At 47.2% G+C, this 144,179-nt stretch overlaps 2 protein-coding genes across 6 annotated transcripts; one reads left to right on the top strand and one right to left on the bottom strand.

Moving 5' to 3' along the window:
- Window positions 1-271: 271 nt before the first annotated feature.
- gpx3 (glutathione peroxidase 3) lies at window positions 272-35,032 on the bottom strand. The gene is made up of 8 exons (XM_072590307.1): window positions 34,938-35,032; window positions 32,941-33,042; window positions 31,178-31,247; window positions 30,071-30,224; window positions 15,209-15,365; window positions 9,737-9,854; window positions 2,302-2,401; window positions 272-1,325 (listed from the first exon to the last, which is right to left on the bottom strand). Exons 4-8 carry the CDS (start codon window positions 30,140-30,142, stop codon window positions 1,104-1,106), a joined length of 669 nt encoding a protein of 222 aa, XP_072446408.1. The 5' UTR covers window positions 30,143-30,224; window positions 31,178-31,247; window positions 32,941-33,042; window positions 34,938-35,032; the 3' UTR covers window positions 272-1,103.
- A 14,552-nt stretch (window positions 35,033-49,584) lies between these two features.
- On the top strand, window positions 49,585-92,914 carry LOC140491875 (protein NDNF-like). 5 transcript variants are annotated; one of them, XM_072590303.1, is made up of 5 exons: window positions 49,585-49,723; window positions 55,595-55,790; window positions 78,914-79,168; window positions 82,613-82,737; window positions 89,773-92,914. In XM_072590303.1, the coding sequence occupies exons 3-5, from the start codon at window positions 78,966-78,968 to the stop codon at window positions 91,134-91,136; spliced, it is 1,692 nt and encodes a 563-aa protein (XP_072446404.1). In that variant the 5' UTR covers window positions 49,585-49,723; window positions 55,595-55,790; window positions 78,914-78,965; the 3' UTR covers window positions 91,137-92,914. The 5 variants fall into 5 exon arrangements, 3 of the variants coding, with proteins under 3 accessions (XP_072446404.1, XP_072446406.1, XP_072446407.1); XM_072590305.1 differs by lacking the exon at window positions 49,585-49,723 and adding an exon at window positions 49,730-49,936; XM_072590306.1 differs by lacking the exons at window positions 49,585-49,723; window positions 55,595-55,790 and adding an exon at window positions 64,472-64,567.
- Window positions 92,915-144,179: the final 51,265 nt, after the last annotated feature.

Below are 144,179 nucleotides of genomic sequence, written 5' to 3' on the forward strand. Positions count from 1 at the left end.
GTGCAAACTCCACACAGACAGTTGCCTGAGGCTGGAATCGAACCCGGTTCCCTGGCGCTGTGAGGCAGCAGTGCTAACCACTGGGCCAGTGTTCCACGCTAAAGCTGACTCAGGCTACCACATATGTGTGATTCCTGTGATAATTCAATAGCTCACCACTGCCCCACACTCAGATATCAGACCAGATGGAATACCAGAGAATGGCTAGTGCTGGAGTCGTCTCGCAGGTGCCTGCACTTACAAAAGAGAAATCAATTCCCTCAGGCAGATGCAGGGTTTGTGAAAGATGGATTTTTATTTGTGTGTACAGGTGTTTTTGAGGCTTGTTGATATCCTGACGGGCAGGCAGGCAGGGCTGCTGGTGTGTGGGGAGAGGTGACATACTCTGGGTGAGCTGACAGGACAGCCTGAATGCACTAAAGGGCTGAGCCTGCCTTCACCCAGCTTCAGACCAGACCTGGCAGGGAGCACCTGCTTTTAGGTCCAATCGTCACTCTGCAGCTCCTCTTCCCACCTCGCCCAGCCCTGCCAGCCCATCACCTGGAGATATCCTCAGGCTTAGACACAGACTGTGATTAACTACTACGTAGAACGTTCTAGCATTACTGGTTTGCATTAGATAAGTGAGAGGGCATCGATTTAATGTTCCAATAGGAACCTTCTTCAGGCAACTGGAGGGTCCTGACTAAAATCCCCAGGTGAAAAATTGGTATAGAGTGGGGAGCAGTGAATGGGGAGGGGGGAGTGAAGGGGATAGAGTGGGGAGCAGTGAATGGGGAGGGGGGAGTGAAGGGGATAGAGTGGGGAGCAGTGAATGGGGAGGGGGGAGTGGGGAACAGTGAGTGGAGAGGGGGGAGTGAAGGGGATAGAGTGGGGAACAGTGAGTGGAGGGAGAGTGAGGGAGAGGGTGGTGGAGCAGCGAGTGATAATGGAGGGGGAGTGGGGAGTAAGACAGAATGAAAGGGGGAGGGTGAATGGAAAAGTGGTTGTAAGAAGTGGGAGGTGAAGCGTGTAAAAGGAGAACAATGTGGAGAAGCCTCATTTATCTAATTCAAACCATTGTATCATTATGCAGGTGAAGCAATAAAGCTTTGCGATATCATTTAGAGGATTCTTTGTTGTCGATTGGGCAGAGTACTCATATAGCGAATGATATCCTCCCTGACAGTAGCGATGGGGACCTGTGGGTACCATCTCTGAATGGCCTTGCCATCAGGGCCAACGAGAAACTTCTCAAAGTTCCACTTGATGTCAGAGATCTTGAGGGGCTGCCAGAACAGCCTGTCGGTGTTTCCGAAACTGTTCCCCACGGGGGCGCAGGCATTCTGCTCGAAGCAATAAAAACAGAAAGAATGTGAGATTGATTAGTCTTCACTTGCCCTGCCCTGTGACCTCCAACCCATTCCCCACCAGGCAACATTATGGGATCATAATGACCTCCCAAACCCCAGACACACAACAGCCATTTCCCTAAGTATTGCTGGCAGTTCACTGATTAGATTAGATTAGATTAGATTATTTACAGTGTGGAAACAGGCCCTTCGGCCCAACAAGTCCACACCGCCCCGCCGAAGTGCAACCCACCCATACCCCTACATCTACCCCTTACCTAACACTACGGGCAATTTAGCATGGCCAATTCACCTGACCTGCACATCTTTGGACTGTGGGAGGAAACCGGAGCACCCGGAGGAAACCCACGCAGACACGGGGAGGATGTGCAAACTCCACACAGAGAGTCGCCTGAGGCAGGAATACTGAAAGCCAGCCCACCTATCCAATCCTGAAGATATTTCAATTTAGACCCAAAGTGTAATGTCTGTTTCTCTCTCCATGGAGACCGCCAACCCTAGAGGGTATTAATGTGGAGGAAGTGTGCTGAGGAAGGGTCGGTGGACCTGAAACGTTAACTCTGATTTCTCTCCACAGATGCTGCCAGACCTGCAGAGCTTTTCCAGCAACTTCTGTTTTAGTTTCAAGCATTTAATGGTGACCTTGCTACTCAGAATTAATATAAGAAAAAGATAATTTGTGATCAGGTCTATAATCATCCCCAAGATTGAGAGAGGCTTAATCTGTATCTGTCAGGCGGGACTAACCTGTATCATCAATTATTCTTAACTTTGGAAAGTTACAGAATTTGGCGTAATCTATTCTGATCCAGATAGGTTTGTTTTATTGCCAGGCAACCACCCTTGCCATGCGCCTCCAACAGTGCAGCCCTCTCTCAGTACTACTTGGCAATGGGATGATCTTGAGAGATATGGCTTGTGATGAACACCTTGTCAGGTTCTCCCTTACCTTCAGGTACGTGAATAGCTGCTGCTCATTTTCCCCGTTCACATCTCCTTTCTTGAACAGTTGGAAGTTTGGAACAAACCCTTTGCCAGGACGGATATACCTGTGACCAAGCGACAACAGATGTGTTATCCAGGTAAAAAAAAATAGCAATGTCATTGTCGAGTAAAAGGCCATTCATCCCCTCCTACAGTAGGGGGTGCTGTTCTCTGTCTTTATCCAAAGTGGTCCCACACTCAGCATGTTCCCTGGATAGTGACCATGGGAAGGAATGCAGGATTCTCCCAAACACAGGGTCACTCAGACTGACTGTGGTGCCTCTTGCTGCTGTGACCTGGTAATAACCGGGGAGACAGTGGCCTACCTGCTTATCTTCTTTTCCACCTATCCACTCCACCCTCCCCCTGCCCCTGACCTATCACCTTCATCCCCTCCCCCACACACCTATTGTACTCCATGCTACTTTCTCCCTCCCCCCCCCACGCCCACCCCACCCTCCTCTAGCTTATCTCTCCATGCTTCAGGCTCTCTGCCTTTATTCCTGATGAAGGGCTTTTGCCCGAAACGTCGATTTTACTGCTCCTTGGATGCTGCCTGAATTGCTGTGCTCTTCCAGCACCACTAATCCAGAATCTGGTTTCCAGCATCTGCAGTCATGGTTTTTACCTAGTTAATTTTAACCCTACTGCGAATCCTCTTGCAAGGATGTCTGCCTTGAAGAAGTTTTCCTCCTCTCTCTACAAGAATCTCAGGGAGTCCCTCTCCCACCGCAACTCCCAGGTCATTTCCTCTGCCCTGAAGCTCTTCAACCATGTTGTGAAACAAACTCGCTACCACAGCCACATTTGCTTCCTCAGTGTCTGCCTCCATAACCAGCTCATCCCACACGGACTCCGGACCACCTTTAAACCAGCAGAGTTCGGACCCGAACAGGACAAACAGTACAGACTACAGATTCAAAAACACCAGCAACAGTTCTCCTTCAAGATCCTCCGCTCCACGCTTGCAGCAATGCGCCGGCACCTAACCTCTCTCCAGTCAGCCCTGACTCAGCTGAGGGCCACACTCTCTCAGAATTGCAAAGGACCCACTCTGTACGACATCCTCAGGAGAATTCATACTCTCAACAAACAGTATTTCAACTCCATCTCAAACATCAAAAACTGTAAGTACAACAAACTTTTATCTACCTACCTCCATAACCAGCGCTCCTCAAACATTCCAGAAGATTCCCCCTGCCTCTGGAACTGCTCGGATACCATTAACCATGCGGCTGGTGCAGCTGCCACCCCCACGCTGATTGATGATGTCACTTCCACCCCCATCATGGCCACTCCCACAACCACTTCCACCCCTCACAATTCCTCATGCATCACACGTGGCATCACACGTGACATCACTTCCGCCCCTCACGTCATCGCTGATGCCACATGCTCAGTGACTCCCGCCACCCCTACTGCCGTGGTCACCACCACTTCCGCCCCCACCAGCGCCACTCACCTGCATTCTGCTGACACGCCCCCCACAGACCCCACTGTCACTATCCCCACCCCCCAGAACCCTGAGGGGAACACTACCCCTGCTCATGACTCCACCCCCATTCCCTCCACCATCACACCCACTCCAGTTACAGGTTCCGTCCCCAATCCCAGCTCCACACCCACACGAGATCCCAGCTCCCGGCCCTGCTGAGTTTTCACCATCCCTCCAGACCTCCCACTCACTGAGGACGAACGATCAGTTCTCAGTAAAGGACTCACCTTCATCCCCCTCCGTCCACGCATCAATGAATTTAATACACGCCGTGACGTCGAACAATTCTTCCGTCGCCTCCGCCTCCGAGGTTACTTTCACAATCAGGACTCCCGCCCACCTTCCGAGGACCCCTTCGCCCACCTCGACCACTTGCCTGCCCTCGACCACTTCATTTCCAACTGCCACCGGGACATTAACTGCCTCAACCTGTCTACGTCCCTCCCCCACTCCAACCTCTCACCCTCACAACACGCAGCCCTCCAATCCCTCTGCTCCAATCCCAACCTCACCATCAAGCCAGCAGATAAAGGGGGTGCAGTGGTAATCTGGCCCACTGACCTCTACACCGCTAAAGCCAAACGTCAACTCCAGGACACCTCTTCCTACTGCCCCCTCGACCATGACCCCACCCCCCCATCACCAAACCATCATCTCCCAGACCATACAGAACCTCATCACCTCAGGAGATCTCCCACCCACAGCTTCCAACCTCATAGTCCGAGAACCCCGCACTGCCCGGTTCTACACCCTTCCCAAGATCCACAAGTCTGACCACCCTGGTCGACCCATTGTCTCAGCATGCTCCTGCCCCACTGAACTCATCTCTACCTACCTCGACTCTGTCCTATCCCCCCTAGTCCAGGAACTCCCCATATATGTTCGAGACACCACCCACGCCCTCCACCTCCTCCAAGACTTCCGTTTCCCCGGCCCCCAACGCCTCATCTTCACCATGGATATCCAATCCCTCTACACCTCTATCCGCTATGACCAGGGTCTCCAAGCCCTCTGTTTTTTCCTCTCCCGACATTCCCAACAGTACCCTTCCACCAACACTCTCATTCGTTTGGCCGAACTGGTCCTCACCCTTAATTTCTCCTTCGAATCCTCCCACTTCCTCCAAACCAAAGGAGTAGCCATGGGCACACGTATGGGCCCCAGCTATGCCTGTCTCTTTGTTGGCTACGTAGAGCAGTTGATCTTCCGGAATTACACCGGCACCACTCCCCACCTCTTCCTCCACTACATTGATGACTGCATTGGCGTCACCTCGTGCTCCCGCGAGGAGGTTGAGCAATTCATCAACTTCAACACATTCCACCCTGACCTTAAATTTATCTGAACCATCTCTGACACCTCCCTCCCCTTCCTAGACCTCTCCATCTCCAGTAATGACGACCGACTTGACACTGACATTTTTTACAAACCCACCGACTCCCATAGCTACCTGGATTACACCTCTTCCCACCTTACTCTCGCAAAAATGCCATCCTGTATTCCCAATTCCTCCACCTCCGCTGTATCTGCTCCCAGGAGGACTAGTTCCACCACAGAATACACCAGATGGCCTCCTTCTTTCGAGACCGCAATTTCCCTTCCCATGTAGTTAAAGATATCCTCCAATGCATCTCGTCCACATCCTGCACCTCTGCCCTCAGACCCCACCCCTCCAACCGTAACAAGGACAGAACGCCCCTGGTGCTCACCTTCCACCCTACCAACCTTCGCATAAACCAAATCATCCGCCGACATTTCCGCCACCTCCAAAGAGACCCCACCACCAGGGATATATTTCCCTCCCCACCCCTTTCCGCCTTCTGCAAAGATCGTTCCCTCCATGACTACCTGATCAGGTCCCCTACAACCCACCCTCCCATCCTGGCACCTTCCCCTGCCACCGCAGGAACTGCAAAACCTGTGCCCACACCTCCTCCCTCACCTCTATCCAAGGCCCTAAAGGAGCCTTCCACATGCATCAAAGTTTTACTTGCACATCCACTAATATCATTTATTGTATCCGTTGCTCCCGATGCGGTCTCCTCTACATTGGGGAAACTGGGCGCCTCCTAGCAGAGCGCTTTAGGGAACATCTCCGGGACATCAGCACCAATCAACCACACCGCCCCGTGGCCCAACATTTCAACTCCCCCTCTCACTCTACCGAGGGCATGGAGGTCCTGGGCCTCCTTCACCGCCGCTCCCTCACCACCAGACGCCTGGAGGAAGAACGCCTCACCTTTCACCTCAGAACACTTCAACCCCAGGGCATCAATATGGACTTCAACAGTTTTCTCATTTCCCCTTCCCCCACCTCACCCTAGTTCCAAACTTCCAGCTCAGCACTGTCCCCACGACTTGTCCTACCTGCCTATCTTCCTTCCCACCTATTCAATCCACCCTCCCACCGTCCCCAATCTATCACCTTCATCCCCTCTCCCACTCTATTGTACTCCATGCTACTTTCTCCCCACCCCCACCCTCCTCTAGCTTATCTCTCCACGCTTCAGGCTCTCTGCCTTTATTCCTGATGAAGGGCTTTTGCCCGAAACGTCGATTTTACTGCTCCTCGGATGCTGCCTGAACTGCTGTGCTCTTCCAGCACCACTAATCCAGAAGACAGTGGGGGAGTTATAACGTCACTGGATTAGCAATGCAGATTAATGCCCCACTGTCTGATCTGGATCTCTGAATGAGCATCTCACTTAGTGCCATTTCCCTGCCTTTGTCTCCCATCTACCTAATTCCCTTTTGAATGCTCTGATTGAATCCTTCTCCACCACACTCTCAGACAACCTGATTGAAGTATCTAAAATGATAAGGGGCTTGGATAGTCATTCTTTATCCCAGGGTGGAAATGTCAAGCATTGGGGGAAATTGGTTTATGATGAGAGGGGGGTAAGTTTAAAGGAGATGTCCGAGTAAAGGTTTTTTTTAAAACACAGAAGGGTGGTAGGTGCCTGGACCATGCTGCCAGGGGAGGTGGTGAAAGCAGATACAATGGTCACGTTTAAGAGGGTTTGAACAAGCAGAGAATAGAGTGTTACGGACTATGCGCAGAAGATGGGATTAGTTTAGTATGTCATCGTGGTCAGCATAGACACAGAGGGTTGAAGGGCCTGTTCTTGTGCTGAACTGTTCTAGCCTGTCTGTTGTATGTTCTTTCCACTTCGGCCTTTAGAATATTCAGTGACATCGCACCCTCCACCTTCTGAGGTAGAGAGTTCCAAAGTTGCACAACTGTCTGAGAGAGGAAAAAAGAAATTCCTAACTTCTATCCTAAAAAGGTGACCCCCTAATTTTGAAGTAACGTCCTGTAGCTCAGCATTCACCCACACAAACAAGCATCCTTCCCCATCACCTTAGAAACAAGCCCCAGCCTATCCAATCTCTCCTTATAAGGCAATCCACTCAGTCTGCATATCAATCTCATAAACCCCCCCACTCTCTGAATTGCTTCCAATGCATTTACACCCTTTCTTCAATGAGATGGAAACTGCACTGTATTTGTGATGTGGTCACCTTGTACAAATGTACAGAGTACTGAGAGGCCTGGATAGAGTGGGCATGGAGAGGATGTCTCCACCAGTAGGAGAGGCTAGGAGCAGAGGGTCCAGAGTGAAAGTATGACCCTTTAGAACTGAGATGAAGAGGAATTTCTTCAGCCAGAGGGTGGAGAATCTGTGGAACTCGTTCCACAGTAGTCTGTGGAGGCCAAGTCATTGGGTGTCTTTAACACAGAGACAGATAGGTTCTTGATTGGTAAGGGGATCAAGCGTAGGGGGACAAGGCAGGAGAATGGGATTGAGAAACATGTCAGCCACGATTGAATGGGAGAGCAGATTTGATGGGCTGAATGGACTAATTCTGTTCCTATATCTTACAGTCCTATGGCATATAATCCTTACTTTGAGATTTAAGATTTCTTGAAATAAATGATAGCATTCCATTTACCATTGTAACCACTTGCTGTGCCTTCATACTAACATTGTGTGATTCTTCCAGAAGAACAGCCAGAATTCTCTGCTCCTCAGAATTCTTTAGTCATTGCCCAAGTCCAGACTATCCACACCTCTCAGTATTCTGGAAGGTTGTACATTGAGACCATATCTCAAATATAGTGCAGTTTCCAACTCCAAATGCTTTGCTTTCTTTCCGTCCTTCCTGCCAAAGTGACCAAGTTCACACTCTCCCACACTGTACACCATCTGCCAGATTTTCACACACAATCAATATCAGTCCGACTCCTGCCCTCTCACCTAAGTTATTGATAAGAATTGTAAAAGGCTGAGCCCTGTGAGATTCCACTTATCAAATCCACGCAATCTGAAAGAGACCCATTTAGGCATACGCTGTTTTCTGTCAGGCAGCTATCTATGTTTATACTCACCTGACGAAGGGCCAGTGCTCCGAAAACTTGGGATTTCAAATGGACTATAACCTGGTGTTGAGTAACTTCTGACTTTGTCCACACCAGTCCAACACCAGTCCAACACCAGTCCAACACCAGTCCAACACCAGTCCAACACCAAACACCAGTCCAACACCAAACACCAGTCCAACACCAGTCCAACACCAGTCAACACCAGTCCAACACCAGTCCAACACCAGTCCAACACCAGTCCAACACCAGTCCAACACCAAACACCAGTCCAACACCAAACACCAGTCCAACACCAGTCCAACACCAAACACCAGTCCAACACCAGTCAACACCAGTCCAACACCAGTCAACACCAGTCCAACACCAGTCCAACACCAGTCCAACACCAGTCCAACACCAGTCCAACACCAGTCCAACACCAAACACCAGTCCAACACCAGTCCAACACCAGTCCAACACCAGTCCAACACCAGTCCAACACCAAACACCAGTCCAACACCAGTCCAACACCAAACACCAGTCCAACACCAGTCCAACACCAGTCCAACACCAGTCCACACCAGTCCAACACCAGTCCAACACCAGTCCAACACCAGTACCTCCACATCATATGTTAGATTATGCTGGAGTATCCTGAATTGGGAGCAGTTTCTCCCAACTTACTCCATCCAGACCTGTCTGATTGTGAATGCATAGAATCTCTACAGGCCATTTGGCCTATCAAGTCTGTACTGACCCTCCACCCCTTCCTCATAAACACTGCATTTCCCACGGCTAACCCACCAAACCAGCACATCTCTGGGCACTGGGTAATTTAGCATGGCCAATTTACCCTAACCCGCACACCTTTGGACTGTGGGAGGAAACCAGAGCACACGGAGGAAACTGAGAATGTCTGTGTGGAGTTTGCACAGTCTCCCGAGGCTGGAATTGAACCTGGGTCCCTGGCACTGTGAGGCAGCAGTGCTAACCACTGAGCCACTGTGCCACCTCTATCTACCAGATCTGTTTTTTTTTCAAGGGAAACTATCTTTACAGCTGAGGTATCCCCTCCCTGAAACCATTCTTGGAAACCTCTGACACCCTGTTTCATATCTTCACATCCTTCCTGAAGTGCACTGCTCTGAAGAGGCTAAAGCCTCTTATCTAAGTGTCACCTACTCTTGCACCCCATTACAAGGCTTAACATGCAGTGTACTTTAATTAACTGTTCTCTTAACCAGTCCTGTTACTATCTAAGGGATCCCCATTACTGAAGATAACTTCTGGAATCTAAAGCTATCAATCAAATTTAAATTCCATCAATAGCCCTGGTGTGATTTGACCCCGTGTCTCTTGAGCATTATGTCTGGCTCTCAGATGATCAGGGTCAGTGATATTACCACAATGTCACCGTTTCCATGATTATGGGCTACAGCTGTAAATGGCAGTGACTGCTTAGGGGATATCTTTTCTGAGGTGAGTCCTTCCCAGCAGCTGTACAAAGCGGGGCTCGGAAATTGGAGAGGATCACTTACTTACTTCAACAAAGGGAGGATCTCATGGTTTTCAGCTGGTTCTTGTTTGCCGAACTGGTTACATGGAAATGCGAGGATGATTAAATCGTCTCGACCCAGCTCGTCCTGTAGTGCATTCATTCCTACAGAGGAAAAGCACATCTTATTCTGAGAACATTTCAAGTTTGTTCATGAAATGGTAAGGTCAGGCCGATGAATCTCTGCCCCTGCAGCTAATCAAGCGAGCTGGTTTGTCCTGGATAGTGCCAAGCTTCTTGAGTGTTGTTGGAGCGACCCCCATCCAGATAAGGGGGGAGTATTCCATCACACTCCTGACTTGTGACTTGGGCAGGCTTGGGGAGTCAGCAGTTGAGTTACTTGCTGCAGTATTCTTAACCCCTGAACTGCTCTTATAGCTGATATATTTATATAGTATGTCCAGTTCAATTTCTGGTCAATGGTCACCCCAGGAAGTTGATAATGTCGGTAACATTATTGAATGTCAAGGGGCAGTTGTTAGATTGTCTCTTATTGGATATGCTCTCTGCCTGGTATTTCTGTGGCATGAATATTATTTATCACATGTCAGTTCAAAACCTGGATGTTGTCCAGGTCTTGTTGCATTTGAACACGGACTGTTTCTGTATCTGATGAGTTGGGAATGGTGCTGAACATTGGCAAACATTCCCAATTCTGACCTTATGATGGAGGGAAGGTCATTGATGAAGCAGCTGATAACGGTTGAAAATATTTGATGAGCTTCTCAACTAGCCAACTTTCGGTCATTTGGTTTCTTCAGTCAGTTCTGCAGAAGGTGTGGTGTACGTGGATTTCAGTAAGACGTTTGATAAGGTTCCCCACAGTAGGCTATTGCACAAAATACAGGGACATGGGATTCAGGACGATTTAGCAGTTTGGAACAGAAATTGGCTAGCTGAAAGAAGACAGAGGGTGGTGTTTGTTGGGAAGTGTTCATCCTGGAGTAGTTACTATTGGTGTAACTACTAGCAAGGATCTGTTTTGGGCCCACTGCTGCTTGTCATTTTCATAAATGACCTGGATGAGGGCGTAGAAGGAGAGATTAGTAAAATTGTGGATAATACTATGGTCAGTGGAGTTGTGGATAGAGCGTAAGGATGTTGTAGTTTACAGAGGGACATAGCTGGGCTGCAGAGCTGGGCTGAGAGATGGCAAATGGAGTTTAATGCAGAAAAGTGTGAGGTGATTCACCCTTAGAAAGAGTAACTGGAATGCACAATACTGGGCTAATGGTAGGATCCTTGGTGATGTAGATGAACAGAGAGATCTCGGTGTCCATGTGCATAGATCCCTGAAAGTTGCCACCCAGGTTGATAGGGTTGTCAGAATCTATGAGGTCATGCCATAGCTGTACAAAACTCTGGTGTGGCCACACTTGGAGTATAGCGTACAGGTCTGGTCACCGCATTATAGGAAGGAGATGGAAAGGGTTCAGACGAGATTTACAGGGATATTGCCTGGTTTGGAGGGGAGGTCTTATGAGGAAAGGCGGAGGAACTTGACACCATTTTCGTTAGAGAGAAGGTTGAGAAGTGACTTAATTGAGACTATAAGATAATTAGAGGGTTAGATAGGGTGGACAGTTACAGCCTTTTTCCTCAGATGGTGATGACTAGCACAAGGGGACACAGCTTTAAATTGAGGGGTGATAGATATAGGACAGTTGTCAGAAGTAGGTTCTTTTCTCAGAGAGTAGTCGGGGCGTGGAATGCCCTGCCTGCAACAGTAGTAGACTCACCGACTTTAAGGGCATTTAAATGGTCATTGGATAGACATATGGATGAAATGAAATAGTGTAGGTAGATGGGCTTCAGATTGGTTTCACAGGTTGATGCAATGTTGAGGGCCGAAGGGCCTGTACTGCGCTGTAATGTTCTTTGTTCTAAGTGTCATACTGGACTCGAAATGTTAACTCTGCTTTTCTCTCCACAGATGCTGCCAGATCTGCTGAAGTTATCCAGTATTTTCATTTCTACTTTGCAGTATTTATTTGGCTTTTCCAGTATACATGAAGATTAAATTGCACCATGATTATCACTGTGCCTTTCTGACAATCCCTTGTTATTTCATCCTTTATACCCCTCTCTTTAGTTATAACCAGCTGCTGGACAGACTGGGATTTATTTCCTTCGAATCGAGAAGATTGTGAGTGGGAATGATTAAGATTTATAAATCTGTGAGGGCCATAGACAGGAAGAAACCTTTCACCTTGGAGGAATCAATGACTGGGGTGGAGGAGCATAGGTTTAAACGAAGGGGCAGGGGGTTTAGATGGGGATGTGAGGAGAAACCTTTTCACCCAGAGGGTGGTGGGGAATCTGGAACTCACTGCCTGTAAGGGTGGGAGAGGCAGAAACCCCCATGGTGCTGATGAAGTACTTAGATGTGCAATGGTGATACCAGGACACTCAGGCTATGGGCCAAGTGTAGGAAAATCGGATTAGAATAATGATTGTTGTTTGGCTGGTGCAGGCAGAATGGGTCGAAAGGCCTTTCACTGTGGTGTAGATTCCCATGACTTTATGAATCCACCTTACCACATGGTCATTGTCATGAACCTGTACAGCACTCGCACCAGTCACCTCCTGCCAATATCATTTCTCATTTCCACTGCAACTCTTTCTCCAGCTTAGTTTCCTGAACACAGGCCATCCCTCCACCTTCTCCTAAATTCCTAACTGCCCTGTGACCTCTGAGCAGCACTACTCCATGCCATCATTCAGCCTTGTCTATGTTATAGCTACTAAACTGTATTCATTCATTTCTATTTGTGCTCTCCTGTTTCAGTTTGACTGAGATATATTCAGATACTGGGCTTATAGTTTCAGTCATTTACTCTCTTTGTAAACTTCAGTCTTATCTGTTGGTTGATTCTTGGATTTGTGCTCTCTCTCTCTTCCTTCGAGACACAAAAAGTGCAGATGCTGGAATCCAAACTGGACAAATAGAGGCTGGAAGAACACAACAAGCCAGGCAGAGTCAGGAGGTGGAGAAATCAATGTTTCGGGTATATCCCTTCTTCAGGAATGAGGTTCTCTCCAAAATGCCAATTATTCCACCTCCTGATGCTGCCTGGCTTGTTGTGTTCTTCCAGCTTTCTGCTTGTATACTCACTCTCTTCCTGTCATGGTCAGTTGATTATTGCCCATATTAATACCTTTCCCTGTGTTCTTGTTCCTACTTTTTAACATGACCACACCTTCCCCAGATTGTGATTCATCTTGCCAAACCTGATTCCTTACCCCCACTATTCGTAGAGATATACAGCATAAAAACAGACCCTTCGGTCCAATTCGTCCATGCTGCCCAATACATCCTAACCTAATTTAGTCCCATTTGCCAACATTTGGTCCACATCCCTCTAAACCTTCCTATTCATATACCCATCCAGATGCCTTTTAAATGTTGTAGTTGTACCAGCCTCCACCAGTTCCTCTGGCTGCTCATTCCACACACGCACCACCCTCTGCATGAAAAAGTTCCCCTTAGGTCCCTTTTATAGCTTTCCCCTCTCATCTTAAACCTATGCCCTCTAGTTCTGGATTCCCCTACCTCAGGGAGAAGGCCTTGACTGTTTATCCTATCCATGCCCCTCATGATTTTGTAAACTTCTATAAGGTCAGCCCTCAGCCTCCAACGTTCCAGTGACAACAGCCCCAGCCTGTTCAGCCTCTCCCTATAGCTCAAACCCTCCAACCCTGGCAACATCCTTGTAAATTTTTTTCTGAACTCTTTCAAGTTTCACAACAGCTTTCCGATAGGCGGGAGACCAGAATTGCACACAATATTCCAACAGTGGCCTAACCAATGTCCTGTACATGACCTCCCAACTCCTGTACTCAATACTCTTGACCAATAAAGGAAAGCACACCAAACACCTTCTTCACTATCTACCGGCAACTCCACTTTCAAGGATTAAAATCTCCACCTCTCCAGTTAGGAAGCAAGAACACCAGCTCCAGCAGAGTTCAGGGAGAGATTACCCTATTGGTTGTGCTCCCATTTTCCCCAGGAGTGATTAAAAAGGGAAGCCAAGTGAGCACGAGGGAGAAGGAAACAGGAGGATAAAATGCTGGTGGGAGATGAAGTCGGGTTGGAGAAGGATTAGGTAACATATTAACTAGGATAGCTCACTGCTGATTCACAGCACCAGGCACTCAGGTTTGATTCCAGCCTCAGGAGACTGTGTATGGATTTTGCACATTCTCCCCGGGTCTGCACAGGTTTCCTCCCATAGTCCAAAGATATGCAAATTAGGTGGATTGGCAATGGGAAACTGACCATAGCGATCAGGAATGTGTGGGTTAGCCTAAGAGAAATATAGACATAGGTGGGGTTGCTGGATGGGATGCTCTTTGGAGGATCAGTGCAGACTTGATGGGCTGAATAGCCTCGTTCCGCACTTTAGGGACTCTGGGAGTAGGCCATTCAGCCCCTTGAGCATGTTCTATCATTTATAATAATCATGGCCAATCATATCTCAGTCTCAACTCCATTTTCCTGCCTGCTCCTCATAACCCTTCAACCTGTTACTAATTACAAATCTATCTCCTCCTTTAAATTTATTCAGTGTCTTAGCATCCAGCACACTCTGGAGCAGTGAATTCTGTAGATTCATGACCCTCACAGAATGAATTCCTCCTTGGAGCAAAGACGTGCAGGTTAGGGTGGACTGGCCGTGCAAAATTGCCCAATGTGTAGGTTTGGTGGACTGGCCACAGGAAATGCAGGGATAGAGTGGGTCTGTGTAGGATGCTCTTTGGAGGATAGGTATGGACTAGATAGGCCGAACAGCCTGCTTCTGCACTGTAGGGATTCTGTAAATCATCTGTTCAAATTCATTTGCTCCTCAGACAGCACCTTCCAAACCCACGACCACTTCTGTCGTGCACTTGGGAACACCACCCACTACCTGCAAGTTCCACCCCACTCACCACCCTAACTAGGAAATATATCACTGTTCCTTATTTGGGTCAAAATCCTGGCACTCCTTCCCTACTGGCACTGTGTGTCAACCCACCACAAGTGGACTGCAGCGATTCAAGATGGCAGCTCACCCCCACCTTCGAGGGCAACTAGGGATGGGCAGTCAATGCTGGCCAGCCAGCGACGCCCAAGTCCCACAAATTAATTTTTTAAAAATCTGTTTTAAATCTGCCAAAGTTGGAAGTCACATGACACTAGACTATAGACCAACAGGCTTATTTGAAATCCCAAGCTTTCGGAGTGCTGCCCCTTCGTCTGTGCCCTTCCCTCCACTTCAACTGATGAAGGTGCAGCGCCCTGAAAGCTTGGGATTTCAAATAAACCTGTTGGACTATAACCTGGTGTCAAGAGACTTCTGACTTTGTCCACCCCAGTCCAACACCGGCACCTCTGCACCAATAAATCTGCCAACGCCTACAATGGATGGAATATAATTGTCAGCACAGTCAGTGGAGCTGCACGTCATCCTCACCCTTATATTGGGGCGTCAGGCCTCAAAATGTGGCGACGTTGACGACCAGGATTAGCTTTCCCGCGTAGTCATGAAAGGAGATGTTTCTGCTTCCGTCTATAGTTGTTGCTCCATAGTCATGGAGTGAACCAGGGGCTGAGCTGTTGCAGTGAGAAGTCTGGAAACAGAAAGGAGAAAGGAGGTTTACTGTCACTTCTCCCCGCAACCTGCTGCTGCACCCAGAGCAACCTGCAACCCCTGGCGCTCTGGCCACAATCTGTAGGAATCAGGAAGAATACCGCAAATTCAGGAGAGAGACGAAGGCTGGAATGATGAGGAAGTGATGACTGCAGATGCTTGCGATCAGAGTCAAAAAGCCTGGCGCTGGAAAAGGGCTTATGCTCAAAACGGCGACTCTCTTGCTCCTCAGATGCTGCCTGACCAGCTGTGCTTTTCTAGTGCCACAGTTTTCAACTAAGGCTGGAATAAGGAAGGCTAACAGGAAAGGATGGAATGCTTCATAGAATCCCTACAGTGTGGAAACAGGCCATTAGCCCCAACAAGTCCCCTCCCAAGAGTAACCCACCCAGACCCATTCCTTTACCCTATTCCCTTACATTTACCGCTGACTAATGCGCCTAACCTACACATCTCTGAAATACAATGGGCAATTTAGTATGGCCAAACTTTGGACCTTTTAATCTGCACAGCTTTGGACAATGGGAGGAAACCGGAGCACCTGGAGGAAACCCGCACAGACACAGGGAGAATGTGCAAACTCCACACAGACAGTCGCCCAAGGCTGGAATCAAACCCAGGTCCCTAGTGTTATGGGGCAGCAGTGCTAACCACTGAGCCACCATGTTGTGCTATAACACACAGTAAAGTGTTCTTCAGACATATTAATGGTAAGAGATTAGTGAAGGATAGAGTGGGGTCCAAACAGAACAAACAATATAAGCTGATCATTGAAGCAAAGGATATGGCAGAGTTATGGAGTGGGTACTCTGCTTCTGCCTTTACCAAATTCGAAAATGGTGACAATGGCCCAGTTGAAAATGTGGGTGTTGAGTAACTGAGCAGTATAGTGTTAGATAAGGAAGAGGTGTTAAAAAGCCTGGCAGCACTCCAGGGAGAGAGAGGTCACCGAGTTCAGATGCGATACATCCTGGATTGCTGAGAGAGAGGTAAGGGAGCAAATCGAGGAGCCATTGACAGAAATTCTCCAGAACTCTGTGAATACAAGATTAGTCCCGGGGGGGGGGGGGGGGGGGGGGGGTTGCTGGAGGATCATAAATGTGACACCTTTGTTTAAGAAAGGGAAAGAGGATAACCCAGAAAACTACAGACCTACAAATCAGCGTGACATCAGTAGTGGGAAAACTAATGGAGGCCATAATACAGGATAGACTGGAGCAAAATAAGCTAATACTTGACTATCAATATGGCTTTGTCAAAGACAGGTCATGTCTGATAAATGTAATTGAGTTCCGTGACAAGGTGGCACAGATAGTGGATGTTGTATATTTGGACTTTCAGAAAGCATTTGATGCAGTGCCATCTGGCAGGTTGGTTGGAAACTTAGGAATGTTTGGGATTGGTGGGTCCTTGACAACATGGATTAGAAATTGGTTAAAAGATAGGAAACCCAGGGTATGTATTGGTAGGCATTTCTCAGACTGAGATGGAGTTGAAACACGTGTTCCCCCAGGGTTGGTGTTGGGACCCTTGCTTTTTCTGATTTATATAAACAATTTGGAGATGGGTATTGATGGCAAAATCTCTAAATTTGCAGATCATTGAAGCAAAGTTAGGGAGAATAATGAACAGTGATGATGATGCTGAGCAGCTTCAGAGGGACATTGACAAGTTGGTGAAATGGGCAGGCACTTGGCAGATGAATTTCAATGCAGAGAAATGTGAGGGAATGCATTTTGGTATAAGGAACGCAGAGAGACAGTACAGGCCTCAATGGGACAACTCTGAGGGGAGTACAGGAGCAGAGTTCACGTACATGATTCTCCGCGGTGACCAGGCAAGCTGAATCAGTTGTTATGGCGGCTTATAGGATCCTGGGGTTTATAAATAAAGGCTGAGAGGATAAAAGCAAGGAAGAGATGCTCCCCCTCTATAAATCATTGGTCAGATCACAATTGAAGTAAAGTGTTCAGTTTTGAGCACCTTATTTAAGGAAGGATGTTAAAGCCCTGGGGAGAGTGCAAAGGACATTTACGAGAATCATACCGGGAAAGAGGGATTTCAAGTACAAGCAAATTGAGTTTATTCTTATTGGAGCAGAGAAGATTAAGAGGTGACCTCCTTGAGGTGTTTAAAATTATGAACCATTTTGACAGGGTAAAGAAGGTTTTTGTGTTCCCATTAGTTGGTATGTCAATAACTAGGGGTCACAATTTTAAGATTGTTAGCAAGAGAGCTAGGAGTGAGATGAGGAGAAACATCTTTACTCAGAGAGTCATTAGGATTTGGGATGCTGTGCCTGAGGGAATGGTGGAGGTGATTCTGTAGGACATTCCAAAGAGAGCTGGATACATATTTGAAAGTGATGAATTTAGAGCGTTACAGAGATAGGGCTGGAGAGTGGGACTAGCTGGGTAGCTCTTTCATAACCTCATCCACATCCCGCCCCTCCGCCCTCAAACCCCAGCCCTCCAACCGCAACAAGGACAGAATCTTGTTGTCCTCACCTTCCACCCCACCAACTTCCATATACGTCGTATCATCATCTGCCATTTCTGCCACCTGCACACGGACGCCACCACCAGACGTATATTTCCCTCCCCACCCCGGTCCACTTTCCATAAAGACCGTTCCCTCCACGACTAACTGGTCAGGTGTCGCCACCCTCCTGTCCTGGCACCTTCCCCTGCCACCACAGGAATTGCAAAACCTGCACCCACACCTCCCCCATCACCTCCTTCCAAGGCCCCAAAGGAGCCTTCCACATCCATCAAAGTTTCACCTGCACATCCACCAATATTATTGACTGTATCGGTTGCTCCCGGTGCGGTCTCCTCTACTGGATGCCTTCTCAGAGCGCTTTATAGAATATCTCCGGGACACCCGCACCAATCAACCCCACTGCCTCGTGGCCCAACATTTCAACTCCCCCTCCCACTCTGCCGTGGACATGCAGGTCATGGGCCTCCTTCACTGTCACTCCCTCACCAATTGAGAAAGAATGCCTTACCTTCTGCCTTGGGACCCTTCAACCCCAGGGCATCAATGTGGACTTCACCAGTTTCCTTATTTCTCCTCCCCCCATCTTAGCACAGTTCCAAACTTCCAGCTCAGCACGGTCCTCATGACCTGTCCTACCTGCCAATCTTCCTTCCCACCTATCCATCTACCCTCATCTCTGACCTATCACCTTCACCCCCACCTCCATCCACCTATTGCACTCTCAGTTCCCTTCTCCCTAGCCCCACCCCCCTCCCATTTATTTCTCCTCCCACGAGGCTCCCTGCCTTCAGTCCTGATGAAGGGCTTTTGCCCGAAACGTCGATTTTCCTGCTCCTCGGATGCTGCCTGACCTGCTGTGCTTTTCCAGCGCCACTCTAATCTTGACTCTGATCTCCAGCATCTGCCGTATGCACTTTTGCCTAGCTCTTTCAGGAGCCAGTTACAGACACGATGGGTTGAATGGCCTCACTCTGTACTGTAAAATTCTATGCATCCCTTAACTTATATCACTGAAGAGGACACGCTATTTGATCATTACCAAATTGCTGCTTGTGGGAGCTTGCTGTGCACAATCAGGCTGCTACGTTTGCTACATTACAACATTGCCTGCACTTCTAAAGGACTTCATTCACTGTAAAGGTCTGACAGACACCTAGATGTTGGTGAAAACGGTGTTGGAGAAATATAACTAGTGACTCATGGACATTTACTACACAGAAGACAGACCATTCGGTCCATCGCATATGTACCTGGTTGACAAAGATCTGACTACATGAATTCTATTTCCAGTTCTTCGCCCTTTGCCCTGGAGAGTGCAGTAATGCAACTGCATATCTAAATACTTTTTAAATGCAATGAGAATTTCAGACAACTGTCCTTTCAGGCAATGAATTCCAGACTCCCATCACCTCTAGGTTAACTCAGAATCTCCAGCTCGCCTCCTGGCCTTCTATCTTTCTGGTTACTGGTCCCTCTGCTAATCAAAAAAGTGTTTTCCTATCCACTCTCTCCTTGCAGAGTATAATCTTATGCACCTCCATCAAGCCCTCTGTCAACATTCACTGCTCTGAAGAAAACAAGCCCAGTCTACGCAATCACTCCTCATGGTTCAGACCATCCTGAAAGCAGAAGACAGCAGATGCTGGAAATCTGAAACCAAACCTTTCCAGCTGTGGGCTATTTCAATGAACCATTGTGCTCCCATTTCCACCCCTGGCATGCTACAGTGTTCCAACAAAGTTCAATGCAAACTGAAGAGGTAACCCCTCATTTTCCACAGAGGCACTTTATAGCCTCTAGGACTCAGTACTGAGTTCCTCAACTTCAGAACATGGTCTCTGTCCTCCATTGCGATAACTGTCTTGCTCTCAACAACAGACCCATTCTCTTACTTTCACACCTAGCATTGCACCTATATCTTCCCTTTATCATGCACAGACTAGATGGGCCAAAGGATCTCTTTTGGTCTCTGCCCATTGAAGTTGCCATAGTCCTACCAGACCATAGGGCTGCTCTCTCATTAGAGAGAAATGACTGGCGGTGCTTTAACCTGAGGGTCACCATGCCTCAGGCAAGGGGAGAGGTTGAGAAGGACAGTTCTACATGGTAACCTCAGCCAGTGCCATGATGTTGACATCACTCTGTATCCAGTCAACGGAGCTAACCAACCCCCTAATTCTGACCATTAGTACTCACCTTGTCTTTTGTTCTGAGCCACCTCGCCATCTGTTCCACTCGCTCCTCCTCCCCCTCGCCATCTGTTCCACTCGCTCCTCCTCCCCCTCGCCATCTGTTCCACTCGCTCCTCCTCCCCCTCGCCATCTGTTCCACTCGCTCCTCCTCCCCCTCGCCATCTGTTCCACTCGCTCCTCCTCCCCCTCGCTCCTCCTCCCCCTCGCCATCTGTTCCACTCGCTCCTCCTCCCCCTCGCCATCTGTTCCACTCGCTCCTCCTCCCCCTCGCCATCTGTTCCACTCGCTCCTCCTCCCCCTCGCCATCTGTTCCACTCGCTCCTCCTCCCCCTCGCTCCTCCTCCCCCTCGCCATCTGTTCCACTCGCTCCTCCTCCCCCTCGCCATCTGTTCCACTCGCTCCTCCTCTCTCTCTCAACAATAAAGAAATTTCAATTTTCCAACACCTTTCAGCGCTGAAGAAGAATCACACTGCACTCAAAACGTTAACTCAGTTTCTCTCTCCACAGATGCTGCCAGACTTGCTGAGTTTCTCCAGCACTTTGTTTTTATTTCAGTATCCTGATGAACCTCCTTTGTACCATCTCCAGTGCATTCACATCCAGAATTGTACACTGTGGTCCAGCTTTGGCCTTACCAGTTCCAACCTAACCTCCCTGTGACTCGGCTAATTCCATTTATCTTCTTAATCACCTTTTATTATTATTAATGATTTAATAATATTTTAATACTTCAGTAATTGCGAGAAATCTGGATTCATTCTTGGGATGGTGACTGGGTGTACACGTGCTTGTGGTCAAGGGTTTAAATCCCAACATGGCAGATGGTGAAATATGAATTTGGTCAAAATCTGGAATAAAAAGCTAGCCTAATGACGACAATGTCATTATAAAAAAACCATCACCAATGTTCCCTTTAGAGAAGGGGATTTCCTATCTTTACCTGGTCTGGCCTACATGTGAGTCCAGACCCATAGCAACGTAGTTGACTGTAATTGTCCTCTGGACAACTGGAGGTCAGGAATAAACACTGGATCACGTCAGCAATGCCCCTACCCCATGAATGAAAGTATATGTCCTTAAATAGCCTTCAGGTCTGAGCATGAAGGAGAGACAAAACACGGAGATCAATGGGGCACGGAAGTGGGCCTAAAAATCAAAGAAATGTGCATTTTTGTAGCACCCTTCACTGTCTTAGGTTGCCCCCAAGATGTTTTACAGCCAATAAAGTACGTTTTTGAATTTAATCACTGTTGCAACATGAGAAGCAGTGGTTCCAATTGTACACAGCAAGATCCCATAGGCAGTTTGGCTGGCTCAGCTTTCTCCCCCCCCCATTGATGTCACTTGAAGGATGACTGTTAATCCAAGGGAATTGGAAGAAGGGTTTTACCTGACAGGAGCTGTGGGATCATTTCTTCCACCTGGGAATGTAGACCGCATCTTGACATTAATATCTCACCTGAGGTGGGCAGATACCTCCGGCAGTTCCAAACTGCCCTGGGGGTGATGGAGAGCTTGCAGGAGCTACTCCAATCTCTTGGGAGGTGACTGAGCCACTGAGAAGCCAACACAGTGCCTGCCCCTCAGGCATTGGGTTGGGGATGTTGGCTTTGGCAATGTTTTCATTCAAGGATTGGCTCAGGACTGTGAGTTTCTGTTGTGGGTCTTCATATGAAGGGATCATAGGATACAGGAGCAGAATTAGGCCATTCAGCCCATTGGGTTCACTCTGTCATTTGATAATGGCGGATGTTTCTCGACCCCATCCTCCAGCCTTCTCCCTGTACCTGTTGTTCCCCTTTACCAATCAAGACCCTACCTATCTCGGTCTTAAATACACTCAATGAGTTGGCCTCCACAGCCCTCCGTGACAATGAGTTCCACAGATTCCCCACCCTCTGGCTGAAGAAATTCCTCCTCATCTCAGTTCTAAAAGGTCCTCCCTTCACTCTGAGGCTGTGCCCTTGGGTCTTGGTGTCTCCTGCCAGTAGAAAGACCTTCTCAAAATGTCCACTCTATCCATGCCTCTCGTATTCTGTCAGTCTCAGTCAGAGCCTGCCCCCATCCTTTTAAACTCCATCGAGAATTGACCCAGAAACCTCAATCACTCCTCATGTGACGATCCCTTCATCCCTGGGATCATTATTATAAATCTCCTCTGGATCCCCCTCTCCAAGACCAGCATATCATCCCAAAACTGCTCACAATATTCCCATTGCAGTCTGACCAGAGCCTTGTACAGCCTTAGCAGTATATCCTTGCTCTTGTTTCTAGCCCTCTTGAAATAAATGCTGACAGGATACCCCAAATCATTAAGCCTCTGGGTGAAGGAGGATGAAGTGGCTCCTTGACTTCTTTCCTCGGTTGGTTTCAACAAGAGTAATTTAAAACAGATCCTTTTCTTCCTGGTTACCTTGCTCCCAGACCCAGATGAATTTTACTTTGGAAAAGGAGCCAACATAACCAGGCTTTGAGATAATAAAAGAATGTGTTTATTAATTATTAAGTCTGAGTGCAACTTTGTTTGATGCAGGGCCTTGGGGGCTCTGTGTACATGATCTTGACGGGTTGGTGGTCAGCTGTGGGTAAGCAGAGGGCGGTTAGTGTGTGGAATGAGCTTTCTGAGGAAGTGGTGGATGTGGGTACAATTACAATGTTTAAAAGACGGATGGATACGGGTTTGGTACTTTTTGGTGCAGCTGTTTGGGTGCTGGCATTTTGGCACGGCCGTTTGTGCGCCAAACTTAGTTGCGCCAGCCCAATTGGCGACGGACATTAAGGCACTAAGAACATTTCTTTATTTGTAAATCTGTCTGTATGGACAGTTTTAGTGTAACAAAATTTAATGTTTTTATTTTTCAATAAAGTTACAGTTTTAAAACTTTTTGAAGTTCTACCTTTGAATGATGATGAATCAATCAACATTTTTTCCCTAGCGCCAAAATGTCTGTCACCAAATAGGCTGGCGCCCAAACGGCCGTGCCAAAATGCTGGCGCCCAAATGGCTGCGCCCAATCATCTCATTCTGATGGATACTTGGATAGGAAATGTTTGGAGGGATATGGACCAGAAGCAGGCAGATGGGACTAGTTTATGTTCAGCATGGATTGGTAGGACTGAAGGGTCTGTTTCTGTGCTGTATGACTCTATAAAGCTAGTCACAAGGATAGGGGCTGCACTACCCGTTTTGGCATTCTCCCACACCCACAGCCAGACAGGTACACAGCTCTCCCTCCTCCACCTCTTCTGCTGAGGATGTGTTGGATCGCTTTCCCAATGGCATCTCTCGAGGGGCTGTCAGAGCAGGTCAGCTTCTGCTCTGCATCAAGGTGGCAATCCACAGAGGGGAACAACTCACTTCTGAACGACCTGAGAATATTTACTTTGGATATCAGGGGAGAGAGTTCTCTTAACAATGCACAGGAGCAAACCAGGTCAGTCTGATTACAGCTGGAATGCGGTGGACAGTTTGGTCCCTTATCTAAGGATAACTTATACCAGCCTGAGGCAAACCAGAGAAGGGTCACACAGCGGACAGTAGGTATAAAGGGACTGTCTACTGAGCGATGCTATGTATTTTGGACCTGCACTCATTAGAGTTCAGAACAATGAGAGAGGACCTTATTGAAACAGACAAGATTCTCATGGACCCTGTTTGGATAGATTGAAGATGTTGCATCCCCTTGTGGGAGAATCTCGGACAAGAAGGCATTATTTCAGAGTAAGGGATCACACATTTAAGACAGAGGTGCAGAGGAATTTCTTCTTAGAGGGGAGTGAATCTGTGGAATGTTTTGCCCCACATGCAGGCAAGTGGAATTGAGGATCATCAGATCAGCCATTGATAGGCCAAATGGCCTACTCCTGCTCCATGTCCTATAGCCCTACGATGTAAGGCAGCGCAGCACCACTCTCTCCAGGGCAATAAGTGCTACCCCAAGCAGTGATACCTGCATCCCATAGACAATGAAGAAGAGGGAGAGAATATGAAATGGAGCTGGTGGGTTCTGTGGTGGAAAGATAGAATGGGGAGGGAGAAAGCGAGGGGTAATAGGATTATGGGGCAGCGATTATATAGTCGCTGGACCAGTAACCATAGAATCCTTGCAGTTCGGGAAGAGGCCATTGGCCCATTAGTATGCACTGACCCTCCGAACAGCATACCATCCTGGAATAGTGATCCTGAGACCCTGGCTCATACTCTACAGGCATGGGTCCAACCAGGCAGTTGGTAGAATGTACCTTTAGTGAGTTAGTCATAGAGTCATAGAGATGTACAGCATGGAAACAGACCCTTCGGTCCAGAAGGTAAAGCTAGTCTCAGTGATTGTGCCCACTAAACCATCATCGATGGTTGTAGAGACCCCATCTGGTTCATTATTGTCTTTCAAGGAAGGAAATCTGTCATCATTACCCAGTATGGCCTAGTGTGATTTTTAAAAAATGTGGTTGACCCTTAACTGCCCTCTGAAGTGGCCAAGCAACTTCAGGGGGCAAATTGGGACAGGCAACAAAGGATGACCCTGCCAGAAGTGTCCACGTCCCGTCAAAGAATAAGAACTTAAAAGTATCAGTGAGAGGTTTGGGAGGCATGGTAGAGAGAGAGGGATGGAACTTAGAAAGGGGAGAGACAGAACCGGAGAGAGTTATAAAACCAGAGAGAGAGTGAGCTGTGCCAAGCGAATGTCCTGAGCTTGTTTGCTTGCACACACTGCTGATAACACTTATCTTCAACAGTTGCCACCAAATGGAAGTCAGAATGTTTATATCCTCTGTTTGTTTTGTCACTGCCTCAAGAACTTGACTTGTGGGAAAAAAGTCATTTCCTGACACAGCCTTCCTTATTAGAGGCTGTAAACAACAGGATGACAATTGCAGGCAGTATCTCATTCAGGAACAACCAGGTGCCTGACTGTCTAACTCCTATATTGTCTAACTACAGGCCTGGCTCATGAAATTATGGTCCAGTTTCGGCTGGTTTAATGCCTGACTGTGTTTATTAGATTTCAGATGAATTAGGTCAGGTTGATCTGTGTGCGTCACCGAAATATTTCTGCATTTCAAGCTGGAAAACATGCCAAAGTAAAACTCTGGTTCACCACACTGGAGAGGTTTTAGTCTCCACTCTCATGACATTGGTTTCCTGACATGCCCATATGCCCTCCAAAGAAATATCTGTTAAATAACATTTTCAAAAAGGACCTGGCTAGGGAATAATTTGGAGATTTGGTGGTGTAGTGGTCCCTGGAAAAACCGGGAACATGAGTTCAAATCCCAGCCACAGCGGCTGGTGAAGTTTAAATTTGAATAATTTATCTGAAATGGAAGTGGTGGTCTCACTAATGGTGACTATTGCTGTTCAATACCCATCTCGTTCACTAATGTCATGCAGAGAGAGGCCATTCAGCCCATTGAGTCCACACTAGCCCTCCAATGAGCTTCTCACCCATACACAGACCCTAACCCTATTCCGGTAACCCTGCATTTCCCATGGCTACCCCACCTGGCATGCACATCCCTGGATATTATGGACAATTTACCATGGCCAATTCACCTAACCTGCACATTGTTGTCCTTCAGGGAGGGAAACCGACTGTCCTGTACAGTCTAGACAAGCAGGAGGCTGGGAGAACAGAGCAAGCATCAGGAGATGGAGAAGTCAATGTTTCGAGTATAACCCACCCCCACCCCTGAAGAAGGGTTACACCCGAAACATTGACTTTTTCAACTCCTGATGCTGCCTGGCTGGCTGTGTTCTTCCAGCCCCATGCTTGTCTACTTTGGATCCCAGCATCTGCAGGTTTTTTTTACTCGTCCTATATGGTCTGTCATGGATCTGTCTCAAATATCACACTCCCACTATCATGTGATTGGCCTAGAGCTGACCTTGGGAGCGGCTAAGTTCAAGGGTAGCAAAGGGGGTGGGTAATAAACTGCAGTCTTACCATACATCACATGATGTGACAAAGTTTAAACAAAACCCCAGGGTTTGTTTTCCTTGGAGAAAGAGATTTGATCGAGGTGCCAAGTTTACATAACGTGGCCAAAGAGAAGTTGTTTCGTTAGCTGAGGAGATAAGAACTAGGGGATATGAATTAATGCTTTGTGCAAGAGCTTCGGGGTGGGAATTGAAAGGATGGATTTCTTTAAACACTGATCTGTATGACCTGGGACCCCCTGCCCCTGAGGGTATTGCAGGAGATGTTTAACAATGTCTACAGGAAAGTGGATGGGTACATGAGGACAACAAACTCATTGGCCTGAGGAGATGGGACAGACGGGACCGCTCTACACATATGGACTCGATGGGCTGAGTGGCCTCCTCCTCTGCCATTAATGACTCAATGATAACTGCTGCAACATTTTATACTGAGACACATAGGAAGAAGTTCAGGCGATGAGCAAAAACTCAACGAAAGAGGTGGATTTTAAAGGAGGTTCCTAATGTGACAGAGTCAGAGACAGAGAGATTAGGGAAGACTTCACATCTGAGACACAGCCCCTGATGGTAGAATCATCCCAGAGACTCATTGGAGTAGCAGCAGCAGCAGCAGCAGCAATCTCAGACTTGTAGCACTGGAATCCTCTTCAGGGATTTGGAAACAATGATAAAAATTTTAAAATCAAGGTGTTGGCTGGTTAGGAAGCCAATGTATGTCAGTGAGCACAGGGCTGATAGGTGCACAGAGCCTGGTATGAGAATGGGAGGTGGGCAGCTGAGATTTAGATCACCTTAATTTAGAATAGAATTAGGCTTATTATTAACTCAAGTTACACAAGAACAGGAGTACAGTAAAAAGTGTACAATGTCACCAACACAGTGTCATTTAAGGTACAAATCTTAGCTACAAGAAAAAGAGAAGAGAAATGTTACACTACATTTCAGGTATACATACAGATCGTTCTTCTATAACATGACAATTGTGTTCCTCTGTAACATTGTGCTATAGAAAATCGCCCTGTAGAAGATTGCTAACTAAAAGTAGCTATACCCGTTCGGTAGAAAGTTTGCATTATCTGAGCAACATCCACAATTCATCAATTGTGTTATAGCCAATTCGTGCTGACGAACCGCATGTTATAGCGGAACGACCTGTAGGCTAAGTTAGGAAGGTAAGAAATAAAGTTAAAAGGATAGAAATTACAGCCTTTCTATAGATGGTGTAAATCAGGAGGTGGCCAGGGAGCATTGGATATTCAGATCTGAGGGTTATAACGATGTGGCGGAGTGGTTTATCGAATAGGGAGAGCAATGTACTGCATTGTGGAGGTAAACATTTGCCGTCTTGGCAATGGAGGGCATCACTAATAATTAATACCAACTTTTCTGGCCTTCTAACTGAAATACTGAGTCTTTGTTGACAACCAGCAGATCATTTTGTTTCATTTATTCACAGATTGTAGGTGCCACTGGATTGGATCCACATCTATTGCCCATCCCTAATTGCTCAGAGTGGTCTGGAGTTGCAGGTAAAGGCAGGCGTTTCCTCCCCTAAAGGACTTTAGTGAACCAGATTCTCTGGACAATTGACTCTTAAGTTCAAGTTGTTTTCGTTGATCTGAAATTCCACCATCGGCTGTGGCAGTATCTGAACCACAGCATTAGCAGGGTCTCAGGATTAGGAGTCCAGCGACAACGCCAACCCTCCCTTAAATACTCATGCGCCTCTAATGGTGTGTTAAAGAGGAACGGAGGAATGAATTAGAGATAATAAGCACCATGACACTCCCGTCTCGTACCAATACAGATTATTTATCAAAATGACAGAAGCTGTTGAACGAAAGGATATGGAGATGGTGGGTGAATGGGGCAAAAATTATCCACAAGAATGGACCAGATCCAAAAGGTTACGGCTTCCAGGAACAGGCTAAAGATTTTTAAATAAAATTATGAAAAGGTAGACCTAGAAAAAATAATGTTTCCATTGACAGGGAGACAAGAGCAAAGAGCTACAAAGAAAAATGTATCCAATCAGGAATTCATAAACAAGGTTTTGATGTAAGCTCTTTAGAATGTGGAACTCGATACTGCAGGGAGTGGTTGAGGTGTACAATGTAGGTCAAATTAAAGAGAGGTTAGACATACGTTTGAGTGAGAAAGGAATAGGAGGCTGTGCTGTTGGTGTGGGACAAAGAAACAACACGGGAGGAGGGTCCTGAGAGAACAAGCCCCAGCATTGACCGGCTGGGTCCACTGGGAGCAGTGGGTGAGCCAGGAATAGAGTTCTATGGACATACTGTTCTCCTGTCAATAATGCTGCCTGTCCTCAGTTCTGAGGATGTGAAAGTAACTATAAACAGGGAATGAAAAATCGGGGAGGGTTGTAACAACTATTGGTGTGGCGTGGGAGGGATGGGAAATTGGAGCTATACAGCACATAAACAGATCGTTCGGTCCAACTCATTTATGCTGACCAGGGTTTCCCAAACTAAACTATTCCAGCTTACCTGGGTTTGGCCTGTATCCTTCTAAACTTTTCGTACTCATGTACCTGTCCAAATGTCTTTTAATTGTTACTGCATCTACCACTTCCTTCGGCAGTTCATTCCACACAAGAACCACCCTCTGTGTGAAAAATTCACCTCCGAGGTTCCCTTTAAATCTTTCTCCTCCCACATTAAAAATATGTCCCCTCAATTTGAACGCTCCTAACCTAGGAAAAAGACCTTTGTTATTCACCTTTTTATGCCCCTCATGGTTTTATTAACCACAACAAGGTCACCCCTCCTATGCACCAGTGAAAAAAGTCCCAGTGTATCCAACCTGTCTTTATAACTCAACCACTCCAGTCCTCGTAATATCCTGGTAAATGTTTTACGCACCCTCTTCAATTTAATGATAACCTTCCTACAGCAGGGCCACCAGAACTGTACACAGTACACCAAAAGGAGGGCAAAATGCTATTCTGCACAATAACACTCTCTGACAAATCAACTGTGGGTGGCACGGTGGCACAGTGGTTAGCACTGCTGCCTCACAGCACCAGAAACCCGGGTTCAATTCCCGCCTCAGGTGACTGACTGTGTGGAGTTTGCACATTCTCCCAGTGTCTGCGTGGGTTCCCTCCGGTTTCCTCCCACAGTCCAAAGATGTGCAGGTTAGGTGAATTGGTCATGCTAAACTGCCCGTAGTGTTAGGTGAAGGGGTAAATGTAGGGGAATGGGTGGGTTGTGCTTTGACAGGTCGGTGTGGATTTGTTGGGCCGAAGGGCCTGTTTCCACACTGTAATGTAATCTAAAAAAAACAGTTAATCACACAATGAGGTAGATTGAAGCTGGTGTTCACAGGCACATCAACTCACTGACTGGCACCTGTTGGTAAGGGTTTCATGTACCAGGACATCTGTACTGTTAAATCAAATATCAAATCTCACACCCAATCCCTCTCTGGCATCTCGACTGGCTCACACACGATGGGCAGAGTGTCCTCCTTTTGTGCCCTGATTTTTTTTTCTAAATACCTATACAAGGGCAAATGCATGGGGATGCGGTGGGTGGGGAGGGCCAGTATGTGGATAGTTCCACAGGAGAGTCATCACGCACGCACAATAAGCCAAGCAACACTCTCCTGCACCGTGATGATTCAGTGGTACAATAAAAGGTCACTTTAACTGGGAGCTGGGAAGGAAACTGGATTTTGAGATATATTTTGAAGTGGCCATGAGATGGAGGGCAAGACGTGGAGGGGGAGACTAGCCTGGACCAAAAAGGCAGGGGCTGAAAACCAAAACACAAGAAACCGTTTGTATTCCCTGTTAAGATTAAGTTATTAATTAAAAGCATAGACACATATCCCTAGTGAATACAGAATAAAACATTAGGGTCTAACCTGACAAAATATTAATGAGCCATAATGAAATTTAAGATAGAAATAAACATAGAACTGAAATGACAGATGAGGCATATTTAATTGATAAAAACTGTTGCTGTCAGTTGCTTTGAAGGTTAATAAAACTCGCTATTCAGTGCCTGGTTAAAAACCACCTTTACCTGGCTAGCTCCTGCCTGTATCCAGCCCAGCAGGAGCGACAGCAGGAGCCCATACTTGTTCAAGGTGCCCATTATGGAAGCAGGACAGTCATCTCCCAGTCAGTGGCTCGGACTCAGTCACTCAGGACTCAGAATCGTTTGAACAAACATTGTCCTATTTAAACACAGAGCAAAGTGAGTCAGGGCAGGAGACAGCCAATCAGATACACACAGGTTATGTGTTTGTCTTTGTGTTTGATGTAACCCTTTCAATGCAGAATTAGTGAGCCCTCAGGGCAGTGCTTTCAAATCAGATGTGTCAAAACACACCATAAAACCCATATGAATACTGACAAATATCCAGGGCACCACTGTAAATGCTGGCACACTCCCCAGGACATCCTGCCAATTCTCCCACACCCCGCCCCCAGCAGCTCCCCTGTAAATACTGACACCCCCCCCCCCCCCCCCCCACACCCTGCCCCCGGGGGACCCCCCTGTAAATACTAACACATCCCCCCCATACCCTGCCCCCGGGAGACCCCCCTGTAAATACTGGCACACTCCCCTCACACCCTGCCCCCAGGCCTCCCCCCCACCCCGTAAATACTGACACACTCCCCACACACCATACCCCTGGGGGACACCCCCTGTAAATACTGACACACCTCCCCCCCACACCTTACCCCCGGGGGACCTCCCTGTAAATACTGACACACTCCCCTCACACCTCGCCCCCATGGCCCCTCCCTGTAAATACTGACACATTACCCAGGGGCCCTTGGGGAGCCCTGTAAACATCAACATGTTCTCTGGAAGACTTACTTAAAGCTAACACACTCTTTGTGGTCCCCAGCAATATCAGCACACTCCCTGGGCCCTCAGTGTCTGCTGATTCACTGCCCAGCTCCCTTGGTAAAAAGAGAGACCATTCCCTGGGCCCTCAGTTTCTGCTGATACACTGCCCAGAGTCCCCTTGGTAAAAAGGCAGTCCACTCCCTGGGCCCTCAGTTTCTGCTGATACACTGCCCAGAGTCCCCTTGGTAAAAAGGGAGACCATTCCCTGGGCCCTCAGTTTCTGCTGATACACTGCCCAGAGTCCCCTTGGTAAAAAGAGAGACCACTCACTGGGTCCCCTGATAAAGGTGGAGATACTCCCCTGGTGTCAGAGTAAATATGGACACAACAGATCACGAACCTATAAGAGAAAAACAGTTAATATTTGAGTTGAGGTCATCTTTCATTCTGATAAAGGGTCATTCTGACCTGAAATGTGTACAGGTATTCTGTTTCTCTCTCTAAGGATATTGTCTTGACATATAGAGTATTTTAAGCACTTTTTGATTTTCTTACTGTTATGATCCGAGCTGGGAATACGGGATATGTCAGATCCCAGCTGGGAAAACCGGACATGTCAAATCCAAGCTGGGAATACGGAACATGTCAGATCCCAGCTGGGAAAGTGGGACATGACAAATCCAAGTTGTGAAAATGGGACATGTCAGATCCCAATTGGGAAAATGGGACGTGTCAAATCTGAGCTGGGAATACGGGACATGTCAATTTGCAGTATGAGACCTGCTTGATATAGCATAAGTTCAGCTTTTGCCATTGATTCACTTTAGTGGTTAATCACTGAACGCATGCACAGGAAGCTGCCAGTGTTCTTTAATGAAATAACATAAATCTACTTTGCAACAGAGAAAAGGCTCCATATATTACATTTATTAAAAACCTTAACATAAACAACAAAACAAAGCTTCAGCAATAGTGTTTGGAGATACTCAATCTCAAGGAAATTTCATTCCTATCTCATTGCTTTATTATTATTTAAACTGACTATTTCTAGTTCTCCTTCTTGGATGGTTGATGTATTTCTTTCCAGTCTGATGGCCTGAGCCTCCTTTAGCACTGATAACTCTAATGCTTCTGTACAAACCCTCACAGCTTGGAGATTTCTCAACCTGAAATTGTTCCACTAGGAGGAAACTTCTGAACTGAAATTCTGATTCTCATGAACTGAAATCAAACTAAAGTAATTGCTCTCAACCAGCCTGTCGCAAATGCAGCAGTTTGAATATTTCATCAATTAATGACCATAATTTACCTGTTAATTTGTGTTTAACTCGTATTAATTCTGCATGTTAGAGTAGAGATTGATAGATAGCAAAAAAGAAATTGCTTTATTGATTCACGTAGAGGACAAAGTTTCCTGTTTTAAGGTGTGGAATCTTGCAACTTTGTTCTTTTAGTGAATGGACCAGTTTTGGTCGGCATGCACCAGTTTGGGCCAAAGGGCCTGTCTCTGTGCTGTAGGACTCTATGACGCTAACATCATGGGTATCCTGACAGACATTTAACTAAATCATATGATGCTTTAAACATTACAAATGACTTTTTGGCCTCTTTAATAAAAATTACTTTCACAGAACTAAAATCAAAAACTTATCTGACTCTATTTTTAAAATTCAAATTCTCAGTAATATCTTAAACAGCTTTATTACAACACACTGAATGTTTCCTGTTCTTCAAAGGTCATTTTACTCCTTCCTCCTTGCGAATGCTGTGCTCCACCTTTGTACTCCACCACTCCAAAGCTATTAAAAACTTCCCCAACCCACCGAACCTGTGTCTTATACCATCTAGGAGGACAATAGCAGCAGATACATGGGAACATCATCACTGGCAACTTCCCCCCAAGCTGCTCGACATCCTGACTGGGAAATATATCACCGTTCCATCCATATGTCAAAGTCCTGGACTTCCCTTCCTAACAGCACCCTGACTGCAGCGCTTCATGAAGGCAGCTCACCACTCCTTCTCAATTAGAGATTGACAATAAACAGTGCAAGTTACAGCCTGATGATGATTTTATTTCACAAAACATCTACCTGTGGTGAAGCCTGTGGCTGGTAGATCGGACTGGCCCAGGGCAATATGAGGTACTGGGTTAGTTTTCTCACCGTGAGCCCCAACACGAATTTAGGAATTACCTGGAAAGACAAAAGGATACATGAATGTAAACTGCAACACACCATCAAATACAAACTTTAAGAACTTGTTTTCATTGGAACGTCAATGGCTGGGCTAACATTTATTGTCCATTTCTAATGGCCCTTGAGAAAATGGGGTTAGCTGCCTCCTGAAGCACTGCAGTGCATTGGGGTCAGGTCCTCCTGTCCGGAAGAGAGTTTTAGGATTTTGACTTGGCAACAGGGAAGAAACAACTGATATGGAACTGAGAAGGGATTTCTTCTCTCAGACGGTGGTGAACCTTAGGAAGTTTCTGCTCAGAAGTCTCTGGAGACTAAATCAGTGTTAGTTCAAGATAGATTGACAGATGTGGAGCTGGAAGAGTACAGCATCGGAGGAGCAGGAACGTCAATGTTTCGGGTCCTGACCTGCTGGGCTCTTCCAGCAGCTGCAGTCCTTACTATCTCCAGATTGGTACATCATAGTTGCCACAGATGTCAAGGGATATAGGATGGTCATAGAGATGTCCCCTCACACTGAAACAGACCCTTCGTCCCAACTCCTCCATGCTGATCAGATATCCTAACCTAATCTAGTCCCATTTGCCAGCACTTGGCCCATATCCCTCTCAACCCTTCACATTCATATACCCATCCCAGATGCCTTTTAAATGTTGTAATTGTACCAGCCTCCACCACTTCCTCTGGCAGCTCATTCCATACACGCACCGCCATCTGTGTGAAAAAGTTACCCCTTAGATCCCTTTTATATCTTTCCCCTCTCACCCTAAACCTATGCCCTCTAGTTCTGGACTCCCCCACCCAGGGAAATATCTTGTCTATTTAACCTATCCTTGCTCCTCATAACTTTGTAAACCTCTATAAGGTCACCCCTCAGCCTCCGATGCTCTAGGGTGCTAGAATATGGTGTTAAGGTAGATACTCAGCCATGCCCTGGAATCGTGGAGCAGGCTAAAGGGACCAGATGACCTACCCCTACTGCACTGTCCCTAGGTTGGATGGTGAGTGACTTGGAGGGGAACTTGGAGGGGTCATAGTGTTCCCAATTACCTGCCACCCCTGTCCTTCTAGATGGTAGTGTTTGCAGGTTTGGATGTTGCTGTCTCAGTGGGTTGCTAAATGCATTCTGTTTTCCCTGGAGTGTTGGAGGCTGAGGGGTGACCTTATAAAGGTTTACAAAATTATGAATGGCATGGATAGGATAAATAGGCAAAGTCTTTTCCCTGGGGTGGGGGAGTCCAGAACTAGAGGGCATAGGTTTAGGGTGAGTGGGAAAGATATAAAATAGACCTAAGAGGCAAATGGCGAATATAACTGTCCCATGCAGAAACGCGATGTGTTGCTTGTCATACCACGGACTAAGTCTGCAGGATAGTGAATGAGTTAGCAACTGAACTGTGAGGGATTAACAGAGTAAATGTTTGAACAAATCAGGGTTGACAACATTTCAAAAATGGTAAAAACAATGACTGCAGATGCTGAAAATCAAATACTGGATTAATGGTGCTGGAAGAGCACAGTAGTTCAGGCAGCATCCAACGAGCAGCGAAATCAACGTTTCGGGCAAAAGCCCTTCATCAGGAATAAAGGCAGTGAGCCTGAAGCGTGGAGAGATAAGCTAGAGGAGGGTGGGGGTGGGGAGAGAGTAGCATAGAGTACAATGGGTGAGTGGGGGAGGGGATGAAGGTGATAGGTCAAGGAGGAGAGGGTGGAGTGGATAGGTGGAAACTGCTGTGCTCTTCCAGCACCACTAATCCAACATTTCAAAAATGTTTTACATGGATGCCCTTATGAAAGGTGCGGAGGAAATGCAAGTCTTTCATTTTATTTGTCTATTGCAGCTAATGAAGAGAACTATCAGGAGTGAGAATTCCCAAAAAGGTCAGCATTCCCACCTTAAAGGCTGAGATAATTCCTTTCCTTGTCTGAATGTCTCCGTTCGTTCATTGCTTTCTTCCTCAGGCCTGGATTCAGCTGTCTTGCCCACAACCAGTGAAGAAGCTGCTGACTTTTAACTCTTCCCTTCTCTTGCCACTTCTTTGATGACAGACAGGATACTGCGGAGGATGTGATTGTGGAGGTTAAGCTGCTGGACTAATAATGTTATTCTAAATTGTACCAACTTGCTACATATCTATTTGTAAGCTGCGGGTGTTGCTGACTAAACAGGATAGAACATTGGCTCTTATTGCAAGGATATTGGACTATAAGAGTATGGAAATCTTACTGCAACTGTTCAAGGTGCTGCCAGACCACATCTAGAGTACTGTGAGCAGTTTTGGCCCCCTTATTTATGAAAAGATATTGTTTCCCTGGAGGCAGTTCAGAGAAGGTTGATTTGGATGATCCCTGGTGTGGAGGGATTGTCTAATGGGCAAGACTCGACTCACTGGAGTTCTGAAGAATGAGAGGTGATCTCACTGAAACATTTTGGATTCTTAAAAGGCTTGACAGGGCAAATGCTGAGAGAATGTTTCCTCTCTCACTCCTATCGGAAAGATGTTGTGAAACTAGAAAGGGTTCAGAAAAGATTTACAAGGATGTTGCCAGGGTTGGAGGATTTGAGCAATAGGGAGAGGCTGAACAGGCTGGGGCTGTTTTCCCTGGAGCGTCGGAGGCTGAGGGGTGACCTTATAGAGGTTTACAAAATTATGAGTGGCATGGATAGGATAAATAGGCAAAGTCTTTTCCCTGGGGTGGGGGAGTCCAGAACTAGAGGGCATAGGTTTAGGGTGAGTGGGAAAGATATAAAAGAGACCTAAGAGGCAACTTTTTCACACAGAGGGTGGTATGGGTACGGAATGAGCTGCCAGAGGAAGCGGTGGAGACTGGTATAATTCAAAGTTTGGGAGAAGATTTGTAGCTCGGGTGCTCGTTGCTTTGGTTCTGTTCGCCGAGCTGGGAATTTGTGTTGCAGACGTTTCGTCCCCTGTCTAGGTGACATCCTCAGTGCTTAGGAGCCTCCTGTGAAGCGCTTCTGTGATCTTTCCTCTGGCATTTATAGTGGTTTGAATCTGCCACTTCCGGTTGTCAGTTCCAGCTGTCCGCTGCAGTGGTCGGTATATTGGGTCCAGATCGATGTGCTTATTGATTGAATCTGTGGATGAGTGCCATGCTTCTAGGAATTCCCTGGCTGTTCTCTGTTTGGCTTGCCCTATAATGGTAGTGTTGTCCCAGTCGAATTCATGTTGCTTGTCATCTGTGTGTGTGTGGCTACTAAGGATAGCTGGTCGTGTCGTTTCGTGGCTAGTTGGTGTTCATGGATGCGGATCATTAGCTGTCTTCCTGTTTGTCCTATGTAGTGTTTTGTGCAGTCCTTGCATGGGATTTTGTACACTACATTGGTTTTGCTCATGCTAGGTATTGGGTCCTTTGTTCTGGTGAGTTGTTGTCTGAGAGTGGTTGTTGGTTTGTGTGCTGTTATGAGTCCCAGTGGTCGCAGTAGTCTGGCTGTCAGTTCGGAAATGCTCTTGATGTATGGTAGTGTGGCTAGTCCTTTGGGTTGCGCCATGTCCTCGTTCCGTTGTCTTTCCCTTAGCCATCTGTTGATGAAATTGCGCAGGTATCCATTTTCACCAAGACAGGGGACGAAACGTCTGCAACACAAATTCCCAGCTTGGCGAACAGAACCACAACAACTGGTACAATTGCAACATTTAAGAGGCGTTTGGATGGGTATATGAATAGGAAGGGTTTGGAGGGATATGGGCCGGGTGCTGGCAGGTGGGACCAGATTGGTTGGGATATCTGGTCGGCATGGACAGGTTGGACCGAAGGGTCTGTTTCCATGCTGTACATCGCTATGACTCTATGACTCATGGGAGAGTCTGGGACCAGAGGGCAGCGTCTCAAAATAAAGCGGCATCAATTTAAGACGGAAATGAGGAGGAATTTCTTCTCTCATGAATCTTTGGAACTCCTTGCCACAGAGAGATGTGGATGCAGAGTCCTTATATATTTAAGGCTGAGATAGATAGATTCTTGATCAGTCGGGGAATCAAAGGGCAGGAAAGTGGATGTGAAGAGTGTTGGATTAGCCATGGTCCTATTGAACAGCAGAGCAGGTTTGAGGGGCCAAATGGCCTACTCTTGTCCCTATTTCTTATGGTCTTATGGCTGAACCAGAATTTCTTGCTGGTCCCTAATTGTATTTGAGAAGGTGGTGGTGAGCTGCCTACTGGAACCACTGCAGTCCATGTGCTATAGGTAAAACTACAATGCTGTTAGAGAGGGAATTCCAGGATATTGACCCTGTGACAGCGAAGGAATGGCAATATATTTCCAAGTCAGGATGGTGAGTGGCTTGGAGGGGAAGTTGCAGAGGGTGATGTTCCCATGTTCCCCTGTCCTCTGGATGGTAAAATTCATGTTTGTGTGGTGCTTTAAGAAGCCTTGGAGAGTTGCTGCATCTTGTGGGAAGTGGGAAGTATTCCATCACACTCCTGACTTGTGCCTTGGAAACGGTGGATAGGCTTTGGGGAGTCAGGAGGTTGACTAACTCACTACAGGATTTCTAGCCTCAGTCCTGTTCTTGTAGCTATTGTGTTTATATGGTTAGTCCAGTTGGGCTTTTGGTCAATGGTAACCCCAGATGATGATAATGGGTAATTCAAAGCCGGTAACAGCATTGAATATCAAAGGCAGATCCCAGTTTTCAGCAAGCCAACTAATTTCCTATGAATCAATACTGAAAAAACAAATGCCCATGACTTGACAAAGGGTATCCTTTGTAGAGCAGAATTAGAAAGTCATTACCCCTCAAGTCAGCAACGTAGCATCAGCCTAGCCTGTGTATTGAGTGCTTAAACAAGTGAAGTTCAACACAATGCTGGGGGGGTCAGACAAGAGTCAGTTTTCTTTCAGACCTTGGATACGAGACATCATCTTTTTTTTAAGGCACACCCTCTTTGACTCCTTGCTGCAAGATGTAACTAACATTTGAACAAAGGCAAGGCACTGCAGATGCCGGAAACAAACACAGAGAGTGCTGGAGAAACTCAGCAGGTCTGGCAGCACCCGTGGAGAGAAAAACAGTGTTAATGTTTTGGGTCCAAAATAACTTTTTTTCAGAACTAACATCCTGACTCACCCTGACCCCACAGCTGACAGTGTGAACAATGCTGGAATCTACATCTCATTATTTTGACACCTCACTTTATTTAACCCAGGGCTGGATGTCTAACCGCCTGTGGGCTGCAGGCATGATCTAAGAATACATTCCCACAGGATGCCCCAAACTCCTGCCATTTTCAAGATCCTGGGGGGGGGGAAGGAACAAAGGAACAGGAAGTGCAATTGCCACTCAACCACTGTCAGTCATGGACTATAAATAAACTTAACATACTAGATGGCTGCATTTTTCATCAATGACATGCTGCCATCTGATTAATAGCCTCAATTTTCACCTCACAAACGTAGGCATTATTTACCTTCTTGTGAAGATGAATTTACAGCATACTCACTCTTTTCCTCAGATGCCAATGACATTTCAAAATGGTAGACATCCCGCCCATACTTCTTGCTTAGTTTTAAGATCCCTGGGATCTTGAAGAGTTTTGCCGAGGCTGAAATTGTTGGCCTATTGTTCTGGTGGTAATGACCATTTAAGCTCCTTGAAGAACTTAAAATCAAAGAATCATACAGTACAGAAGATTTCCTTTGGTCACTTGAATCTGCCAAAGTGGCCCAAAATGTACATCAGTCCCACTTTCCTGCACTAGGCCCCATAGCCTTGAATGTTATGACACTTAGGTTCAGGGTCGGATTAGAACAAGTTAGCATGGATTAAGTAAGGGTGGGTGTGCCTGACAAACCTGTTAGAATTCTTTGAAGAGGTAACTAGTAGATTAGACCAGGGAAACCCAATGGATGTTATCTATCTAGACTTCCAAAAGGCCTTTGATAAGGTGCTTCATGGGAGGCTTCTGAGTAAGGTAAGGGTGCATGGTGTTCAAGGTGAGCTACTAGCATGGATTGAGATTGGCTGTCTGACAGAAGGCAGAGCGTTGGGATAAAAGATTCTTTTTCAGAGTAGAGCCAGTGACAAGTGGGGTCCTACAGGGTTCAGTGTTGGGCCGCAGCTGTTCACTTTATATATTAATGATCTGGATGAAGGGACTGGGAGCAGTCTGGTGAAGTTCGCTAATGTTACAAAGTTAGATGGACAGGCAGGTAGTACTGAGGAGGTGGGGAAGCTGCAGAAAGATTTAGACAATTTGGGTTCAGGAAATGGCTGATGAAATTCAATGTGAGCAAATGCGAGGTCTTGCACTTTGGCAAAAAAGAATACAGGCACGGACTATTTTCTAAACAGTGAGAAAATTCAAAAAGCCAAAGTACAAAGGGATCTGGGAGTGCTAGTCCAGGATTCTCTAAAGATTAACTTGCAGGTTGAGTCTGTGATTAAGAAAGCGAATGTAATGTTGTCATTTATCTCAAGAGGGTTGGAATATAAAAGCAGCGATGTGCTTCTAAGACTTTATAAAGCTCTAGTTAGGCCTCATTTAGAATACTGTGTCCAATTTTGGGCCCCACACCTCAGGAAGGACACACTAGCGCTGGAGCGTTACAAGTGAAGATTCACAAGGATGATCCCTGGAATGGTAGGCCTAACATACGATGAACGGCTGAGGATCCTGGGATTGTATTCATTGGAGTTTAGAAGGTTGAACGGAGATCTAATAGAAACTTACAAGATAATGGATGGCTTAGAAAGGGTGGGCACTGGCAAGTTGTTTCCGTTAGGCAGGAAGACTAGGACCTGTGGGCACAGCCTTAGAATTAGAGGGGGTTAATTTAGAACAGAAATGAGGAGACATTTCTTCAGGCAGAGAGTGGTGGGCCTGTGGAATTAATTGCCACAGAGTGCAGTGGAGGCTGGGACGTTAAATGTCTTCAAGGCAGAGATTGATAAATGCTTAATCTTGCAAGGAATTAAGGGATACGGGGAGTGTGTAGGTAAGTGGAGTTGAAATGCCCATCAGCCATAATTAAAAGACGGAGTGGACTTGATGGGCCAAATGGCTTTACATCCACTCCTATGTCTTGTGGTCTTGTGAGATGCTTGTCCAAGTCCCTTTTAAAGGTTATGAGGTTTACTATCTCAACTACCCTCCCATGAGGGCATCCTGAGCCCACACCCCCATCTGGGTGAAAAATGCTTTCCTCAATTCCCCTCTAAACCTCCTTGCCTTTCACCTCAAAATGAAAAGTAAGTTGGTGAGGGACAGAACAGATTGGGATCTTCAATCATTTCTCCTGATAAAGTCAAACAGAATGGTTCATGGTTCAGGTTATTGCACAACTGTTGCCATGGGTCCATCTGTGTTTTTCCCTGAAATTTGTCTGCGTGTGTGTGTGTGTGTGTGTGTGTGTGGGGCGGGGGGGAGGGAGGAGGGAGGGAGGGAGCGTCTAACTAATGCTTGGTTAGACGTTGTACCTTGTGTGGGAGTCATAGAGTCATACAGCACAGAAACCGACCCTGGGTCCAACTCGTCCATGCCAACCAAGTTTCCTAAACTGTTCTAGTCCCATTTGCCTGCATTTGGCCCATATCCCTCTAAACCTTTCCAAACGTCTTTTAAATGTTGTAATTGTACCTGCCTCTACCATTTTCTCTGGTGGCTCATTCCATACACGCACCATCCTCTGTGTGGAAGCGTTGCCCCTTGGGTCCGTGTTAAATCTTTCCCCTTTTACCTTAAGCCTTTGCCCTCTAGTTTTGGACTCCCTCACCTTCTGGGAAAAATATTTTGGCTACTCTTGTTCTATCTTTATGTTCCTTACAATCTCATGAGACGCCTGTTCGAAATCAACATCAGTCCCCATCATGGCTGCTGCTTGCCTTTACCACTCACACCAGACTGGCAGTTCCTACTTACTGCAGAGACCTAGCACCTCTAACAGAGTGCCAAGAGTAACCTGTCCCCACCCCTGGACTAGTCAGCCTCTCTATGGTTTAGAAATAGTGTGCCTAAGGCAATGTAGTTCAGGCTCAGGATGGAGTTCACCTGCGTGTGAGTTACCCAAATCCGCTCTTTAAAACCTGGGCCCTGGTTTCTGTGAGTAATGCAAATATTTAATCACCTCATCCTAGTGCGGTGCTACATCACTCAATCAAAAAGAGAACTGAGGAACGTGGCTTCATGTTCTTCAGGATTCAATAATGACATTGCCTTCAGAATTGATTGGCATGGACCAGTTTGAGTCGAAGGGCCTGTCTTTGTGCTGTAGGACTCTATAACTCTATAACTTCAGTCGAGTGACATGAAGGAAAGCCCAGCCTGAGGGATAGGGGACTGAGTTTAATTTAAGTGGCTTCAGCAACAATGTTCTTGATCATTTACCATTATCTTCATATGACTTCATTAGTTGGAAACATATTGGGTACAATACAAATTAGTTCCCCAAAGGTGTGTCAACTTTAATCTATTTTTCCTACCCAAGCTGTTCAAAGATGTTACCACACACCTCTGGAACAGATCAAACTTGTTCACGAGAGTAGCTCACCACACGTTTCTCAGCAGCAAGCAGGAATGGTTAATAGTTGCTGTTCTTGTTGCATCCTGTATACCTTTAGAAAAGTGATACGTGTTTGAAATAACCCTTTACGCTTTTGAAACATCCGAAACAACACTATAATGACACATCACCCCGTAACTAAGTGTTCTTGTGTAAATCTCATACAATTTCATTCTCTGTTTCATTTCATTTCACCTCGTGTAATTTTGTTTCTTGGCATAAAGGTTTTAAAACTGGGACAACAAACAGGAGTGCCTCCACCAGAGTTGCATTTCCATGAGGTGGTAGTTTTCCAGCCCTCATAATTACCCTGGGGTTGCAGATCTGTTGCTATTCAGCAGCAAGAACCAATTATTGCACAAAATGAAAAGCTGTGACACTGCCCTGCAGTAACACAAACCATCAAATGGTTCTCTCACACAGGCAGTATCTTTAAAGAATTCAAGAACAACGGCTACCCGATAAGCACAGTCCATCGATTCTTACACAACAAACCCAAACAAGAAGACACAACACACCCAGAGACTCTCGCCACACTACCATACATTAAAGGCATCTCGGAGATGACGACCAGACTACTCCGGCCCCTTGGCATCATGGTAGCCCACAAACCTACCAACACTCTGAAACAGCTCTTGATGAACCTAAAGGACCCTGTACCTTCATATACAAAATGAGTATGAGTAGTTTTTATTTTTCATTTCTACCATATACAACTGATACAGTAAATAGCTATCACAAAGCTAGTCCTTTTTTTTCTAAAAGCTGTTCCTTGGCTCAAGGATTCTCTGTCCTTGATTTTTTTCAGAGGGATAATAAACCAGGCCGGGCTCCGATCAGTCTGGTTTGGTACAGAAGAGGATTTTGAGTGGCCTTTTGTTTATATACAAACAGATGAGGCTTCAGGCCAAAGTGATCATGTTTTAGAAGTGACCTGTATAATGAAAGGGGAGTGGTCAGCTCTCTAGCTGGGCAGTTTAGTTCAGTCCAGACCTGGTTGGGAGTTCAACAGTGAGCTGTGTGGAAACTTTCTCTTCTGCCCTTCTAATTTCAACCTGTAAGCACCTGATTTTTTTTGTACTGTGTTTTAAAGAGGGTTTGCTTATTGGGATTGTAACTTATTGGAACTGCGTACTTAAGTCTAGATTGGATAGACTGAGTTCTGCAGGGGGCTCTTTATTCTGTTCTTTGTGTTTCATTGGGTAATTTTGTGAATAAATTTGTTGTCTGTTTTAAATCTGGCAGTCAATCTCACTAATTTACTCTGGGTAATTTTCACTTAGAGAAACAAATTGCAAAGTTATGGTCTGGGCTGCCTGCTTATGAATGGTTTGAGTTGTCTGGCCTAGTCCATACACAGCATTCCTCCAGGATCTACATGGACAGCACAAACTACACAATCGTACACAGCATAAAGTGCATAAGAAGTGCAAAACACGCAAGTTCCAGTACAACAGAAGAATGATAAATAAAAGACATTTCTCTAGCAGCAATTCAATCGTGCAAAGAATTTCAGATGGGAAAGAGCCCGATCATACTGTGGTAAGGATCCTGATGGCTTGGGGAAGAAGCTGTTGCACTGTCTGGCTGTGAAACACCGAATGCTCCGGTATCTCCTGCCAGATGGCAGGAGGGAGAAGAGTTTGAGTGAGGGGTGTGTGGTGTCTTCCACAATGTTCTTAGCCTTTTGAATGGAGTGTGTAGTATAAATGTCCGTGATGGAGGGAAGAGAGACCCCCATGATCTTCTCAGCTGTCCTCAGTGTCCACTGTAGGGTCTTACCATCCGAGACAGTGCAATTCCCAAACCAGATAGTGATGCAGCAGCTCAGGGTCCTCTCAATAAACCCTCTATAGAATATGGTGGGGATGGGACATGGGAGGTGGGCTTTCCTCAGCCTGTGCAGAAACTAGAGAATACCCCGCAAGAACTGCAACAAACATTACATCGGATGGACAGGCAGGAAACTAGCCACCAGAATACAGGAACACCAACTAGCCACCAAAAGACATGACCAACTATCACTAGTATCCTTACACAGAGACAACGAGGGACAACAGTTCGACTGGGACAATACATCCACATTGGGACAGGCTAAACCCAGACACACATAGGAATTCTTAAAGGCCTGGCATTCAAACTGGAACTTCATTAACAAACACATTAATTTGGACCCCATTTACCAACCTCTCAAAAATGATATCACCCACCGTAACAGACCAAGACACATAAATAGAAAGTGGGACAGAACACCAGTGCTTCACTGATGATGTTACCTAGCCTGGTGACAAAACATCTGAGAACATATCTTCCAGCTCAGCGAGCAAACTTACAACCTGAACGTTTTTAAAGTTGATTGGCTCAACTGGAGTTTGGAACTAAGTCAATCTATTTGGTGTAATTTCCAATTCAAAAGGCCTTACTTCAGCTTCTCTACTGGCTGTGCTCAGTTTCACTTGGTTCCAGCTCCCCTGGTTTGAGCAGAACAAAAGCTCAAACATTTCCTACACCTCCTGATTCCCCAAAGTCTGTCCATTATCCACAAGGCACAAGTCAGGTGTGTGATGGAATACTTCCCCACTTCCCTGGAAGAGTGCAGCTCCAACAACACTCAAGGAACTCAACACCATCCAGGACAAAGCAGCCTGCTTGACTGGCATCACATCCATTCCTGAAGAAGGGCTTATGCCCGAAACGTCGATTCTCCTGCTCCTTGGATGCTGCCTAGCCTGCTGTGTTTTTCCAGCACCACATTTTTCAACTCTGGTACTCCAGCATCTGCAGTCCTCACTTTCTCCTATCACATCCACTCCCTCCACCACCGATGCTCAGTAGCAGCAATGTGTACAATCTACAAGATGCACTGCAGTAAATCACCAAAGATCCTTAGACAGCACCTTCCAAACCCATGATCCATCTGGAAGGACAATGGCAGCAGATACATGGGAATACTGAAACCAAAGAGAAAATGCTGGAAAATCTCAGCAGGTCTGGCAGCATCTGTCTGGCAGCATCTGGAAGGAGAGAAAAGAGCTGATGTTTCGAGTCTAACTGACCGCTTTGACAAAAGGTCAGTTAGACTCGAAATGTCAGCTCTTTTCTCTCTTTACAGATTCTGCCAGACCTGCTGAGATTTTCCAGAATTTTCTCTTTTGGTTTCAGATTCCAGCATCCGCAGTAATTTACTTTTATACGTGGGAATACTACCAGCTGCAAGTTCCCCTCCAAGCCACTTACCATCCTGAGTTGGAAATATATTGCCGCTCCTTCACTGGGTCAAAATGTGAGAATTCCCTCCCCAAAGGCATTGTGGACAGCACAGGGACTGCAGCGGTTCTGGAAGGTAGCTCACCCCCACCTTCTCAAGGGGCAACTAGGGACGGGCAATAATGCTGGGCCCAGCCAGCGACACTCACATCCCATGATTGAATACAAACAAAATTCCAGACTCAAAATGATAACTCTCCACTGAAGCTGCAGCCCTGCTGTGTTTATCCAACAATTTCTGTATATAAATCAGATTTCTAGCCATTGCTTGATTTTGCCTTGAGTATCTCTTTCCACCTCAGACAAAGCTTGCACCAGAACAATCCCTTTGCAGTCGGACAGGATGTGGTGGGAAATTTGATGGGGTGGTAATGGCTGAATAGTATTATCACTAGGCTGATAATCCAGAGTCCCAGGTCATGCTGTGGGGACCCGGGTTCGAATCTCATCGTGGCACAGGGTGGAATTTGAATTCAATAAAAATCTGGGATTAGAAATCTCGTGATGGCTATGAATCTGTTGTTGATTGTGGGAGAAAACCCATCAGGTTCACTAATGTCCTTTAGGGCAGGAAACTGCTATCCTTACCTGGTCTGGCCTATGTGTGACTCCAACCCTATAGCAATACGGTTGACTCTTAAATGCCACCTGGGCAATTAGGGACGGGCAATAAATGCTGATCAAGCCAGCAATGCCCATGTCATATGAATGAATCTAACAAAAGAACTAACTGCTGTCTGTCCTTCCCCCTTTATTTTCCTCTTCTCTGTGCCCCAGGCCCCTGGTTGTTGAATCGTTTTGGGCATCAGCGGAGAAAGCAAACCACTGAAGGGTGCGTCATAAACAGTCAGGCTGAGTGTGTGATAATATCAGGGCCTCAATATGGTGGCGTTAGGCCCAGTCCTGATAGACTGTCAGGTGGCTAAGGTGGCTTTTCTTGAAAGGCTAAGTAGAATCATGGTTTCATAAAATCCCTACTGTATTGAAAGAGACCATTCACCCCATTGAGTCCACACCAACCCGATGAAGAGCAGCCCACCCACACCCACACCCAGCCCCCTTCACTTTCCCTGTAACCCTGCATTCCCCTTGGCTAACCCACCTAGCCTACACATCTCTGGACAGTATGGGCTATTTCCCATGGCTAACCCACCTGACCTGCACATCTTTGGACTGGGAGGAAACCGGAGCACCTAGAGGAAACCCACACAGGCACGGGGAGAACATACAGACAGTCACCCGAGGCTGGAATCAAACCCGTAGGCCCCTGGCACTGTGAGGCAGCAGTGCTAACCTCTGAGCCATCATGCCACCCTAAGTATCATGCCTACTGAGTGTCTTACCATCTGCGTGGGGATGGAATCATTGGGACAGGCAACAGTATGATGATGGCATCAGGATCTGGGTAAGTTATACTGAATGCTGGTGCCAGGCCTTCTTTCTGTGCCAATCCAGGGGCTGTCTCTTGGTTGGTGGTGAAGGATGAAGCCTGCTATGTCTCAGCAGGAGACAGGTTTTTTCCAGTAACAAGGTCAGGTTTATTCTATCTTTGTAACAGGTTACAGTGTACTGGTGACTGCAGAAGAGGAGACTATCTCCAGTTTACAATGCTCAGAAAATGCTCCAAGTCTCCTAAAAGCTGCCTGATGCATATAACCAGCTGCTATTACATAGCAGAATGGGGGAGGTTCAGTTCAGGTCCCATTAACCCTTTCATATCCATTAACTTGTACAACAGTGATGATGCTCAGAGGATCAGGGGACACACAGGCAGGAATATGTTCCTGGGATCTCACAAGTGGATGGTAATGGAGAATCTCTCAGTCTGTTCTAGTGTAGGTTGAACTACTGGGATTGGAGGGGGATGATCTGTGCCCAGATCTCTGAGTGCCACCCACCAAGGAGAAAGGGCATTTGTAACAGTGGTTATGCAGCTGTGTGTTGCTGCTCAGGAACTTTTGCACAACTCTGAAACAAACGCAATGTAATCAAAAGGAAAACGTTCAGGACTATAGTAACTTTGTCCATGGCGGGCAGTGCCTGCTGGGTTGAGGTGGCATCCTAACCTGCATAATAGGGCACAGGTACCTGTGATCACTGCTGGGCATCCTCAGCCTTCTCTTACACTGGCACTCTGACATGTCCAGAAAACGAAGCCCCATGTCAATCACCAAACACACACGGCCCTTCCCAATTTCATCTCTTGATGCTCAGGACACTCCATTTTCTTTAATTGGTTCATAGGACAAAGGATCTTTGATATGCCATTACCCATTTTTAATTACCCAGAGGGCAGTTAGAAATCAACCATATTGCTGTAGGTCTGGAGTCACATGTAGGCCAGACTAGACTGGTATATTTCCCACCCTGAAGGGAGATTAGTGAACTAGATGGGTTTCTCTGCCAATTGACAATAGCTGCACAGTCATCATTAAACTTCCAGACTTAGTTTTTAATTCAAATTTGACCATCCACGATGGCATCCAGGACAAAGCAGCCCCGGCTTAATTGGCACTACATCCACAAATATCCATTCCCTCCACCAATGATGTTCAGTAGCAGCAGTGTGTACTATCCACAACACGCACTGCAGAAATTCATCAAAGATCCTCAGACAGCACCTTCCAAACCCCCAACCACTTCCACCTAAAAGGACAGGGCAGCTGATATATGGGAACACCACCACCTTCAAGATCCCCTCCAAACCTTTTGGTTTGGAAATATGTCATTGTTTCTTCAGTGTCACTGGGTCACAATCCTGGAACTCCCTCCCAAAGGGCACTGTGGGTCTACTGACAGCATGTGGACTATTACAGTTCAAGAAGGCAGCTCATCACCACCTTCTCAAGGGGCAACTAAGGACGGGCAATAAATTCTGGCCCAGCCACTGATACCCAAGTCCCACAAGTGAAGAAAACAAAACACCATACTTGAAACGTGAACTCTGTTGTTCTCTCCAGAGATGCTGTCAGACCTGCTGAGTCATAGCGGGATTTGAATCTAGGAACCTCCCCATCCCAGGATAATAGCTGGATCTCTGGGTCAATAATTGAGAGATAAATTCACTAGGCCATCCCCCTCCCCTGTCACTAGCCGGTATTGATAATCCGGGTGTTAAGGGAGCTGCAGTATCAGAGATGTACAATTTGCCCTCCTTGGTTGGTACACCTACTCAACTGCCCATTACTGCTACAGTGCCTGAGTTGACACAACACTGTTCCCTCCCTCTGAGCTTCTGCCAGGTGCCAGGCCTGAATTTCGTAAACTGCTGCCCGGCTAACTTTGACAAACTGTTAACAGTTTTTGGCCTTCACTTTGAATCAACTTTCCCCACCTTCAAATTGCCCTCTAACAACGCCCACGACTCTAAGACAAATATTTCTTTGCATTGTTGAGGGCGATGTAATTTGGGACAGAAATCTCTTTCGCTACTGGCTCCTTTCTGAACTCACATATAAAATACAGGTCGTTCTGCTACAATGCCAGTTTTGTTAATGCAAATTTAATATAATACGATTGACACATTGGGGACACTGTTTCTAAAGCACAAACTTTTAAAGTGTATTGGTTGTAACACGATTCCAGTCCCATCAGTTTAAATGGTGCTGCTTTTACGCAGTGTTCTAATAACATGGGATTGCACAAGAATGGAACCACCATGTTAAAGCAGAACCAACTGTATAGTCATCTGTGATTCCCATGAGGGGAAAAGCTTTTAGAGTTGGAATATGGTTTTTTAATGGGATGTGGGTATTACAGGCAAGACCAGCATTCATTGCCCATCCATAAGTGCCTTTGAAAGGGAGTGGCTTTCTCAGTTATATCAGGGGCAGTTAAGAGTCAATCACATTGCTGTGGGTCTGGAGTCCTGTGTAGGCCAGACCAGGGAAGGAAGTCCTGAAGAAAGGTTACACCTGAAACATCGACTTCTCCACCTCCTGATGCTGCCTGGCTTGCCGTGTTCTTCCAGCTTCCTGCCTATCTACTGACCAGGGAAGGACGGCTGTTTCCTTCCCTAGAGGACCAGATGGGTTTTTACAGCAATTGTAGGTAATTTCATGATTACCATGACTGAGACTAACATTCTATTCCAGACTTATGAACTGAATTTAAGCTCCACAAGCTGGTGTGATGGTGTGTGTGTGGGGGAAACCACATCCCCAGTATATCCGGCTCTGAGAAGGAGTCACTGAACCCGAAACATTAACTCTGATTTCTCTCCCCAAAACCTGCAGAGCTTCTCCAGCCTCCCCAGTGTATCACCCTGGAGCTCAGGAGTTTGGAATCCAGTGGTTTTACCATCCCGGAAGTGGTTAACCATTTTGTTTCTTCCTCACTCCACCTCCCACCCTCCTCCAAGGAGGGTGAAAACCCAATTGCCAAGCTCTGACCCGGAGTTGAGAGAAAGCACAACTCCCTGAGTGCCGGCTGACATGTCCCAGTCAGTACGGGAGGTTGCAGGAGGGAGGGATCTGGGCAGCATGGCACACTGTGAGCATAGCTGCTCCCTGGGAGACTAATCGCCAGCACCAAGTGGATGGGCCAAATGGACTGACTGATGGCATCTCATCATCAAACCAATCCAAGCAGCAACCTTCAACAATAAAGAGTAAATTATTGTCATAACTCCTCGTCTAATTGACTAATGGCGACCCAGGCCTTGGCTTATTCTGGTGTTTATCTGGTTACCGGGGTAACGTCCAGCCGCCCTGCGATGTCCAGCTCCTCCTGTATCCCACAACCCCTCACTTGGAGGACTGGACTAGACTGGCCTGGCCCGGGGTGGGGGCGAGGGGATGCAGACCCTCTGCACTCTTGCCGCCTTTGTGATCTTTGGCGTTGGAGGTCTCCCAAGTCCTCCAGCCAATTCCTGCAGCGCTTCCTTCAGGGACCGGTTAGTGCACAGCACGATCCCACAGACGCGGGGTTTCCTCCGATTTCGGGCGACCACCCCTGCTCCTTCGAGATCCTTCTGTTCCAGTCGCCTTGGAATAACGGAAAGGGGCGTGGCGTAGCACCCCGTCTGAAGGAAGGCCCCAGCGGCAGTGCAGCACCCCCGGGGGTGGGGTAATACACAACTGAGGGAGGGCAGTATACCCAGCTTGGGGTGTGTATTATATTGGTTTGCGGGGGACATTAGGCCTGGCTAGGGGTGCGGGTTACACCCAACCCAGGGGTATTACCCAAACCAGGGGTGGGACTGGGGCTTGTACCCACCCAGGGGTGGGAGTTATACCCAATCCAGGGGTGGGAGTTATACCCAATCCAGGGGTGGGGATTATACCCACCCAGGGGTGGGAGTGGGGGTCATACCCAACCCACGGGCAGGAGTTATACCCAATCTGGGGGTGGGGATTATACCCACCCAGGGGTGGGTGTGGGGGTCATACTCAACCCAGGGGTGGGAGTTAGACCCAATCCAGGGGTGGGGATTATACCCACCCAGGGGTGGGAGTGGGGGGGTCATACCTACCCAGGGATGGGACTGGGGGTCGTACCCAACCCAGGGGTGGGGATTATACCCACCCAGGGGTGGGAGTGGGGGTTGTACCACCCAGGGAGGGCGATTGCAGATTGCTGGTTGTGGGTATTAAATGTGGCTGGAGGTGGGGTTTATACCTGACTGATTGTGGAGATTATATAGGTCTGGGCATGGTGTCAATTAATGGTTGAGGGTAGTGGTGTACGTGTCATAGTGATTGAGTCATGGAAATCAGACCCTTCGGTCCAACCCGTCCATGCTGACCAGGTATCCCAACCCAATCTAGTCCCATTTGCCAGCACTGGCCTGTATCCCTCTAAACCATTCCTATTCCTACACCCATCCAGATGCCTTTTAAATGTTGTAATTATGCCAACCTCCACCACTTCCTCTGGCAGCTCATTCCATACACGCACCACTCTTTGCCTGAAAAAGCTGCTCCTCTGGTCTCTTGTATCTTTCCCCTCTCACCCTAAACCTATGCCCTCTAGTTCTGGACTCCCCCACCCCAGGGAAGAGACTTTGTCTACTTATCCTATCCATGCCCCTCATGATTTTATAAACCTCTATAATGTCACCCCTCAGCTTCTGACACTCCAGGGAAAACAGCCGTAGCCTATTCAACCTCTCCCTGTAACTCAAATCCTCCAATCCTGGCAACATCCTTGTAAATCTTTTCTGAACCCTTTCTGGCTAGTGGTGGGGATTATATGCATCTGAGGATGGGGAATTATACATTTCTAGGGGTGGGGATTATACGTTTCTGGAGTGGGGAGTTTGTGTATCTAATGGTGGAGTTGATACATTTCTTGAGATGGGGATTATATGTAGCTGGGCGTGGTGATAATACAGTGCTGGGATTGCAGGATATATGTGGTTGGAGTTGGGAACGATACGTGTCTAATGGTGAGGTTTATACGTTTCTGGATGTGGGGATTATATGTAGTTGGGAATGGGGATTATCTGTGACTGCTGGTGGGGTTTATACACACTGGATCAGTTGTTTGATTCTTCATTTTCTAATGGCTCACCCCTCTTGCTGGTGAGATGTTTCTCTGTGTTTGTACTCAGTATTTACACAGCGAGCGATGTGATCAGCTGCAGTTTATTTAGTCTCTCAGTTTCCTGGAAGCCACTGGGCGATGATCCAAGAGACTGTGTAATTTCAAACACAGATTTGGAGGGGTTTCAGTGCATTAGGAGGATGCTCGGCCCATCGGCAGTATGCAGTACGATGTATTAATGAGGCTTTGTCTACATTAAACCCCTTGGGCTGATGGTGCAGGAAGGGAGGAGAATGGATTTACTTAGAGGTGTGAGGCCAGCCGGTGTGGTGAAAGAGGGATACATTGGCATGAGATCCATGGGGTGGAGGGGGGGAATAACAGCATTTTGTCCACCACCCAGTTTATCCACACACAGCAGTCTCTCTGCCTGTCTGCTCATTCTGACCCAAGGGTAAAAATTCAGTTGTATCGTGATGTGGGTCATGAACCAAATAGCTAACTAGTAACTCTACTTCTCCATTGGCTGGTGAATGACTGACATTATTCCTGTGATCAGATTCAGCCTGTATTTGGGCTAACCCTGCCAATCCCATCATTTCACTTTGTTCCCACAACATTCTGACTGTAACTTCAATGTTTGTGTTGAATTTTAAAGCTGTCTTACACTGGATTTGCCAGATTTACATTGGGAGTGAAAGGCATAGATTCGCTTGTATTGCCCTAAGTATTGAAGGTTAAGGGGAGGGTTCTTGTTTTGCAGGGTTAGTGTCCCTACCTCTGGGTGAGGAGGTTCTCTTCTCTCTGTCTCTCTTTCTGGCGCCAGGCACTTGGTGTCCTACTCGCTTGCTTTCTGCACGCTCTCTTGTTCTCGTGCTGCCTCGCTCTTGCTCTCACTCTCTTGCTGTCTCTCTCTCTCTTTGTAAGCACAGCAAGCTCCCACAAGCAACCTGATAACCTGCTTCACTGATATCACTAGAGGAATAAATTGGCACCAATGAGAGAGTTTCTGTGAATGTCTTCAATATAAGACCATATGATCTTGGAGCAGAAAGTTCCTTGAAAGTGGAGTTGCAGGTAGATAGGATAGTGAGGAAGGTGTTTGGTATCCTTTCCTTTATTGGTTAGTGCATTGAGTACAGGAGTTAGGAGGTCATGCTACAGCTGTATAGGACATTGGTTAGGCCACTTTTGGAATAAAGCGTGCAGTTCTGGTCTCCTTCCTATCGGAAGGATGTTTTGAAACCTGAAAGGGTTCAGAAAAGATTTATAAGGATGTTGCCAGGGTTGGAGGATTTGAGCTACAGGGAGAGGCTGAATAGGCTGGGATTGTTTACCCTGGAGCTTTGAAGGCTGATGGGTGAGCTCATAAAATCATGAGGGGCATGGATAGGGTAAATAGACAAGGTCTTTTCCCTGGGGTGGGGGAGTCCAGAACTAGAGGGCATAGGTTTAAGGTGAAGGGGAAAGATTTAAAAGGGACCTAAGGGGCAACATTTTCTCGCTGAGGGTGGTGTGTGTATATGGAATGAGCTGCCAGAGGAAGTGGTGGAGGCTGGTACAATTGCAACAAATTTAAGGAATTTTGGTGGGTATATACTTAGGAAGGGTTTGGAGGGATATGGGCCAAGTGTTGGCAAATGAGATTAGATTAGTTTAGGATATCTGGTCGGGATGGACGAATTGGACCGAAAGGTCTATTTCCATGCTGGACATCTCTGACTCTACGTAGGCCATTTAGCTCATCAAGTCTGCTTCAGTGAGGTCATGGCTAATCCTAATCTTCAAAACCACGTTCCTGCTGTACCCCATAATCTTCAATTCCTTTCCTGATTAAAAATGTCTCTTTCAGCCTTGAGGCCATTGTTTCTTTGACGCAGTTTTGAGAAGGAAGCTGGTTTCACGTCTTGGTTGTAAAACAGCTCCTCTTGTCAGTGTGGCACTTTCCAAAGTCTTTGATAAAACTCTTGGGGGTCAACTGCTGGTCACTCAGATATGAGTCAGGAAGCCTGTGGACTGATGTTTACCTACATTCTTTCCTAGAACTTTCTGTCCTAGCGGCAATAGGTCATTTTACTCACCAAAACAGCAGACAATGTATCTCACTGGGATTTGAAATGTGCACACAAACCTGCAGCATCATATCTGTCCCAACAGCCACCCACAATTTCCCAAACATCTCGCAACAAGCATTGCTGATTTTCTCAACAGTGCAATAATGACCGAGGCTTGGAAGTACAGGACAAAATTTCCAAACTGTGGATGACAGGAATTACTAACACTGTAAGAACAATTAGATGAAACTTTAGGGGCACAGCAAATGGAAAGGGCAAAGACCTTTTAAGGCACACAAGTTAGAACAAGAAAGACAGGCATTCAGAATCATTTAGACATAATAAGGGGAGACATTTCCCTGTATTATCACTGGATCATTAATCCAGAGACCCAGAGTATGTACAGGGAACCCAGGTTTGAATCCTGTCATCTTAGGTAGCAGAATTTGAAGTCAGTTAAAACAAAACTCTGCAATTAAAAGTCTAATAATGACCACTGACGATTGCTATAAAAATTCCATTGCAAAGGTCCTTCAGGACGCAAATCTGCCATCCTTACCAAAAACAGAAACAAATTGCTGGAGAAGCGCAGCAGGTCTGGCAGCATCTGTGGAGAGTAATCAGAGTTAACAATTCTGAAGCTGATGCGAGCCTGATCCTCACTGAGCCATGGCAGAGGCAGCACCATCCAGCTTGTTATATTTCTGTAATATGGAGAGGTGGGGTCTCCTTGTAGATATTGAAGGATTGCTACATGCTGCAGCTTCTACCCAGTGCAGCATGTACTGCACTCTCTTGCTTGAACATTAGATGGCACCATCAACCCACATTGCCTTCCCCCATTCCCAGGATAGAAATTTGATATTCCATCTCTCTCAAATCCCAAATCTGGAGCCTCCAGTCCTGTACAGGTACACAATCCTTTATCTGAAATGTGAAGTTTTTTTCTGCATAAGAAGGTTGTTTGACGTGCGAACAGGTGAGCCAACTCCACACTCACTCGACCCAAATCAGTGATGTGGTGGCATGGCCCAGCACTGGCAGGCATCGACTGTGTTTCAGCACTCGTACTTGTCACACATGGGTCTAGTGTTCAGTAAAATATTTTTATTTCACTGTGAAAATGTCATTTACTCTGAAATTCAAAAAAATTCCAAAATCTGAAAAACAACTGCCCCACGCCGCCACCCCCCCCCCCCCCCCAGGATTTTGGATAAAGAATTGTGTACCTGTACCACCAACAGACCCCCTCCTGCTAATGCTGTTTCTCTTTCCTCAGATTCTCCAAATTTTCTGGGTCCATTTCCCCATTTTCCTCAGTTTTCACTTTCTTAGACAGTTGTTGTCTCTGTCCCCTTTTCCTCCTTGTAATTTTCTTACATCTTTTATTTTCATTCTATCTGCGTTTACTGACATCTATATTTCATTCTATTTCTGTACTCCACCTTTCTCACTTTGTGTTTCCTCTCTTTCTTCCTTTCTCTTTGGCTCTTTATTAATCAATTCTTCCCGTCCCTTTGTCCTTGGTCTCTCTCCGTCCCTCCCTCCCTTTCCTCTCAGTCTCTACCCAAATAATTTCATCTCTCTTTTCTTTCTCTCTCACACTTCCCTTTCTCTTTCCTTCCTTCCTCTAGCTGTCTCTTCCACTTAGAAGTTTGTGAAATCATGAGAGGCGTGGGTAGGGTGAACAACCAAAGTATTTTCCCTGGGGAAGGGGAGTCCAAAACTAGAGGGCATAAGTTTAGGGTGAGAGGGGAAAGATTTAAAAGAGACTTGAGGGGCCACATTTTCACACAGAGGGTGGTGCATGCATGGAATGAGCTGCCAGAGGAAGTGATGGAGGCTGGTACAATTACAACATTTAAAAGGCATCTGGATGGGTATATGAACAGGAATGGTTTAGAGGGATATGGGCCAAGTGCTGGCAAGTGGGACTAGCTTAGGTTAGGATATCTGGTCAGCATGGACAAGTTAGATTCAAGGCTCTGTTTCCTTGCTATAAGTCTCCATGATTCTATTACATGTTTTTAAAGATATAAATCCAGAAGATTCCATTGCTAATAAAGACACGTTTTGTCTGATTAAATAATATATAAATAGGAAACCCTTTTAATTTCTCAATAAAAATAATTGAAGAGGAACACAGGGTGTCTGGAATCATTAAAACATTATTTAAATTTTGAACTTTTAAAAATTTAACTTATTTTTCTAATTGTTTTATTCAGTCAGGCAAAGTGAGCAGTGTAGCCAGCATTTATTGCCCATCCCTAGTTGTCCACTTGAGAAGATGGTGGTGAGCTGCCTTCTTGAACCGCTCCAATCCAGGCACTGTCAGCTGACCCACAATGCCCTTAAGGAGGGAATTCCAGGATTAAGACCCGGCGACAGTGAAGAAACAGTGACACATTTCCTGTCAGGATGGTAAGTGGCTTGGAAGGAAACTTGCAATTGGTGTATCCATGTATCTGCTGCCCTTGTCCTTCTAGACGGATGTTGTGGGTTTGGAAGGTGATAGAGTCATAGAGATGTACAGCGTGTGGTGTCTGAGGATCTTTGGTGAATTTCTGCAGTGAATCTTGTAGATAGTCCACACTGCTGCTCCTGAGCTTTGATGGTGGAGGGAGTGGATGCTTGTGGATGTGGTGTCAATCAAGTGTGCTGCTTTGCCCTGGATGGTGTCAAGCTTCTTGAGTGTTGTTGGAGCTGTGCCCATCCAGACAAGTGGGGAGTATTCCATCACATCCCTGCCTTGTGCCTTGTCGATGTACTATATCCTGACATGCAATCACGTGATGGCTGTCCTGAGGTCATTGATCGCACTGAGACAGTGATTGCGATTCTCTGAATGGAGCCATTTACTGTGGAGAATGGAACTGTTGGGTTGCAGCCAGCATCCACACTGACCTCCAGTGGCTCTGAGTGTTCCAGCAACTCAGATTGACAATTCTCATCCTCATGCTTAATGAGAGAGTTGACGGCCTCATGTTCAATGAGGGAGATGACAGGTGAGTGGTGTTATTGCTAGACTATAATTCCAGAGATCCCTGAGGTGTCAGGTGTATTGTCCCACTCTTGACAGATGGCAAAACTTGAATTCAACAAAAATCTGGAATTAAGATGCGAAGGATGACCACATATATTCACAAATCCCATCTGTTTCCCTCATGTCCTTGAGAGAAGGAAACTGCCATCCTTACCTGGTCTGGCCTACACGTGACTCCAGATCCACAGTAATGTGGTTGACTTTTAACTGCCCTATGGGTAATAAATGCTGGCCTAGCCAGTAACACCCACATCAAGTGGATGAATAAATAAAAATCCTTCCCTATAATCTCCTTAAGGCCTTCAATTTTCACTCATTTCAATTCCTGAAATAAAGGGGTGTCTTGTGAGCGAATGTTGGGCCTCCCCTGGGACAGATTTTAGGATTCAGAGGAGGCTTGACAGAGTTGACGCTAAGAGATGTTTCCCCACCAGAGCAGAAACTCAGGAGCATGGTTCAAAAATAAGGGATTTCCCATTTGATTGTGAGGAGAAGGAATTACTTCTCAAAGTGGTCACTAATCCCATTACGAGGAGTGGAGGCCTGGATCAGTCAGTATCTGAGGGTGGACAGACTTCTGATTGACGAAGGTGTGAAGGTTTCTGGGAGATAGACAAGATGAGGAAAAGACTCAAGACTCAATCATAATCTTACTGACCTCAGAGTAGGCATGATTGGTTGAAAGGCCTCCTCCTGTTCCTATATCATAACATATTGTATCTATTTGTTTAAACTCTGGCCTTTCAGGCAACTTGATTTCCACCTCGCCAGCACCATCAGCTGTTGACTGTTCAACCGTCTCAACTTTAAACTCAGGAAACCCCTCTCTCAACAGCTCAGCTCCCTTTCTCCTCTCTACACATGGGTCCTTAAAACTTACTCCTTTGGCCAAATGTTTGATAATTTTCTTGTGTAATTTGGCGTCAAGCATCATTTCGTACTCACTGTATAGAATGTAAAAGTGTTAAAGGTGCTAGATAAAGGCAGGTTGTTAGTGAGGATTATATCGTTTTCCATTATAATGAGAGAATCCTATCTCTCAGGAGATACGTGGTCCATTCGTCATTGGGATAGGTTGAGTGTGGAGTCAGTGCTGATGATGAAGAGGGCATCCGAATTGCCTGCGACATTCATTTCAATCCCCAGAAAATTTCTAACACATCTTTCAGAACTTCTGAGCTGGACCTGTTCCTTATCACAGAACACAATCACTGAAAAAACAAATGCAACTCAGCATAAAGGGGCAGCATGGTGGATCAGTGGTTAGCACCGCTGCCTCACAGCACCAGGGACCCAGATTCGATTCCAGCCTCGGGCGACTGTCTGTGTGGAGTTTGTGCATTCTCCCAGAGTCTGTGTGGGTTTCCTCCGGGTGGTTCGGTTTCTCCCACAGTCTTAAGATGTGCAGGTCAGGTGGATTGGCCATGGGAAATTACCCATAACATCCCGGGATGTGCAGGTTAGATGGGTTAGCCATGGGAAATGCAGGGTTGCAGGGATGTTCTTTAGAACATTAATGAACCGGATGGGATTTTTTTAAACTACAAACTAGTAGCTTGTCCCAATTACTGACAATAGTTTTATTCCAGGTTTAGGTAAAGAACGATGTTTAAATTCCCCAACTACTGATTTCAATGAATGTCACTGGTCAGTATCTCAATAATAAAGCAATATGCTCTCTAATACAGCTGTGGGGTCTGAAAGGAGCTGGATTAAGGACATCAATGCAAAAACAGCACCTCTGACAGTGCAGCACTCCCTCCGTTCCTTGTCCTCTGGGTCAGCTTTATTTTGTCTGCATTTCACACCTTTCCATGTCCATCTGCACCTACTGGTTCAAAACTGTAGATTCCTTTCCTGACACAAGGAAAGTGAAACTGTTTCAATTTTTATAAAGTTATTTAAGAACATAAGGTCTAGGCCATTCAGCCCCTCGAGCCTGCTCCATTATTCAGTACGATCCTGGCTGATCCCATCTTGGCCTCAACACCACGTTCCCACCCACTCTCCATAATCTTCAACCCATCTATTCATCTCATCTTTAGATTTCCTCAGTGTCCTGTGTCCGCTGCACTCAGGGGGAGTGTTTTCCACAGATTCACCATCCTTTGAGAGAAGTCATTCCTCCTCAGCTTTAAATGGGCGGCACGGTAGCTCACTGTGTCAAGGACCTGGATTGGCATTCTCCCTGTATCTGTGTGGGTTTCCTCTCAGTGCTCCAGTTTCCTCACGTAGTCCAAAGATGTGCTGTTCAGGTGAATTGGCCAGGCTAAATTGCCCATAGTGTTAGGGGCATCAGTCAGGGGTAAATATAGGGGAGGGGAATGGGTCTGGCTGATTTACTGTTCAGAGAGTCGGTGCGGGCTTGGGCTGAAGGGCCTGTTTCCATAATGTAGGGGATGTAACTTAAGCTAAATCAGTTACCCCTTATCCTAAAACAATGACCCCTTGTTCTAGGTTGATCCAAGTCTAACGTTGTCAGATCTCCTTTATCCTTCTAAACTCAAACATGATCAGGCCAAACTGCTCAACCTCTCCGATAAAGACAAACCTTTCAATCTGGAATTAATCTTATGAACCTTCTCTGAACTGCCTCCTAGGCAATTCCTCATGTAAGGAGACTGAAACTGTACAGGGCACTCCAGGCGCTGTCTCCCTAATGCAATTACATCACCTCTCTACTTTTATCCCCCATTCCTTTTAAAATTCCATTTGCCCACATAAATGAGCCAACAACAGAAACTAGGCGCTAAAACAGAAATTGCTGGAGTAGCTCGGCAGCATCTGTGGAGAGAGAAATCAGAGTTAACGTTTTAGATTGAGTGACCCTTCCTCAGAACTGATGGTACTGTAGCTAGGAAAAAGTTGTTTTTTTATGCAAAGATAAGATGGGGGGAGGTGGTAAGGGGTAAACCATAGGAGGGGATAGAGCCCAAAGAGAGAGAGAACAGTTGGACAGACAGCATTGGATAACGATCAGCAATTTCTGTTTTTGTTTCTGATTTACAGCCTCTGCAGTTCTTTTGGTTGTTGACATCAGGCAACCGCTGGACTTTTGCCCAAACAGCACTGTCATTGCTCAAAGAGGAACCACCTCCTGTCTCCACCCATTCCGGTCCACATGTATCACTGGTCCCGCTCTGCAGTAACTGGGAGTGGACATTTAATACTAGATTGACTAAAGTTATCCACATCTGCAATATGACCTTCAGAATGCTCCAGATAAACTACTGCAGTTGCAGCAAGATGAAATAAAATCCAAACCGATTGGAATAGCTCACCAGGTCACAGAGCATCTGTGGACTGACAGTCCACCATGAGCTGCAAAACAAAGCCAGGCAAACATTGGGGGGGAATAGAATACAGAAGAGGTTTTCTGCTTGTCTCTCTCCCTCCCTCTCCTTTCTCTGCATCTCCTTCCCATTTTCTCTCTCTCTGTCTCATTTTCCTTCTATTCCCCCTCCCCCTTCTCACCACCTCTTTCTCCCCCCCACTCCACAGCTCCGTCCCCCTCTCCCCAGCTCCCTCCCCCTCTCCTTGCCCCTGTCTCCCCCATCTGGCTCTCTTTCTCTGTCTTTGTTTTTCTCTCTCTCTCTCTCTGACTCTTTCTCTCTCTCTCTCTCTCTCTCTCTCTCTCTCTCTCTCTCTCTCTCTGGCTCTCTTTCTCTGTCTGTCACACTGGGTTGGGATTTATGAAGCAAATAAATATAACAATGCATTCTGTAAATTAAACAATTATCAGAAAAGGATTTATGCCTTGTTTTATACTTCAGCATCTGACTCAGGATCTATTTATCGTGTCTCGATCTCTCTTTCTCTCTGTCTGTCTCTGGTACAGCCTCTACCCTTGACACTATTGCTCCTGCTATCCACCCTCTCTGTATCTCTCCATCCTTCACTCTGTCTCTCTGTCTCTGACTCTATCTCTGTCTGCCTCTCCCTGACTCTCACCATCCCTTCCACACACCACCTTCCCCATTTGGCTCCATTAACTCCTACAGCTGCTGCACATTGATCAGAGACCGTGATGTGCTGGGGAACAGGTTGAGGTGGGTGGGGGCTGGAGACTCTCTGGATAATTTGCACCCCTCCTCTCCCACACCAGTGCCGACTTGAGGATATTGAGCACAGCGGACCAGCGTCACCTCAGACATCGGATGTGGGTGTTCTTGATGTACATGGGCCTCGAGATGAGCAGTCAGGAGAGAATCTCAACCCGCCCAATCTAAGACTGAAATCCTAATATCTTTTTGAAAAGAACATTTTTCCTGGTTGTTTGGTGAACAGCAATCCAGCAAAGTGCCTGTGTAGCGGCTGTTTTCAATCAGTTGGGGATTTTTTTTACCCCTCTGTTTGCAATATATCGGGGCGAAGTGTAGCAAAACATCTACAGTATCAAACTCTCAACAAACAATGTATGTCTTCAATTAGCGATGGAATTGATGCAAGTGCTTTCCATTATTACACTGTCTGGCCATGTAATCTCTTGTTTATTCTTTCAGTGTCAGCTCTGAACTGTTTACTGGCCCTCTCTGACCCTGTGTCAGAATCACAAGTAGAAAGAGCCCACTCAGCCCATCGAGTCTGCTCCACCACTCACTGAGATCATGGCTGACGCAGTAATCCTCAACACCCACTTTACTACTTTTTTCCTCAACCTTGACTCCCTTACTGATTAAAAATCTGTCTATTTCAGTCTTAAATATACTGAACGTTCCAACCTGGTCAGTCCTCTGTGGTAAACAATTTCACAGACTCAGTCCCCTCGGAGAGAAGAAATTCTTCCTCAGCTCGGTCTTAAATGTGTTCTCTCTCCCCCCCCCCCCCCCCCCCCCCCCCCCCCCCCTCCACAACTGAGATTATACCCTCTGGTCCTCGACTTTCCCACAACAGGATGCAACCATTCAATATCTACCCTGTTAAGTCCCCTAAGACTCTTGTACATTTCAATAAGGTCACCTCTCATGTTTCTGAATTCCAGTGAGTACAGGTCCAACCTCCTGAGCCTCTCCTAGTAGGACAATGCCTCTACACCCGATATCAGGCAATCTTCTCTGGACTGCCTCCAATTTCAATCTATCTTTCCTTAGCTAAAGGCCTTTGGAATGCAGCCTTTTGAACATTTCCCAATGCCCATTGTTCCACCGGTGGCAGCCATGTTGCTTCTGCCCCATGCTCTCTAACTCTCTCCCTAAAACTCTCTGCCCCTCTCCTCCTGGGAGACTCTCTACAATCTTAGCTCTTTGTGAAAACCTTTGAGCACTCAAGCTGGTATCTCTTCGCATGTCAAATTTCACCTTATTATGCTACAACAGAGTGAGTTTCGAGAAGATTTGTAGCTCAGGTTTAGGTTCTGGATGTAGATTTGCTCGCTGAGCTGGAAGGTTCATTTTCAGATGTTTCGTCACCCTACTAGCTTCATCTGGAGGCTCACTGAAAATGTTACCTAGTATGGTGACGAAATGTCTGAAAATGAACTTTCCAGCTCAGCGAGCAAACCTACATCCATGCTACAACAGAATGCCTCGTGTTAAAGGCACAAAGGAAATGCAAGCTCAGAGTCAATCGGGGCAACAGTATGGCCATTCAACCCGCTAAAGCCTGCTCCTCCTTTCCTGGAGGTTATGGCTGAACTTCCAAGTGTATTATCACAGAGCTGCAGAATCACAGCATTGTTAAGGTGCAGAAGGAGACCATTTGGTCCATTGCTCCTGCACCCATTCTATCCCCTAGTGCCAATCTTTTGCCTTTTCCCCCATGTACCTGCACATCAAAATAACCATCCAATGCCCCTTTGGAATGCCTCAGTTGAACCACCACATTTCCAGGCAGTGCAGAATGACTTACTGTGTGAAAAAGCGTTTTACATCTGTGTTTCATTCGCAACCGTGGTTATCTCTAATGTGAAGAAAACGATGAGGGGTTCTTATGATGAACTATAATGACCTGGAGTTTGGTATGTAAGGCACAAATCCAAACTTTGGAGATACCAAGACACTCAGAATCGTATTAAGTGGTGAGGCAGACAGAGATGCATTGGTGAATTGAGCAACAAATGGAATTTACGAAAGAGAGATTTGATGGTTGGAAGAACAAGGGGAGGCAAGAAATGTTGCCCTGCTGTTCAATCGAATCATGGCTGATCTGATAATCCTCAACTCCACTTTCCCCCTTAACTAATAGATTAGATTTCCTCAAGTGTGGAAATAGGCCCTCTGAAGAGTAACCCACTCCCCTCCGACTAACATGCTGGGCAGTTTAGCATAGCCAACTCACTTGACCTGCATATATGCAAAGAAACTGGAGCACCCAGGCACAAGGAGAACATGCAAACTCATGTAGACAGTCACCTGAGGCTGGACTTGAACCTGGGACTGTGGCGCTGTGAGGCAGTAGGGCTAACCACTGAGCCACCGTGCCGTTATGCTACCAGTATACCCTTGAATATGCTTTCACAATCCATCCTGAACAGCCCTCTGCAGTAAAGAATTCCAGATGCACTCCCCTCAGCGAGAAGAAATTCCTCCTCATCTGTATCTTCAATGGGTGACCCCTTATTCTGAGATTATATCCTCTGGTCCTCAGAGGAGATCTCACTGATGGGTTCGAAACTTCAGTTGAGAAGAAACAATTTACAATGACAGGAGAATCATTAACAAGAGAGATGTGGATGTGCAATTGCCAAATGTGCCTGAGGGGAGGACGTGAACAATGATTTTTATCCAGCATGTTCTCCTCATCAGGAATGTGCTGCTGGGAAGAGTGATGGAGCACATACAGTCATAACTTTCAGCAGGTTAGTTCAGGGTACATTTACATTTACATATGGGGAGGGAGGAAGGGCAATGGAATTCATTTGGTAGCTTCTTTGACAATGCCAGAATAAGCACTATCCCAGTGTGATCTCCTCCAGCCTCAAAACCTCCCTATCCCAGTGTGACCCCCTCCAATCTCGAAACCTCCCTGTCCCAGTGTAACCCCCTTCAGCCTCAAAACCTCCCTATCCCAGTGTAACCCCCTCCAGCCTCAAAACCTCCCTATCCCAGTGAAACCCCCTCCAGCCTCAAAACCTCCCTATCCCAGTGTAACCCCCTCCAGCCTCGAAACCTCCCTATCCCAGTGGGTTGCTCTGGGATTCCTGCTGAAATGGAAGATTTGCTTTTAGTTCAGAGGCAGCAGTTTTACTGTCCGGGTCAGTCTGAGCACAACTTACTGAGCAAGGCGTTACTGAGCTAAGGAGTTTGTAATTGTATTCGAGGAAGGAACCTGTTTGATTTGATCTACAAACAGGGATGATTAATGCATCATTGCGACGAGGGGCAATGGCTAATGTTTCTTCTCTGACATTGCAGGTGGTTCCTATCTCTCCATGTAGTAAGATTTGCTGGTTCACTACGTTATTTCCCCCCATTGCCTTGTTTTAAATGCTGGGAACGTCCACAGCCCAGTTCCAAAGTGAGTGAAAGGCTGGAGGCACAGTCAGTTTGTAATCACTGCCGTGTGTGTGAGTGTGTATATATCTGTGTGTATAAATCTGTGTGTGTGTATAAATCTGTGTGTGTGTATAAATCTGTGTGTGTGTGTGTATATATATCTGTGTGTGTGTATATATATCTGTGTGTGTGTATAAATCTGTGTGTGTGAATATATTTGTGTGTGTGTGTGAATATATCTGTATGTCTGTGTGTCTAAATCTGTGTGTATATATCTGTGTGAGTGTGTGTGTGTATATATCTGTGTGAGTGTGTGTGAGTCTTTATATATCTGTGTGTGTGTGTGTGAATGTATCTCTGTTTGTGTGTGTGTGAATATATCTGTGTGTGTGAATATATCTGTGTGTGTGTGTATGTGTAGTAACGCTAATCCACCTTGTTCACTGACACATTGACAGAGGTGAAGGATCGCAGCAACAGAATCTAGTCCAACCCCACTTTGGCGAAGTCTGTTCACCCTTCGCACCGCACAGTAATTCAGCGGAGGGGGCTCGCAAGGGAACTCTCTCTCAGTTTTTCTCCCCCCGCCTCCCCCCCACCCCACCCCCCCACCCCCACGCAGTCCACCACATCTCAATTCATTCATTCTGGGAAGCGAGCTCACTGTGACAGGGGCTCCGAAATCTTGATCAAATCGGCTGGGATAAGGCTGTGAGACTGAGGTAAGATCACTTTTCATTTCAATAACTGCAAATCTTATCATCAGGGTCTTGTTCATTTCTCTCGGCGGTGCAGTCTTAACCCTTTCTCCCAGTCCTGGCTAGCACTCGGTGTAGCGGTCTAAGCAGATGTATGGTACCTTGCCATTCCTCTCCCGGTTTACAAACGGGTGACACCCTGCATCAGTCCAGGTGAAAAGAACAGGAACTCTCGAAAAGCGACGTGAAAGTAATCAGACAGTCTCCTGCTGTACAGACACTCAGCAGTTAACAGCCCAATAACTCAGTAAACCACAGATTAAAGAGGTAGAGTGGAGTGTATTGGGGTTTTATTAAAAGGTATTAACTTTTCTCACGAAATCTATTTGGGAGGGGGCATTGCTGACCGATTGGCACAATCCCGAAGTTTGACAAAGGGCATGTTTACTGGGGCTTCAGTGCACACACAGCAAAAGGCTAAATAGGAAAACCAATAGAAGTGTCAAAATGCAAAAACCTGAATCTGTGAAGTATTCCCGAGAACAATTACTTTCTCAATCAATTTATTCAATAGCTTGGTTTTCACAAATTTAGAAAGTAGTAACATGTCAGTGACTAAGAAGAGGGATCGGACTGACTGGATATTACACTGGGAGAGGGATCGGACTGACTGGATATTACACTGGGAGAGGGATCGTACTGACTGGATATTACACTGGGAGAGATCGGACTGACAGGATATTACGCTGTAGAGGGATCGGACTGACTGGATATTACACTGGGAGAGCGATCGGACTGACTGGGTATTACACTGGGAGAGATCGGACTGACTGGATATTACACTGGGGGAGGGATTGGACTGACTGGATATTACACTGGGAGAGATCGGACTGACTGGATATTACACTGGGAGAGATCGGACTGACAGGATATTACGCTGTAGAGGGATCGGACTGACTGGATATTACACTGGGAGAGCGATCGGACTGACTGGGTATTACACTGGGAGAGATCGGACTGACTGGATATTAGACTGGGGGAGGGATTGGACTGACTGGATATTACACTGGGAGAGATCGGACTGACAGGATATTACGCTGTAGAGGGATCGGACTGACTGGATATTACACTGGGAGAGCGATCGGACTGACTGGGTATTACACTGGGAGAGATCGGACTGACTGGATATTACACTGGGGGAGGGATTGGACTGACTGGATATTACACTGGGAGAGATCGGACTGACAGGATATTACGCTGTAGAGGGATCGGACTGACTGGATATTACACTGGGAGAGCGATCGGACTGACTGGGTATTACACTGGGAGAGATCGGACTGACTGGATATTACACTGGGAGAGGGATTGAACCGACTGCATATTTCACTGGGAGAGGGATCGTACTGACTGGATACTACACTGGGAGAGGGTTCGGACTGACTGGATATTACACTGGGAAAGAGATCGGACTGACTGGATATTACACTGGGAGAGGGTTCGGACTGACTGGATATTACACTGGGAGAGGGATCAGACTGACTGGATATTACACTGGGAGTGAGATCGGACTGACTGGATATTACACTGGGAGAGGGTTCGGACTGACTGGATATTACACTGGGAGAGGGATCGGACTGACTGGGTATTACACTGGGAGTGAGATCAGACTGACTGGGTATTACACTGGGAGAGACATCGGACTGACTGGATATTACACTGGGAGAGTGATCGGACTGACTGGGTATTACACTGGGAGAGAGATTGGACTGACTGGATATTACGTTGGGTGAGGGATCGGACTGACTGGATATTACACTGGGAGAGGGTTCGGACTGACTGGATATTACACTAAGAGGGGGATCAGACTGACTGGATATTACACTGGGAGAGAGATCGGACTGACTGGGGATGACACTGGGAGAGCAATCGGACTGACAGGATATTACACTGGGAGAGGGATCGTACTGACTGGATATTACACTGGGAGAGAGTTCGGATTGACTGGATATTACACTGGGAGAGGGATCGGACTGACTGGATATTACACTGGGAGTGAGATCGGACTGACTGGATATTACACTGGGAGAGGGATCGGACTGACTGGATATTACACTGGGAGTGGGATCGGACTGACTGGATATTACACTGGGAGTGGGATCGGACTGACTGGATATTACACTGGGAGAGGGATCGGACTGACTGGATATTACACTGGGAGAGGGATCGGACTGACTGGATATTACACTGGGAGAGTGATCGGACTGACTGGATATTACACTGGGGGAGGGATCGGACTGACTGGATATTACACTGGGAGTGAGATCGGACTGACTGATTATTACACAGGGAGAGGGATCGGACTGACTGGGTATTACACTGGGAGAGGGATCGGACTGACTGGATATTACACTGGGAGAGGGATCGGACTGACTGGATATTACACTGGGGGAGGGATCGGACTGACTGGATATTACACTGGGAGTGAGATCGGACTGACTGGATATTACACTGGGAGAGGGTTCGGACTGACTGGATATTACACTGGGAGAGGGATCGGACTGACAGGATATTACACTGGGTGAGATCGGACTAACTGGATATTACACTGAGAGAGGGATCAGACTGACTGGATATTACACTGGGGGAGAGATCACACTGACGATATAAAATTGGGAGAGGGATCGGACTAACTGGATATTACACTGGGGAGCGATCGGACTGACTGGATATTACACTGGGAGAGGGATTGGACTGACTGGATATACACTGGGAGAGAGATCGGACTGACAGGATATTACACTGGGAGAGATCGGACTGACTGGATATTACACTGGGAGAGGGATCGGACTGACTGGATATTACACTGGGAGAGAGATCGGACTGACAGGATATTACACTGGGAAAGAGATCGGACTGACTGGATATTACACTGGGAGAGGGATCGGACTGACTGGATATTACACTGGGAGAGGGATCGGACTGACTGGATATTACACTGGGAGAGATCGGACTGACTGGATATTACACTGGGAAAGAGATCGGACTGACTGGGTATTACACTGGGAGAGGGATCGGACTGACTGGATATTACACGGGGAGAGGGATCGGACTGACTGGATATTACACTGGGAGAGGGATCGGACTGACAGGATATTACACTGGGAGAGATCGGACTGACTGGGTATTACACTGGGAGAGACATCGGACTGACTGGATATTACACTGGGAGAGTGATCGGACTGACTGGGTATTACACTGGGAGAGAGATCGGACTGACTGGATATTACGTTGGGTGAGGGATTGGACTGACTGGATATTACACTGGGAGAGGGTTCGGACTGACTGGATATTACACTAAGAGGGGGATCAGACTGACTGGATATTACACTGGGAGAGAGATCGGACTGACTGGGGATGACACTGGGAGAGCAATCGGACTGACAGGATATTACACTGGGAGAGGGATCGTACTGACTGGATATTACACTGGGAGAGAGTTCGGACTGACTGGATATTACATTGGGAGAGGGATCGGACTGACTGGATATTACACTAGGAGTGAGATCGGACTGACTGGATATTACACTGGGAGAGGGATTGGACTGACTGGATATTACACTGGGAGTGGGATCGGACTGACTGGATATTACACTGGGAGAGGGATCGGACTGACTGGATATTACACTGGGAGAGGGATCGGACTGACTGGATATTACACTGGGGGAGGGATCGGACTGACTGGATATTACACTGGGAGTGAGATCGGACTGACTGGATATTACACTGGGAGAGGGATCGGACTGACTTGGTATTACACTGGGAGAGGGATCGGACTGACTGGATATTACACTGGGAGAGGGATCGGACTGACTGGATATTACACTGGGAGAGTGATCGGACTGACTGGATATTACACTGGGGGAGGGATCGGACTGACTGGATATTACACTGGGAGTGAGATCGGACTGACTGGATATTACACTGGGAGAGGGTTCGGACTGACTGGATATTACACTGGGAGAGGGATCGGACTGACTGGATATTACACTGGGTGAGATCGGACTAACTGGATATTACACTGAGAGAGGGATCAGACTGACTGGATATTACACTGGGGGAGAGATCACACTGACGATATAAAATTGGGAGAGAGATCGGACTAACTGGATATTACACTGGGAGAGGGATCGGACTGATTGGATATTACACTGGGGAGCGATCGGACTGACTGGATATTACACTGGGAGAGGGATCGGACTGACTGGATATACACTGGGAGAGAGATCGGACTGACAGGATATTACACTGGGAGAGATCGGACTGACTGGATATTACACTGGGAGAGGGATCGGACTGACTGGATATTACACTGGGAGAGAGATCGGACTGACAGGATATTACACTGGGAGAGATCGGACTGACTGGATATTACACTGGGAGAGGGATTGGACTGACTGGGTATTACACTGGGAGAGGGATCGGACTGACTGGATATTACACTGGGAGAGGGATTGGACTGACTGGATATTACACTGGGAGAGATCGGACTGACTGGATATTACACTGGGAAAGAGATCGGACTGACTGGGTATTACACTGGGAGAGGGATCGGACTGACTGGATATTACACTGGGAAAGAGATCGGACTGACTGGGTATTACACTGGGAGAGGGATCGGACTGACAGGATATTACACTGGGAGAGATCGGACTGACTGGATATTACACTGGGAAAGAGATCAGACTGACCGGGTATTACACTGGGAGAGGGATCGGACTGACTGGATATTACACTGGGAGAGGGATCGGACTGACTGGATATTACACTGGGAGTGAGATCGGACTGACTGGATATTACACTGGGAGAGAGATCGGACTGACAGGGTATTACACTGGGAGAGGGATCGGACTGACTGGATATTACACTGGGAGAGAGATCGGACTGACTGGATATTACACTGGGAGAGGGATCGGACTGACTGGATATTACACTGGGAGAGGGATCGGACTGACTGGATATTACACTGGGAGAGATCGGACTAACTGGATATTACACTGGGAGAGGGATCGGACTGACTAGATATTTCACTAGGAGAGAGATCAGACTGACTGGATATTACACTGGGGGAGAGATCAGACTGACGATATAAAATTGGGAGAGAGATCGGACTGACTGGATATTACACTGGGAGAGGGATCGGACTGACTGGATATTACACTGGGGAGCGATCGGACTGACTGGATATTACACTGGGGGAGGGATCGGACTGACTGGATATTACACTGGGAGAGAGATCGGACTGACAGGATATTACACTGGGAGAGGGATCAGACTGACTGGATATTACACTGGGAGTGAGATCGGACTGACTGGGTATTACACTGGGAGAGGGTTCGGACTGACTGGATATTACACTGGGAGAGGGATCGGACTGACAGGATATTACACTGGGAGAGATCGGACTGACTGGATATTACACTGGGAAAGAGATCAGACTGACCAGGTATTACACTGGGAAAGAGATCGGACTGACTGGGTATTACACTGGGAGAGGGATCGGACTGACTGGATATTACACTGGGAGAGGGATCGGACTGACAGGATATTACACTGGGAGAGATCGGACTGACTGGATATTACACTGGGAAAGAGATCAGACTGACCGGGTATTACACTGGGAAAGAGATCGGCTGACTGGGTATTACACTGGGAGAGGGATCAGACTGACTGGATATTACACTGGGAGAGAGATCGGACTGACTGGATATTACGCTGGGAGAGAGATCGGACTGACAGGATATTACACTGGGGGAGGGATCGGACTGACTGGATATTACACTGGGAGAGAGATCGGACTGACAGGATATTACACTGGGAGAGATCTGACTGACTGGATATTACACTGGGGGAGAGATCAGACTGACGATATAAAATCGGGAGAGAGATCGGACTGACAGGATATTACACTGGGAGAGATCGGACTGACTGGATATTACACTGGGAGAGGGATCGGACTGACTGGATATTACACTGGGAGAGAGATCGGACTGACTGGACATTACACTGGGAGAGATCGGATTGACTGGATATTACACTGGGAGAGGGATCGGACTGACTGGATATTACACTGGGAGAGAGATCGGACTGACTGGATATTACGTTGGGAGAGAGATCGGACTGACTGGGTATTACACTGGGAGAGATCGGATTGACTGGATATTACACTGGGAGAGAGATCGGACTGACAGGATATTACACTGGGAAAGAGATCGGCTGACTGGGTATTACACTGGGAGAGGGATCAGACTGACTGGATATTACACTGGGAGAGAGATCGGACTGACTGGATATTACACTGGGGGAGAGATTGGGCTGACTGGGTATTACACTGGGAAAGAGATCGGCTGACTGGGTATTACACTGGGAGAGGGATCAGACTGACTGGATATTACACTGGGAGAGAGATCGGACTGACTGGATATTACACTGGGGGAGAGATTGGGCTGACTGGATATAAAATTGGGAGAGAGATCGGACTGACTGGATATCACACAGATATAAAAGGAGCGCATTAATCTGAAACTAGACTGGGATTGGACTGATCCGATACTGGATTGGGAGGGAGGGGGTGTCTGGGGAGCAGTATGATTGGATTTGGACAGACTGGATATTGGACTGGGAGAGGGGAATTGGACCGACTGGATATTGGACTGACACAGAGAGATTGGATTTTGGACTGGAAAGGGGGGTTTGGCCAGACCTAATATTGGTCTGGGAGAGAGGATTAGAATGATTTAATATTGGACAGGGAGAGGTATTGGATTTACTGGCTATTGGACTGGGAGAGAGAGGGATTGGATATTGGACTAGGAGAAAGGGATTGGACTGACTGGACATTGGGCTGTGAAAGAGGATTGGAATGATTTAATATTGGACAGGGAGAAAGGGAGCAGACTGACCAGATTCAGGATTGGGAGAGAGGGATTGGACTAACCAGATGCTAGACTGGGATCAGACTGACTGGGTACTGGACTGGGAGAGAGGGATCGGATATTGGACTGGGAGAGAGGGATCAGCCTGAGTTGAAAGTTTAGAACTTGAGAGTTTTTGGGATGAGTACTGAAACAGCAGTGACCATTCAGCCCCTCGATTCTGTTCCATTTTATCTGGGACTGTACCATCTCAACCCTTAATACCTTCAGCATACAGAACCTATTTAGATCATTACTGAGCTGTACCTCAACTCCTTTCCCTTCCAACCCAATAAAAATCGATCTCAGTTTGAACATTTCAACCGGCGATGGGCCCCAGTATCTCATTAGGTTTAGCATTTCATCCGGTCTTGGAAAAATGTTGCTGTTTCTTCAGTGTTGCTGGGTCAAAATCCTGGAATTCCCTCCCTAAAGTCATGGTGGGTCAACCTACAGCACATGGACTGCAGCAGCTCAAGAAGACAGCTCAGCCACACCGTCTCAAGGGGCAACTAGGGGCGGGCAATAAAATGCTGGCCCAGCCAGTGACACCCTTGTCCCACGAGTGAATAAAACATTTCCTTAGCCTTTAGGTGAAAGCCTGTTTTCTCACTGCACTCCAAAGTTGTGCTCCATTTGGAGTTGTACCAGATCATTTCAAATCGTGCCCAGCAGAGGGAACAATTGATCAATTCCATCCTATCATATCCTTTTATCATTGTAAACATCTCAACCAGATTTTTGCTCAGCCTCCTCAGCTCAGAGGAACACAAGCCTGAATCTCTGCAAGCAAACCTGATGAGTTAACCCTTTCAGCTCCAGTAACATTCTGCACTGCCCACCCTCTGAGGCCTGTATTTCCTTCCAGCTCAGATCTCATTGTTGTTACTGTAGATGGGCTGTGACCAAGGCCCTTCACATCTGCGGTTTGGTGTACTAGCCCCTCCGTCAGATAAAGGCCAGCTTGTGCAGCCCTTGGGGACACAGAGGAGCTGCCTTTCAGGTAAGATGTTGAACTGAGGCCCTAACTTCAATCAACTTGTTTCCCGGTGACACAGTAATTTGTGCCTTTTTTTTGTCTTATTGAAAGGATGTGGGCATTACTGGCTAGACCAGCATGCATTGCCTGTCCCTAATTGCTCTGGAAAAGGTGACACATTTATCACTCTCTGCAGCCCTTGGGGTAGAGGTATCAGGTGGTGCTGTAGCGGCAACGTCAATGTGCTAGTAATCCAACACATCAGCTTATCATAGGAACAGGGGTAGGCCATTCAGCCCCTCGAACCTATTCCACCATTCAGTGAGATCATGGCTGATCTGTGGCCTAACTCCATATACCTGCCTTTGGCCTATATGTACCTTCACTTAACAAAAATGTAACTATCTCAGATTTAAAATTAACAACTGATCCAGCATTTGTGGAAGAGAATTCCAAATCTCTCCCATCCTTTGTGTGTGGAAGTGCTTCCTTGCATCTCTCCTGAACAATCTGGCCCTAATTCTCAGACTGTGCCCCTTGCTCTAGAATTCCCAATCAACGGGAATAAGACCATAAGACATAGGAGTGGAAGTAAGGCCATTTGGCCCATCGAGTCCACTCCGCCATTCAATCATGGCTGATGCGCATTTCAGCTCCACTTACCAGCGTTCTCCCCGTAGCCCTTAATTCCTCTAGACAACAAGAATCTATCAATCTCGGCCTTGAAGACATTTAGCGTCCTGGCTTCCACTGCACTCCGTGGCAATGAATTCCACAGGCCCACCACTCTCTGGCTGAAGAAATGTCTCCGCATTTCTGTTCTGAAATGACCCCCTCTAATTCTAAGGCTGTGTCCACGGGTCCTAGTCTCCTCGTCTAATGGAAACAATTTCCTAGCATCCACCTTTTCCAAGCCATGTATTATTTTGTACATCTCTATTAAGTCTCCCCTCAATCTTCTAAACTCCAACGAATACAATCCCAGTATCCTCAGCCGTTCCTCATATGCTAGACCTGTCATTCCAGGGATCATCCGTGTGAATCTCCGCTGGACACGTTCCAGTGCCAGTATGTCCTTCCTGTGGTGTGGGGACCAAAACTGGACACAGTACTCCAAATGGGGCCTAACCAGAGCTTTATAAAGTCTTAGTAGTACATCTCTGCTTTTATATTCCAACCCTCTTGAGATAAGAGACAACATTGCATTCGCTTTCTTAATCACAGACTCAACCTGCATGTTTACCTTTAGAGAATCCTCGACTAGCACTCCCAGATCCCTTTGTGCTTTGGCTTTATTAATTTTCTCACCATTTAGAAAGTAGTCCATGCTTTTATTCTTTTTGCCAAAGTGCAAGACCTCGCACTTGCTCACGTTAAATTCCATCAGCCATTTCCTGGACCACTCTCCCAACCTGTCTAGATCCTTCTGTAGCCTCCCCACTTCCTCAGTACTACCTGCCTGTCCACCTAACTTCGTATCATCGGCAAACTTCGCTAGAATGCCCCCGGTTCCCTCATCCAAATCATTAATATATAATGCGAACAGCTGTGGCTCCAGCACCGAACCCTGCGGGACACCGCTCGTCACTGGCTGCCATTCTGAAAAAGAACCTTTTATCCCAACTCTCTGCCTTCTGTTAGACAGCCAATCCTCAATCCATCCCAGCAGCTCACCTCGAACACCATGGGCCCTCACCTTGCTCAGCAGCCTCCCGTGTGGCACCTTATCAAAGGCCTTTTGAAAGTCTAGATAGACCACATCCACTGGGTTTCCATGGTCTAACCTACTTGTTACCTCTTCAAAAATAGTTGATCTTTATCTGCCCCGTTGTTTCCTGTTAATGTCTTGAAGACCTGATCAGGTCAACCTCTTAACCTTCTCAATTCTAGAGAATTGTTCTGAGGCAGTGGGTTCAAATGCCATGGTAGATAGTGATATTTAAATTCACCAAAGATCTGGCCTATTGGTGAGCATGTAACAATTGTTGAAAAGTCCCGTCTGGTTCACGAGTGTCTCTTACAGAAAGGAATCTGTTTCTGGCTGACATGTGATCCCAGAATTGAATTGAATTTATTGTCACGTGTACCGAGGCACAGTGAAAAGCTTTGTCTTGTGAGCAATACAGGCAGATCACAGAGTTAAGTAGCATAGATAGTAAATAATAGGTAAACAGTGGCAAAAACAAAACACAGGGACAGGCGAGTGTTAAGGGTTTGTGAGTCCATTCGGTATTCTAACAACAGTTGGGTAGATACTGGATTAGTGGTGCTGGAAGAGCACAGCAAATCAGGCAGCATCCAACGAGCAGCGAAATCGACGTTTCGGGCAAAAGCCCTTCATCAGCGAAACGTCGATTTCGCTGCTCGTTGGATGCTGCCTGAACTGCTGTGCTCTTCCAGCACCAGTAATCCAGTATTTGCTTTCCAGCATCTGCAGCCATTGTTTTTACCTCAACAGTTGGGTAGAAACTGTTTTGAAACTGGCTGGTGCGTGTGTTCAGGTTTCTGTACCTTCGCCCCGATGGTAGAGGTTGTAGAAAAACATTGCCAGGGCGGGATGGATCTTTGAGAATACTGGCGGCCTTTCCTTGACAGTGGGCCTGGTAGATGGATTCTCTAGATGGGAGGTTGGCCTTTGTGATTGTCTGGGACAAGTTCATCACTCTCTGTAACCGTCTCCGATCTTGAATGGTACAGTTGCCATCGGAGGTAGTGACACATCCAGACATAATGCCCTCGATGGCGCACCTATAAAAGTTGGCAGGGGTATTCTCCATAACGCCAAATTTTCTCAGCTGCCTGAGGAAGAAGAGACATTGTTGGACCTTTGTAACCAGAATGTCCACATGAAGAGTCCAAGAAAGCTTGTTGTGGATGACCACTCCCAGGAGCTTGACACTCTCCACTCGTTCCACCTCTGTGCTGTTAATGTGTAGGGGGGGGGCATGAGTAACATCCCGCTGAAAGTCAATAATTTGCCAGCATTGAGAGCTAGGTTGTTCTTTTTCCAGGTCTTCCACTTCCCGTCTGTAGCCTGTTTCGTTGCCACCTGATATTCAACCGACAATGGTGGTGTCATCAGCGAACTTGTAAATGGCATTAGTCTGGTGTGATCTCAGATCCGCAGTAATGTGGTTGAAATGCCCCTATGTTCTTGTCTGTTCTATTTTTCTCTTTGAAGTAAAAGCCAGCATTCCCTGTGCTTTCACCCACTGAACTTAGATGCTAGTTTTTTGTGATTCACGCACAAGGGAAATGGAGGAGCTAATATGTGCACTGAGACACTCCCACAACCAGCAATGTGAAAATGATCAGATAATCTGTTTCAGGGGACGTTGTTTGAAGGATTACACTAGCCAGGACACTTGGCAAGAATTCATCTTTTCTTCTTCGATACAGTAATGGGATCTTCCTGGTTCCACTGAGATCGGAGTCAGGATCACAGCTTAACATCTCACTTGAAAGGAAGCATCTCTGTGTCCCCAAGGATTGCACAGGAATATCTGCCTGGAATCCATGCCCATTTTCCTGTGATGGTGCTATGAACTCACAACTTGCTGATTCAAAGGCAAATGCTAACTGACTGGAAAGTCTCTTAGGAACCCAGGAACAGGAGTATGTCACTGTCAGCTGTCATTCAATATGACCATGGCCGATTGAAAACGTCAGTATCTTTTACCCACTGTATCCCTATAACCCTTTGGTAATTGGAAATCTATCAATCTGTACCTTAAACATTACTCAAAGACTGAGCTTCCATGTTATTACGTGGTGGAGAATTCTAAAGGTTCACAATCTTTGAAAGGGAAAATAAACCTCTCAGATCAAAGTGGTTTCCACGTAATTTATAAATGGCACCCCGGTTCCTGACTGCACAACCACACGAAACATCTAATCTGCATCTAATCTGACTAGCCTTTTAAGAATTCTGTAAATTTCAATGCGATTACCCCTCATTCTTCAAATTTCCATGGATCCAGTTTGCCCAATCTCTCCAATGATAGTTGTTTTTTCCCTAGGATGGGGGATTTCAAGAATAGGGGGCACATTTTTTAATGTGAGAGGAGAGAGACATAAGGGATCTTGTTTTTACACAGAGGGTGTTCACATATGGAATAAGCTTCTTGAGGAAGTGGTGGATGTGGAAAAGATGTTTGGATAGGTACATGTAGAGGAAAGGTTTGGAGGGATATGGGCCAGGAGCAGGCAGGTGGGACTAGTTTAGTTTGGGATTATGTCGGCACGGACTGGTTGGACCGAAGGGTCTGTTTCTGTGCTATATGACTCTATGACAGTCCCACTACCCCAGGAATAAATCTGTTGCGCTCCCTCTATGGTAATATCTTTCCCCAATTAAGGAAACCAAAACTGCACACAGTACTCCAGGTACAGTCTTATGAAGCCCCTATGCAATTGATGAAGCAAGATTTCACTAATCCTCTGCTCAAGTCCTCTTATGATCCTTGGTGAATTTCAGTGAAGTGATTTAAAGTGTAGTCACTGTTGTGAAACAGGCGACACTGGCAGTCAATTTGTGCACAGCCCTCTGCTACCAATGGCAATATCACAATGACGAGATAGTTGGTTTTTGTGATGTTCTTGCTAACTATTGGTGGGAGAGCACTCTCCTGTGAAATATCAAACTGAGGTCCCAACAGGTAGGTGGAAAAGACCCCATGTCATTATTGTGAAGAACCACAGAGGAGTTGTGTCCTAGTTAACATTCATGTCTCACTCAACATCAAAAAGAACCTGATGAGCTGATCTCCAATCACATTATTGTTGTGGGAGCTTGCTCAGTGCAAATTCACGACAGTGCTTCCTATATTCGTTGTGGGTCACTTTAAAAACACTGAGATGGCTGAAAAGCACTTTGAGAGTTCTGGGCATCATGAAATGCAATATAAATGAATCTTTAAGTGATTGCAGCCAGGCATAACCAATCATATTTAGTAAATAGTCCACAGGTAACAGACACACAGAATCAAACAATGAGCAACAGAACACTAGATTCATGGTCAGTAGACATTAAAGGGAATTGGAATACAGGGACTCAGGAATTAAAATATATGACTCTGTGGTAATGTGAATGCAGGAAAATAAATACATAAAAGAAGGTATTTGATATGCTTGCCTTTATTGGTCAGGGCATTGAGTATAGGAGTTGGGAGGTCATGTTGCAACTATACAGGACATTGATTAGGCCACTTTTGGAGTATTGTGTGCAATTCTGGTCTCCTTCCTATTGGAAGGATGTTGTGAAACTTGAAAGGGTTCAGAAAAGATTTACAAGTACGTCGCCAGGTTTGAAAGCCTTGAACTATAGGGAGAGGCTGAGTAGACTGGGGGCATTTTCCCTGGAGCATCAGAGGCTGAGGGGTGACCTTATAGAGGTTTATAAAATTATGAGGGGCATGGATAGGATAAATAGACAAAGTCTTTTCCCTGGGGTGGGGAGTCCAGATTAGAGGGCATAGGTTTAGGATGAGTAGAGAAAAATATAAAGATATAAAGGGGCAACTTTTTCACAGGGAGGGTGGTACGTGTATGGAATGAGCTGCCAGAGGAAGTGGTGGAGGCTGGTATAATTGCAACATTTAAAAGGCATCTGGATAGGTATATGAACAGGAAGAGTTTAGAGGGATATGTGCTACGTGCTGGCAAATGGGACTAGATTAGGTTAGGATATCTGGTCAGCACGGACGAGTTGGACTGAAGGATCTGTTTCCGTGCTGTACATTTCTATGACTCTATTGTTTCCTTGAGTGATGTACTTATTCAAAATAACAATGGGCGGGGGCATGGTGGCTCAGTGGTAAGCACTTGCTGCTTCACAGTGCCAGGGACCTGCGTTCATTCCAGTCTTGGGTATCTGTCTGTGTGGGTTTCTTCCCACAGTACAAAGATGTACAGGTTAGGTGGATTGGCCATGCTAGATTGCCCAAAGTGTCCAGGGATGTGCAGGCTATATGGGTTAGCCATGGGAAATGTGGGGTTACAGGGATAGGCTGGGGGGCTAAGTCTGGGTGGGATGCTGTTCAGAAGTTTGGTGTGGACTCAGTGGGCCAAATGGTCTCTTTCTGCACTGTAGGGATTCGATGATAACAATGGTTGGTCATAGAAATAGCTCTTAAAACAAAAATTGAGAGTGGGAAATGTTTAGGGACAGGATTTAGGTTCCATGCAGGAAGCTGAAGGTATAGCTATCCAATGGCGGAGTGATTAAAACTGGGAACATTCAAGTCCAAATGAGGTGAAGCAAAGTGATCTTGGAGGGCTGTGGGACCAGATGGGATTAGAGGAACAGGGAGATGACACCAGGGAGGGATTTGAACGGGAGAGTGAGAATCTTAAATTCATCTTTGCCTCAACAAAGCAGGAGCCAATTCATTGATGAAACATGTGCCTATAACTTCACAGGAAAGGTACTGAAGAGGTGGTTTGGTGACTGATTGAGCATCCAGAGGTGAAGATGAAGAGGAACATGCTGGCACTAACCTACAGGGATATCCTCTGCACACTGTTTCTCTGCCTCACCTGCACAGCACAGAAGCTACCCGGGAGGGACCCGAATCTTGTGCAATCTCTTTTCAGTCGGCTTCCATCCCAGGACCTGCCTGCCATCCCAGATGGAACTGAAATTGCTGGGTTTCTCATGAGAGATATCCCAAGGAGGTAACAAAGAGGCTGAATTGTCACTGGGGATTGGTGGGCTGGTCAGTGTATAACCTGTGATTGAATCCAATTGAATCAGGCCATGTAGAATTACATAGCACACAAGGAGACCATTTAGTCCATCATACTGGTACTGAGCAGAGGGCATCATCTGGGGAGTCACACATTCAACACAGGAACGAGGAGGAAATTCTCCTCTCAGAGGGTAGTGAATCTGTGGGATTCTTTACCACAGAGGACTTTCCAGGCTGGGATATTAATTAAAAGCAAGCCATGGTAGGATTTTAATCAGTGAGGTATCCAAGTGTCATGGGAGAAGGCAAGAAAGTAGAGTTGAGGGTGATCAGATCAGCCATGATCTCCTGAACAGCAGAACAGACTCAATGGGCTGAATGGTCTCCTTCTGCTCCTATATTGTATGGTCTTGTGACTAGGGTCCGAGTTCGACAGGGAGTTAACCATAGCTACCCCACCTCTGTGGTTAATTTATTGGAGGAGCTGACTATATATTTCTTCAGTAATGCCACTTGAGAATTGTTGCCTAATCTCTGGTATTGGCACTTACAATTTTTCCTTGAAAAATAAAGAATTTAAATGCTTCTGTCATCCTCATTCAAATCTGTGCTCACATTTTGTTCGCCAGGCTGTGTCACTGTCTGAATAACTCCTGCTAAAGATTCCTCAGCGAGTATAAGTTGGTCTCACTGCCCATTATATTGGTGACCTCTCACAAACCTTGCTGACTTTTGTCATCATTCAGCGCTGATCAAAGTGGAAAACATTTCTGCCAACCCTGTGTATCTAATCTGTTGGCCATAAGAAACAACTCTCTCCTGCCAACAGAAGTAATCTGGATGGATTCTTTCTTTCTTATTGATTCCACCATGAATCCAGGAAGCACAGTTTAATCTTCTCCAGGTTTGTCCTTTGACCAGTTGCTCAACAACTTTTGGTTCAATAACTAACATTTCCTCAACATGTGGATCTATAAATCGCTGCTCCTTGCCTGACTGATGTTTCTTTGGATGGCTTGACACCATTGAACATTTTAACTATTTAAGCTCCTTCAGGCATTGCAATAAGGTTAAGGTCAGAGACACACACACACACACATGTTCAAGAGTGAGCATTCTTGACTGTGAGAATGTATACTTTTTCTATTCCCTAACACCCTTTATGTTGCAGAGTTGCTTGTCGTTCAACTTTAATCTTGAGACATACTCTCCCTGTGCCATTGTTGTTGGCTGTAAGGTCTGTTATCAATCTCGGTATATGACCTAGAATATAGTGACACTCACCTTCAGGCAGTGCTGCCCATAGCTTCAGGCTGAATTCAGAGGTGGGCTCTAATACTGAGTACACATTAACTTGCAAATTGGAATACCATCCAGAAAGCCAAGTAGCAAATGAGGATTCATTGAGCTGCCTCCCACTATGAGATACACCACCAAAGGTACCACCTCTGGAAGAGTTTCTAATGGTTTTAAAATTTCTTCACACTCTTCCAGTGACAAATGATAATATCAAACTTTGGACACAGAAGGATCCAGTCCTGGCCAAACTGTGGTGATGGGGAAACCAAAGGGCCATCACAACCAGAACTGAAGCCTTTTCGGACTCAGACAGACCAGATCACAGTTGAGTACGACATATTTTTATGGGGAGCAAAAGTGATTGTCCCGAGCAAAGGTCCTCACCAGATACTGGCTAAACTCCACCAGGGTCATGCAGGGGTTTCCAAAATAAAGATGTTGGCAAGAGGTTATGTCTGGTGACCAGGACTGGATGCAGGCATAGCTGCATTGGTGGAGCAAAGATTACTGCCAGCAATTCCTCCACATTTGTGGGAATGACCGGGTAAACCCTGGACTCGGTCATACATTGACTTTGTAGGTCCTTTCATGGGCTCAATGTTCTTAGTCATTATGGCCACCCACTTAAAGTGGTTGGACATGCATAGAGCTCATTTGTCAAACACGAGGATGACAGTAGAAAACCTGTGAGCATCTTTCCCAATACACAGACTCCTGGAAATGTTGGTTACAGATAACGGGCCATCGTTTACCAGCAGGAAATCTGAGTATTTCCTAAAGTCAAAAGGTATTCATAATAGGACCAGCTCCACACCATCCATCATCCAACGGTCCGGCAGAAAGAGCAGTCCAAACTTTGAAAGCAGGCTTAAAGAAACAGCCTACAGCCTTACAAGATACCAAACTGTCCCGGTTCCTGTTTGATTATAGGACCAGTCCTCATGTAACTACACGGACAGCTCCAGCAGAGTTGCTAATGGGGAGAAGACTCCACACCAGGTTAAATCTGATCTTCCCAGAGCTAGGGAAGGGTGAAATGGAATCAGGAGTGTCGATGCCGGTTACAAGACTCCCCCAAATTGGGGAGAGATAGTTAACTTCAGGGATGAAGTTTGGTGTAGGAACCACAAGAATGGTCCGGGGAATGGGGAAGAGGGATGGATGATGCAAGGTCAGGTCCTGTGATGTAGAACGTTCGTGTCGGTCTGATGGTTCTGGAGAGGCACGTGGACCGTATGAAAGCTGCAAACTCACAAACGATTCGGGAGCAAACATGCCCAGCTCCTCGACAGCCTTTCTGATTGTTCCCGAACCCGTGGGTCCTCCCTCTCCATCAGGTGTTGGGGATACCTCGGAATCTGAGATGGACATGGATGTCTTCACCTGCAACTGGAAATTTCTTCAGGCTGCGTTGGGATTCATTCGGTGCAACAAAATTGGATTCCAAGCGACACTGCTGCCACCAGATTGTATGACAACCGCTGCCTGACATATGGTTTAATTGATAGCTACTACCATCCCTCTTCGTTGTCACCGGGCCTGCTTGGTCTTGAGGGGGAGAGGAAAACCAGGAGCTAACCGAACCCAGTCATCCAGAATCAAAATGTTAGCTCACTCACTCTCTCTCTCTCTCTCCATGAATGCTGACCCGCTCTGATCCCCAGCATTTAGTACGATAAAACTCTTGTCATAAAAATGATGTCGTTTATTGCACAATAGCATTCTGGACAAGTTACAATAGTACGGTTGGCATTCTTACTAAGACAATGAAGACTTCAAGATGGTTGGAATGTCTCCTTCGAGAGCAGTTCAGCCTTTCTTCACCCAAGCCCTGATGGCATCAGTTTGGGTGGAGCTTAATGCACTCTGCAGTATTAACCCTTTCAGAGCCATTCATTTGTACATTCATAACTTGCCTCGCTTTCTCTCCTAGTGCCTGCTCTCAGTCTCCTCTAAGACCTCCCTCCCTCTGCTTACCATTCAGAGCCGTTGTGTGTGAATTGAACAGATTGTAAATGTAAAACCATGATTGCTAATACTGTATCCAAGCTCAGGGTTTATTTGAGTACACTCTGATTGCTGACTGTACTAACTTTCCTTTCCCTGTTTAATGCTGTTTTGTTCTGTGAAGATATTATTTCATAGTGGAGGAGGACATCTCTCCTGTCACAGTGACAGTCACACCATGTGAAGCCCCTTTACAATGGACCCTTGCTCTTCAAGTACTTCCAGACCAACCCTGCGGAGAGGGATCAGGTGAGGGAACATCCCAAGCCAGTTAAATTTCGTCTCACTATCTTTCTTTCCTTCATTCATAGGCTGAGTGTGTCACTGTCTAGTTCAGTGTTTATTGTCCATCCCTAATTGCCCAAAGGGCTGCTAAGAGTCAACACGTTGTTGTGGAGTCACTTGTAGGTCAGTCCAAGTTAGGACGGCAGAGTTTCGTCGCTAAACTGCATTAATGAACCAGATGGGGTTTTACAGTACTGTGATGGTTTCATGAATTCAAACTGCACCACCTACAACAGTAGGACTTGAACCCATGTCCCCTGAACATTAGCCCTGGATTTGAAATTTCATAGCCCAGTGACTACACCACCACATCCCCTGAATGCCACTGGGATGGAGCGCCAGTTGGATTGAGTGAACCTGGGATTGAGTGAGACTGGGAGTGAGTGAAACTGGGAGTGAGGGACACTAGGATTGAGTGTCACTGGGAGTGAGTGTCGCTGGGAATGAGTCATACAGTCACAGAGTTATAGAATCAGCACAGAGACAGGCCCTTTGGCACAAACTGGTCCATACTGACCAAAATGTCCATCCGTGTTAACCCCATTTCCCTGCATTTGGCCCATATCCTTCGAAACCTTTCCTATCTGTGCATTTTTCCAAAAGCCTTTTAAATGTTTTTAATGTACCCGCATCAACCATTTCTGCAGACAGCTCATTCCATATGCGTACCACCCTCTGTGTAAAAAAGTTGCCCCTCAGGTTCCCTTTTATTCTTTCCCCTCTCACCTTAAACTGATGCCCTTTTGTCCTTGATTCCACAATCCTGGGGAAAAGATGAGTGCATTCACCCTATCCATGCCTCTCATGATCTTATGTACTTCTATAAATTACCCCTCAGTCTCCTACGCTCTAAAGAAAAAAAGTCCTAGTTTGTCCAACCTCTCCCTAAAACTCAGATGCTTGAGTCCTGGCAACATCCTTGTAAATTTCTTCTACACTCTTTCCAGTTTAGTAACATCCTTCCTACAACAAAGGGGACCAAAGCTGAACACAATACTCCAAGTGTAGCCTCACCAATATCCTGTATAACTGCAACATAACTTCCCAACTTCTATACTCAATGCCCTGACTGATGAAGGCCAATGTGTCAAAAGCCTTCTTCACTGCCCTGTCTACCTGGGACTCCACTTTCAGAGAACTGTGCACCTGGACTCCAAGGTCTTCTGTTCCACTACACTCTTAAAATCCGACCATTCACCATGAAACTCCTGCCTTGATTTGACTTTCCAAAATGCAAGACATCACACTCATCTATATTAAACTCCATTTGCCATTTCTCGGCCGACTTCCCCAGCTGGCCAAGGTCCTGCTGCAATTACTGATAACCTTCCTCACTGTCCATGATACCGCATATTTTGGTGTCATCTACAAACTTACTAATCATGCCTTGTACATTCTCATCCAAGTTATTGATGTAGATAACAAACAGCAATGGGCCCAGCACCGACCCCTGAGGCACTCCACTAGTCACAGGCCTCCAGTCCAGCTAGCTTCCACTAATACCCTCTGCTTCCTACCATCAAGCCAATTGTGTATCCAATTTGCGAGCTCGCCTTGGATTCCATGCAATCTAACCTTCCAGAGCAGCCTATAGTGTGGAACCTTATCAAAAGCCTTCCTGAAATCAATATGGACTGCGTCTACCACCCTGCCCTCGTCAACCTTCCTGGTCACTTCATCAAAGGACTCTTATAAATTTGTGAGGCATGGTCTCCCATGCACAAAGCCATGCTGACCTCTTCTAATCAAATCCTGTCTTTCCAAATGTGCATATATTTTATCTCAGAACTGGGAGTGAGTGTCACTCAGTGTGTCACTGGGAGCGAGTGTCACAGGGAGTGATGGTCACGGGGAGCGAGTCTCACTGGGAGACATTGTGTCACTGGGAGTGAGTGAAACTGGGAGTGAGTGACACTGGGAGTGAGTGACACTGGGAGTGAGTGAAACTGGGAGTGAGTGTCATTTTTATGCTAATTGAGTGAATAAACATCATGTGAAGCAGAGAGCTTGTGTTAGAAGCTGAAAAGTTGATAAAACTCAGCTGTCCGTGTTTACTTTGTACCAATTCCAAAAAGCTGATTGTTTTCCTAATATCTTTCTGAAAGTTTCTATTTGTGTGTAAGCCACAGTGATTGAGAAAACACCCTAGAACCTTTCCCTGTTCTGTGTTCTACATCAGTACCTCAAGCTGCTCAAGGTACCCAATATGCAATCTGTGAAGAATGCCCCAATAAGGAAATAAATTAATACTTTGTGCCCGTATCAAAGCTGAAAGAGTGAGATTCTCAAACTGACTTCAAAGAGGAGAGAGTAAGGCACTGATGAACACAAAACCTATGGTCCTCTGCTCTAATATTATGATCTCAAGCTCATCCAAATTTCACTTTGTGGATGTTTTACAAACTGGTTTTGATTAATGGCTTGACAAGTCTTTAATGTTTGAAGTCCCATTGAATTGGAACCTCCCCGAGGTGAAATCACTCAGTGAGATCTAAGGTTTGGATTCAGAACCCAGAGGAGACACTAAGTAGCAGAGACACCATAATCCAGGCATGATTTACAACGTCAGTATGAACACTATGGCAACCAGGTAACACAAACACACCTGCAAAGTGTTATTTGTAAGTCCAATCATTCATGGCTTGATTCCAATAGAGGTGTCAAGGTGCATTAGTTATGAAAAGTAAGTATTATCAGGCTTGTTCCAGCAAAGAGTGAAATGGTGATTGATGCAGATATTGTAAGTCCTGGTGAAATATCTGTATTTCTATCTGATTTAAGGCAATATTTAGCAGTGGAAAGACTGGGGAGTAGCGTGCAGGCAATTTCAAATTTTCTTTTTTGTGATCACTTTTCCCTGAGTCAGAAAGTTCAAGCCCCACACCAGTGATTTTGAATCATAGAGTTTTACAGTATAGAGTAAGACCATTCAGCCCAACTGACCTGTGACATCTCTTTGAAAGAAACTGTCCATTAGTTTGCTCAGAGGGATGAAGGATTATTGAGAAAAGCAGAAATGATGAATTGAGGTTGAAATCAGAACAGCTATGATCTTATTGAATGGTGGAACAGGATTGAAGGGCAGAGTGGCCTCCTCTAGGTTCTTGTTGGTATCTGTCCATCTCTTCTCTTGTCCACATTTCCAAGGGTTGGGACCTGGACGTTCCTTGGATTGGCGCATGCTTGTGGACAAGGTGCTGCAGAGTTTGCCTTTGCCCTCTCTAGGGTGGTTGACCCGAAGCCTCTCCTACTCTTATTCCTTGCCACTGGAGACACTGGAAGGATTTAACAGTGACAATCAAACCCTTCAACCATACTCCTTTCATGGTCAGAGAACCCAGGGTGGGACGTGAACATGGAGCTTCTAACTCTCACAGTGTCGCTGGGTCAAAATCCTGGAATTCCCTCCCTCAGGGCATTGTGGGACCATCTGCATCAAATGGACTGCAGCAGTTCAAGAGGACAGCTCACCACCACCTTCTCAAGGGGAGCTGGGGACTCACAGGCAATCAGTGCTGGCCCAACCAGCCCACATGCTGACAGGGAGTAAAAGGCAGGCCTTCAAGTTAGTCCTATACCCAGCAAAACTAGTTTCCTTTGAGTCAATGTCCAACTTCAATAGAACCTGGTCCCTGCCTTTCAGGTTGTGTAGCTCTCACGGAAAGAAGGCTCTATGTGGCAAAGTCTCCCTCATTTCCCTTCTGTCTCAGGTTTAACTCTGACTCCTTAGTTACCGGGCCTCTTTACTGGAACAGCATTTTCTCCCAATTTGCTCCCTCAAAATGTTTCGTCATTTTGAACTGCTTCATTAAATCTCCTATTAACGTCGACAAATATCCCCAGCTTCTCCATTTCTGCTGCTATTCCCACTAAAATAGGAAGGGTTTAGAGGGACGTGGGCCAAATGCTGGCAAATGGGACTAATTCAATTTAGGATATCTGGCCGTATCAATGAGATGGACCGAAGGGTCTGTTTCCACACTGTACATCTCTATGACTCTATAATTCCCAACGTTTGTGTTTCAACTTAGGCTTTGCTGATTTTTTTTAGCAAACTTTAATTGAAATTTCAAATGTAATGCTTTTATATTTTCATCTGAATGTGGCACGGGCATTGTTTGGAGACAAAATAACTGCTGATGCTGAAATCCGAGGTCGACAGGCCGGAGGCTGGGAGAACACAACAAGCCAGACAACATCAGGAGCTGGAGAAGTCAACGTTTCAGGTGTAACCCTTCTTCAGAGCTGGGGTGGGGGTAAGGGGAGCTGCAGATAAAGAGGGTGGGTGGGGGCAGGGGGTGAGGTGGGGACAGGTGAAGACAGGTAGAAGGTATGACCTGGTTGGTCAATGTGAGGGATGAATCCAGTTGGTGGCAGGGAGCCGTGGAAGGGAGGTGGGAGGAGGTCGAGGGGGATAGGAAGGGAGGTTATTTGAAATTGGAGAACTCAATGTTGAGTCCTCTGAGCTGTAGGCCACCCAGGCGGAAGGTGAGATGTTGTTCTTCCAATTTGCAATTTGGTTCCTTGTGGCAATGGAGGATGCCAAAGATGATCATGTCAGAAAGGGAGTGGGAAAGGGAATTAAAATGGGTGGTAACTGTGGGGTCCAGTTGGCCCCAGTTGAATGCTTGGTGAACCATACCTTGAGTTTACATTTATTCTCCCCGATGTAGAGAAGACCACTTCGGGAGCACCTGATGCAGTAAACTAGGTTGGAGGAGAGGCAGGTGAACTTCTGTCTTATCTGGAATTTGTTGCCCATCCTCAATTGCTCTTAAACTGAGTGGCTTGACAGGCCGTTTCAGAGAGCAGTTAATAGTCAACCCACACCCACTGTGGGCCTGGAGACCAGGTAAGGATTTCTCCAGATCTGTGCAGATGGGTTGTCTTTAACAATCGAGAATAGTTTAATGATCACCATCACTGAGTACTAGGATGTAGAAGTTATGCTGCAGTTGTACAAAATCCTGGTTAGAACCCCCACCCCCCCCACTCCCAACCTTAGAGTACTGTGGGCAGTCCAGGGCACGAGACCTCAGGAAGGGTATACGGGCCTTGGAGGGGTTACGTTATGAGAAAGATTATACAAATTAGATCTGTTTTCTCCAGAATATAGAACATTAAGGAGTGAAGACTTCAATGTATTAATAGCAAAAGATACGCTAGATAAAAATAAAAAATTCATGTTGACTTGAAATTCTAGAACTAGGGAGCACAGTGTGAGAATTGGGGCCAGACCGTAGAGGAGAGATGTTAGCAAGCACTTCCACACACAAAGGGTGGGAACGGTTTGGAACTGTCTTCCAGAGGATGATGAATCAGTTGTTCATTTTAAATCTGAGATAGATACACTTTTGTTAAGGGGAAGCGTGAAGGAGCCTGGGCCAAAGGCAGGTATATGGAGGTAGGCCACTGATCAGTCATGATCTCATTGGATGGTGGGGCAGGCTCAAGGGGCGAAATGGCCGACTCCTGTTCCTCTGTTCCTAACTCACCCTCGATCCTGTTCCTATATACCTATCTGACAATACTACTTCAGACAGGAGTTTCTATTACCTAACCATCCACCAAATTTGAATGAGTGATTGGACAACATTCACACAGAGAAGGCTGGGACTGATTACAAGGGCACCGATTCCAATAAGGGGGTTGTGATTAGACACCATGGCCTCAAGTTTGAAAGAATACGCAGTCGTTCCGATATAACACCATAGTCCAGTTCTCACGCAATTTCGCGTTTTAATAAAATCAAATAATAGCAGCATCATGTAAACGATTGCACCAGAATCATGTGATAACTAGTACAGATAAGGAAAGTTCAAGTTCTACAAATATTGGTCTAAATTCTTCAATCGTGTTAAAGAAATACGCTCTATAGCAGAACTGACTGTAATTGAAAAGAGAGACATGCTATCAATGCATCTCAAGCTGCACTCATCAGGACAAACACAAGAATGCCAAATTTCAGACAAGTCCCACTTTTTATACCAGAGGGAGCAAAGGTGATGATTTGTTGGCAAAGTCCAGTTGGCCGAAACATTACAATAGAGAAAGCAATGGGTTTCCTATACTCCTGGGAAATTCAGAATAGATGCAAGGTTTGAACACATTCCTTTTATCCACACAGAATGGGTCCCTCTGCACCCTCTCCCCTGCTTTCTGAATTGTTGTGATTATTTGGAATCTTTGGGATTTTTGCACTTGTCCTAATGAGTGTAAGGTGAAAGGTCTTAGCAACAAGTCTGTTTTTAACCAATTTCCAAGTTTAATCCCAATAAATAACTGCTTGGCAGAATATATCTGTCAACCCCAAACTCTATTCTCTAATCTTTATTTATTGAGCTGCCTCTGACAGCCGATTCAAACTTGGTACCATTGCTGAGTGCGAACAGTTTCTCCCAATTGATTCAGTCCAGGTTTTGACCCCCCTTTTAAAGTTCCTCACAGACTTCTCTTCATTAAATAAACAGTTTGAGCTTCTTCAATCGATTTACGTAACTGAAGGTCCTAAGGAGAGAACACTTGGCTTTCTTTAAAATACCGTCAGGGGAATACTTAGAGAGCTCAATGGTCTTTGATTTAACATCTCATCCAAATGATAGAACCTCTGACAATGCAGCACTCTCTCAGCACTGATCCTCGGACAGTGCAGCTGTCCCTCAGTACTGACCCTCTGATAGTGCAGCACTCCCTCAGTACTGCCCCTCCGACAGTGCAGCACTCCCTCAATACTGCCCCTCCGACAGTGCAGCACTCCCTCAGTACTGACCCTCCGACAGTGCAGCACTCCCTCAGCACTGCCCCTCTGACTGAGCGGCATTCCCTCAGTACTGACCCTTTGACTGAGCGGCATTCCCTCAGTACTGCACTGTGATGTTTGCTTGGATTTTTGTCTTTAATCTGGAACTTGGATTTTGAACCCCAAACTCAGAAACAAGATTCACAAAAACTGACCCCGAATTAACATTCTTTTAACCTCAATCCTTCTTTTGTGAACAGGTGAGTCCGAGCATCTTCACTTACAGATGGATCCCCAGCCTCCTGTCAGTGGAGAAAGTGTGGAATTGTTTTCCTATCGAGGTAATGATGTTGAATCTTATGCTGCTGCCGAAAGTCCGGCTGGTATCTACAGCCTGGAGTTGGTGTCCATCGAGAGGGACACCATTTTCAACATCTACGCCACAGCCACCCCTGGATCTGATCAAGCGTACCCCAAACTACCCAGCGACCCGAGGCTGGGCGTGACTTTTGTACGGCACACCAGCATGTCCCTGGTGTGGAAGCCAAGTCCAACTATCTCCCACTTACAGCAACCTGCTCAGTACTGTGTGGTCATCAATCGGGAGCACAATTACAAAAGCCTTTGTGCTGTTGAAGCTAAACTCAGAGAAAGCACTCATTCCAAAAGAGTGTGGTGGCCTGATATGGACCGGGGGATGCCAGAGTCTCTGCGCCTCAATGCTATGGTCAATCGCCCAACCTTTAGTGCTCAGTCCACTACGTTCTCAGCCGGTCGCCAGGGAGAAATTCAGAAAACCTGCACTGGGACCAAACATGTCTTTACTGTGTCCCAGCTCAGGCCCAGCACCCAGTATTATGTAGATGTCTTCATTGTGAATCTGCTGACCAACATCAGTGCGGCCTACATCGGGACGTTTGTGAAGACCAAAGATGAGGTAAAACACAATGTGTTGGAGCTGAAAGGTGGTCGAGTGATGGAGATTCCCATCAAACCAGGTGCTTCCAGAACCTTACAGTACAGACCAGCGTCCTCTCACCACGCGGTCACTGTCTCCCTTCATTCCTGTTACCAGCCGGTCCATGTCCAAATTAGGCAGAACCGAAGGTTAGTGGCAAACCAGCATGTGGAGGGAGTGAAACATTTCCAATTCGTCGGCAAGCCTAAAGCCAGGTACCAGCTCCGTCTCAAAGCCGACAAAACAGGCCGGACCTTACTGAAAGTTCACGTGACCACTCACCGTGACAAACAGCCCTTCCCCAGCCTGCCCCGAGACACCCGACTCAAAGTCTTCGACCGACTGCGGAGCTGCTCGTCTTTAACTGTCGCCTGGCTCGCCACGCGGGAGCCAAACAAATACTGTGTGTACAGGAAGCGGGTCACAGACCGGGAGAACCCTAGCGAGCTGCAAAACCATTGCCTCGATCCAACAACACGGAGCAAGTCGGAGAAAGTGAGCTGCCAATATTTCAGCGGCTCAAACCCTCAGAAGGCAGTGATGACGGAACGTGTTGAGGGTCTGGAGCCTGGGACAACCTACCAGCTCGACGTCTATGTGATAGGCCAAGGGAGACATTCAGTGAAGTACCAGAGCAAGAAAGTGAGAACGAGGATGACATGCTGATGTACAGGATAGTGAGGTCTTCACCCTCGTACTTTCCTCAGCCCTACTTACCTTGAAGAATTTCAAACCCCAGGTTTGGAAGGTTAGTGGGCTTGATGAGGAGACCCTTTAGCCATCTGCTTTATCTTGTCCTATCACCTGCTATCTTCAAATTCAGGCAGTGACCTTCCACCTTAGGTTAAGTCACCGAAGGATCCTCTGTTCAGGAAAAGAGAGACAAATATTGTGCCATATCATGAAGTGATCTCGATTTCACATAAACAGAGAAACCTCAAGAAACACCAGTGTTTCCAATGAGACGTGTTCACCCATCACCTCAATCACTTGGTCAAGGGTTTACAGAAAATAAATAGACTGTGCAATAATTTAGGAGAGCCTTGCTTTGGTGTTGTGTGCAACGAGTTGACATTTTATTATGAACCTTCCTGATTTATTTTCTTTTGTTCTAGTTTTGAAGCTGGTGTTGGAAATTGGGGTCCCGCTAAAGCTGAATTATCTTAGTATTTACTGTGTAGCATGAGATTTCATTTAAGTGTTATTAATGGGGTGGCGAGCGAGTGTTCAGCTCAGTGGGTGGGACAGTGGATTCACAACGGGTCAGTTCTTGCACCAGCTGAGGTCACCTTGAAGATTCCACCTTCTCAATCTCGCCCTTTGCCCTGAGCTGTGGTGGTGCTCAGACTCACCAGCAGTCCCCTCTCTCTCTCTCTGTCTGTCTCTAATGAGAGATTAGTCGACAGAGTTGGGATGGCTACTCCTACAGCAGTTTTTTTATTCATTCATGGGATGAGAGTGTTACTGGCTAGTACAGCATTTATTGCCAATCCCTAGTTACCCAGAGGGCAATTAAGAGTCAACCACATTGCTGTGGGTCTGGAGTCACATGTAGGCCAGACCAGGTAAGGATGGCAGTTTCCTTCCCTAAAGGACATTAGTGAACCAGACGCATTTTTTCTGACAATTGACAATGGATTCCTGGTCATCACTAGACTCTGAATTCTAGATTTTGTTTTAAGAATTCAAACTCCACCATCTGCCATGGTGGGATTCGAACCCAGATCCCCGGAACATTAACTGGGTCTCTGGGTAACAGTCATCATGTGCCCGTAACCGGCTTTACAATATTTCTAACAAATCTAAACAAAAGGAAAGGTCGTGTGAGGCACTGAAGTCTTGATGCTGCATTGGTGTAACAATGTTGGCGCCATGTTTGCCCTGTTATCCGGGATATTGTTCGGGAAATTTAAAAAGCCATTGTTCTTAGAAAGAATGCTAAACTAATCCTCAGATGAAGACAGATGGTCATCCTGGCACCATGAGTGGCTGTACTGGACATTGGCAAAAGGGAGTCAGCTGGTTGGTTGGGCCAAACGCAGACAAGCGGGACTAGAATCGATTGGGAATCTTGGTCAGCATGGATGAGTTGAACTGAAGGACCTGTTTCTGTGCTGTATTACCCCTCTATGACGCAGTGTAGATGGGCAGTCCCCCAAAATATGATTTATTAACAAGGGGAGGTGGGACATGAATGAGACACAGGGAGTGCACGGATCCAGAGGAAGGAGTCCCCTCCTTCTTGGGAGAAGACCAGGAGTTCCCCTACATTAGCCCAGGGGAGAATCAAAGATTGTTACTATCGAAGACTATTGCTAAAGACTGAGCGACATCAGGGACAAATACTTCATCACTCTGAAACGGTTCGACAGAACAGCTTCAAGATAATAAAGCATTCTTCTCTGTGACAAATCATTTATTTCCTTGCTTTGTCCAATTAAATAATGCATTATACATAAACTGCTGCTTCTTAGCAAACTCAATAAACTTTCTGAAAATGGCTTACAAATGGTCTGCTGCCTTGTTAGGGACAGTGGTCACACATTCCCGAGATCTAACACAGAGTTTACCAACTCTGAACCTCTGCAGAGAAGGAACTGACTGCTCATTATTTGAGGTAAAAACAATGACTGCAGATGCTGGAAACCAGATTCTGGATTAGTGGTGCTGGAAGAGCACAGCAGTTCAGGCAGCATCCGAGGGGCAGTGAAATCGACGTTTCAGGCAAAAGCCCTTCATCAGGAATAAAGGCAGTGAGCCTGAAGCGTGGAGAGATAAGCTAGAGGAGGGTGGGGATGGGGAGAAAGTAGCATAGAGTACAATGGGTGAGTGGGGGAGGGGATGAAGGTGATAGGTCAAGGAGGAGAGGGTGGCGAGGATTGGTGGAAAAGGAGATAGGCAGGTCGGACAAGTCCGGACAAGTCATGGGGACAGTGCTGAGCTGGAAGTTTAGAACTAGGGTGAGGTGGGGGAAGGGGAAATGAGGAAACTGTTGAAGTCCACATTGATGCCCTGGGGTTGAAGTGTTCCGAGGCGGAAGATGAGGCGTTCTTCCTCCAGGCGTCTGGTGGTGAGGGAGCGGCGGTGAAGGAGGCCCAGGACCTCCATGTCCTCGGCAGAGTGGAAGGGGGAGTTGAAATGTTGGGCCACGGGGCGGTGTGGTTGATTGGTGCGGGTGTCCCGGAGATGTTCCCTAAAGCGCTCTGCTAGGAGGCGCCCAGTCTCCCCAATGTAGAGGAGACCACATCGGGAGCAACGGATACAATAAATGATATTAGTGGATGTGCAGGTGAAACTTTGATGGATGTGGAAGGCTCCTTTAGGGCCTTGGATAGAGGTGAGGGAAGAGGTGTGGGCACAGGTTTTACAGTTCCTGCAGTGGCAGGGGAAAGTGCCAGAATGGGAGGGTGGGTCGTAGGGGGGTGTGGACCTGACCAGGTAGTCGCGGAGGGAACGGTCTTTGCGGAAGGGGGAAAGGGGTGGGGAGGGAAATATATCTCTGGTGGTGGGGTCTCTTTGGAGGTGGCGGAAATGTCGGCGGATGATTTGGTTTATGCGAAGGTTGGTAAGGTGGAAGGTGAGCACCAGGGGCGTTCTGTCCTTGTTATGGTTGGAGGGGTGGGGTCTGAGGGCGGAGGTGCAGGATGTGGACGAGATGCGTTGGAGGGCATCTTTAACCACGTGGGAAGGGAAATTGCAGTCTCTAAAGAAGGAGGCCATCTGGTGTGTTCTGTGGTGGAACTGGTCCTCCTGGGAGCAGATCCAGCGGAGGCGGAGGAATTGGGAATACGGGATGGCATTTTTGCAAGAGATAGGGTGGGAAGAGGTAAAATCCAGGTAGCTGTGGGAGTTGGTGGGTTTGTAAAAAATGTCAGTGTCAAGTCGGTCGTCATTAATGGAGATGGAGAGGTCCAGGAAGGGGAGTGAGGTGTCAGAGATGGTCCAGGTAAATTTAAGGTCAGGGTGGAATGTGTTGGTGAAGTTGATGAATTGCTCAACCTCCTCTCGTTATTTGTTTAACGTTAAAAATAACACAACACCAGATTATAGTTCAATAGGTTTAATTAGAAGCACTAGCTTTCAGAGCGCTGCTCCTGATGAAGGAGCAGCGCTCCGAGAGCTAGTGCTTCTAATTAAACCTGTTGAACTATAACCTGGTGTTGTGTGATTTTTAACTTTGTACACCCCAGTCCAACACCAGCATCTCCAGCTCATTATTTGGACTGGGATATAGGATTATCCTTCACTTCTTGTCTCTGATTATAAGGCTATCTGTCAGGGAGGACTGTGGCTCAGTGGTCAGAACTGCTGCCTCATAGCACTAGAGACCTGGGTTCGATTCCACCCTCAGGTGACTGTCTGTAAGGAGTTTGCATTCTCCCTGTGTCTGCGTGGGTTCCCTCTGGGTGCTCCAGTTTCCTGCCATAGTCCGAAGATGTGCTGGCTGGGTGGACTGGCCATGGGAAATTTTGAGTTATGGGGTTAGGGTAGTGTTGAGGGGGAGCTGGGACTGGGTGGGATACTCCTTGGAAGGCCTCTTTCTGCAGTGCAGGGATTCCATTCTATGAACTGAGGGGGTCATTCCAATCAGGAAAGATGAACAGCTTGGGAATCTTCCCTCGAGAAAAGACAATATTGAGGAATGACCTGGTAGAGGTCTGAAAACATTACGAAGGGATTTGAAAGAAGTTGATTGGGTGGGGGCTGTGGTTAGGTAAACCAAATCTGAGGGCTATCAATATAAGAAAGTCAGTAACATATCCAATAAGGAATTTGGGTGAATACCCAGAACGTAGGTGAGAATGTGGAACTCACCTACTCCATGGTATGGTTGAGGAGAATGTGTTTAAGGGGGAGCTGGGTAAAGGTGAGGGAGGGAGGAAGAGAATTTAATGTAATGAGTGGGATGAAAGTTGTGTGGAGCAGAAGGACTAGGCAGGCCAAATGGCCTGTTTCTGTGCTGGGTATTAATTGGAATGGCACCTGCAAATTATCTCCAAACATGTTATGTAATATTCTTCAATGTCAAAGCCACTTTTTCACCCTAGACTCTGAGATGGATATAATCAATGGCAACTCACAAATTATGGTGCCATATTTCCCCTGGGGCCACTGGGCAAGAGTTTGGCCAGCTGTTTAAATACACGGGGCATCTGACCTTGCCTGGATATTATGGGTGACTGAGCATGGTCTACCCCCCCCACACCCCCAACCTGCACATCTTTCAGCTGTGGGAAGAAACCAGGGTACTTGAAGGAAACCCACGCAGACACAGGGAGCACTCAACCCCAGGTCCCTGGCACTATGAGGCAGCAGTACTAACCACTGAGCCACCATGCCACCTCTAATGATTAGATTAGGTTAGATTACAGTGTGGAAACAGGCCCTTCAGCCCAACAAGTCCACACTGACCCGCCGAAGCGCAACCCACCCATACCCCTACATTTACCCCTTACCTAACACTAGGGAAAATTTAACATGGCCAACTCACCTAACCTGCACATCTTTGGACTGTGGGAGGAAACCGGAGCACCCGGAGGAAACCCACACAGACACAGGGAGAACGTGCAAACTCCACACAGTCAGTCACCTGAGGCAGGAATTGAACCCGGGTCTCTGGCGCTGGGAGGCAGCAGTGCTAACCACTGTGCCACCGTGCCGCCCTAAATGCTGTCTGTCCTCATATTTTAATCCCTATCTGTGCTTGAACAATTCTGTGATTTTGTGTCTTAATGCTGTTTTTCATATGAGGTCTCAAAAGTAAATAAAAGACCTCAAAAGGACTAATTTTAATAGGAGTCCTATCCCCTCCTCACAACACTGTGGGTCAACCACAGACTGCAGCGGTTCAAGAAGGCAGCTCACTCCCACCTTCTCAAGGGCAACTAGGGACGGGCAATAAATACTGGCCCAGTCAGCGATGCCCACATCCCACGAATGCAGCTTAGAAATCCCATTGCTTTTGTGTGATTTTGTTCTTTGCAACTGGAAAGGTAAAGTAGCTACAATCCCATCAGAGAAAGACAGAGATGGTTTAGCCTGAGGGTTATCACACATCAGTCAAAGGGAGAGTTTGGGAAGGAGAGTCCTTCAGTGGTAACCTCAGCTGGTGTGATAATTGAACCCATCTTGTTAGCATCATGAACCTGCTCTCTGTCCAGCCAAATGAGCTAACCGACCCAGAGGGAAGGTCGGCATTTTACTTTGGAGTGGGAATTGACTCCATGACTCAGAGTGTTCTCTGCTGAGCCTGGACTGTGTGTACATTCATCAGGAGCAAGTTTATCAGCTGGATTAAACACCAAACTGGCTGAGTGTAGAATCGGAAAATGGGAAGCAAAGCTGTTGACCCGCTGAACCTAACTCGCTGAAACACTCCCACTTTACTGTCATTCCTTTCTTCATTGAGACATGTGAGGATTTATGATGTGATAATAACACAGGAGAATTAATGTGCGCTGCAGGTGATGTTCCCCTTTTACAACCAGGCTCCGTTAATTGTAGGGCTTTCAAACCCCTCGACTTGTCAGGCTGAAAGCAGGAGTGTGTTACTCACAGGGGAATAGGGGTGGCCTTGTTTAACTGGGGAATGCAATTCATTCACTCCGTCATCTGGCCAATCTCTCCCAACAGTACCTTTTGATTTGGAAGCACCATCCAGCGAGTGACATTTTGATGTTCTTTAAAGAGAGAAAAAAAAATTCCCTTTTCGCCTGTTGTCATTACGTCTGTTCCAGCTCTTGGCAGCTGCACACTGGGGTCTGTTTCAGATGGGTTGGCTGCTCTCTCTAATGCTCAGACAATCCTTATAACCCAGGGGAAAGTGAGGACTGCAGATGCTGGAGATCAGATCAACTACCTGATGAAGGAGCGTCGCTCCGAAAGCTAGTGCTTCCAAATAAACCTGTTGGTTTGTAACCTGGTGTTGTGTGATTTTTAACAGAGTCAAAAAGTGTGGTGCTGAGCAAGAAAAGGCTTCAGTGATGTAGAGGTCGATGCACCAAACTACCACTGCACCCCTCCCAATTTGATGGTGAGTTATGGGATCTCCAACCCCAACCACTGAAGAAGAGCTTATGCTCAAAACGTTGACTTTCCTGCTCCTCGGATGCTGCTGTGCGTTTCCAGTGCCACACTTTCTAAATCCTTAAAACCTCCCTCTTTGACAAAGGCTTCGGTCGCTAGATCCACAATCTCCTGACATGTGTCAAATTTTATTTGATAACCCTCTTGCCCCCTCATCTTGTGATGTCTTGCCATGTAAAGGCGCCATGTAAATTAATGTTTTCCACAATGGGAGAAATGGTGCTTAATCTTCATTTTCCCCCCAAGACATGGACTCTCACTGCCGGAGAGGGGTCACATTAACTCTTCGGAATGTTACACAGCATCTCAGCAAAGATTCTGGGTAATATATTCTGGCTGTTCTACCACAGAGAGGTTGCTAAAGATGCATTCTTTCACGGGATATGGGCATCAAACTGAACTAGCTTTATTGTCACGTGAGTACAGTGAAAAGTTTACAAGTCATCACACTAAGGCGCCATCTTAGGTCATAGAGTCATAGAGATGTACAGCATGGAAACAGACCCTTCGGTCCAACCTTGTCCATGCCGACCAGATACCTGTACCAAGGTACCAGATTCTTAAGAACAAATTCTTAGGAGAAGAAATCAGAAAAATAAAGAAACGAAAAGCCCAGAAGAACAGCCTTTCCAACCCAGCCCACGGTGGCACCTCGCCTCTGCTAACTGGAAGAGGGATCTCCTTTCCTGCCTCGCTGCCACATGTGCCAGACCCACCAATGTAGGATCGCCCCATTGCAGGTGGTATCTCTTCACCAGTGAACCCACACTCACCCCACAACCAGGAGTGCCCATCTCTGCTACTGCCACCACCTCACTGAAAAATCAATGGCAAGGCCAGCATTTGAGAGGAGATCTAACTGAGGTATATAAGGTGCGAAAGGGGATTGAGAAAGCTCGACGTAGTATGGAAGTTACTCTGGTAGTTATGTAATTACCTTAGTGCTGGGATCATATTACAGGGATTAGAGTGGTGCTGGAAAAGCACAGCAGCTCAGGCAGCATCCGAGGAGCAGGAAAGTCGATGTTTCAGGCAAATTCTTGATGAAGGGCTTTTGCCCGAAACATCGATTTTCCTGCTCCTCGGATGCTGCCTGACCTGCTGTGCTTTTCCAGCACCACTCTAATCTTGACTCCAATCTCCAGCATCCGAATTACCCACTTCTGCCTATCATATTACAGGGCTTCAGTAACAAATAATGGTAGTGCATTGTGATAGGCTAGTTAAATCACTGGGAGATGAGCCAATACTGAAGATTATTGTGTTGTAATGTGATAGAGCTGAAAATGTGTTGCTGGAAAAGCGCAGCAGGTCAGGCAGCATCCAAGGAGCAGGAGAATCGACGTTTTGGGCATAAGCCCTTCTTCAGGAATGCCCGAAACGTCGATTCTCCTGGTCCTTGGATGCTGCCTGACCTGCTGCGCTTTTCCAGCAACACATTTTCAGCTCTGATCTCCAGCATCAGCAGTCCTTACTTTCTCCTTGTAATGTGATAGGTTAATTGTGGGGAGGGAACCACTGTGTCAGACAATGATTAGTTTAGAAAGACAAAGTAAGTCAATATGATTGGCTGTGCTAATGCTATCTGATAAGTGAGGGACCAACAATTGTATAAATTGCAGACGAACAAAGAGATTGTGGGGGAGTCAGGGAAGACAGTTGGCTGGTTTTGATGTTTTGCAAGATTAAAGTTTAATTTTGTGAAGGATTTTCTCCTGGTAATTTTTAAATAGAACATTGAGTGATTTTTCCACAACAGTAGCAAGGGTGTTTCCCTTTATGTGGCAGTCTGGAGTGAGAGGTCACAGTTTTAGGATAAGGGGTTGAAGATTTAAATCAGAAATGAGGGGAAATGATCGCTCCCAAAGTTTCATGAATTTGTGGAATTCTCCACCCCAGGCTGTGGTGGATATCAAGTCAATTTAAGGAGAAAATAGACAGATTTTTAGTCAGTAATGGGTCAAAGGTTTATTGAGAGCGGGCAGGGGAGTGGAGTTGAAGCCAAGATAAGATCAGCCATGATTGTATTAAATGGTGGAGCAGGGCCGAGGGGCTGAATGGCCTCCTGTCCCTAGTTCTTATGATCTTGTCCTTTCCTAATTGCCTTTGAATTGAGTGCTTACTCCACCATTCAGAGGGCAGTTAATGGTCAATCACATTGCTGTGGGTCTGTAGGCCAAACCAGGTAAGGATGATAGATTTCATTCCCTAAAGAACGTTAGTGAACCAGAAGGGTTTTTCTAACAGTTGTTGATAAGTCCATGGTCACCATTACTGAGATTAGGTCTCAGTTCCCTACTGTTTTTCAAATTAGCTCATTTTTTAAAAAGTCTATGAATTTAAAATCCTACCCCCTGCCATGGTGGGATTTGAACTCACATTCCCAGTTCAGTGATATTCCATCAGGTTTCCAGGTGAAGTATTCAGTCTGTGTGAACTTACACAGTCCCCGTGTCAGCCTGATTATTGAAGGCTCTGGTCCATTCCATTCAAACCTTCCCTTTGACCTTTCTAACGTGGTTACGAGGTTATGTTCAGGTGGGGTACACTTTCAAACATAGAGAACATAAAGTCCAGCACAGAACAGGCCCTTTAGCCCACGATGTTGTGCTGAGATTTAATCCTAATGTAAAATATAATAACAACCTACGCACCCCTCCACTCACTGCTATCCTTGTGTATGTCCAACAGTCGCTTAAATGTCCCCAATGTCTCTACTTCCACCACCACCACCACCGCTGGCAACGCATTCCATACATTCACAACCCTCTGTGTAAAGAACCTACCTCTGATGTCTCCTTTATACCATCCTCCTAATATCTTAAAACTATGAGTCCTCGTTCCAGTCCACCCTGCCCTGGGGAAAAGTCTCTTCTGTTTTACCCCATTACTGAAGATAGGCAGAAGTGTAGGAGGATGAGTTTCTGGGCTGAGGAGTACAGATGGAGTTTAATTTGGATAAATGCAGTGTCTTGCATTATGGTAATACAAACAAAGGGCAGGACTTAAACAGTTAAGAATAGGGCCTGGATAGAGCCTCTGTTGTAGAACAGAGAGACCTGGGGGGTTCAGGTAGATAATTCTTTGACATTTGCGTCACAGGGGCTGGGGGTTTCCGAGCAGTCCAGAGGCACACGCCTCCAACCGTAACAAGGACAGAACGCCCCTGGTGCTCACCTTCCACCTTACCAACCTTCGCATAAACCAAATCATCCGCCGACATTTCTGCCACCTCCAAAGGGACCCCACCACCAGGGATATATTTCCCTCCCCACCCTGTTCCACCTTCCGCAAAGACCGTTCCCTCTGTGACTACCTGGTCAGGTCCATGCCCCCCTACAACCCACCCTCCCATCCTGGCACCTTCCCCTGCCACTGCAGGAACTGTAAAAGCTGTGCCCACACCTCCTCCCTCACCTCTATCCAAGGCCCTAAAGGAGCCTTCCACATCCATCAAAGTTTTACTTGCACATCCACTAATATCATTTATTGTATCCGTTGCTCCCGATGCGGTCTCCTCTACATTGGGGGGATTGGACACCTCCTAGCAGAGCGCTTTAGGGAACATCTCCGGCACACCCACACCAATCAACCACACAGCCCTTTGGCCCAACATTTCAACTCGCCGTCCCACTCTGCCGAGGACATGGAGGTCCTGGGCCTCCTTCACCGCCGCACCCCCACCACCCGACACCTGGAGGAAGAACGCCTCATCTTCCGCCTCAGAACACTTCAACCCCAGGGCATCAATTCAACAGTTTCCTCATTTCCCCTTCCCCCACCTCACCCTAGTTCCAAACTTCCAGCTCAGCACTGTCCCCATGACCTGTCCTACCTGCCTACCTTCCTTCCCACCTATCCACTCCACCCTCCTCTCTGCCCTATCACCTTCATCCCCTCCCCCACTCACCTACTGTACTCTATGCTACTTTCTCCCCACCCCCACCCTCCTCTCATTTATCTCTCCATCCTTCAGGCACTCTGCCTGGATTCCTGATGAAGAGCTTTTGCCGGAAACGTTGATTTTACTGCTCCTTGGATGCTGCTTGAACTGCTGTGCTTTTCCAGCACCACTAATCCAGAATTTGCATCACAAGTAGACAGGGTGGTTAAGAAAGCGTTTAGCAGGCTTACCTTCATTGCTCAGACCTTTGTGTACAGGAGTTGAGATGTTATGGTGAGGTTGTACAGGATGTTGGTAAGGCCCCTTCTGGCGTTCTGGTCACCATGTTATGGGAAGGATATTATTAAATTGGAGAGGGTTCAGAAGAGATTGATCTTGCTGTGATTGAAGGGTTTGAGGTATGAAAATAAACTGGATGGGCTGGGACATTTTTTTCACTGGAGCTTCGGAGGTTGAGGGTCGACTTTTTTGAGGTTTATAAAATCATGAGGGCCATAGATAAGGAGAATGACAAGGATCTTTTCCCTAGCATGAGGGATTTCAAAACAAAGGGGGATATTTTTTAAAGTGAGAGGGGAAAGTTTTAAAAAGGACCTGAAGGGCAACATTTTTGCATAGAGGGTGGTTCGTCTGTGGAGTGAACTGTCAGAGGAAGTGATGGGTGTGGGTACAGTTATAATATTTAAAAGGAGGTTAGTGAGCAAAGTTAGGGGGCATGGTATTGGGGGAAAAGTACTGACTTGGATTGAAAATTGGTTGGCTGACAGGAAACAAAGAGTAGTGATAAACGGCTCCATTTCGGAATGGCAGGCATTGACCAGTGGGGTACCGCAGGGATCAGTACTGGGACCGCAGCTTTTTACAATATATGTTAATGATATAGAAGATGGTATTAATAGTAACATTAGTAAATTTGCTGATGATACAAAGCTGGGTTCCAGGGTGAAATGTGAGGAGGATGTTAGGAGATTACGGGGTGACCTGGACAAGTTAGATGAGTGGTCAGCTGCATGGCAGATGCAGTTTAATGTGGATAAATGTATGGTTATCCACTTTGGTGGCAAGAACAGGAAGGCAGATTACTACCTAAATGGAGTCAAGTTAGGTAAAGGGGCAGTACAAAGAGATCTGGGTGTTCTTGTACACCAGTCAATGAAGGTAAGCATGCAGGTACAGCGGGTAGTGAAGAAGGCTAATAGTATGCTGGCCTTCATAACAAGAGGGATTGAGTATAGAAGCAAAGAGGTTCTTCTGCAGCTGTACAGGGCCCTGGTGAGACCACACCTGGAATATTGTGTGCAGTTCTGGTGTCCAAATTTGAGGAAAGACATTCTGGCTACTGAGGGAGTACAGCGTGTATGTTCACGAGATCAATTCCTGGAATGGCGGGATTATCTTATGTTGAAAGATTGGAGCGACTGGGCCTGTATGCCCTTGAGTTTAGAAGACTGAGAGGGGATCTGATTGAGACGTATAAGATTACTAAAGGATTGGACACTCTGGAGGCAGGAAACATGTTTCCGCTGATGGGTGAGTGCCGAACCAGAGGACACAGCTTAAAAATATGGGGTAGGCTATTTAGGACAGAGATGAGGAGACACTTCTTCACCCAGAGAGTGGTGGGTTTGTGGAATGCTCTGCCCCAGAAGGTAGTGGAGGCCCAGTCTCTGGATTCATTTCGGAAAGAGTTGGATAGAGCTCTCAAGGATAGTGGAATCAAGGGTTATGGAGATAAGGCAGGAACAGGATACAGGTCTGTTTCTGTGCTGTCGGATTGTAACTGGAGATGAAGTTGCTGACTGGGCTGGATCATGATAGACAATGGTTCATGTACCTTCAGAGGACACAATCGCTTTTGGCAGATTTTTTTTCCTAATTAACCTGTTCCAATGTGCCTCTGATTTGAACCCAAGATCTGCAGCTCAGAGATACTGGCACTACCACTGTGCCACAAACATCCTGGTACTGTTGCTTCTTTATCATAGAGGAAGACTTACATTTTTTAGCACTCTTCATGACCTCAAAATATCTAAAACATGCTTCACAACCAGTGGAGAGTGGTCCCTCGTGCAAAAACACAGTTCCCAAATCATGCACAGCAAGCTCTCACAAAGGCAATATGTGAGGATGGTCTGTTTTGTATGATGTGAATTGAGGTAGCAGTATTGTTGTATAAAGTAGGTGGGGTGTGAAGGGGTTAACTGACATGTTGAGATAAACTCTGTCCATCAGAACATAAAGGACTCATCTGTGGAGGAGCTAACCAGGGTGTCATGTAATTGTCCCTAAGATGTGTGCTCGAATGTTTTACTCCTTTTAACACTTACTCAGAAACATCGAAACAGGGAGCAGGAGTAGGCCATTCGGCCTCTCGAGCCTGCTGTGCCATTCAATACAATCATGGCTGATTCTCTGATCTCAACGCTATATTCCCATTTTCCTTCCATACCTCTTGATGTCTTTAATGACTAAAATGTATCAATCTCTTTCTTGAATTTACTCTGACCTGGCCCCCAGAGCCTTCAGTGGTGGTGAATTCCACAGGTTCACCACTCTCTGGTTAAGACATTTCTCCTCATCTCAGTCCTCAATGACCTACCCCATATCACAAGACTATGAATCCTGGTTCTAAATTCCCCATAATTAGCCCCCCAGCCCTATAAGAAATTTACAAGATTTAATTCGATTTCCTCTCATCTTTCTGCACTCTAGTGAATACAGGCCCAGTCAAACCAATCTCTCCTCATAGGACAGTCCTGCCATCAACCAAATAAATCTCCACAGCATTCCCCTGGTGACAATTATATTCTTTCTATGGCAGGGAGACCAAATCTCCACAAAATACCCCAGGAATAATCTCACCAAGTCCCTGTATAACTGCAGCAAGACATTTCTATTCCTGACCTCATATCCATAGAATCCCTACAGCATGGAAACAGGCCATTTGGCCCAACAAGTCCACATCGACCCCCTAAAGAGTATCCCATCCAGACTGACTCCCCCTACCCAATTACTCAACATTTTCCCCTGACTAATGTACCTAGCCTACATATCCCTCAACACAATCGGCAATTTAGCACGGCCAATTCACCTGACCTGCACATCTTTGGATTGTGGGAGGAAACCGGAGCACCCGGAGAAAACCCATGCAGACATGGGGAGAATGTGCAAACTCCACACAGACAGTCACCCGAGGCTGGAGTCGAACCCGGTTCCCTGGCGCTATGGGGCAGCAGTGCTAACCACTGAGCCATTGTACTATTTGCCTTCCTAGTTACTTGCTGTAACTGCTTATCAATTTTCATTGGCTGATGTATAAGGACACTCAGGTCCGTACTAAACCTTTAAGTTGAGTTTGAGATCTCCCAAAGCACTCTCAGGTCAAGTGTAACTAGCCATTAAGTAGTTGGTAGTAAAGATATTCTGTTTGATGAAGACCTAGCCTGAGCAGTTGAGTTGGCATCCTTCTCCATTGGGCATTAGTAGCTGAGAATCACACCAATCAGAAAGGTTGGTATAAAGTGAATTTACCCAAGACAACTGGGTAGCATGGTGGCTCAGCAGTTAGTACTGCTGCCTCACAGCGCCAGGAATCCAGGTTCAATTCTGCCCTCAGGCAATTGTTTGTATGGGGATTGCACATTCACCCCATGTCTGCGTGTGTTTCTTCCAGGTCCTCCTGTTTCCTCCCATAGTCTATACATGTGCAGGCTGGGTGGATTAGCAATGGGAAATGCAGGGTTATAGGGTAGGGTTTGGGTCTGGGTGGGATTTTCTTTGGAGGGTCGGTGCGAATCTGAAGGACTGAATGGCCTGCTTCCACAATGTAAGGATTCTACAATCAAGGTGGCTCTGGTAGAAGCCAACATACACATGATGGGCCAGAGGAAAACTTCCTGCTCTTTGTTTGCTAGTGCCATATCATTGTTTATGGGCACTTTGGAGGCAGAACAGGCCATTCAGCCCTTGGGGAGGGCCTCAACTGGGACCTTGGGTTCCTGTCACACTACAGATGACCCCACTGCACCCCCTCCCTCCCCCCAACACACACACACACACTCACAGACAGACCCGTACTCTCACGCAGACCCTCTCTCATACAAAAGCTCTCTCTCATATACTCACAAATACACTCCCACACTCACACACACACGTGCCCTCTCACAGACTTATACCCCTTTGCACTCACACACGTACACACACTCTCTCACAGACACTCATAACCACCCCCCCCCCCCCTACTCTCTCACACACACACACACATATATAAGTTTGTGGATGAATCTGTACTTGCAGAATTGCATTTTACTTTGCTCAAAAACCGCATGAATCCATGTAAGGTTCTGTAAATCCATTTTTTAGATTAGAATCAGTCTGACCATTGTTGCACAGGGCAGCTCACACCTTCAATACATTATCTGGGCCAACATGACACCAATAGTTCAAGATCACTTGAGAAGGTAACTTTAAAAAAGTTTTGCAATTTACATATGAAAGAACTGAAACCAACATGGTCATTCTAAAAGATGAGAGACTTAACAAATAATCAAGGTATTTTTCAAAATATAATTTCAGTTACAACACACTGTAAACTTTTGCTATAAATTCTGTGTCTTATGATCTTATTCTCCACAAGCACTTGATGAAGGAGCAGTGCTCTGAAAGCTAGTGCTTCCAAATAACCCTGTTGGACAAGAACCTGGTGTTGTGTGATTTGTAACTTTGTACTGCCAGCAGTGGGAATTTGCGCCCACACCTCTCCCCCTTACTTCCCTTCAAAGCCCCAAGGGATCCTTCCATATCCGCCACAAATTCACCTGCACCTCCACACACATCATTTACTGCATCCGCTGCACCCGATGTGGCCTCCTCTATATTGGGGAGACAGGCCACCTACTTGCGGAACATTTCAGAGAACACCTCTGGGACACCCGGACCAACCAAGCCAACAACCCCGTGGCTCAACATTTCAACTCCCCCTCCCACTCCACCAAGGACATGCAGGTCCTTGGACTCCTCCATCGCCAGACCATAGCAACACGACGGCTGGAGGAAGAGCGCTTCATCTTCCACCTAGGAACCCTCCAACCACAAGGGATGAACTTGGATTTCTCCAGTTTCCTCATTTCCCCTCCCCCCACCTTATCTCAGTCCTAACCCTCGAACTCAGCACCACCTTCCTAACCTGCAATCTTCTTCCTGACCTCTCCGCCCCCACCCCCTCTCTGGCCTATCACCCTCACCTTAACCTCCTTCCACCTATCGCATTTCCAACGCCCCTCCCCCAAGTCCCTCCTCCCTACCTTTTATCTTAGCCTGCGGGACACACTTTCCTCATTCCTGAAGAAGGGCTCATGCCTGAAACATCGATTCTCCTGCTCCTTGGATGCTGCCTGACCTGCTGCGCTTTTCCTGCAACACATTTTCAGCTCAGATACATTAGAGACATTGAAGTGACTCTTGGAGAGGCACATGGAAGATAATACAATGAAGGGTATGTAGGTTAGTCTAATCTTAGAGTAGGGTAAAAGTCCAGCACAACATTGAGGGCCGAAGGGCCTGTACTGTTCTATATTTTATGTTCTAAGAAATGCCTCCTCCGTATTTTTGTGGGGTCAAGCCCCATTCAGAGAGAGCTGAAGTAGAGACGTCCAGGGTGACCCCACTCCAGTGTTGGTATCGAAGGTGTGACACACTGCTGCAGGTGTCATTTTCAACAGAGATGCACAAAATTAATCACAAGGGTCTTTAGCTGGATAAGTAAAGAAGAAATAGTTTGCACTGCTGGGAGGATTAGTCACCAGAGGGTCATGGATGGAAGAGGATTGATAACAGAACCAAGCAGTGAATTGCAGTAATTTGGAATGGCTGGGGAAGAAGACGCCATGATGCTTTTCAAAAGATAAGCACGCGGAGCAGAGAGATTTGGCACCCGGTGAGCTTCCTGAACACAGAAGTCAAAACAAAGTTTGGAAAGTTAAAATCAAAGGCATTCCGCCAGAGCCATGGAAATCTTTGCTTTCATTTCCTTTTCACACTTGGTTACTCGGGAGCACATGAAACAAGGTGTGTAAGATCGCCCTTTCACGGTCTCTGACTGGCACCAATTGATGTGCACGGCTGCGTGAGCAGATCTCTCGCTGTTTCAGTGTAAAACCAGTTAGAGCAGTGCAGAGATACTCTGGGTCAGTGACTTGGCTTGCTGGGACTGTCTATCTTTTCAACTTTACAGCCTACAGCAACTGGGAGGATGCACATTAATCAATTTCGAACCTCTTATGGATTTCATTTCACCTCCACCTCCTGGCTCCTCCCCACCACAGCCCTGTGCTCGAGACCAGCCGCACTGAATCATCCACTATCCAGATGGCAGGCTCTGACTCAGGATAAAACAAAAACCAACAACTTAGAGTCATAGAGATGTACAGCACGGAAACAGACCCTTCGGTCCAACTCTTCCATGCCGACCAGCTTTCCTAACCTAATCTAGTCCCATTTGCCAGCACTTGGCCCATATCCCTCTAAACTTCCTATTCATATACCCATCCAGATGCCTTTTAAATGTTGCAATTGCACCAGCCTTCACCACTTCCTCTGGCAGCTCATTCCACACACGTACCACCCTCTGCATGAAACGGTTGCCCCTTAGGCCCCTTTTATATCTTTCCCCTTTCACCCTAAACCTATGACCTCTAGTTCTGTACTCCCCCACCTCAGGGAAAAGACTTAGTCTATTTATCCTATCCATGCCCCTCATGATTTTATAAACCTCTATAAGGTCACCCCTCAGCCTCCAACGCTCCAGGGAAAACAGCCCCAGCCTATTCAGCCTCTCCCTATAGCTCAAACCCTCCAACCCTGGCAATATCCTTGTAAATCTTATTACATCCAGATAGCATCTTTAACTTCAGAGAAGATACAACCCACACAAGGACAAACAGAACATAGAAAATAGAAACAGGAGTAGGGCATTCAGCCCTTCCAGTCTGCTCCACCATTCAATATGATCATGGCTGATCATCCAATTCAGTCCCAGTTTCTCCCCATTCCTTTTGATCCCTTTAGTCCTCAGAACTATATTTAACTCCTTCTTGAAAACACAATGTTCCTGTGGTGGAGGATTCCACAGGTTCACCAGTCTCATGATGAGGAAAGTTCTCCTTGTCTCAGTCCTCAATGGCCTTCACCCATATCTTTAGATTGTGTTCCGAAAGGGAGCGGAGATTCGAAAAGGTGACCAAGAGCCTGGTCAAAGAGCTTGGCTTTAAGGACATCGTAAAGAGGTCATCTGAGATAGATAGATTCTTGACCAGTTGGGGAATCAAGGGATACAGGGTAAGGGCAAGAAGGTTAGAACATAGAACATAGAACAATACAGCGCAGAACAGGCCCTTCGGCCCTCGATGTTGCGCCGACTTGTGAACTATTCTCAGCTCGTCTCCCGACACTATCCCAAAATCATCCATGTGCTTATCCAAGGATTGTTTAAATCTCCCTAATGTGGCTGAGTTGACTACATTAACAGGGAGGGCATTCCACACCCTTACCAATCTCTGAGTAAAGAACCTGCCTCTGAAATCTGTCTTAAATCTATCACTCCTCAATTTGTAGTTATGCCCCCTTGTACAAGCTGACATCATCATCCTAGGAAAAAGACTTTCACTGTCTACCCTATCTAATCCTCTGACCATCTTGTATATCTCTATCAAATCCCCTCTTAGCCTTCTTCTCTCCAATGAGAACAGGTTCAAGTCTCTCGGCCTTTCCTCATAAGACCTTCCCTCCAGACCAGGCAACATCCTGGAAAATCTCCTCTGCACCTTTTCCAATGCTTCCACATCCTTCCCAAAATATGGGGAACAGAACTGTACACAATATTCCAAGTGTGGTGGCACCAGCATTTTGTACAGTTACAGCATGATATTGCAGCTCCAGAACTCAGTCCCTCTACGAATGAAACCTAACACACCGTATACCTTCTTAACAGCACTATCCACCTGGGTGGCAACTTTCAGGGATCTATGTACATGGACTCCAAGATCCCTCTGCACATCCACACTTCCAAGAATCTTTCCATTGACCCAGTACTCTGCCTTCCTGTTATTCTTCCCAAAGTGCATCACCTCACATTAAGCTCCATTTGCCACCTCTCAGCCCAATTCTGCAGTTTATCCTAGTCCCCCTGCAACCTGTAACATTCTTCCACACTGTCCACTACTCCACCGACTTTAGTGTCTTCTGCAAATTTACTAATCCATCCACCTATGCCTGGGTCTAAGTCATTTATAAAAATGACAAACAGCAGTGGTCCCAAAACAGATCCTTGTGGCACATCCCTAGTAACCGGACTCCAGGCTGAATATTTTCCATCAACCACCACTCGCTGCCTTCTTTCAGAAAGCCAGTTTCTAATCCAAACTGCTAAATCACCCTCAATTCCATGCCTCTGCATTTTCTCCAACAACCTACCATGTGGAACCTTATCAAAGGCTTTACTGAAGTCCATATATACCACATCAACTGCCCTACCCTCATCTACATGCTTGGTCACCTTCTCAGAAAACTCAATGAGGTTTGTGAGACACGACCTGCCCTTGACGAAACCATGTTGACTATCTGCAATCAAATTGTTGCTTGCAAGATGATTATAAATCCTATCTCTTATAATCCTTTCCAAACCTTTCCTACAACAGAAGTAAGGCTCACTGGTCTATAATTACCTGGGTCATCTCTGCTGCCCTTCCTGAACAAGGGCACAACATTTGAAATCCTCCAGTCCTCTGGTACTAAACCTGTAGACAGTGACGACTCAAATATCAAAGCCAAAGGCTCTGCTATCTCTTCCCTAGCTTCCCAGAGAATCCTCAGATAAATCCCATCTGGCTCAGGGGACTTGTCTACTTTCACTCCTTCTAGAATTGATAACACCTGTTTGTAACTAACCTCGATCCTTTCTAGTCTAATATCTCGTACCTTATTCTTCTCCTCTACAATATTCTCCTTTTCCTGAGTGAAAACCGATGAGAAATGTTCATTTAGCACCTCTCCGATCTCCACAGGGTCCACACTCAACTTCTCACTTCTGTCTTTGATTGGTCCTATTCCTCTCCTAATCATCCTTTTATTCCTCACATACCGATAGAAAGCTTTAGGGTTCTCCTTTATTCTATTTGCTAAAGACTGCTTGTGTCCTCTCCTTGCTCTTCTTAACTCTCTCTTTAAATCCTTCCTAGTTGATCTGTAACTCTCCATCGCCTCATCTGAACCATCTTGCCTCATCAACACATAAGCCTCCTTCTTCTTCGTAACAAGAGATGCAAGGAATGACCAATCAGCCATGATTCTATTGATTGATGGAGCAGGTTCGAGGGGCAGAATGGCCTCCTCCTGTTCCAATTACTTCTGGTCTCCTTATTAAGGGAGGAGAAAGTGGCTGAGAAGTTTAGGGAGGGAATTTAAGAGCTCAGGGCCCAGGCTGGTATAGGTGTGGTCACCAATGGTGGAGCAACAGAAATCGGAGATGGATCAAGAGGCCAGAAATGGAGTGCTCAGGGATCTCAGGAGTTGTTGAGTTGACAGACAGATCAGGCAGGAAGAAGCCACAGTGGGAATTGAAAACAAGAATGAAAACAAGATACTGTTAGGCTGGCAGCACATAGAGGTGCAGGAGCAGAGGGGTTGATGTGTGAACAGGTGGACAAGGTAAAATTTGCACAGGGTGTAAGATGGTCAGAGTCCAGTCAGGTGCCTGGATGTGCAGTGGAGGCAGGTTCACCTGAGGCATTCAAGAGGACATTGGATAGTTATTGAACAGAAATGACATGCAGGGTGATGAGGAAAAGGAGGAATTTCACACTCAAAGAGAGCTAGTGTAAGATACAGTGGACCAAATTGTCTCCTTCCACACTATAACACTTCGATTATTGAAGGGTTATGGTGGTAGACAGGAAAGTGAAGATCAGGTCACAACTAGATCAGCCAGGATCTTACCGAATGGTAGTCTAAGGCTTGAAGGGCCAAATGGCCTACTCCAGCTCCTTTGTTCCTATGGAGAGAAGGGGAGAGCAGTGGGCGATGGGCCTGATGTGAGAATGACCAAGAGACTCAATGAGATCTTGGACATGTTTATCAAGGGTGAAGAAACAGAGAGATTGAGGGGTTAAGAGTTGAACTTAGCAAGGATAGTTGAGACGTTTGTTGAAAAGTGTTCAGGATCCCGAGCTCTTTAAACAGAGACAAAGAGGACAAGAAACAAGGGTGTCGTGCTGAGCTTTAATAAATCAACTGGAGCATTCTGTTCAACACGCAGGGCACCGCACATTGAGAAGTGCTTTGAGAAGCAGAGATTCCCAGCAATGTTCACTGACATGAAGAGACTGGAAAAGCAAAAGGGGACCAAACACACAGGGAATGTTGGAGAAACTCAGCACTGAGAGTAGAATCCCTACATCGCAGTAAGAGGCCATTCAGCCCATCAAGCCTGCACCAAACCTTCAAAGAGCATCACACCCATATCCAGGCCCACCCTATCTCCATAATCTTACGTCTCTCATGACCAATCCACCCTAACGTGCACAACTGTGGACTGAGGGAAGAACCGGGAACAAACCCACACAGACACAGGGAGAATGTGCAAACTCCACACAGAGAGTCACCTGAGGCTGGAATTGAACCTGGGTCCCTAGGGCTGTGAGGCAGCTAACCACTGTGCCACCACATGGGAAGAGTGACAGAATTGACACTTCAAGTCCAATATGATGCTTCCTCACAAGTCGCAATAGGATCAGAGGACAATTCATAATGGTGTTTGAAATGACCAGGGGTGTGGTTGGGGAAATTATTTCTGCCAACAGGAGGGTCAGTAACCAGATTTCAAGTGATTTGGCAGAAATATAAGGGGGAAAATGAGCAGAACTTTACTCAGGCAACAAGCTGTTGCAATCTTGAATGCTCCACCTGTTAGTGAATACAATAAATACTTGTGAAAGGGGATTGAATAAATATTTAAAAGTGATAACAAATTGCACTTGACAGGCAAAGAGCGAGGGAATGGCAATAATCCAATAGCCCCTTTGTTAGGCATGAGAAGATAAAACATAATTGAACAGAATTCAAAATGAAAGCTTTATTTCAGTTTACTGCTTTCAATAAAACTCTCCAGAGGAAGTGGAGGAGGCTGGTACAATTACAACATTTAAAAGGCATCTGGATGGGTACATGAATAGGAAGAGTTTGGAAGGATAAGGGCCGGGTGCTGGCAGGTGGGACTAGATTGGGTTGGGAGATCTGGTCGGCATGGACGGGTTGGACCGAAGGGTCTGTTTCCATGCTGTACATCGCTATGACTCTATATTTAAACAACGAGTTCAATTATTGCATTTGAAATATTATGAGCAGTTTTGTGCCCTGTATCTAATGAAGGATGTGTTAGTGTTGGTAGGGGTGCAGAGGAGGTTTACAAAAATGAACCCCTGGATGAAAGGTTTGTCATGTGAGGAGCGGTTGAGGACACTGGGTCTGTACATGATGGAGTTTAGAAGGATGCGGGGGGAGTGGGGGGGTGGATGTGATTGAAACTTACAGAATACAGAGTGGCCTGGATAGCGTGGACATGGAGACGATGTGGGCGGCACGGTGGCACAGTGATTAGCACTGCTGCCTCACAGCGCCAGAGACCCGGGTTCAATTGCCGCCTCAGGCGACTGACTGTGTGGAGTTTGCACGTTCTCCCCGTGTCTGCGTGGGTTTCCTCCGGGTGCTCCGGTTTCCTCCCACAGTCCAAAGATGTGCAGGTCAGGTGAATTGGCCATGCTAAATTGCCCGTAGTGTTAGGTAAGGAGTAGATGTAGGGGTATGGGCGGGTTGCGCTTTGGTGGGGCGGTGTGGGCTTGTTGGGCCGAAGGGCCTGTTTCCACACTGTAAGTAATCTAATCTATACTTAATGCTTCCAAACGTAGGAGAGACTAGGACCCGAGGGCACAGCCTCAGAGTGAAGGGATGACCCTTGAGAACTGAGATGAGGAGGAATTTCTTCAGCCAGTCGGTGGTGAATACCCAATTAACCTTTAATTAATCCATCACCCTTTCCCTTGTTGATGGGCATTACTTTGGACCAGATTAAATGATGACATTTCAAAGGATCTGGCACAAGCAAAATGAGCTGAGTGGTCTTCTCCAGTACAGCAAATGTCACACCAAGTTAGAGTTCCACCAACTAGAAGTACCAGACCATAAGACCATCAGATATAGGAGCTGAATTAGGCCATTCTGTCCATCGGGTCTGCTCCACCATTCCATCATGGCTGATATGTTTCTCAACCCCATTCTCCTGCCTTCTCTCCATAATGCTTGATTCCCTTACTAATCACAAGCCCATCACTCTCTGTCTTAAATACACTCAATGACTTGGTCTCCACAGTCCTCTGCGGCAACGATTTCCACAGATTCCCCACCCTCTGGCTGAAGAAATTTATTCTTATCCCAGTTTTAAAGGGTCGTCCCTTCACTCTGAGGCTGTGCCCTCAGGTCTTGATATCTCCTTCCAGTGGAAACATCCTCTCCACAGTCACTATAGCCAGGCTTCTCCGTATTCTGTAAGTTTCCATCAGATCCCCCCCTTATGCTTCTAAACTCCATCAAGACCCAAAGTCCTCAACCCCTCCTCATACGACAAGCCCTTCATCCCCCAGGATCATTCTTGTAAACCTCCTCTGGACCCCGTCCAACACCACCACATCCTTTCTTAGATAGGGGGCCCAAAACTGCTCACAATGTTCCAAATGCAGTCTGACCAGAGCCTTATGCAGCCCCAGCAGTACATCTCTGCTCTTATATTCTAAACCTCTTGAAATGAATTTGGTATGCTTTCCTTTATTGGTCAGTGTATTGAGTACAGGAGTTGGGAGGTCATGTTGCAGCTGTACAGGACATTGGTTAGGCCACTGTTGGAATATTGTGTGCAATTCTGGTCTCCTTCCTTTCAGAAAGATGTTGTGAAACTTGAAAGGGTTCAGAAAAGATTTACAAGGATGTTGCCAGGGTTGGAGGATCTGAGTTACAGGGAGAGGCTGAACAGACTGGGGCTGTTTTCCCTGGAGCATTAGAGGCTGAGGGGTGACCTTATAGAGGTTTACAAAATTATGAGGGGCATGGATAGGATTAATAGACGAAGACTTTTCCCTGGGGTCGGGGAGTCCAGAACTAGAGGTCATAGGTTTAGGGTGAGAGGGGAAAGATTTAAAAGAGACCTAAGGGACAACGTTTTCACGCAGAGGGTGGTACGTGTATGGAATGAGCTGCCAGAGAATGTGGTGGAGGCTGGTACAATTACAACATTTAAGAGGCATTTGGATGGGTATATGAATAGGAAGGGTTTGGCGGGATATGGGCCAGGTGCTGGCAGGTGGGACTAGATTGGGTTGGGATATCTGGTCGGCATGGACGGGTTGGACCGAAGGGTCTGTTTCCATGCTGTACATCTCTATGACTCTCTCTAAGACTATCTATGAATGCTAACATTGCATTTGCCATCCTAACCACCAACTGAACCTGCATGTTAACCTGAGAGAATCCTAAACTATAACTCATATTTCCCTTTGTGCTTCAGATTTCTAAAGCTTTTGCCCATTTAGAAAATAGTCCAAACCTCTATTCTTTTGACCAAAGTGCATACCCTCACACTTTCCCACGTTCTATTCCATTTACCACTTCTCTGCCCACTCTCCCAGCCTGTCCTTCTGTAGCCGCCCCACTTCCTCAACGCTACCTGTCCCTCCATCTTTCTTTGAGTCATCTGCAAACTTTGCAACAATGTCCTCAGTCATTCATCTAGATTGTTGATGTATAACCTGAGATTAGCCATTGAATAGCAGAGCAGATTCGATGGGCTGAATGTCCTCCTTCAGTTCCTACGTTTTATGTTCTTGGTAGAACATGCAGTGTGCTGTTTACCCAGTAAAGTCTGAATATGCACGAGTGAAATAAAATAAAGAGGCTGTAAGCGGGTGAGATACAAACAGGAAGCCGTGCAGCTATGTGAGGTTATGGGATTATATCCCAGAGTGAAAAATACACAGGAAAACTAACAAAAAATACTTGGAAATGGATGGACTGGAACTCTACTTGGAAGTAAACAGGATGCATCAGATCACATGTCCCTGCTGTTAGTGATCAGTTTGTGAGGATTGTGAATACAGAGCTCAGAAAGAAAGCTCCAAATTCCTTTAGTAATGAATGATTTCTCCATTCTGTTAACTATTGATATTGGCAGAATGACAGAGCAGTGGTAAGGCAAAGGGGAATATACTGGAGCAGTGTGAAACAACTTTTACGTTCAACGTTGGACAATAGAACTTACAATTCAGGCATTAACCCCACCACTCCCACAATGAACACACAACCTGACCAATCACCCACCCACCCACCACGATGCCTTCCCCTGGACTCGCTTATCTCAAACACAAAACATGTTCCTGCCTTGCCATTGGTCAGGCTGTCATTATGTTGGAAACTTAGAATGAGGACATAAATCAACAGCCTATGTATCCCCATATGGGGTTGGAAAAGCTGTACTAAGAGGTTCCCCCCTTACCCCAATCTGGATACAACAACAACACCCTCCCCAGTCAGGTTGCCACCCTTGTTGGTCCCCCTCCCTGATGGCCCCAACACATCTCTCTCCCACTGACGCCCCCTCTGCACTCTAATCTCTCAGTCACTTACCCCGGCTCCTGACCACTAAACCCCAGCCCGACATCTGACCTCCTTACCCAGCTAGCATTGTTTCATCTCACTGACCTGTCACCCAAATCCACTCAGCAACTTTGCAGCTCATAACTTCCCCAACTGCACCTCAACCCTTTACCCAACTGATACCTTATGCTGCTCATCCACCATGAAGCCAAGCCACTCACCCACTTGGCACTCTATTCCCTCACCCACTTGGCACTCTATTCCCTCAGCTACTTGGCACTCTAGTCCCTCACCCACTTGGCAACCTACACTGTCATCGACGTGGCACCCTTCTCCCTCACTCACATGGCACTGTACTCCCTCACTCACTTGGCACTCTACTCCCTCACCCACTGGCACCTAACTCCCTCATCCTCTGGTCTCATACTCCACTCAATAACCTGCAACATTACTGCCCTCAAGAACCTGGCACCTGCCCACTTCCCCCTCTAGGACCTGGTGCCCTACACCACCCCACCAACCACTCATTTGACCACATCATTCCCCCTGGCTGACCAATCCCTTTGTCCATTTCCCCACCACCCTACCCCTTCATTGACCCGGGACACTGACTTTTCCCCAGTTACTGTCCAAATGGCCTAGGGACCTTCAAACGGTTTACCCCCACAGTAAGTGGCACCAAGAAAGGACATACCTGACCTGCAACACCATCCCTGAGCTGAGAGGGATTCACCCTGGTTTACCTTCGGGACAGACCCGACTCGCAATACTGGCTAGAAAATGGTCAACACACCACCTGTTGAATTTGCTTTGATGGTAATCAGAATATTTACCTGTGGAGACCAGAGCTTGGACCCTCTCAGCTGCTGGGTCAGAGCGCCAGCCTGACTCATGTATCCATCGGGTCACCGGGGGACTGGGAGGGTTAGCAACCGGATTGCTGTTGACTGACATTGCACCAGAAATGGCAGGGTCTGGGGAAATATACAAGGTGTTGGGTTAGGCTATTGTGGCGCAGTGGTAGTGCCCTTACCTCTGAGCCAGGAGGACTGGGTTCAGGTCCCACCTCCTTCAGAGTTGTGTGATAACATCTCCAAACAGGCCAATTGGGAAATACCTTAAGTGTGGCTCACTGCTGAGATGGTAAAGTATACGCCATCATTTCGAAGGCTCTTCTGGTGCAAATGGTACTGTCCCTACCTCTGGGCCAGGCTTCCAGTCCTACCCACACCAGGGCTGCATTGTAATGCCTCTGTACAAGTAGATTAGAAAACAACTACAAAATCTAAAGTGATGTGCCAATGAAGTGAAGGAATTTGTTTTCACCCAGCGAGGAGTTAGGGTTTGGAATTCACTGCCTGGAAATATAGTGGAGCCATGTTCAACAGAGGCATTCAAGAGGGCATTGGATGGTTATTTGGATAGAAATGGCAGGCAAGGATTTGGGAAAAAAAGCAGGAGATTGGCACTAGGGAATGATGCTCGTTTGAAGAGCCAGCACTGAATCAGTGAATGAATGGCCTCCTTCTGCAGTATAACATTTCTGAAGATGTCAAAGTCACTCCATCTAAAGCCCTCCCCATTCATATTCCAATGTCTTTCAGGACATAAAGTCCATTAGAATCATAACCAACCTCATCCACCCAACAGTGTCAACACAGTGAGACTAATTGATTATCTTTTCAAGAAAGCTAGTACAGGGAAAATGGACCGAATGGCTTCCTTCTGCATTGGATGACTCTAGAAGAAAAGAAAGAAATGGGAAAGGAAGAAAGAAATGAGTTTTTTTATCTCTATAAACTCTTCACCACACATTTCGCAGCCTCAGGTTAGACCAAAATCCTTCCCCTGCAGTAAACATCTCAGCTTAAACTTGATGAAAACCAACTCCCTTTCCTGTAGTAGTTACTGAGAGCTGTGGCTTGTGAATGAATAAATCAGGGATGTTTTCCAAGTGGATAAGTTTCTATCTACTTTATACAAACCCATGGACTCATCCAGAGAAAAACAAGTGAATACCAAGGGCCTGGCTTTGTGAAGAACCATCACCTCAGCAAATACCGGTGGTCTGACTTCCCAGCTTTTCATTACCTTTGACAGAAATCTATTTTTCCTATTTATGTGTCTGTGTCTGTGTATGTATGTATGTGTGCATGTATGTGTGCATTTGTGTATGTGTGTATATATATATGTGTATGTATGTGTGCATGTATGTATGTATATGTGTATATATATCCTTATGTGTTTTTGTGTGTCTGTTTGTCTGTGTATGTATCTATGTGTGTGCGTGTGCATGTGTGTCATCTGTGTGTGTATGTATGTCTATGTATCTATGTCTATGTAAGTGTCTGTGTAACTATGCATGTGTATGTATGTATCTATATGTGTGTGTCTGTATTTATGTGTGCTTGCGGGTGTTTCTACGTGTTTCTACGTGTGCGTATGTGTGTATGTCTGTGAGCATGTGTGTGTATGTATATGTCTGTGTGTGTATATATCTGTGTATGCACTTGGATGTGTGTATGTGTGCATGTGTCTGTGCATCCATGTCTGTGTAACTACGTGTGCGTGTGTATGTGTATCTATACATGTGTGTGTGTCTGTATTTATGCCTATGTGTCTGTGGGTGTGTCTTTGTGAGCGTATCTGTGTGTGTGTGTGTGTATGTGTGTGTATTTATGTATGTTTATGTATCTATGTATGCATGTCTGTGTGTATGTCTGTGCCTGTATGTGTATATTTATAAGGGTTTGTTTTGATGAACACAGTCGGGACAGACCAGACTCACTCTTCTGGCTGGAAAATGGTCAACACACCATGTTAAAGAGGAGTTACCACCTGTTGAATTTACTTTGATGGTAATCGGAATATCTGAGCAGTTCTACCTGTGGAGACCAGAGCTTGGACCCTCTCAGCTGTGGGTCTGAGTCTTACCCTGTCTCATGTATCCATCGGGTCACCGGGGGACTGGGGTGGATAACAACTGGATTGCTTTTGGCTGACGTTCCCAGCTATATTTATAACTGACTTTAGTTAGTAGCCTTGTATGCCAATGGTTTATATTTGTTTACCTGTAGCAATACACTAATTAATTATAATAAATAATAATTCCTGATTTGTGCTGAGACCTGTGCTCTCTATGGTCTGAAAGTCAGGAAAACTGGGGACACTGTGCATACTTTACTAAAAAAATTAACATTTGGTTGGACTCTGGAAATAGCTTTACAGCCTGCTTCTACAGTGGGTTGTGACAAAATGCAAGTTCCTTTCTTGTCATAAAATGCTACGTTCTTCAGATGTGACAGGTGCTAGCAGAGGCAGCATTTAATACCCATCGCATTCAGAGGACCACTTCCAGAATCAGTCACATTGGCTTAGGTCTGGCTAAGATCAGGCTTTCTACCCTAAAGAACAGTCACAAAATTGTTGTGTTTTGCCAGTGTGATTATTTGGAATGATGCCAGTTTTTTGCTTCCATATTGCTGCTCCCACGGCACTGACCTGTGTCAGAAAGTGCATGGAAACTGCGGTGAGGTTAAGGTTCAGACTCAGTGAGACTCAGCTCTTGGATGTTGTATATTCCTCTGACAATCCCATCTCAGGGTCACACAGATCTGCGCAGTGGTGTACCTGAGCGTGTGGAAGTGAATCTGGAGCAAACAGCAGAGAGCAACACGCCGTTGAACTGAAATGCAGACAGAGTAGTGACTCAATGGTGATTTGGAGCAGATTGCAGGACACTGTAGTGTGAGATTTGGAGTTGGTTCCCTGCTGGTTAACTTGGCAGTCAGTGATTGATGCTGGAAACCCTCCAGCCATCAACTTATTCTGGGATAAGCAGAAAGGATACAGATCAGAAATATTTCAAAACTGAAATGACTATCGGAATGTTAATCCAGCACGGGGAAAATGGAGGGATTCAGGAGTAAGGAATTCCAACATCATTTGACAGCACAAAACATGTGAAGTTAAGCAGTTACTGAGCTCCACTGGTCTAAGCAGCTGAAATCTGGATAATCACAGAGCCATAGTTAACCCTTTCCTGAGCGAGTGCTGCACTGCCAGAGGGAGGAGGGGTCTTCCCCACGTTCAGGTGAGATGTTGAGCTGGGCTCTGAGCATACAGAAAATCCCAGGCCTAACATTTCACAAAAAAAACAAGAGGCTTCACCCTGTGCACCTTTTAATACTTGCTCTCGAATAAAAATCACTAAAACAGACACTGCTGCTTCTGGGATCTTGCTATGCAGCTGCCATGTTTCATATGATACAATGGTGACTGCACTTCATTGGCTGTGAAGTGCTTGGAAGCCATCAGAGGTCATGAGAGGTGCTATCTAAATGCAGATTCTTATCTTCCTTCTCCTCTGCTGTCCTTTACACTGAGTGAGATGCTCAGTGCGCTTCTTGTGTAACTGCAGTTTGATAAACTTTTTTTGTTTACATTACTTTGTAATATTTCATAACTTTATGGGTAGAGCCATTAGCAATTGCACACATAGGTCAGGGGTTAGATGGGGTCAAATGTGGCTCATCAGCAAATCTACTTGGATACAACACCAATGTTACCATGGGGAAAAGGGCACAGGAAGCCATTTTAAAGATCAGGTTACAGGCTTCCCTATGCATCAATGAGGTTTGTAAACAGATGGGAGGTCAGTGCAGCCAACAGAAAGGGTATGCTGCTTGATCTTGTGGATATGGGATGGAAACAGCCTCTCGTCAAAGTGAAGCTTCCTTCAGCTTCTGAAGGTTTCTGGGGAATTCATCTTGGCATGGCCAGAGGGGAAGAAGAGATATTGGAATAGACGGAACGTTTGACTGAAACATAGCATATTGACTGGTCATTATTTTTGCGATTAATTGTTTGAATTTCTTGTTAATTATACTTTGATCCAACATTCCTTGTGGTTGAAAATTAAGTTTAACTTCTGACTTAAATTTAATTTAAAGAAATGTTAGTCCCAGCCTTTGTACAGGGTGGGTATAATGGAAATAATTCACACTTCAGGGGACTAGTATCAATACAATCAGTCCCAGAACATAATTAGGTACAGTGAGAATTAAGTTCCCTGCACACTGTCCCATTCCCAGGACAGGAATAGAACAGGGTCAAAGTTTGGGAGAAGATTTGTAGCTCGGGTCTCATTGTGGTTCTGTTCGCCGAGCTGGGAATTTGTCTTGCAAACGTTTTGTCCCCTGTCTAGGTGACTCATCCACAGACTCTATCAACAAACACATCAACCTGGACCCAATATACCGGCCACTACAGCGGACAGCTCAAACTGACAACTGGAAGCGGCAGAGACAGGCCACTATAAATGCCGGAGGAAACAGCACAGAAGCGCTTCACAGGAGGCTCCCAAGCACTGAGGATGTCACCTAGACAGGGGACGAAACGTTTGCAAGACAAATTCCCAGCTCGGCGAACAGAACCACAACAACACAGAACAGGGTCCCTCTACACTGTCCCCATCAAACACTCCCAGGCCGAGTACAGCATGGGTTAGATACAGAATAAATCTCCCTCTACACTGTCCCCATCAAACACTCCCAGGCCGAGTACAGCATGGGTTAGACACAGAATAAATCTCCCTCTACACTGTCCCCATCAAACACTCCCAGGCCGAGTACAGCATGGGTTAGACACAGAATAAATCTCCCTCTACACTGTCCCCATCAAAAACTCCCAGGCCGAGTACAGCATGGGTTAGACACAGAATAAATCTCCCTCTACACTGTCCCCATCACACACTCCCAGGCCAAGTACAACATGGGTTAGACACAGAAAAAAGCACCCTTGACACCTTCCTTGACACTCCCAGGACAGATACCGCACAGGATCAGATACAGAGAAAAGCACACTTGACACTGACCTTGTCAAACACTCCAGTACACGTGATTAGATACTGGGTAAAGCTCCCTCGACACTGTTCCTGTCAGACTCTCCCAGGACAGATACTGTACAAGGTTTGATACTGAACACAAGAATCCCTGAACCTGGAATCTGTTAGCATGAATAAAGTGCAGGGGCCATGAATAAATTTCACATCTATATCTCAATAGACAATAGACAATAGGTGCAGGAGTAGGCCATTCTGCCCTTCGAGCCAGCACCACCATTCAATATGATCATGGCCGATCATCCTCAATCAGTATCCTGTTCCTGCCTTATCTCCATAACCCTTGATTCCACTATCCTTGAGAGCTCTATCCATCGCAAACAATGCATTCCTTATCCGTCTTGGACGATCGTTCGAGAAGTTTTCAAAATTTAAGCTGCACAATTTCCCTTCAATTCCTAATTAATGCCAAACCTGTATGCTTCATTCAAGCAGCCAATGTTACATGGAGAGTTAATTCTCAAGGAGGAGTCAGGGTGTTGAGTGTTTCAGTTTTCTTATCCCCTTGCTGTATCTCATTTGTACAGTCTCCCTGAGTCTCTCTGGAATTAGCAGCAGATAAAAGCCTCTGAGTTAAACCATTGTTTATTCAATGCTCCATCCTCATCTTTGTGTGACTTTCCCACCACTTATTCCTTTGTTTGCTTTCTGTCACTTTTTTCATAATTCTTTGCTCCTCTGTTATTCTCTGATTTGTGAGAGTTAGGGGTTGTTAGATTACTTACAGTGTGGAAACAGGCCCTTCGGCCCAACAAGTCCACACCGCCCCACCGAAGCGCAACCCACCCATACCTCTACATTTACCCCTTACCTAACACTACGGGCAATTTAGCACAGCCAATTCACCTGGCCTGCATATCTTTGGACTGTAGGAGGAAACCGGAGCACCCGGAGGGAACCCAGGCAGACACGGGGAGAACGTGCAAACTCCACACAGTCAGTCGCCTGAGGCGGGAATTGAACCCGGGTCTCTGGCGCTGGGAGGCAGCAGTGCTAACCACTGTGCCACCGTGCCTCCCGTGTGGGAGGAAGGAGAGCAAGAGTAGAAGGAGAGAAGAAAGCAGGGGAACAGCGGAGCAAGAAGATCCGAACAGGAAGGGAGACAGAAGAGGGGGGCGAGAAAGAGAGAGAGAGAGAGAGAAAGAGAGAGGATGACAACAAGGAGAAGATAGATGAAGCATGGAGGGAGGAGGGGAAAACAGGGAGGGAGAAAGGGAGGAATGGGAGAGGAGAGGGGAGAGGGGAGGTGCTCATGAAGTGGAACATAAAGGAGGAAAGGAGAAGTACAGAGAGATAAACTGCAGAAGAAAGGGAATACTGCAAGGCAGTTGTATTTGAAAGGATTAACTGGCATCATGAGATAAGATCCACCAATGGCTGATCCTGGAAAGAGCAAGTGCCCTAACATTCTAAATGCTAAGAAGCTAAACTGTAATGTGCACTTACTCTTACATCCAGCCTGAGGTTTCACAAGAGACTATCATTTAACTCAGATGCATTGTATCTAGCTACTGAGAGCTCTATAATAAACATTATCTGTCCAACAAGAAAGTACCTCTTTTCTGCTGAAGGCCTTGGGTGAGCATCCTTCCCACCTGGGATCAACTAACCTAGATTAATAACAGTAAGGATCTTGTGAAACTTAAAAGGGTTCAGAAAAGATTTACAAGGATGATGCCACAGTGTTACTGAATGTGAGCTATAGAAAGAGGTTGAATAGGCTGGGGCCATTTTCCCTGGTTTATTGAGGTTTATGAAATCATCACGGAATACAGGGAGAACTATCCACTTGGATACAGAACTGACTGAAAATTAGATGGTGGTGGAGGGCTGTTTTTCAGACTGGAGGCCTGTGACCAGTGGAGTGCCATAAGGATCGGTGCTGGGTCCTCTACGTTTTGTCATTTACATAAATGATTTGGATGCGAGCATAAGAGGTACAGTTAGTAAATTTGCAGATTACACCAAAATCGGAGGTGTAGTCGACAGCAAAGAGGGTTACCTCAGATTACAACAGGATCTGACCAGATGGGCCAAGGGGTTGACAAGTGGCAGATGGAGTTTAATTCAGTTAAATGCGAGGTGCTGCATCTTGGGAAAGCAAATCTTAGCAGGACTGACACACTTAATGGTAAGGTCCTAGGGAATGTTGCTGAACAAAGAGACCTTGGAGTGCTGAAGACGTCGTGCAGCTTGGCGTCTTTGACCGTTTCCATCAGGGCTCTGGACGTAGCGTCCGGTTTACTGTCCCCCCCGCCGGATCGTCCATCTGCATCAATGATGCAGTTGAAGTCTCTGGCCAGAATGACCGGCCTGGACGTAGCCAGCAACAGTGGAAGCTGCTGCAGGACGGCCAACCGTTCACTCTTACCCACTGGGGCGTACACGTTGATTAGTCTCACGGGAGCGTTTCTGTATTTAACGTCTGCGACGAGGAGGCGCCCGCCCACCACCTCCTTAACCTCGGAGATGGTGAAGTTGCCTCCCCGCAACAGGATACCCAGGCTGGAGGCGCGGCTATCCTTGCCCCCCGACCAAACTGACGGCCCGTGGGCCCATAAGCTCGACCATCTCCTGTAGCTGCTGAGGTGCGGTATCCCACACTCCTGCAGAAACAGGACATCGGCTTTGACGTTGGCCAGGAAGGCCAGCGTTGAAACACATCGCGTAGCCGATTTAATGCTACGCACATTTATGCTGGCAATTTTAAACCCTATTTTACCAGTTTACGGGGTTAACAGTGTCCATTTTCTTCTGGTCTTGCTCCTGTGGGGTAGCTGCGTGCATCCCCGCGGTGACGGCAAACTGCTGGACCTTCCCAGGGCTGAGGTAGTTGTCCAGCTCCACGTTGGAGTCATTTCCCCGCTCTGGAGTCATCGTGTTGGACCCAGGGTCCGCATCGCCCTGTTCTCCATCTGACAGCAGGGCTGTCACAGGGCCGCTGCTCCCAGTTACCTGGAGCTGTGGGCCGGTGGGTACCCCTTGGTTCTCACCAGCTACGTCCAGAGCCCTGATGGAAACGGTCAAAGACGCCAAGCTGCACGAAGTCTTCAGCACCCCTGCAGATGGAGCGCAGCGTAGATACACCTGGTCACGGGCAGACGGGTCTATCCGCTCAAGGATAGATTACCTGTTTGTGTCCCGAACGCTCTCGGTCAGATCCACCGACGTCAAGCCGGTGTTCTTCTCTGACCACTGCCTCCTGCTGGCCGACTGTCACCTACAGGACGAACAGCGGGCGGGCAAGGGAACGTGGAAACTGAACACTAAGCTGTTGACCCCGGGAAACATCGAAGAGCTCAAGAGGGATTACGCAGGTTGGAGAACCGTGAAGCCCCTCTTTGAGTCTCCAGCAGACTGGTGGGAAACGGTAAAAGGGAACATCAAGAGGTTCTTCATCCTCAAAGGTGTCCAGGAGGCGAGAGAGAGACGGGGAAAACTGTCCCAGCTCCAGGAAAGTATGCAGAACCTGCTCCTGCTGCAGACGATGGGGGTCAATGTCACGGAGGACCTCAAGGAGGTGAAGGGCCAGCAAGCCTCGCTCTTTGCCTCGGAGGCCTCCAGGATAATCTTCCAGTCCAGGGTCCGCTCGATGGAGCAGGACGAGACGTGCTCACGTTTCTTCTTCCAGAAGGTGCACAAAGAGAGCTCCGTGCTCAGCAGCCTGAAGGAAGAAGGTGGCTCGATTACGTCTTCTCAGGCTGACGTCATGAGGATCAGCAAATCCTTCTACGCCAGTCTGTATGACTCGAAGCCAACCGACAGCGCGGCCTCCCAGTCGTTCCTGTCCTCTATCACGGAGGTCCTAGATGACGGAACACGAGAGAGGCTGGACCAGCCGCTATCTCTGGATGAACTGACCAAGGCCCTCGAGTCCTTCGAAAAGAATAAAACTCCCGGAAGCGACGGCTTACCGGTCGAGATTTATTCCGCTCTTTGGGACTTGATCGGCCAGGACCTGCTGGAGGTGTATGTCAGTATGCTTCGGGCAGGTACCATGAGTGAATCCATGAGGAAAGGCATCATCACCCTCATCTACAAGCGGAAGGGAGAGAGGGAGGAAATTAGAAATTGGAGACCGATCTCACTGTTAAATACAGACTACAAAATCTTGTCAAAGGTCATCGCCAACCGGGTCAGGTCTGCTCTGGGATCGGTGATCCACCCGGACCAAACCTGTGCTGTACCGGGCAGGAAGATCTCTGAGAGTCTCGCACTCCTCAGGGATACGATCGCCTACGTGCAGGACAGGGGGGTGGACACCTGTCTCATCAGCCTGGACCAGGAGAAAGCCTTTGACAGGATATCGCATACATATATGAGGGATGTCCTCTCCAAAATGGGCTTTGGGGAGGGAATCGGAAATTGGATCAGACTGCTTTACACCAACATTGTCATCGCAGTGTTTATTGAAGCAGCTGTTTAAATGATGCTTATCTCGAGGACCCACTTCACTGCTTTTCAAAACATGCAGCAATCCTTGCAAAACACTGGCCTTGAAACAAGTTCTTTACCATTTCAGTCCACAGTTTTAAAATAAATAAAGCAGCTTTACAGTGAGCAAAGCTTACTGCAAAGTACTGGTCTAGTTTCCTCCCATAATGTGCAGGTTAGGTGGATAGGCCATGCTAAGTTGCCCACAGAGTCCAGGGATGTGTACTTGGTGTACTAACCATGGGAAAGATGAGGTTATGGGGACACAGCAGGGGCTGGGTGGGATGCTCTATGGAGGAGCAGTGTGGACTTGATGGGCCAAATAAGACACAAGGAGAATGTGCAAGCTCCATATAGACAGCTGCTGAAGGGTGGGACTGAACCCAGGTCCCTGGTGCTGTGAGGCAGCAGTGCTAACCACTGAGCCACTGTGCAGCTCCGTACTGTGGAATATGCTGGCAGATCCATACAACAGTTACCTCTTAGTTACGAGAATTACTTTAAACAAACTGACACCATGTGAAATAATGATTTAAATTAAATAAACTGCTGCACGAAATGTTTAAAAATAGAGACTAGCTAATGCCAAACATTGCCCAAGACCCGTGAGTGTATCACATCATGGATAGCTTTTGCTAGTAGCTTTTCTGGCTGTGTTCTTCCATCTTCCCACTCACTGTTCACTCTCTCTGCATTCACTTCCCTTGGGGAGAATGGAAAGGATTGGAAGTTGGATCTCTAGGATCTGTCTTGCCTTGAAGGCATCGCTGTATGTGCCACTCCCTTGTTCTGAAGGACGACGCTCAGGACTTCCATACTTGCATCAGAGATTGAAGACTGTTCCTGAGAGCTTCTGCATCTGGTGTGCAGTGGGTAGAACCAAGTCCATCAATGGGAAAAGGGTGGAATACCTTATTGACAGCAGATCAGTAAAGCCAGTCAGTCTTTTTCAGGAAAATGAGACTAATGAAGACGGACAGTTTGAGAGTGCAGGAGCAGACTTTACTTCCCAAAGTGATTTTTCATGGTTTTCCAAGTGTCATTCACTCAGTCTGTTACAGGATACCAGAGTAATTATGTTGGCTGAACTTAAACCCTCTGGCACATTCACTCTAAATCACACCAGCTGTCACATTATCCTTGACCATGTTTGTACAAACTCATCACTCAGCTGATGGAACTGGGCATGTTACAGGTTACAAAGGGCTTGCTATACCCATGGCCTTCATATAGAATAGAATCAAACAGTAATTTATTGACACTTGTATTTTTACAAGATAAAATATAGTGAAAGGTGTTTTAGTCGCCATATTAGGGCACCATTTTCAGAACAGAAATGATATATATTTTCTAAAAATTAATGCAAAATCTATCTTTGTTCAATTCACAGCTTCATAGAATTCCTACAGTGTGGAAACAGGCCATTTGGTCCAAACAAGTCCACACCAATCCATCAAAGAGTAACCCACCCAGACCTATTCCCTGACCTTATTACTCAACATTTACCCCTGACTAATGCACCTAACCGACACATCTCTGAACAATTTAGCACAGCCAATCCACCCTAACCTGCACATCTTTGGACTGTGGGAGGAAACCCAAACAGACACGGGGAGAATGTACAAACTTCACATGATCAAACCTGGGTCTGTGGCACTGTGAGGCAGCGGTGCTAACCACCGAGCCACCGTGCCGCCCACACACTCAGGATTCCTGAACTCAAGGAAATCCAACGCTGAAGCCACTGCAAGGAATCCTGGGCCGAAGACCCTGCAGATGCCACCGTTAGCAAATCGGAGTCATTGGAATCCCGGGCCGAATGCATCAGGAAGCTGAAGATGCTGCCACAAGGAATGCCAGGCTGGGCCGGATGCTCTGCACAAACAAAAATGCTACAGATGTCACCATTACGAATACTGGGCCATTGGAATCCCAGGCCCAGACTCACCTCGTCACCGAAGTTGCTGCTAAAGCAGCCCAACATGGTGTAGGACGCACAAGGAAATGGCCGCTCTAGCTCTGAGGAACAGCCAGATCCATACCCACTGTTACAGCCTCCTAAAACCTCCTGCCATCTCTGAAGCCACCAGCAGTAGTTAAGGTCAATTTTGAGGCTAGAAATTAACAATTTAGAAAAATGCAGCATCTCTGGTGATCAGAAACAATTGGGCCGGGAGCCTGAACAGCATCTTGGGAGGACAGTTAGTGAAGTAACTGCACCGAGGCCAGTGTCCCTTCCCTAAGTCACCATTTATTTACATGTGCCTAGCACGTGGACTGAGCAGCTTAGACTGAGGAGATGCTCTGAATCCCCTGTTTTTTTTTCTCCCCTCCCCCCACCTTTCCTTTTAAACCCCCACACTCCTGACTAACTGCGGTCGTGATTCTTTTCTCGCCAGCACCCATGGTGTGTGTGTGCAGGTGTGAGACACAGTGAGAGACACAAGGTGCACGAATTTTTATTCGATTTCCACCACCAGGAAGATACGAAAACACCCGAGTGGCCAGTGACAAGCACTGCCCTACACATCAAAGGGCAATGCTGTGTGATCAAACAGTGAAGGGGAGGGCAGGGATTAAATCAAAATAGAGTTGGAGGGGGAAATAATACACTCCACTCCCTGCGGCGCCCACATCTCCCTGAACGACTCCAGGGTGTTGGTGGACACCGCGTGCTCCTTCTCCAAGGACACCCGGGCTCTAACGTAACCCCGGAAGAGGGGCAGGCAGTCGGCCCTAACGACCCCCTCCACGGCCCGCTGCCTGGACCTGTTGATGGCCAGTTTGGCCAGGCCCAGGAGCAGACCCACGAGGAGGTCTTCGGACCTGCCCTCCCTCCTCCGTACCGGGTGCCCGAAGATCAGGAGCGTGGGACTGAAGTGCAGCCAGAAACAGAGGAGGAGGTTTTTGAGAAAATCAAAAAGGGAGTGCAAACGCCCCCACCCAATATATACATGGTCCACGGACTCCACAGCGCCATAGAACAAGCAGTTGGGCTGGGAGTCCGTGAACCACCGCAATCTGCGGTTGCAGGGGACTGCTGCGTGCAGCACCCTCCACCCCAGATCCCCGAGAGAAAGAGGGAGAACTCCCGCGTAGAGAGCCCTCCACTGGGGATCCCCACCGCCCGGTGGCAAATGGGCACGCCAAGGCGTGTCCGGACGGTGGATGAGGGAGAAGAGGTGGACGGTGTGCAGCAGCAGTCGATACAGGGCCTTCCTTTTTATGTCCCTGAAAGGGACAAAATTAAAATTCCGGAGGCGGCTCAGGTTGTGGGGCACAGGCTCCCGCGGGAAGTACGGGACCTTGGGGCCAATGTGAAATTCCGTCCGGGCCGGGGTGAGCGCGGACGGGATCCCACCGCACACCTGAGCGTCCTCCAACTGGTGCACTACGTCGGGTCCGAGCACCGCCGTTTTAAGGCGTCGGATGGCGGTGGCCACGTACCGGACGTCTACCGCTGCCCTGCTCGCTATGTCCTGCGGCAGCGTCCAGCCCAGGCCCCCGGCACCCAGCACGTCCCCGACCCTGGTCGCCCTCGCCGCCACGGCCCTCCCCTCCGACAGCCACTCGAACCCGCGAGTACGGAGGTGCGGATTCCTGAGCAACGGCTCCCTGACGACAGCCGCTACTCCAGCCGGAGGGTAGGCGCGACGCGATTCGACCATGTTCCAGACGGTGATCAGGTCCTGGTAAAAGACAGGCAGCGTTTTGAGGGCGACCTCCAAACCGTCACGGTCGACGAACAAGAGCTGCGTGTCGTAGTTGAGGTTACGCACCTGGCGGAAAAAATACGTCGCCAGGGCGCACCACCTAGGAGGAGGCTCGACGTAAAGGTATCGCCGCAAGGTCTGAAGGCGGAACGTCGCGACCTGGGTGCGGACGCACACCAGGGACTGACCGCCCTCCTCAATAGGGAGACTCAGAACCTGCGCGGCGACCCAGTGCATCTTTTTGTCCCAGAAGTCGACCAACGTTCTCTGGATGTCAGCGACAAAGCCAGGAGGAGGGACCAAAGTGACCAGCCGGTACCACAGCATGGCAGCCACCAGCTGGTTTATGACCAGCACTCGACTCCTGTAAGATAGCACTCGGAGCAGTCCTGTCCAGCGGCCTAGGCGAGCCGAGACTTTGGCCTCCAGCTCCTGCCAGTTGGCCGGCCAGGATTCCTCAGCCGGGCTGAGGTAGACCCCCAGGTAGAGGAGATGGGTGGTACTCCAGCTGAACCCCCGTAACTCCTCCCGCAGAGATTCCACCCGCCACGGACCGACCAGTAGTCTGGAACACTTGGCCCAGTTGATCCTGGCGGAAGACGCCACCGAGTACACGGCCTGGCACTCGCGCATCCTCCCCAGGTCAGCCGGGTCGGTGAAAGTGAGGAGCACGTCATCGGCGTAGGCCGAGAGGACCACCCCCGTGCCCGCGCCGCGCAGAACCAGCCCCGACAACCTCCTCCGCAAGAGGCGCAGGAAAGGCTCCACGCACAGGGAATACAGCTGGCCGGACAGGGGGCAGCCTTGACGCACTCCTCTCCCGAAGCGAAGGGGTGCCGTCAGGGACCCGTTAACTTTAACCAGACACTCTGCGGCGACGTACAAAAGTCGGATCCGGGCAACGCACCGCGTCCCGAACCCGAATGCCCGCAGAGTCCCGAGCAGGTACTCGTGATCGACCCTGTCGAACGCCTTCTCCTGGTCGAGAGACAGGAAGGCGCTCGGCAGACCAGCCCGTCGACAGAAATGGATCAGGTCCCGGACCAGGTGGACGTTGTCGTGTATCCTCCGGCCCGGGACCGTGTAGGACTGGTCCGGGTGAATCATGTGGGCCAGCACGGAAGCCAGGCGAGAAGACAACACCCTGACGAAGATTTTGTAGTCCGTGCTGAGGAGGGAGACCGGACGCCAGTTCTTTAAGGAACGAAGGTCCCCCTTCTTTGGCAGCAGGACGATGACCGCCCTGCGCCAAGAAAGGGGCAGCTGTCCGGCATTTAGACACTCCCCCAGGACCTGTGCGTAGTCGTTCCCCAGGACGTCCCAGAACGCCCTGAAGAACTCCACAGTCAGCCCGTCCAGCCCCGGGGTTTTGCCCCTCGAGAGCTGGTCGAGGGCGCCGGTCAGCTCCTCTAAAGTGACGGGAGCGTCGAGCCTTCCGGCGTCCACCGGGCTGAGCTGCGGCAGGTCCTCCCACAGAACTCTGTGAGCATCCTCGCTGGACGGATCCGGAGAGAACAGAGCCATGTAATAGTTTTGGACGTGGGCCCTGATGCCCTCCGGATCCGAGACGAGGGAACCGTCGTTGGCCAGCAGCACAAGGAGCTGCTGACGGGTGCCACGCCTTTTTTTCCAGCGAGTAGAAGAAGGGGGAGCCGTGGTCCAGGTCCTGGAGGAGCTGGATCCGCGACCTCACGTACGCGCCCCGAGCCCCGACGAGCTGCAGGTCCCGGAGCGCGGCCTTCTTCTCTTCGTACACCCCGCGCAGGGCCGGGTCCGCGTCGGGCTGACCGAGGCGTGACTCCAGGTCGAGCATCTCCCTCTCCAACTCCACGATCCTGGATTTCCGCCTCTTGGTCGACCCCCTCGCGTACTCCTGACAGAAGACGCGGACGTGAGCCTTGCCCACGTCCCACCATAGCCTCAGGGAGGGGAAGCTTCCCCGCTTCCTTCTCCAGCCGGCCCAGAAACGACGAAACGAGTCCCGGAACCGCTCGTCCTCCAGCAGCAGGTTGTTAAAGTGCCAGTACGCGGAGCCGAGCCTGGCGCCGAACGGAAGGAGTTCCGCCCACACCAGGTGATGGTCCGTGCACGACACCTGCCGCGTGGAGGCCTTCGGAAAACAGGAGGCGTACGCCCGCGAAACGTACAGGCGGTCGATTCTGGACGCTCCGACCCCAGGCCTCACGAAGGTGAAGGCGATGGAGTCGGGATGGAGATTCCGCCAGACGTCCACCAGGTCGAAGGACTTGACCAAGTCCCCCAACCTCTTCCCCGACGCACAGCCAGTGCGGGTACCGCCGTGGTCCCTGCCCTCGAGGACGCAGTTAAAATCTCCCCCGAGGACGATGCACTGGTTCTCGTCGATGGAAGCCAGATGAGCGGACACTTCTTCAAAGAAGCTCGCTTGCCTCAGCCCGGCCAGGGGAGCACAGACGTTCACCAAGTGAAGCACCGCGCCCCCCAGCCGAACCGTCAGGTGAAGCAAATGGCCTGGCACCAGCTCCCTGACCCCCAAGATCTCCGGCTGAAAATGCGGGGCCAACAGGATAGCCACCCCGCCAGATCTGCGGGTGAGGTGACTCATGTAGACCCCCCCTCGCCACTCCAGGAGCCAGGTGGCTTCGTCTCCCGGGGTAGTGTGGGTTTCTTGCAGGAAGCACACCGCATACCTCCCGTCCCGAAGGACCGAGAGGGTCTGGAATCTGCGCTGTGACTCCCTGCTGCCGTTGATGTTGATGTTGATGTTGAGGCTGGCTATAGTCGTCTCCATGTCAGAAGCATTGTGCAACCACCACCAGTACAGTTAAAAACAAATACAATTACTGTGAGGACGAGGGAGGGGCACAGGAGTCCCTCGCCCTCACCAGGAGTGCCCCCAAGAAGTTCCTGACTCGCTTTCGCTCATTGACGTCGAGCCCAGGCACCTGGCGAGCAGCGTGGACCGACCAATAAACTTTTTCAAAAGAGCTCCAGCGGTCGAGCGCCAGTTGGGCTCTATCCCGGCGACCTCGAGTTTCCTCGACAAATTCCCGGAGTTCCTCGAGGGGGATGAGGGGGAGATCGGTGGGGAGCACCTGGGACTCAAAAATGTTACTACAGACAGAGTCCGCGTCGTCCCCGGTGTCCGCCACCGATCCCGAACCCTCCTCCGGGAGGTCGCCCTCGGTCGCCGACCCCTCCCCCACCGAGAGGATGGGGGCTGGTCCGGCGCCGCCAACCGGCCTCGAACCCCGGCGACCCACCCCCAGGGTCACCGGCGGTACCTTCCTCGGCACACCCCGTCCCGGAACGCCCCGAGTTCGGGTCGTCGGGCGGCGGAGGCTCGGGTCGCCGCTCCTCTCCCGACACCGGGACGCCTGGCTCCTCGGGGAAAAGGTCATCCCCCAGGGCCAAGGCCCCCGGAAAAACAGTCTGGGAGGGAGGAGCGGGGATAACACCTACCTCCCCTCCACCGCTCGATGACCCAGCAGAGGGTCCTCCGTTGTCGCCCACACCATGGCCCATGTGGGCGATAAAGTCCTTCCCAGGGGCCAGAGGAGTTGAGGCAGCAGGAGGTCCTGCTATAGCCCCTGGGGGTTTTGGTAGGTCAGGCCACTGGACAGTTGACTGGCACTGTTGGCTCATTCCCTGGAGAGGGGCAGCGCCACCAGCACGCTACTGGTGTATCTCTCTCCTCCAAGGGCCAGCACCTCTTCCCCAGAGAGACAGGGGGGGATTTATGGGCCTTCCCCTCCCCACCCGCCTTGGTGTTCATGGGGCCTGAGAGCTACCCCCAGCCTTTCCCGGAATACGATTGGCTGGGGGAAGACAGGGGGCATGGCCAGGGTGGGGCGGGTCAGCCATGTCACTTCCTGACACGCCCCTGGTTTATCAGGTCGCTGCAGGTGGTAGGGCAGCGGTGGTTCCCCCCGAGGTTAGTGCCAGGGTGTGGCTGGGTGGGGCGGGGCTCGGGCTCAGGGTCCCCCGGGCCAGGTGTTGCAGCGCCAGGGGCGGGCGTCGAAGCCCAAGGGGTTTATCTATCGGGGTGGGGGGTAGATGTGGGGTCAGTGGGGCCAGGATCAGGTACGGGTTCGGGGGTTTGGGGGTCAGGGTTCCCGCGCCGGGGCGACGCTGGCACGGCCGCAGGGGCATTATCGTGCCGGGGCGGGGCAGGTCATGGGCTGGGTGTCGGGGAAGGGGATAGGGTGGTCTCCCCGTGGGCGGGCCTGACGCGTCGCGTCTTCTTTAGCGCCTTCCGGCCGGCTGGACGCTCACCCCCCTCCCTGCCGGAGGCTGGAGGATCGGAAGCCTCCGGCTCAGGCTCCGGTGCTGGGGCCTGCGGTGTTGACTGTGGGGGAGGGGGAGTGGGCACGGCGGCACCACCATCAGCCGTTGGCGGGGGCCGGGCGGCCTTCTGGGTGGGGCAGTTTTTCCTGATGTGCCCCACCTCGCGGCACAGGTGGCACCGCACGCCGTCCGCCATCCAGAAGGTGCGGTAGGCCGCGCCCTCGTGGAGGAGGGTAAAGGAGCCCTCGGTGACCTCCTCCCGGGCCAGGCAAATAAACACCTGGCGTCGGAAGGAGTAGATGTGCCGGAGGGCGGGGTCCTTGAGACCGAGCAGGAGCGGTTGGATCCCTGACCGGATCTCCCCCAAGGTGGTGAGGTGGGGGAGAAGGAGCTCGCTGGCAATGAAGGGCGGGACGTTGGAGATCATGACCCTCTGGGCCGTGACCTCCAAAGGGTCAACGGGCAAATGTGTCCCGCCCACAGTGAGCCCCCTCTCCACGGCCAGGTGGACCGCCTGCTCGGTCTTAAGGAAAAAGACGGCCTACCCGTACATCCGGGCCGCAGCGACGATGGCCAGTGGGCCGACCACACTAGCCATGGCCTTGCTGCAGGCCTCGATGGTCATGTTAGGGTGGGGATAGGCCTTGACCCCCAGGCGTTTGGTAAGGTGCCTGAAGGGTGTTGACATTGCAGCCGGGGTTGGGACAGCCGAGCCTAAGTGAGTATTACTTTTCCCATCTCTGTCCTTCAATGCCCCCCTCTTCCCACTTTCACCAGGACAACCCCTTGTTGAAAGTTACCCTTTCTGTGCTCCTCATTCTTTTGTCCTTACGTCAGCAGAGCAAGGCCGAAGCAGTTTGATCGACAGAGTGAAGGTGAATTCCCACTCATTGTTAAAAAGCACCTACCTCCCCCTTTTAAGAACTCGAAGATGGTTGTGATGCCCATATTTTAGAGGTGGTGGTATTGGGTGATCTTGAAACACATAAAGTTGGATGAATCTCCAAGATCTGATCAGATGTACCCGAGAACTCTGCGGGATACAAAGGACATCCTGCTGGACCCCTTGCTGAGATATTTGTATCATCGATAGTCACAGGTGAGGTGCCGGAAGACTGGAGGTTGGCAAACGTGGTGCCACTATTGAAGAAAGGTGATAAGGACAAGGACAGGTGAGCCTGACCTTGGTGGTGGGCAAGTTGTTGGAAGGAATCCTGAGGGACAGGATGTACATGTATTTGGAAAGGCAAGGACTGATTCGGGATAGTCAACATGGCTTGTGCGTGGGAAATCATGTCTCACAAACTTGATTGAGTTTTTCGAAGAAGTATCAAAGAGGATTGATGAGACAGAATGGTGGACGTGATCTATATGGACTTCAGTAAGGCGTTTGACAAGGTTCCCCATGGGAGACTGGTTATCAAGGTTAAATCTCATGGAACACAGGGAGAACTAGCCATTTGGATACAGAAATGGCCTAAATGGTAGAAGACAGAGATAGTGGTGGAGGGTTGTTTTTCAGATTGGAGGCCTGTGACCAGTGGAGTGCCAAAAGGATCGGTGCTGGGTTCATTACTTTTAATCATTTATATAAATGATTTGGATATGAACATAAGAGGTATTGTTAGTAAGTTTGCAGATGACACAAAAATTGAAGGTGTAGTGGACAGCAAAGAAGGTTACCTCAGATTACAACAGGATCTGGACCAGATGGGCCAATGGGCTGAAGAATGGCAGATGGAGTTTAATTCAGATAAATGTGAGGTGCTGCATTTTGTAAAGGCAAATCAGAGCAGGACTGATACACTTAATGGTAAGGTCCTGGGGAGTGTTGCTGAACAAAGAGACCTTGGAGTGCAGGTTCATAGCTTCTTGAAAGTGGAGTTGCAGGTAGATAGGATAGTGAAGAAGGCATTTCGTATGCTTTCCTTTATTGGTCAGAGTATTGAATACAGGAGTTGGGAGGTCATGTTGCAGCTGTACAGGACATTGGTTAAGCCACTGTTGGAATATTGCATACAGTTCTGGTCTCCTTCCTATCGGAAAGATGTTGTGAAGCTTGAAAGGGCTCAGAAAAGATTTACAAGGATGTTGCCAGGGTTGGAGTATTTGAGCTACAGGGAGAGGCTGAACAGGCTGGGGCTGTTTTCCCTGGAGTGTTGGAGGCTGAGGGGTGACCTTATAGAGGTTTACAAAATTATGAGGGGCTTGGATAGGATAAATAGATAAGGTCTTTTCCCTGGGGCCGGGGAGTCCAGAACTAAAGGGCATAGGTTTAGGGTGAGAGGGGAACGATATAAAAGGGAGCTAAGGGACAACGTTTTTGCGCAGAGTGTGGTACATGTATAGAATGAGCTGCCAGAGGAAATGGTGGAGGCTGGTACAATTACAACATTTAAGAGGCATTTGGATGGGTATATGAATAGGAAGGGTTTAGATGGATATGGGCCAAGTGCGAGCAAATGGGATTAGATTAGGTTAGGATATCTAATTGGTATGGGTGAGCTGGATGGAAGGGTTTGTTTTCATGCTGTACATCTCGATGACTCTATGATCTCTCACACTGTAGAAGCAAAGACTCAACTTTAAAATTCCTATGGCATCTATTACATTCACAGAATGTGAGCATTCAGTTTGAGTAATTGGCATGTTTTTCTTATTCTTTCTCAGGATGTGGCCATTCCTGCTTATCCCCAATTGTCCCTTTGAGAAGGTGACGATGAAGTGCCTTCTTGAACCTGCTGCAGTTCATGTTGGACAGAGACACCCACAGTGCTAATCGGGAGGAAGTTACAGGATTTTGACCCAACAACAGTGAAGGAACAGCAACAGATTTCTGAGACATTCTGGTGAGTGGCTTCGAGGGGGATTTGCAGTCAGTGGTGTTACTATGTATGTTCTATCTTTATCCTCCTAGGTGGATGAGATTGTGGGTTTGGAATGTGCTATCTAAGGATCTTTGGCGAATTTCTGCTGTACATTTCATACATACGGCTGCTACTGAGGATCGGTGGTGAAGGGAATGGATGTTGAGGGTGGTGGAGGGGGTGGTCAATCAAGCAGCTGCTTTGGTCTGGATAATGCTGAGCTTTTTGAGTGTTGTCAGAGCTGCACACATCCAGACAGATGAGGAGCATTCCATCACATTCCAAACTTGTTTTGTGGACAGGCTTTGGGGAGTCAGGGGATGAGCTGCTTACCTCAATATCCCTGTCCTCTGACATGCTCTTGTAGCCATTGTGTTTATGTGGCTGTTCCCATTCTGTTTCTCATCAATGGTAACCCACGTCCCCAGGATGTTGATGGTGGGGGATTCAGTGATGGCAATGTCATTGAACGTCTCCCTTGTTTGGAATGGTCATTGTCTTGTGGGGCTAGAGAGCTGGAGTCTCTAACCTTCTGACGATATGGGTTACAATTCCACCATAGCATTGAATTTAAAAGCTGGTGACCATGCAGCTATTGTTGATTGCTGTAAAAATCCATCTCTTTGACGAATGGTCTTTCAGGAAGAAAGCTGGTATCCTCATTTGGGCTGGTCTCCAGGTGACTCCAAACCCACTAGAATATGGTTGATTCTTAACCCCCAACCACCACTCCTCCCCCCCCCCCCCCCCCCCCCAAAATCACCCATTAGTTCCAGGGCGATGGGGATGGACCATAAGAGTTGACCCAGCCAGGGATGCCCAAATCCCATGAATGAATAAAAAAAACTTCATAGTTGTGAGTGAGTGCTTACTTGTAATGTCATGGAGAGAAAACCCAAAGAAAACTGCTATACTTTTGTGTTTATATTTCGTTTCTTTATAAAATGGTACTTGGTGCTGGGCCCATGAAATGACTTATGCTGATAACATGAGCATATTTTCTGAAGCTTCTGAAACCCCTGCCTTGTAGAGATATTCAGGCTAAAGCTAATACAAAGAATGTGGAGCTGATCTACCTTAAGGGGAAGCAATGGCCGAGTGATATGATTGCTAGATTATTAATTCAGAACCCAGGTTGGGACACAGGTTCAAATCCTGCTGTGGCTTATGATGGAATCTGAATTCAATGAAAATCTGCGTTTGAGAATCTAATGGTGACCATGAAATTATTGGAGACAAGCCCATCTAATTCACTATTGCCCCTTAGGAAAGAAAACTGCCATCTGTACTTGGTCTGGCCTACATATGACTCCAGGGCCATTGCAATGTGATTGGCTCTTAACCACCCTCTGGGCAACTCGGGATAGGGCCATAAATGCCGGCCAGGCTTGAGACACCCTCATCCTGTGAAAGAATAAAAAAAACTGCCTCAAGCCAAGTGACCCATTGTTGTGAAATGACATTAATGCATTTATAGTTATTGCATCACTTCCATTGTAATCTCTGGTGCGTCCCAATCAGGCCACTGAGATGGGTCATTGGCATCTGAAACGTCGGCCTTTGCCACAGAACTGAGATCAGAGCTGTTCAAAACACTGAAGTGTACAATTCTGGGATTCTAGGTCAGTCAGCCCTCAGAGGGAGGTCAAGATTGCAGACTCATTTGGCAGCCTGCCCCAAACACATCAATTCTCTCTTTGAGTTGCCGACTGGAAAGAAGCCGTCACTTTGCTTTCAAGAAGGAACACTATTGGGCCCAGCTCACCAAGAAAACCCTCCAGGTGGCTAGGTTTTGACAGTGGAGGAGGCCCAGGACCTGCGTGTCCTTGGTGGAGTGGGGGGGGGGGGGTTGTTTCGTGCATGTGTCCTAGAGATGTTCTCTGCGAAGTTGTAGCCCTTGTGAGCAGATTTTTAGTGTTTCTGGTTTTATCGGGACTTCTAATTGATAATCTCTCTCCTTTGCTGTACCGTCTTCCTTTATTCCCTGAAAGCATATGTGCGTAGAGTCAAACATGTGGTGCTGGAAAAGCACAGCAGGTCAGGCAGCATCTGAGGAGCAGGAGAATTGACGTTTTGAGCATAAATTCTACAACAGGAATGAGACTTGTGACCCAAGGGGGCTGCGAGCTAAATGGGAGGGGAGTGGGGGCTGGGGGGAAGGTAGCTAAGAATGCGATGGGTAGATGAAGGTGGGGGATGATGGTGATAGGTTGAAGTGGAGGGTGGAGTGGATAGGTGGGAAGGACGATGGACAGGTAGGACAGTTCAGGAGGGCAGTGCCGAGTTGGAAGGTTGGATCTGGGATAAGATGGGGGAAGGGGAAAATGAGGAAACTGGTGAAATCCACATTGATCCCATGTGGTTGGAGGGTCCCAAAGCTGAAGATGAGCTGTTCTTCCTCCAGGCATTGGGTGGCTAGGTTTAGGTGGTGGAGGAGGCCCAGGATCTGCATGTCCTTGGTAGAGTGGGAGGGGGAGGTGAAGTGTTCGGCCACAGGGTTGCTTAGTGTGTGTGTGTGTCCCAGAGATGTTCTCTGAAACATTCCCCAAGCTCCCAGCGTGTGTATGTAGTTCAAGTAGCAAAGCAACCTCCCCCCACCCCCGCAATGTTTTGAATATTGTGTACATGATCTTCGATTCCATCCTTTAGTTTCAATTTTTTGTAGGGGTTTATTTCAAAATCCTCAAGCACACCTTTGAGGAAATACCCTTCAGTCTCCCTTTGTAAGGTACAGGGATAAAAATGGAAGGGGTAAATCAAACAAACGGTTGGTATCTCAGATTTAAGAGGGAAAACAATCATAACTTAAACATGTATATTAAGCATTTAATTGGAAATCACAGTAACTTGGAAAGATATTTTTATTTTATGATAAGCACACAGAATGCTGGAGAAGCTCAGCAGGTCTGACAGCATTTGCAGAGAGAGAAAGAGTTAATGTTTTTAGTCCAATATGACTCTTCCTCAGCACCAAAGGGTGTTGGGAAATGTTTGTTTTATACTTTTGACAGAGGCAGAGGAGAGCAACAGATAAAGGAGTTCCAAAGAGCTACATCAGACTGGAAACATTAACTCTGAATCTTTCTCCACAGATCCTACCAGGCTGCTGAGTTTCTCCAATTATTACTGTTTTATTTCAGATTTCCAGAGTTCACAGCGTTTTCGTTCTCTAAATCGTGTTCAATTTAGTGACAAAAAAGTGAGTGAGGTCAGCGACTAGAAATACTGTGGTGAGTAACTCACCTCCTGACTCTCCAAAGCCTGTCCACCATCTATAACGCACAAGTCAGGACTGTGTGGGAATACTCCCTACTTGCCCTGGATGGGTGCAGCTCCAACAACACTCAAGAAGCTTGATACAATCTGGGACAAAGCAGCCCGCTTGATTGGCATCACATCCATAAACATCCACTCCCTCCACCACCAACGCTCAGTAGCAGCAATGTTACTATCTACAAGATGTAGTGCAGAAATTCACCAAAGATCTTTAGACAACCCCTTCCAAACCTCTGACCATTTCCATCTAGAAGGAAAAGGGCAGCAGATACATGGGAACACCACCCCCTGCAAGTTCCCCTTCAAGCCGCTCCACCACCCTGATTTGGAAATATAACACTGTTCCTTCAATGTTGCTGGGTAAAATCTTGTACCTTCCTCCCTAAGGCCCTTCGGCCCATCAAGTCTATGTTGGTCAAAAACAGCCACTTAGCTGTGTTCATCCCATTTCCCAAAATCAGCCCAAAACCTTGTATACCTCACCATTGCACGTGTGCATCTAAATATCTCTTCAAAGGTTTCTGCCTCTCCCAGCCTTCCAGGCAGGTGTACACTTCCCTATGGATGAAAAAACAATTTCTCACATCCCCTCAAAACCTCATGCCCCTTACTCTCAATCAATGCTCCCTGTCATTAATTCCTTCTTCCTCTTTCCCCTGTCTATATCCCTCATAATTTTCTCCATCTCAATCATGTCCCCTCTTCGTCTCCTATGCTCCAAGGCAAGCAACCCCAATCTGTCCAACCTCTCTTCATAACTTGGAGATGTCCAAGTGGACTGGGGTGTACAAAGTTAAAAATCACGCAACACCAGGTTATAGTCCAACAGGTTTATTTGGAAACACTAGCTTTCGGAGCACTGGTCCTCCACCTGATGAAAGAGCAGCGCTCCGAAAGCTAGTGCTTCCAATAAATGTGTTGGACGAGAATCTGGTGTTGAGATTTTTAACTCTTCATATCTGAAACTCTGCAGCCATGGCAACATACTGGTAAATCTCCTCTGAACCCTCTCCAGTGCTATCACACCCCTCCTGTAGTGTGGATTCTAGAACTGCACACAATCGTCTCGCTGTGCATGGACAGCAACGGTTCAAGAAGGCAGCTCGACAGGCCAATAAACGCTCACCCAGTCAGTGACACCCACATCCTAGCAATGAATTAAAAACTAATGTGAAGCTTGTTGATAAAAATACACATTTTCTGTCATTTTGATTCACAGCGAGGTAAATATCTAATACCTTTCCAAAATCTCCTCAGGGAATCTGAGAGAGAGAAAAAAACTTGAAATGAGACCCGTCATGTATGCTAAAATTCTCAGTCCACGCTGTCAACTCAGCCAGAATTCTAACACAAACAGAGGCAGCCTGCCCCCTCCCAGCGAGGTAGACAAAGTGTTCCATGATGTGCTTATTATTGGCCTCAGCTCAACTGGTGAGTAATGAGGCCACGTGTTTGACTGATTTACCTCATGCTGTCCCCTTGCCAATTCCACAAATAAAATGTAAAACAAATGAATAACAAGACGGCCAAATCCCTTACTTCATACAGCGTGTTGACAGTACATAAATATGAGAATTTAATAAATTCACACGGCAGCATATGATCTAAGGGCTTCAGTACAAATCAGAATGTAGTAGATTTTTCAGGAACAGGGGATTGAGTTGGATAGACAGCCATATTGAATGGTGAAGCAGGCTTGAAGGGCTGAATGGCCTCCTGCTGTTCCTATTTCTATGTTTCTATTGTTTGAATTAAGCAGACTCGCATTTTGCAATGTTTTGTGATTACTTGCAATGATTGTGCAATGATATTCATGGTTGTCCATTCCTTTTATTATTTATGGCTTCTTTTAATTCTTTTCTGAGCATATCTTGGTAAACAATTTCTTTGCCTTTGGGGAATAGTGAGGGAAGGATTTCTGGGCAAATTATTAACATATTGAATGCTGGTTATAAACTTCATGCCCGAACTGGAGTTCTGCACATGAGCATTATTACCAAGTGCCAATCATTGTTTTAATTCTCTCAAGGGACATGACCATCATTGGTTAGTCAGCATCTATTACCCATCCCGTGCTGAGTTACTGTGATCTGCTGCCCTTATCCATCTAGATGGAAGTGGACGTGGGTTTGGAAGGTGCTGTCTTAAGACCTTTCCGCAGTGCATCTTGGAGATAGCACACACTGTTGCACTGAGTGTCATTGGTGGAGGAAGTGGATGTGGCGCCATTCAAACTGCTTTGTCCTGGATGGTGTCAAGCTTCTTGAGTGTTGTTAGAGCTGCCCCAATCCAGGCAAGTGGGGAGTATTCCATCACATTCCTGACTTGTGCCTTGTCGATGGTGGACACGCTTTGGGGAGTCAGGGGGTGAGATACTCGCTGCTGTACTCCTAACCTCTGATATGCTCTTGTAGCCACTGTGTTTATGTGGTGAGTCCAGCTGAGTTTCTGGTCAATGGCAACCTCCAGGATGTTGAGAGTGGGGGATTCAGTGATGGTAATGTCATTGAATGTCAAGGAGTGGTGGTTAGGTCAGAGATGGTCATCGCCTGGCATTTGTGTGATGCCAATATTACTGGCCATTCTTCAGCTCAAACCTGGATATTGTCCAGATTGTTGTACTTGGACCTGGATTGCTTCAGTATCTGAGGAGTTGGGAATGGTGCTGAACAATCAGCATTGGCCATCACCACTTCTGACCTTAAGATGGAGGTCATTGCTGAAGCAGCTGAAGATGGTTAGGCCTAGGACACTACCCTGAGGATTCCTGCAGAGATGTCCTGGAGCTGAGATGACTGACCTCCAGCAACTACAACTATCTTCCTCCATGCCAGATATGAGGAGAGGAGAGTTGCCCCCGATACCCTTGGATTCCTGATTTCCTAGGAATCCTTGATATCAAGGGCTGTCACTCTCACCTCATCTCTGAGGGGTGACCTTAGAGAGATTTATAAAATCATGGATAATGTGAATAGTCAAGGTCTTTTTCCCCAGGTTGGGAAAGTCCAGAACTAGCGGGTATAGGATTAAGCTTAGAGGGGAAAGATTTAAAAGGAATTTTAAAGGAATCTAAGGAGCAACCTTTTCACACACAGGGTGGTGCATGTATGGAATGAGCTGCCAGAGGAAAGGGTGGAGGTTGGTACAGTTAGAACATTTAAAAGGGGTCTGGATGGGTTACTGAATAGGAAAGATTCAGAGAGATATGCGCCAACTGCTGGCAAATGGGACTGGATTGGTTTGGGATGGCTGGTTGGCATGGACGAGTTGGACAGAAGGGTCCGTTTTTGTGCTGTACATCTCTATAACTCAAGGTCACTTCAAAAGGAAGTGAAGTCCTCCCACTGGGGGTCAGGATTTGGGGGAGGACAAGAATTCCAGCGTGCTATTGAACTGTGGAGTGCATCACAGCTGACCCTTTTTTTTTTGTCCCTCACCTTACATCCGCAAAGGAGCAGGAGTCAGATGACAACAGTCAGATCTGAAAAGCCAGGCTGCTTTCACCTCTCTCTCCTGAACCAAACAAGGCCAGTTCTGAAGAAAAGTAATATATTTGAAACAATAACTCTG

This window comes from Chiloscyllium punctatum, chromosome 20 (genome assembly GCF_047496795.1).
Source record: "Chiloscyllium punctatum isolate Juve2018m chromosome 20, sChiPun1.3, whole genome shotgun sequence".
NCBI classification, from domain to species: domain Eukaryota; kingdom Metazoa; phylum Chordata; class Chondrichthyes; order Orectolobiformes; family Hemiscylliidae; genus Chiloscyllium; species Chiloscyllium punctatum.

What these genes read in the sequence shown, in the direction of transcription:
- LOC140491875 (XM_072590303.1), top strand. Translation starts at nt 78,966, where the DNA reads ATGAAGAGGAACATGCTGGCACTAACCTACAGGGATATCCTCTGCACA. An exon ending in ATGAGAGATATCCCAAGGAG is followed by an intron (nt 79,169 to 82,612) that starts GTAACAAAGAGG and finishes TGTTCTGTGAAG; the next exon opens with ATATTATTTCATAGTGGAGG. An exon ending in ACCCTGCGGAGAGGGATCAG is followed by an intron (nt 82,738 to 89,772) that starts GTGAGGGAACAT and finishes TTTTGTGAACAG; the next exon opens with GTGAGTCCGAGCATCTTCAC.